General features: G+C 46.4%; 2 protein-coding genes across 3 annotated transcripts in view; one reads left to right on the top strand and one right to left on the bottom strand.

The window, feature by feature from the left end:
* Nucleotides 1-8,167: 8,167 nt before the first annotated feature.
* Nucleotides 8,168-86,278, top strand: LOC137299609 (tyrosine-protein kinase JAK2-like). 2 transcript variants are annotated; one of them, XM_067968482.1, is made up of 24 exons: nucleotides 8,168-8,316; nucleotides 29,554-29,767; nucleotides 31,541-31,664; nucleotides 35,644-35,761; nucleotides 40,863-41,008; nucleotides 42,614-42,911; nucleotides 44,905-45,024; nucleotides 48,257-48,414; nucleotides 51,652-51,763; nucleotides 52,082-52,262; nucleotides 53,211-53,335; nucleotides 54,348-54,479; nucleotides 56,217-56,304; nucleotides 59,394-59,527; nucleotides 65,540-65,678; nucleotides 66,205-66,356; nucleotides 69,386-69,536; nucleotides 71,130-71,269; nucleotides 76,425-76,614; nucleotides 79,148-79,272; nucleotides 80,521-80,693; nucleotides 81,410-81,527; nucleotides 83,675-83,782; nucleotides 85,122-86,278. In XM_067968482.1, exons 2-24 carry the CDS (start codon nucleotides 29,575-29,577, stop codon nucleotides 85,224-85,226), a joined length of 3,330 nt encoding a protein of 1,109 aa, XP_067824583.1. In that variant the 5' UTR covers nucleotides 8,168-8,316; nucleotides 29,554-29,574; the 3' UTR covers nucleotides 85,227-86,278. The 2 variants fall into 2 exon arrangements, with proteins under 2 accessions (XP_067824583.1, XP_067824581.1); XM_067968480.1 differs by having other exon boundaries at nucleotides 44,902-45,024.
* A 12,683-nt stretch (nucleotides 86,279-98,961) lies between these two features.
* LOC137299608 (relaxin-3-like) overlaps nucleotides 98,962-105,825 on the bottom strand; it is a 9,752-nt gene continuing 2,888 nt past the window's right edge. Inside the window, exon 2 of the mRNA XM_067968479.1 lies at nucleotides 98,962-104,308. Within this exon, the coding sequence (XP_067824580.1) occupies nucleotides 104,001-104,308 (308 nt within the window). The 3' untranslated portion in view covers nucleotides 98,962-104,000. The remainder of the gene's footprint in view (nucleotides 104,309-105,825) is intronic.

Raw genomic sequence — 105,825 nt, 5'->3', positions numbered from 1 at the left:
GGATCGATTAGCAAATAAAATTCGGCACCGAGAAACAGAAGGAGATATTAGGACAGGTGATCAAAAGCTTGGTCAAAGAGGTAGGTTGCTGTAAGGAGTGTCTTAAAGGAGCAGAGAGAAGTGGAGAGGCGGAGAGGTTTAGGGAGAGAATTCCAGACCGTAGGGCCAACGCAGCGGAAGACATGGCCGCCAATGGTGGCGCGAAGAAAATAGGAGATGCGCAAGAGGCCAGAATTGGAGGAGCGCAGAGATCTCGGAGGGCTGAAGGGCTGGCGGAGGTTACAGAGATGGGGAGGGGGCGGAGTAACATCAGTGTGAAGCTGTAACCTTGTAATACCTCAGCCGGGAGAGCTTGATGCTGAAACTCGGCCAGATCAACATCTTTCACCTCAACGAGCACAAAATTGACACCAAATAAGTTTGGAGAATATCGGAACTCAACAGATTCCTAGCATTGGCCAGAATGCCTTGTGGTTTTGCAAACCAGCGGTCTGAAAACGTGCATCGGGCACAGTGCCTTCCCAGACCACATCAGCTCCTTACATCACTGACCCAGTTTCTGAGCAGCAGCTTCAACTTCCTTCAGATTTGTGTCAAAGCCGATGATCTGATTTCACATTTAACGCAATTTAACCGGGTCCTGAATAGCCTCTGATTTTCTGGTAGTGTTCAGCCAGGCAGGGGCGGGTAATGGTCGTCCACCACTTTGTGCTCCTAAGCATTTTCTGATTGGCCGGACCAACGGCCGAGGGAACGCCCACCTCAATTAGGCTTCATTTGAATATTAATTTAGGGGCGTGTCTATCCTGCACACCACTTCTCACCATTCAGATGTGAATTGCGCCCATTTGGAATGGAATTCCAGGGTTGCTAGGTGACAGTAGATATGTAGGTCATGGGAAAGACACAGTAATGTGAAGGTAAGTATATCTCAGCCATTTCATAAACATCTTTCTTCATTTTGTGAAGTAATGGGAACTTTTGTGAAGTTGGCACTTAGATTCTGCCAATTATTGTAATTTATGCTTCTTTTTAATCCAACACCATTGCTCGCACCAATGGGTTTCCCAATGGGAAGCCCCCCTATCAGACATAATATGAAGAGGAAGAGGACCTTTCGATGGATGCCAGGCATGAGAGATTCTGTGTCTCCGCCCACTAGTACCTGCACACCTGTGTCTGCAGACAGATGTGAACGTAACTCGCTATGAGTGTTAGCGGAGTCTTCTTGTCCCAAAGAAAGCTGGGACAGGAGACCTAATGTTACCATTAAGATATATGAGTACCAGACAAACTGTAATGTTGGATGCTTCTTGGAAGCAGCCCAATTACAGTATGTCCTGCATGCCAGGGTGATCAAAAGTCAGCATAGCCTGACTGGACTCAGATGCCACCATCTGTTTCTGCAAGTCCGAATGGTGTGTTCCGCCTCATTTGCTTTTGCTGGGTTTGCCTTACGTTTGCTGGGTGGGTGCCCAACCACAAGGACGTCCAGATGAAGTTGACATTGGGATCTGAGAGGTCCAGGCGGCAAGTCCAGGAGACTGAAAACAATTAGGTGGCACCTTCATTTCACATGTCCCCAAATGGAAGCCAAGGGTTGGAGGCATTTTGACTGTTTTTGGACGACAGTCAAAAGGCCCACAGCCATTCCCATTCCCATTCCTGCAGCTCCTCCACCCCCCTCCCCTCCCACTCCACCCTCTCCCCCAGGCAGGCCTGTAACAACAGCTAAATTTACACCCCAAATTCTGGGCACAGGCTCGGTGTCGCGCTGAGAGACGACCTCCAGCCAGAATCGCATGTGTCTAATGGCGTGGCGCCAGAGGGCAGTTGGCACCCACGGAGGGGAGGCCCACGTGTGTCAGCTTCTCCAACTAAATATTGGGAAGACTGAAGCCATTGTCTTCAGTCCCTGCCTGTAAGTAAAATACTTTTACTCTTACTGTTCCAGTTCTTAATCAAAAGGTCATAAGGTGATTGGTTTGGATGGACAGCAAGCCCTTTGTTCACAGCTAAACGAACATGTATATTTTACTTTAACACAAGGTTTACAATAATGTAGACAGCTTGTATAATGCTTTCTTACGTCTCCTCTTTTTGAGCCTACAGGACAAATCCTTTAGGCTCACATGTCGGTCCCATCTTTAGTTCACGGACTTCAAGGGTTAAGTTACGAGGAGAGATTATACAAATTGGGGTTGTATTCTCTGGAGTTTCGAAGGTTAAGGGGTGATCTGATCGAAGTTTATAAGATCTTAAGGGGAACAGATAGGGTGGATAGAGAGAAACTATTTCCGCTGGTTGGGGATTCTAGGAGTAGGGGGCACAGTCTAAAAATTAGAGCCAGACCTTTCAGGAGCGAGATTAGAAAATATTTCGACACACAAAGGGTGGTAGAAGTTTGGAACTCTCTTCCACAAACGGCAATTGATACTAGCTCAATTGCTAAATTTAAATGTGAGATAGATAGCTTTTTGGCAACCAAAGGTATTAAACGATATGGGCCAAAGGTAGGTATATGGAGCTAGATCACAGATCAGCCATGAACTTATCAAATGGCGGAGCAGGCACGAGGGGCTGAATGGCCTACTCCTGTTCCTATGTTCCTATGCTTGGTAGCACACTACATCCATTTGCCTGTTCAGCTTTTATACATTGAGGATACTACATGAAGCATTATGATGGCAATTACAATTAAAACAAACTGGGAAAGAATTAAAACCGATGAGCGAATTCTAGCCCACGGGTGTTGTCCTACTACGTTCTACGCTGTTTCCCACCATGCTTGATTCGAAAGGGTAGATGTCCCCTTCTCAATGTCAGCATTGCATTGTTTCATTTCATCTCAACCACCAACAGCCCCAGGTGACCTTACATGGCCCAATCTACCGTTCTCATCTTGCTGGCATCACATACCCATCTGAGCCATTTGCTTTTCTGGTCTAAGTGGGCTGTGGACTTCCGACTGTCCCAGTGGCTCTAATTTTTGGGTGCAGAGAGCCCTGTCTTTATACTATTCAGCTCATAGGACTGCACATACGCTTCTGTGGTCTTCTCTCCTAGCCGGAAATTATCTCACTCCCATGCTCACTCTTGGACAGCACCCTCGTCTCCACCAGCACCGCCCTCTTGCTAAATGCCCAGATGCTGCCTGGGATGGGATAATTTACTGTGCCCAGTTTAAACCATAGTTGGGTGCTTTTCTGTAACTAATCAGAACGTTCTCGGGCATGTCTGGACTTCCGATGGTATACTCCGGGGTCTGTTGTTACGTGATCAACTAAGTCAGGTTGTATTAATCTTACTAGCATCTTTGATTGTACTTTTGTATTTTAACATCTTTGTTACTTGTTACAACTTCTTAATAAAGCCATTATACCTTGGAACCAACCATCTTACGACCTTTTGATTAAGGACTTGAACAGTAAGAGTATAAGTATTTTACTTACACTGCCACAAATTCCGTTCCCTCGCCACCGACTCCATCCCTCTCCCCGGCCACTGTCTGAGGCTGAACCAGACCGTTCACAACCTTGGCGTCCTATTTGACCCTGAGATGAGCTTCTGACCCCATATCCGCTCCATCACCAAGACCGCCTACTTCCACCTCCGTAACATCGCCCGTCTCCGCCCCTGCCTCAGCTAATCTGCTACTGAAACCCTCATCCATGCCTTTATTACCTCTAGACTTGACTATTCCAATGCTCTCCTGGCCGGACTCCCATCTTCTACCCTCAATAAACTTGAGCTCATCCAAAACTCTGCTGCCCGTGTCCTAACTCGCACCAAGTCCCGTTCACCCATCACCCCTGTGCTCGCTGACCTGCATTGGCTCCCTTCCTAAACCCCTCAGCCTCTCTACCTCCCCCTCCTCCTTTTAAAACGCTCCTTAAAACCTCCCTCTTTCACCTATTCTAATATCCCCTTATGTGGTTTGGTGTCAAATTTTGTTTGAAACTCGCTCCTGTGAAGCGCCTTGCGATGATTTGCTATCTTAAAGGCGCTATATAAATGCAAGTTGTTGTTGTAGTAGTGTAAACGCACTCGAAGAAGGTGTGTGTGTAAATTCACTCTTACATCTTCTACCAGCACCACTCAGTACTGCAACCCAGGGCCAATTTGATGATTGGCAGCAGAGGGCCTTGTTTGCGAGCCACACATATCAAGTATCATGCCTGTGGTTTCTTATGGGCAGCGGACGAGGCCTTACTGGCATTGTATACTTGTTTCTCAATAGCGAGTGACTCACCACCACCTTCTCAAGGGCAATTAGGGATGGGCAATAAATGCCGGCCTTGCCAGCGACGTCCACATCCCCATGAACGAATAAAAAAAAATGCACAGCTGATGTAACATAACTAAACTCAATCAGGTCTTCAATGAGATATTTGCATTGGAAAAGAAACATGCAAAACTGTCTCTCCTGTGACAGCTTGTGTAAGGTCTATCCTGTTGCCAAATGAAAACAAGGATGAATTGATCCGTACAAACCAGAAAGATGTCGTGTCTTAATCCTGGTCTGTGCTGATCTCAGCACCCAGCCCCCCCATCTCCTCCCCCCCCAGGCTACGGGGCAAGGAATCAACCAGTCCTACGTGACAAGCTGGAAAACTAGTAAAAACTGGCACAGCCCCAAAAAAAAGCTGTCACTCAAAAAACGTCCCTCAGTGCAGGCTTATGATATAAAGACAAGGGCCCAGAAATTGCACTTGGGAACATACATGGGGGGGTAGGGGAGTGGGCGGTCGTGTGGACTACCCACGGCATTGAGACCCATGCAGGCAGCGTGTAAAATCTGCCCTAAGCTCTGGAACTCCCCCCCACCAAACCTCTCCGCCTCTTCACCTCTCTCTCCTCCATTAAGTCACTCCTTAACACCAACATCTTTGACCAAGACCTGTTCTAATACCTGCTAATGTGGCTCGGTGTCAAATTTTGTTTGACAGTTGCTCCTGTGAAGCGCCTTGGGACGTTTTTAAAACATGAAAGGTGCTATATAAACGTGCGATGTTGCTGTTGGAAGAAAACAGAAAAATAAGCAATTTGATAATTCAGCCCCAAGGATTCGCTTTTACATTTCACACGCGCACACACATAAAGTTCTCAGCTGGCTTGTTGGAATCAAAAAGCAAACACGGGCTGGGGTGAGGGTCAGTTAAACAGCATTTCCTTTTAGGCCCCACTAAAGATAAACAATGAAGATCCTTCCAAACGAACAGGCCGAGGCATTGTTAACTGCACTCCTTATAAGCTGCGACGGGCCCCTCACCCGCTGCAAGCCAACTTTTTTTTTTAATTGACCCAATAATAAATACATTAAAAAGCCGCAGAAGTTCACGGGCTTCCGGCTCTGAGCTGTCAGCCTGTTGTTTAGTGCGTCAACATTATGAGTGACGTGCTTGTTTAGCGAGACCACTGCGTGTACCACAGACCGATGCTTTCTCACTCCAGCACAATATTGCCAGGAAGCACAGGGGTGGGTGGGTGGGTGGGGGTTGGCAGAGAGAAACCTGCTTCCCGTCAAAAATGCTGCTCGCTGTTCAGGAACCACTTGCCCCAGTGCACATGAGTACCAGATAATAGAAAGCTTTTTTTTTTCACAAAGCGCACAATGACGGGAAGCTTTCAGGCCGTAACTTAGGCACCGATGCTTTGCAGTTAAAGAGCACTTCTGGCGCACATAAAATGGCACACGGTTGAAAGAAAGGAAGAAATTAGGTCGAGGGGCGAAAAGGAAAGAAACTGTAAAGATTCTTAAAGGGAAAGAGATTGCAAAGAAAAAAAAATTAAGGAAGAAAATATGTGTGAGAGAGTTTTAAACGAAAGTAACATTTATAGAATCATAGAAGTTTACAACATGGAAACAGGCCCTTCGGCCCAACATGTCCATGTCGCCCAGTTTATACCACTAAGCTAGTCCCAATTGCCTGCACTTGGCCCATATCCCTCTATACCCATCTTACCCATGTAAATAGAATCATAGCAGTTTTGTAAATAGAATCATAGAAGTTTTCAGGGTAGTTGTTACTATGGTAACAATTAGTATGGTTGCTTTGGCCACAATTGTGTTAGAGGAACTTGCATTTACATAGCAGCATATTACATCTCTCAGAAATGTCCCAAAGCGCTTCATAGCATAGAATCATCAAACGATACAGCACAGAAGGAGGCCATTCGGTCCATCGTGCCTCTGCCGGCACTTTGAAAGAGCTATCGAATTAGTCCCATTCCCCTGCCCTTTCTCCTGCAAATTTTTCCCCTTCGAGTATATATCCAATTCCCTTTTTGTCCAATATCCAATTAATTACTTAGGTGCAGTCACTGTTGTTATGTAGACAGATGTGGCAGCCATTTTGCATACCCTCAAACAGCAAAGGGCCGAAGGGCTAGTTTTTGGTCGTCTTAGTGGGCCAGGACACCAGGAGAGCGAGCGTTTCCTTCCCTTCTTCTTCTGGGATGTTTAGCATATAAACAATGCTAAGCCCGCCAAACGAGACCTCAGCTTAACACCTCAACTGAAGGACAGCACTTCTGGCAATGCAGCATCACCTCAATGCTGCATTGAAGTGTCAGCCTAGATTAGGGTGTTCAAGTCCTGGAGTGAGGAACCAACAACCTTCTGACTAAGAGGCAAGAGTGTGCTGCCCACTGAGCCAAGCAGAGCAAATCTTCGTGATCGCATTTATGATATTCCAACACACAATGACAATAGGAGTTTCTTTCCTCTCCCCGTGTACACCTAGCACTGTTTCTCAAACCAACTTAGCTACAACAAATCCCTCTAGTTGCAAAAAGTAATGTTTAAATAGATTTATGAAAAACGCAGCCTCTTTCTCACCCCTTCTCCCACCCCCACCCACCCACTAATTTTCTCTTCTTCCGAAACAATGGCACTGATAAAGAATATCTTCTACACAAGACTAATCTGGTTGGGGATGAGTGATCAGGAAGAATTAAACAAATTCAGGCTCAGCAGGTGGTTTCGGGTGACCTCAGCACTCGACATAAAGTGTTAAGTGGTCCAGCCGGGCGAAACTGAGGCTATTAATTGAACGTAAGCCAGGAAAGGTCAAACAGAGGACATCAATTTAAATTTAGTAAAAAATTAAAGGAGATATTAGGAACAACTTCTTCACTCAAAAGAGTGAGAAATGTTGGAGATGGATGGTAGGAAAAACAAAAATATTTGGGATTGAAAATGTGGTTGGATGCCCTAATGAGAGAGATGAGCTTTGATGGCCACAAAGGCCACTTCTAGTCCATGACTTATCTATGAATTGCACGTACATGATGCATTGTTTCCCAGGGCCTCAGATTATGACACTCCTTTGTTTCCTAGGTCTCCCCTTCCTCCTACGATCTATGGGCTTTTCCAACCCAAACCTGGTGTCAACTCACCATTGCACCTGGATTTACCTTAGTCACTCCCCTACCCTTTTCAACCTTGGTGTTGTGCTTCATCTATGTTTCTCAATGACTAACCAAATAGTGTTACCCGGCCTGGGCCTATCTGTGACTCCAGTCCCACACCAACGTGGTTGACTCTTCACTGCCCTCTGTAGTGGCCCTGCAAGCCACTCAGCTGTATCAAACTTCTACACTGCAGAGGTTCAAGAAGAAGGCCCACCACCCACCTTCTCAGGGCATCTAGGGATGGGCAATAAATGCCGGCCTTGCCAGCGACGCCCACATCCCTGAGTGAATTTTAAAAATTCATCTCGAAAGGTTCGCCAGCTTTTTTCCAGACCGTGGAGTTTGAGCATCTCTCGTCTTTCCTCATAGCTCATCTGAGCCACACTTGGCAACAGCCTTCTCTGTGCCTTCTCCAACCTGTAATAGGCCATAATTTATATATCGCACACAAAATCGTACATTCAGCAGGGATAAGGTGGTTTGCTGTGATGATTACTCTGTAATATTTGGAATTTAATTAGCATTGGAGAAATTCTGACAGAAAGGGATTGTTTGCAGTCCCTCAGTCCTGAAGGGCTTCTCATCAATAATCACTTATTCACCTTTAAAATGTTTCAAAGCAGTTCGCACTGTGAGTCGCCTTTGAAGGGCAGTGACTATTATTATGTGGGCACATACTGTTATGAAGGTTAAGGAGGAGAGAGAAGCTGTTAGCAAGCAGGAAACTGCTCAGCAATCTGTTTCTCATCCAGCCTTAACAGGAAGTCTAGGACGCATGCAGAAAACGCAGCTTCTCACAGAATACAGCAGCCAGAAACCATGGAGAACGTTCTATCCACCAGCACCCCTCGGCCTGCAATGTGGAAGCAACTCAAAGTGTAGAACAAGCAGCATTTCAGGGTAAATAAAACTTTATTGACTGTTCAATATTAGTATGTTCTTTGTAGAGTAAACGGGCCTTTCTTCATGTCACACACTCTCTCACATGCACACACACACACACTCACTCTCACACACTCACACACACACTCGCTCTCACACACACACATACACTTACACACATACACACACACACTCATAGACACACACACACTCATAGACACACACTACACACTGACTCTCTCACACACTCACATAGTTTCTCTCACATGCACTCATACACACACATAATCACTCACTTTCACAAATATGCACTCAAACACCCAAAGCACAATCTCTCTCTCACACTCACACATTCACACACATGCACACAATCACTGATTCACACATACACACATTATCACTTTCCCTTGCACACATGCACACCCCATCACTCTCATACACACAAAGGAAACTCTTCCAGCAACACTGCTGCTCTGAGGAATTTGTCTCTTTGCTGTTTCTGCCAGGGCCAAAACCAATTGACATATGAACAGAATGTGAGAGGAAATTGTTGCTAAGGAAATAATCTTAATTGAAACAGTCTGTGTCATTTTGTGATGTCATGTTCACCACACCAATGGTGTTGGGAATGCTGTGTTGAAAATGATTGGGAACTTTGAGATACTTTAAGGACATTTTACACTGATGCAAAAGCAAAGTACAGTGGATGCTGAAAATCTGAAATAAAAAACAGAAAATGCTGGAAAAGCTCAGCAGGTCAGGCAGCATCTGTGGAGAAAGAAACAGAGTGAAAGTTTCAGGTGGAAGACCTTTCGTCAGAACTGAATAATGTTAAAAAGAGTTAAAGTTTTTAGGCAGGTACAGAGCCAGGGAAAGGCAGGGAGGGTGAGGAGGGGAGGAAAGAACAAAAGGGAAGGACTCTGATAGGGTAGAGGGCAGGGATGATGGTGCAAGGCGAGGAAGGTGGTAATGGAACAGGTTAAGAAACAAAAGATGCTCCTGGTATATTGTCCAGCTCTAACATTTCACCCATCGCCTTGGCTACAGAACTCAGTAATGCTCAAAAGGGCACCATTTCGCTTCCTGACCCCTCTAATTGTCTCCACTCCTGTTCAGCAGGAACTGACTCTCTATCTGGGCTTCAGTGCCACAGACACCCCATGTCCCTGTGATACTTGTCCAAGTGGTCATTCTCCCTCTGTGAGCCGAGACAATAAATATTGTGGGGACACCTGCTCCTGTGCACACGCACGCGCGCGTGCACGACACGCATGCACACACGCACACAACAATTTGCATTTATATAGCGCCTTTAACATAGTAAAATATCCCAAGGCGCTTCACACAAGCGATTATCAAACAATATTTGACACCGAGCCATGGAAGGAGATATTAGGACAAGTGACCAAAAGCTTGGACAAAGAGGTAGGTTTTAAGGAGTGTATTAAAGGAGGAGAGAGAGGTGGAGAGGCGGAGAGGTTTAGGGAGGGAATTCCAAAGCTTAGGGCCTAGGCAGCTGAAGGCCGCCAGTGGTGGAGCGAGTAAAATCGGGGATGCGCAAGAGGCCAGAATTGGGATCGCAGAAATCTCAGAGGGTTGTAGGGCTGGAGGTGCATACACACCCATACACCAGCATGAGCTACCTGGACATTGAGCGGGAAGAGGTTAATTTTGCCCCTCGGTAATCCAGGAGCACTGCGGCCAGTTGTATTCCCACCTGCTGTACTGGCAAGAGATTGCCCAAATCGGCACAATCTAAGAATTGAAATTGGGACCGTCTGTTCTGTGTGGCTCAGTTACACACCGGCCTATCCGAGTAAATTAACAGAGGAGCCTCAGATCAACACCAGCAAACCAGAGGGTAAATTACGTGAGGCCCTGCCGCACTGGCAGGACCTCGCACACAGCCAGTGCGCCCTCGGTCTTCCGATCTGTGCTGGCTGCCCGTGAGGTCTTGGCTGCAGCATGAGACCCTGCCAACCTTACTCGTAGAGTTACTACTGTGTGCGCTGCATATTAATAGAGAGAAACAAAGAACTTGCATTTATATAGCGCCTTTCACTACATCAGGACGTCCCAAAGCGCTTCACAACCAATGAAGTACTTTTGAAGTGTGGTCACTGTTGTAATGTAGGAAACACGGCAGCCAGTTTGCGCACAGCAAGATCCCACAAACAGCATTGTGGTAATGACCAGATAATCTGTTTATTTAATGATGTTGGTTGACTGATAAATATTGGCAAAGACACCGGGGAGAACTCCCCTGCTGTTCTTCGAAATAGCACCATGGGTTCGTTAACATCCACCTAGAGGGCAGACGGGGCCTCGGTTTAACGTCTCAACCAAAGGACAGCACCTCCGACAGTGCAGCACTCCCTCGATACTGGCGTCGGGAGTGTCAGCCTAGATTTTGTGCTCAAGTCTCTGGAGTGGGGACTGTGAACCCAGAATCGCCTGACTCAGGGGCGAGAATGCTAGCCCCTGAGCCACGACTGCCACCTTTCACATTTCACACCAATTTTCACATCGTTCACCTGATGAAGGAGGAAGCCTCCGAAAGCTTGTGAATTTAAAATAAAATTGCTGGACTATAACTTGGTGTTGTAAAATTGTTTACAACCTTTCAACCCGACATTACATAACAAGCAATACACGTCACGTTGTTTTTGTCTCTCCTCAAGAGGTTAGTGCTGGAGAATGGAACTCCCTGGGGGCCCATTTCCAGCTTCTCCACCTGGGTGTTGATCTGACGGAACGGATCGCCCGCTGATGCGGGATCCGCCTAATTTTCATTCCGCTGATTCCAAGAGAATGAAAACCAGACGGGTTCTGTAACGGGCGCGGCGATCCGTTCCGCCAGACCACCAACCAATCGGTGAAGACGGAAGCCTACCCCCTTCCCCAACACCCGCCCCCGCCACTCTCCATTTTCCCCGTTAATTGGTCCACGCAACACAGATACAGCACGGTCTAGATGCAAAGTGAAGTCCCCCATGTTCCGTCTCAACAATGTTCCTCAGCTCCAACTCCAGAAGAGTGCCTCTACCGGAACAGAAATTCCTTTGTGGGCTATTCTTAACACAGTCAAAATAATTGCCTCAAAATAGCGCCTTAAGCAATTATATTCGTCGAGTCTATCTAATAAGCATAGATCAGGGTACTTTCTAAATGGTGAAAAGCTCGCAACAGTGGAGGTCCAAAGAGACTTAGGGGGTCCATGTACATAGATCATCAAAATGTCATGGACAGGAACAGAAAATAATCAAAAAGGCTAATGGAATGCTGGCCTTTATATCTAGAGGACTAGAATACAAGGGGGTAGAAGTTACGCTACAGCTATACAAAGCCCTGGTTAGACCGCACCTGGAGCACTGTGTTCCATTCTGGGCACCACACCTTAGGAAGGATATATTGGCCTTGGAGGGACTGCAGTGTAAATTTACTAGAATCCAAACTGGACTCCTAAGGTTAATTACGAGGCGAGATTACACAAACTAGGGTTGTATCCCCTGGAATTTAGAAGATTAAGGGGTGAGTTGATCAAAGTTAGAAACATAGAAAATAGGAGCAGGAGTAGGCCATTCGGCCCTTCGAGCCTGCTCCGCCATTCAATATGATCATGGCTGATCCTCTATCTCAATACCATGTTCCCACTCTCTCCCCAAGATATTAAGGGGAACTGATATTAAGGGGATCTGATAGGGTGGATAGAGAGAAACTATTTCTGCTGGTTGGAGAGTCTAGGACTAGGCAACATAGCCTAAAAATTAGAGCCAGGACTTTCAGGAGTGAAGTTAGGAAACACTTCTACACACAAAGGGTGGTAGAAGTTTGGAACTCTCTTCCACAAACGATGCTAGCTTAATTGTTAATTTTAAATCTGAGATTGATAGATTTTTGTTAACCAAAGGTATTAAGGGATATGGGGCTAAGGCGGGTATATGGAGTTAGGTCACAGGTCAGCCATGATCTCATTGAATGGCGGAACAGGCTCGAGGGGCTGAATGGCCTACTCCCGTTCCTACGTTCCTGAAGTGGTTAACTCTTCTTTGTGGTTGAATGTGCCACAAGGTGTGGTACTGATCTATACAGACCATGGAGGAGTCAGGTTCAATCCCTGGTCTGCGCTGAGTTAGCTGCTCTTAGCTGGGGTGTTGTGGTGGGGCTAAAATTGGCCTCATTGACACTTGGGGTTTGGGAGTGGGAATGAAACAGCTCCTGTTTGTTATCTGCTGAAAACTGCAGCAAAGTTAAGGGGTTCATTTAAATATTTCTCTTATAGGATATTGTCAGTGCTATGGAACATCTGCAAGGTTATCACAATGAACAGCCCTTCATTTTGCTCTGTTTATTTGAATTCTTTTTTAATTAATATTTTTGTTTGAGCAGTGAGTGAGCTCTAGAATTCCCACCCTAATCCTCTCCGCCTCTCTACTCCTCTCTCCTCCTTCAAGACGCCCCTTAAAACCTATCTCTTTGACCAAGCTTTTGGTCACCTATCCTGATATCTCCTTATGTGACATGGCAGATGAAATTTAAAGCAGAAAAATGCGAGGTGATACATTTCAGTAGGAAGAATGAGGAGAGGCAATATAAACTAGAGGGCACAATTCTAAAAGCGGTACAGGAACAGAGAGATCTGGGGGTATACGTACACAAATTGTTGAAGGTGGCAGGGCAGGTTGAGAAAGCGGTTAAAAAAGTATATGGGATCCTGGGCTTTATAAATAGAGGCATAGAGTACAAAAGCAAGGAAATCATGATGAACCTTTACAAAACACTGGGTTGGCCACAACTGGAGTATTGTGTCCAGTTCTGGGCACTCCACTTTAGGAAAGATGTGAAGGCCTTAGAGACAGTGCAGAATTTACTAGAATGATTCCAGGGATGAGGGACTTTAGTTACTTGGATAGACTGGAGAAGCTGGGCTTGTTCTCCTTGGAACAGAGAAGGTTGAGAGGAGATTTGATGGAGGTATTCAAAATCATGAAGGGTCTAGACAGAGTATATAGAGAGAAACTGTTCCCATTGGCAGAAGGGTCAAGAACCAGAGGACACAGATTTAAGGTGATTGGCAAAAGAACCAAAGGTGACATGAGGAAAAACTTTTTTACACAGCGAGTGGTTAGGATCTGGAATGCACTGCCTGGGGGGGATGGTGGTGGAGGCAGATTCAATCATGGCCTTCAAAAGGGAACTGGATAAGTACTTGAAAGGAAAAAATTTGCAGGGCTACGGGGACATGGCGGGGGAGTGGGACTAGCTGGATTGCTCTTGCATAGAGCCGGCACGGACTCGATGGGCCGAATGGCCTCCTTCCGTGCTGTAACCTTTCTATGATTCTATGATTCTATGTGACTCGGTGTTAAATTGTATCTGATAATCGCTCCTGTGAATCGCAGTGAGGTGTTGTTACTATGTTAAATGCAAATTGTTGTTGTGTTGGCAGTGGATGGTGGAGTGCGTCTTTCACCATTGCTCTCTGAGACCGGGTTCAAATCCAGCCCAGGCCAATGTTATGAAGGTCACCGTTATGATTTGCCATAAGGGGCCTTTGTGTGGTGAGTTTGGGAAGTATCAACCCATTTCCCAGTCGATGGAGATCTGCAGAACAAAACTGCCTCGTAGTTTGACATTAGATTGGTTGCCTCACTCAGAGACGTCACCAGAGTTGCTGGTGTGGGAAATGGGAATGTTGTAATGATGAAGTAGGGGGTAATCTTACATAGAATGTACAGGACAGAAACAGGCCAATCGGCCCAACTGGTCCATGCCGATGTTTATGCTCCACACGAGCCTCCTCCCTCCCTACTTCATCTCACCCTATCAGCATATCCTTCTATTCCTTTCTCCCTCATGTGTTTATCTAGCTTCCCCTCAAATACATCTATGCTAGTTGTCTCTTCTGAGGTTAGAACAAAGGCACATACGTAGAAAAGGTAGACATTACAACAAGGAAACAGGCCATTCAGCCCAACCAGTCTGTGTCAGTGTTTACCCTCCACATGAGCAAATAGTTCTAATAACATGTACCCAGCCTGTTCCCTAATCCTTTCAACTCTTTTCCCTTCATCTACATCGAAATATACGGTTGCAGAGTAAGGAAGAGACAGTGAGCGAGAGAAAATGTCCATGGAGTTAGGGTTCCGTTAAGCATGTAACGCCTATTGAGTGTGGTGCTCGTATCTGGCTTCCATTACCGAACTTTGAGGAGATACCACAAGGGCAAGCACTGCTCGGTTTCCACCTTCTCCCACATCCTAAGAGGTAGAGCTCATTTTATTCACCTCAGAAGGGTGAGTGGCTGAGTGGACCAAGCCGGAGACCTTCCAGCTCCAAGTCCAATACTCAACCCAACTGAACTTCAGAAAGATTCAGGTCCTCCAGAAGGGGACACTACCCCAGGGAGAGTCAGGGCCTTCAGGAGGGGACTATACCCCAGGGAGAGTCAGGGCCTTCGGGAGGGGACTGTAGCCCAGGGAGAGTCAGGGCCTTCGGGAGGGGACTGTACCCCAGGGAGAGTCAGGGCCTTCGGGAGGGGACTGTACCCCAGGGAGAGTCATGGCCTTCAGGAGGGGACTGTACCCCAGGGAGAGTCATGGCCTTCAAAGGAAGCTTCAGTTCACCTCTGAGTGTTGTGACAGAGCTCATTTACCAGCAATGGGTGCCTGGGATGGGGAAGTGACCCATTCACAAGCACTAACTTCTTTGCCTTGACAAATAGGAAGATTTGTCACTATAAAATGCAATGATTGTTGATGCCATCATCGGGGGTATTGGCTTGGAAGAGCTACTCAACCCAAAAGTGTGAGGGAGTTGTATTAACAAACACAGCTGAAGATGAATAATCTCTCCTGAGCTGCGATTGCGTCTTTACTAATGTTATTTCACTGAAATAACAGTCAGCCTCAGTAACTCCTCCAACGGAATATCCCCTGACATCATCATTACTCACCGTTGTGGATGAAGTAGGGTAGTGTATGTGAGCCTGAACTAGCAACCCAGAAGGTCAATGAGTTCATAATCCCACCATAGCAAATTGTAAAACTTAATTAATTAAATCTGGTCATTTGTGGGCGGGCACCAGAAATAAAATGGCCATAAAAACCCAACTGTTCCACTAATGCCCTTCAGAAAAGGGAACCCGCCGTCTTTACCCAGTTTGGCCATCATGTGACTCCAGTCCCACACTATGTGATTGCCTCCTAAGGTGAAAGGAGACCCACTGCTACCTTCTCAGGGCAACTAGGGATGGGCAATAAATGCGGCCTTGCCAGCGATGCCCACACCCCGAGAATAAAAAAAACTCTTCACTAAACCAATACCATAGAAACAATAACAATCAGATTTATTTTTCTTTCCGCCCAGTTTTCAGGCCTGACTCTTGCTGGGGTCCTATCCTTATGGCCTTGACTTTCCCTGGGGTAGAGTCCCCTCCTTGACTCTCCCTCGTGTAGAGTCCCCTCCTGAAGGCCCTGACTCTCCCTGGGGGTAGTGTCCCTTCCTGAAGGCCCTGATTGCCGCTGAGGTAGGGTCTCCTTCTGAAGGCCATGACTCTCCCTGGGGTAGGGTCTCCTTCTGAAGGCCCTGACTTTCCCTGGGGTAGGGTCTCCTTCTGAAGGCCCTGACTCTCCCTGGGGTAGGGTCTCCTTCTGAAGGCCCTGACTCTCCCTGGGGTAGGGTCTGCTTCTGAAGGCCCTGACTCTCCCCGGGGTAGGGTCTCCTTGTGAAGGCCCTGACTCTCCCTGGGTAGGGTCTCCTTCTGAAGGCCCTGTCTCTCCCTGGGGTAGGGTCTCCTTGTGAAGGCCCTGACTCTCCCTGGGTAGGGTCTCCTTGTGAAGGCCCTGACTCTCCCTGGGGTAGGGTCTCCTTGTGAAGGCCCTGACTCTCCCTGGGTAGGGTCTCCTTCTGAAGGCCCTGTCTCTCCCTGGGGTAGGGTCTCCTTGTGAAGGCCCTGACTCTCCCTGGGTAGGGTCTCCTTCTGAAGGCCCTGACTCTCCCTGGGGTAGGGTCTGCTTCTGAAGGCCCTGACTCTCCCCGGGGTAGGGTCTCCTTGTGAAGGCCCTGACTCTCCCTGGGGTAGGGTCTCCTTCTGAAGGCCCTGATTTTCCCTGGGGTAGGGTCTCCTTGTGAAGGCCCTGACTCTCCCTGGGTAGGGTCTCCTTCTGAAGGCCCTGTCTCTCCCTGGGGTAGGGTCTCCTTGTGAAGGCCCTGACTCTCCCTGGGTAGGGTCTCCTTCTGAAGGCTGCAACTGTTTCATTTTTACAAGAAGTGCTAAATTCTTGGGGGTTTTTTTTTGGTCTCTACTTTAATTTAATATTTCAGGGCAGTCTGAAATGAGACAACTTCCTATTTATTGTAAAAGGCGGTTTCCGAAGATGGTACAACCTGTTATGGTAAATACAGTGGCATATTGATAACATTACTTCCTGACTTGACATAAGCAATTTTGCAATGTGTCCAGTACAATGTGGAGTAACCAGTGATGAAATGTTTGATGTTCAAAGTTTGACTCATTTGCCTCCACAGCTCCCCCAGTGATTCTAGTAGTTAAGGCAGAGTGTACCCAAGTTAAATGGACCACAAGGTCCCATTTTCCTGGTCTGCGCTAGGCTAATAATGGTGGTTGAGGCACTGCCGTTGGCTGCAGTGGCCCCGAGCTAGAGAAGGGGAAATTAGCCCAGGTTCCCTCTCCCAATCCCAGCCCGGGCACGCGTTCGGATGCTGCATGAGGATTCAATTAGGCTTGGCTATTAAATCCCATTTTCCCACCCACCCCGCACCGCATAGTCATTGTCCAGGGACAACGAGGAATGGTCACTTGGACAAGAGGCTGGAGGATGGCAAGTGCACTGAATGTCAGCCGTGGCTCAGTGGGTAGCACTCTTGCTTCTGAATCAGAAGGTCATGGGTTCAAGTCCCACTCCAGAGACTAAACACACAATCTAGGCTGACACTTCAGCGCAGCACTGAGGGAGAGCTGCACTGCCATTGTTCGGGTGAGACGTTAAACCGAATCCCCGTCTGCCCTCTCAGGTGGACGTAAAAGATCCCACGGCACAATTCGAAGAAGAGCTGGGGAGTTCTCACCCAGAGTCCTGGCCAATATTTATCCCTCAACTAACATCACTAAAACAGATTATCCAGTCATTATCTCATTGCTGTTTGTGGGGCCTTGCTGTGCACTAAATGGATCACTATCTTCAACTGAGAGAATGGGGAAGAAAAATAAAGAGAGCCAGATTGCACAAGTAAAAGGAAAAATGAACTGAACATCTCAAGCAAAAGTGTAAAATGATGGAAGTGCACAGATTGATCGGCATCTGTGAAGAGAAAGGACAAGGTCACATTTCAGATGTAATCCTTCATCAGCAAATATTAGTGACTCTTCTAGAATGCGAGTAAAATAGGTCAACGGAATGGGAATGGGGTGGGGTCAGAAACAGGAGGGGAGATTGGGGTCAAAGTGTCGCAACAGCTGGTTGGGTTTGGTTGCAGTAAATGCTTGGAGGTTGAGGAAGTATCAGAGGAAGTTGATGCAGGTAATAGACACCCAGTCGACCACAGACACTGATCAAAAACAAGTGGTGTCAAACCGAGTGTCAAAACAAAACAAAACACACTAAAAGAAGGTCAACATGTTCATTGAAATAGCAGACAAAGAACTTTCATAAGGATTTGCTAATAATTTACATTTTTAAAAATTCATTCATGGGATGTGGGCGTCGCTGGCGAGGCCGGCATTTATTGCCCATCCCTAATTGCCCTTGAGAAGGTGGCGGTGAGCCGCCTTCTTGAACCGCTGCAGTCCGTGTGGTGAAAGTTCTCCCACAGTGCTGTTAGGAAGGGAGTTCCAGAATTTTGACCCAGCGACGATGAAGGAACGGCGATATATTTCCAAGTCGGGATGGTGTGTGACTTGGAGGGGAACGTGCAGGTGGTGTTGTTCCCATGTGTTTGCTGCTCTTGTCCTTCGAGGTGGTAGAGGTTGCGGGTTTGGGAGGTGCTTTCGAACAAGCCTTGGCAAGTTGCTGCAGTGCACCTTGTGGATGGTGCACACAGCAGCCATGGTGCGCCGGTGGTGGAGGGAGTGAATGTTTAGGGTGGTGGATGGGGTGCCAATCAAGCGGGCTGCTCTTTACTGGATGGCGTTGAGCTTCTTGAGTGTTGTTGGAGCTGCACTCATCCAGGCAAGTGGAGAGTATTCCATCGCACTCCTGACTTGTGACTTGTAGATGGTGGAAAGTCTTTGGGGAGTCAGGAGGTGAGTCACTCGCCACAGAATACCCAGCCTCTGACCTGCTCTTGTAGTCACTGTATTTATTTGGCTGGTCCAGTTAACTTTCTAGTCAATGGTGACCCCCAAAATGTTGGTGGTGGGGGATTCGTTGATGGTAATGCCATTGAATGTCAAGAGGAGGAGGTTAGACTCTCTCTTGTTGGAGATGGTCATTGCCTGGCACTTGTCAGGCGTGAATGTTACTTGCCACTTATCAGCCCAACCCTGGATGTTGTCCAGGTCTTGCTGCATGCGGGCATGGACTGCTTCATTATCTGAGGGGTTGCGAATGGAACTGAACACTGTGCAATCATCAGAGAACATCCCCACTTCTGACCTTATGATGGAGGGAAGGTCATTGATGAAGCAGCTGAAGATGGTTGGGCCTAGGACACTGCCCTGAGGAACTCGTGCAGCGATGTCCTGGGGCTGAGATGATCAGCCTCCAACAACCACTACCATCTTCCTTTGTGCTAGGTATGACTGCAGCCACTGGAAAATTTTCCCCCTGATTCCCATTGACTTCAATTTTACTAGGGCTCCTTGATGCTGCAGTCGGTCAAATGCTGCCTTAATGTCAAGGGCAGTCACTCTCACCTCACCTCTGGTATTCAGCTCTTTTGTCCATGTTTGGACCAAGACTGTAATGAGGTCTGGAGCCGGATTGGATTTGTTCTGCTTTTTGTGGACAGGACATACTTGGGCAATTTTCCACATTGTTGTGTAGATGCCAGTGTTGTAGCTGTGCTGGAACAGCTTGGCTAGTTCTGGAGCACAAGTCTTCAATACTACAGCTGGAATGTTGTTGGGGCCCATAACCTTTGCTGTATCCAGTGCACTCAGCCATTTCTTGGTATCATGTGGAGTGAATCGAATTGGCCGAAGACTGGCTTCTGTGATGGTGGGGATCTCGGGAGGAGGCTGAGATGGATCATCCACTCGGCACTTCTGGCTGAAGATGGTTGCAAAAGACTTCAGCCTTGTCTTTTGCACTCACGTGCTGGACTCGCCATCATTGAGGATGGGGATGTTCACGGAGCCTCCTCCTCCCATTAGTTGTTTAATTGTCCACCACCATTCACAACTGGATGTGGCAGGACTGCAGAACTTTGATCTGATCTGTTGTTTGTGGGATTGCTTAGCTCTGTCTATAGCATGTTGCTTCCGCTGTTTAGCATGCACGTAGTCCTGTGTTGTAGCTTCACCAGGTTGGCACTTCATTTTTAGGTACGCCTGGTGCTGCTCCTGGCATGCTCTTCTACACTCCTCATTGAACCAGGATTGATCCCCTGGCTTGATGGTAATGGTAGAGTGAGGAATATGCCGGGCCATGAGGTTACAGATTGTGCTGGAATACAATTCTGCTGCTGCTGATGGCCCACAGCGCCTCGTGGATACCCACTTTTGAGCTGCTAGATTTGTTCTGAATCTATCCCATTTAGCATGGTGATAGTGCCACACAACATGATGGATGGTGTCCTTGGTGTGAAGACAGGATTTCATCTCCACAAGGACTGTGTGATAGTCACTCCTACCAATACTGTCATGGACAGATGCATCTGTGACAGGTAAATTGGTGAGGACGAGGTCAAATAGGTATCTCCCTCGTGTTGGTTCTCTCACCATCAGCTGCAGGCCCAGTCTAGCAGCTGTCCTTCAGGACTCAGCCAGCTCGGTCAGTAGTGGTGCTACCGAGCCAGTCTTGGTGATTGACATTGAAGTCCCCCACCCAGAGTACATTCTGTACCCTTGCTACCCTCAGTGCTTCCTCCAAGGGATGCTCAACATGGAAGAGGACTGATTCATCAGCTGAGGGAGGGCGGTAGGTGGTAATCAGCAGGAGGTTCACTTGCCCATGTTTGACCTGATGCATTGAGACTTCATGGGGTCTGGAGTCAATGTCGAGGACTCCCAGGGCCAATCCCTCCTGGCTGTATATCACTGTGCGGTCACCTCTGGTAGGTCTGTCCTGGGTTACATAGAATTATATAGTATCTACAGCACAGAAACAGGCCATTTGGTCCAACTGGTCCATGCCAACGTTTATGCTCCACACGAGCCTCCTCCCACTCCTCTTCATCTCACCCTATCAGCATATCCTTCTATTACTTTCTCCCTCATGTGTTAATCTAGCTTTCCCTTAAATGCATCTATGCTATTCACCTCAACTACTCCTTGTGGTAGTGAGCTCCACATTCTCACCACTCTCTGGCTAAAGAAGTTTCTCCTGAATTCCCTATTTATTGGTGACCATCTTATATTTATGGCCCCTAGTTTAGTTACCAAAACAGCGGGCTGTCATTTCTACCCATCCTTGTCCTTCTTAGATCTGACGAACTTTATGGCTGGGAGAAAATTAAGAAAAACCAGAAAATACTGAAATACGCATTGTAAAGGGAAAAGACAGTGTGTGCCCTTCCTCGAACTCAAAACTAAAAGAGAAGCTGGCGTTTCAGTAAAGTTTGGGGAAAAAGAAGGCAAGGGAGAGAATCAACAGATAAACCAATCAGAGAAAGTGAGGCAATGGATTGAATGACCTGAAAACTGCTTCGTAGAAATACTATGAGACGAAAAGAAAGATCGGCCTTGCGGTGATGGAGAGACGTATAAAAGAAAAAGAAGGTGCGTAGTTCAGGCGTGAAAAGACGGGGAAAAGGTCCACACAAGGGAACAGGCAAGAATATGGAGAAAGATCAGATAAAGAGTTGCAAATGCAACAGGTCCTAGAAAGTACTTTGAGGGCGGCACCAGAACATGACCATGAAAGCTGTCAGATTGTAGTAAAAACCCAATTGGTTCTACAACGTCCCTCAGGGAAGGAAACTGCCCAGACCGGCCTACATGTGACTCCAGTCCCACACTGCATGGTTATCTCTTACTGCCCTCAGGGCAAGTAGGAATGGACATTGCCTTGCCAGGGTTGCCCACGTCCCGCCTTCCCTCTCACGTAGACTTAAAAGATCCCATGGCACTATTTAGAAGAAGAGCAGGGGAGTTCCCCCAACTAACATCACTAAGACAGATTATCTGGCCTTTATCACATTGCTGTTTATGGGACCTTGCTGTGCGCAAAATGGTTGCATTACACTATATCAGTGACTACACTTCACAACTGCGTCATTGGCTGTAAAGCACTTTGGGATGTCCTGAGGCCGTGAAAGGCGCTATATAAATGCAAGTTTGTTCTTTCTTTCTTAAATGCAGCTGTGCAGCTTCACCCAAAATAATTGTGCTGAAAATGGCTTTGAGATGACGTGTCAGCTCCTCGCAATGGTGCTTTTATTCTTGTCAGTTAAAGGAGTGGGACGTGATTGCAAGAGTCTTGTGAATGCACAAGGCACTGGGCTGAGGTTGCTCCAAGGTCAATTCGCTCTGAATCCTTAGAACGGGTGTGGAGAGGGAAGTGTCATCGGCTGAGGGTGGGCCGCGTCTGACCCCAAGTGCCTGAAGTGAAATGGAAGTTCGTTCTTTCTTGGCAGGAACTTTCCAGAAGCTATTCTGTTTTTCTGCAAGATCCAGGAGCTTTAAAGGAACACACCTTTGTATTTCTCTGTGACAGTCTTTTTATCTCCTGAATGGTTTTCCTGATTGGCGTATCCCTCTCTTTAAAGCACTGTTGGATATTTTCCACATTATAAATGCAAGTTGTGGGTCCTGATGGCGGTCTATTTAAAAAAGATCTTCATCGTGACCTTCCACAACTCTAAAACCCGCCTTGATTTTTGACGATGGGGGCGTTCTGTTTCTTTCCATGTTGGGGTGGCTAGGTGTAACATCGTCATGACGAAGCCACAACACACACAAGCACAAGCTGGGAAATTCAGATCTCAGGCAACTTATTCACACCTACATCAAAAGTAGCACTTCATTAAGAACAAGAAGAGGTGTGAAGTCCAACCGTCACTGCCGGGGAGGGGTGGTGGGGGGGGGGGGGGGTGGGGGCTGGAGGAAGGAAGGTCGAGGTGGGAGGGAGTGAGCAATGTTTGAAGAGGCCTGAGGTGGCGATGTACTACTGGAATCTAAAGCCGTGAAAAGGTACAGAGAAGGTGTAAATAAGTAAACTCTTTAATTTGGGCCTAGGATTAGAGGACGCAAGTACCGAGTTTACAGGCCCCGAGTTTAGAATCATAGAAAGGTTACAGCATGGAAGGAGGCCATTTGGCCCATTGAGTCTGTGCCGGCCCTATGTAAGAGCAATCCAACTAGTCCCACTCTCCCGTCCTATCCCCGCAGCCCTGCAAATTTTTTTTTCAAGTACTTATCCAGTTCCCCCTTGGAAGCCACAGTTGAATCTGCCTCCACCACCCCCTCGGGCAGTGCGTTCCAGATCCCAACCACTCGCTGTGTAAAAAAGTTTTTCCTCATGTCACCTTTGGTTCTTTTGCCAATAACTTTCAAAAAGGGAATTGGATAAATACTTGAAAAGGAAAAAAAATTGCAAGGCTGTGGGGAAAGAGCAGGGAGTGGGACTAATTGGATAGCTCTTTCAAAAAGCCGGCACAGACATGATGGGCCGAATGGCCTCCTTCTGAACTGTATGATACTATGAAATTGAGTTCTTTGGTGATTCATAGAGCAGGTGAAGCTCTGCGTGAATCACAAGGCAGCAATCAAGGGTTGCAGATGACGCCATCAATCTGAAGTGGTTTACACTTTGTCCGCCAATACTGATTATTGATCCATATCTGAAACAGACACTCTTCACACCTCTTTTATTCAGATGGTGTTGTCATGGTTCTGTTGCTATTGGCGATGCCATGTGACATAGGATGTGAAAGATTTTTGAATTTTGAATGTGCAATGTAGGATCTGCACCTTATCCAGTTTGGGTTCGAAAGGAAAAGAAAGAACTTGCATTTATATAGCGCCTTTCATGACCTCAGGACATCCCAAAGCGCTTTACAACCAATGAAGTCCTTTTGAAGTGTAGTCACTGTTGTAATGTTCTACAGCAAAACTTAGATTTGTTTGATACCTTGGCCTATTAATGTGCACTATCTGATTGTGAGCCAGTTCATGAGACTCTTCTACCTTAAAGACCAAGCTCCATTGTATGTAGAGAGTTACTTCCTTTTGGCCTGCTAACCTTGTACTTGTGGTGTTGACTTCCTGAGGCAGTTGGAGCTGTGTGTGATCTGAATCTTCCTGTCACAGTAGTGCTGACAATTCACTCACCTTTGGAACTGTTGGGCTTCTATGTATCTTTGTGTTATCTCCCATTACAAAGAACCTGAATTTAAATAGGATTGTAAGATATCTCTCAGCACTTCCCATTAACTGACAGCGGGTAAGGGGAGGTGGGGGGGGTGGCGATTTTTAACCAGGAGCTGACCGTTCCGGTTATTAACCTATTCTACTGAACAGGCGGCAAGCACAGCCGCCCAAAGCCCACGGGATCCTTCTTTACATTTGTGTGATGTCATCGGGACCCGACTGCAATTTTAACTGGATGGCCAGAGGATTTTTTTTATTCGTTCACGGGATGTGGGCGTCGCTGGCGAGGCCAGCATTTATTGCCCATCCCTAATTGCCCTTGAGAAGGTGGTGGTGAGCCGCCTTCTTGAACCGCTGCAGTCCGTGTGGTGAAGGTTCTCCCACAGTGCTGTTAGGAAGGGAGTTCCAGGATTTTGACCCAGCGACGATGAAGGGAAGCCACTGTGACTTTCCCGCCAGGTGAAGACAGCGGGGAAGAGGAACCGGAGAAGAGGAACTCCACTTGTAAGTTTTTTTTTTAACGTTCCTTGTGGGGCCCGGAGGAGCAGGAACAGGAGCACCCTCCCCCCCCCCCTGACCCTTATCCAATGCAAGACCCCCACGAGATGACACCGGAAGCCGATCTCGCTATCCACCTGGCATCAGCAGGTGGGCACTAGTGTGCGCCTCACTCTTTCTCTTTAACCCCAAAATTTACCACAAAAAGAAAATCCAATCCGCAGACCTCCGGGGAGCTTCTTCCCCCTTTAAATGTTGTCCACTCTCCGCATCTTCCTCGTTGGTAGCATTGGGCGCCCTCCTGGTGACGGGGTGCCACCGGGAGCCCGCCCTACAGGTAGGTGGGTCGATGTCGCTGTGGGGGGGGGTGGGGGGGGGGGTACTGATGTCGAGGTGGTGGGCAGGTGTTCTGCCCCAAGCCTCCTCCAGCAGGAAGAGCGAAGTCGGGCGTTAGGTCCCCGAAATGACACTGAGATACTGCTGTCGGTGTTTGGCGGAAATCCCTTTCCACTGTTTAAGGGAAGTATTGACTCATTCCAGAAAACTGTGTTAAGTGCTTCTACAATCATGTCCCATGTCAGGGCCATTGTCTCGTAAACCTCAGACACCTCTTGCTGTGAGATTACCAGGAACTGAACACCAAGCAGCGGGCAGAGTTGGCAGCCTTTGTTGATATAACTCTAGAGATAGCCAGAAGCTTCTCTCTTTGGTCCATCATGCTGGTTAGAACCTAACCATGAGACTAACAAAAAACAGCATTGCACACATGCAGATGAATATTGTGTCGTAAAGGGGTAAGGTGACCCGCACCCCAAAAGTATCTGAATCTTGAAAAATGTGGGAGTATTTTGTAATCGAACCCCAAAATGGTGCAATTTGAATCACTCTGGTTGAAGTTACATAAGTTCCATTTCATCAGTCTCCTTTATTGCCCTAGGCTATGTGGTTGGTTTAAACTCCAGCACCAATCCATGCACATGCTCACAGTACTGTAATCTGAGTACTGGTACTCCCACCACATGGGGTAAGTGATATTTGGGAGCATGCATAACCATGTTGGTGATGGAAGAGATAATATTCAATTCTCCAATATCTCAGATGGATATAGCGGCCACATAAATATTATATATTTCACATGCAGTGCACACCTCCAGTACAAATGATGTTCAATTTCCATAGGCATCAGCTTTGTTTCCAGTGTTGGGTGAGTTTAAACCAATCTTGGCCTAACCACCAGGTGATAAGCCTTGAGATGATGGAGTCTTCCCTAGAATGGGGAGTTCAAGAGAACAGAATCCACAGTACTTGACTATCCATTATCAGTTGACCAAACACCAATACCTGCGATGTTTGTAGAAGGGGACTGGGCTGCATAGGGGAGGAAGTTATGCTCCAGTTGTGTTTTTTTTTCGTTCATGGGATGTGGGCGTTGCTGGCGAGGCCGGCATTTATTGCCCATCCCTAATTGCCCTTGAGAAGGAGGTGGTGAGCCGCCTTCTTGAACCGCTGCAGTCCGTGTGGTGACGGTTCTCCCACAGTGCTGTTAGGGAGGAAGTTCCAGGATTTTGACCCAGCGACGATGAAGGAACGGCGATATATTTCCAAGTCGGGATGGTGTGTGACTTGGAGGGGAACGTGCAGGTGGTGTTGTTCCCATGTGCCTGCTGCTCTTGTCCTTCTAGGTGGTAGAGGTCGCGGGTTTGGGAGGTGCTGTCGAAGAAGCCTTGGCGAGTTGCTGCAGTGCATCCTATGGATGAAGGGAGTGAATGTTTAGGGTGGTGGATGAGGTGCCATTCAAGCAGGCTGCTTTGTCCTGGAAGGTGTCGAGCTTCTTGAGTGTTGTTGGAGCTGCACTCATCCAAGCAAGTGGAGAGTATTCCATTACACTCCTGACTTGTGCCTTGTAGATGGTGGAAAGGCTTTGGGGAGTCAGGAGGTGAGTCACTTGCCGCAGAATACCCAGCCTCTGACCTGCTCTTGTAGCCACAGTATTTATGTGGCTGGTCCAGTTAAGTTTCTGATCAATGGTGACCCCCAGGATGTTGATGGTGGGGGATTCGGCGATGGTAATGCCGTTGAATGTCAAGGGGAGGTGGTTAGCCTCTCTCTTGTTGAAGATGGTCATTGCCTGGCACTTATCTGGCGTGAATTTTACTTGCCACTTATGAGCCCAAGCCTGGATGTTGTCCAGGTCTTGCTGCATGTGGGCTCGGACTGCTTCATTATTTGAGGGGTTGTGAATGGAACTGAACACTGTGCAATCATCAGGGAACATCCCCATTTCTGACCCTATGATGGAGGGAAGGTCATTGATGAAACAGCTGAAGATGGTTGGGCCTAGGACACTGCCCTGAGGAACTCCTGCAGCAATGCCCTGGGGCTGAGATGATTGGCCTCCAACAACCACTACCATCTTCCTTTGTGCTAGGTATGACTCCAGCCACTGGAGAGTTTTCCCCCTGATTCCCATTGACTTCAATTTTACTAGGGCTCCCTGGTGCCACACTCGGTCAAATGCTGCCTTAATGTCAAGGGCAGTCACTCTCACCTCACCTCTGGAATTCAGCTCTTTTGTCCATGTTTGGACCAAGGCTGCAATGAGGTCTGGAGCCGAGTGGTCCTGGCGGAACCCAAACTGAGCATCGGTGAGCAGGTTATTGGTGAGTTAGTGCCGCTTGATAGCACTGTTGACGACACCTTCCATCACTTTGCTGATGATTGAGAGTAGACTGATGGGGCGGTAATTGGCCGGATTGGATTTGTCCTTCTCTTGGTGGACAGGACATACCTGGGCAATTTTCCACATTGTCGGGTAGATGCCAGTGTTGTAACTGTACTGGAACAGCTTGGCTAGAGGCGCAGCTAGTTCTGGAGCACAAAGCTTCAGCGCTACAGCTGGGATGTTGTCGGGGCCCATAGCCTTTGCTGTATCCAGTGCACTCAGCCGTTCCTTGATATCACGTGGAGTGAATTGAATTGGCTGAAGACTGGCTTCTGTGATGGTGGGGATATCGGGAGCAGGCCGAGATGGATCATCCACTCAGCATTTCTGGCTGAAGATAGTTGCAAACGCTTCAGCCTTGTCTTTTGCACTCACGTGCTGGACTCCGCCATTATTGAGGATGGGGATGTTTGCAGAGCCTCCTCCTCCCGTTAGTTGTTTAATTGTCCACCACCATTCACGACTGGATGTGGCTGGACTGCAGAGCTTTGATCTGATCCGTTGGTTGTGGAATCGCTTAGCTCTGTCTATAGCATGCTGCTTCCGCTGTTTAGCATGCATGTAGTCCTGAGTTGTAGCTTCACCAGGTTGGCACCTCATTTTTAGGTACCTGGTGCTGCTCCTGGCATGCTCTTCTACACTCCTCATTGAACCAGGATTGATCCCCTGGTTTGTTGGTAATGGTAGAGTGAGGAATATGCCGGGCCATGAGGTTACAGATTGTGCTGGAATACAATTCTGCTGCTGCTGATGGCCCACAGTGCCTCATGGATGCCCAGTTTTGAGCTGCTAGATCTGTTCTGAATCTATCCCATTTAGCACGGTGGTAGTGCCACACAACACGTTGGATGGTGTCCTCAGTGCGAAGACGGGACTTCATCTCCACGAGGACTGTGCGGTGGTCACTCCTACCAATACTGTCATGGACAGATGCATTTGCGACAGGTAGATTGGTGAGGATGAGGTCGAGTAAGTTTTTCCCTCGTGTTGGTTCGCTCACCACCTGCCGCAGGCCCAATCTGGCAGCTATGTCCTTCAGGACTCGGCCAGCTCGGTCAGTAGTGGTGCTACCGAGCCACTCTTGTTGATGGACATTGAAGTCCCCCACCCAGAGTACCTTGTGTAGCACCTTGGTCAGACCCCATCTGGAGAGCTGCGTTTAGTTCTGGGCATCACACCTCAGGAAGGGTATATTGGCCTTGGAGGGGTTCACCAGAATGATACCAGGGATGAAAGGATTAAATTATGAGGACAGGTTGCATAAACTTGGCTTGTTTTCCCTCGTGTATCGAAGATTGAGGTCAAAGGGGTTCCTCCTCAGGAACTTCTCCACCTGGGACAGGTGTGGGGGAGGGGACGGCCCAGCTGGACTGGACGCCCTGCGCCTGCTCGGCCAACATGGCCTGACCCAGCCTTCTCAGTGTGTTGGACAGGTAGAAACTCAGCACGTAGTGACACTTGGTGTTTGCGCACTGGGGCTCCACACATATCCTGAGGCATCAGGATCAGAGCGGCATTGGGACCGTCGTCCTCCTCCTGATGGGCTGCCCCTTTGCACAGAGGGTGTGGAGAGAGACGCGTTGGTATCTGTCCCGGTTCATCCTGAGCAGTTCGGTAACACAGGACGCCGTGCTCCACGCACTGTTCCCCGGGACGCACACCGAGACAGACACCACCTGCGGCTGGAAGACCATCAACTTGGTGAAGGAGGCCCTTTGGTCCGCCCGAAACCTGCTGGTTTTCCAGCTGAAGGAACCGTCCATGACCGAGTGCTGCCGACTGGCACAATCCAAGGTTCAGGAGTACGTGCTGCGGGACGCACTGAGGCGAGGTGCAGCCTATGCAAAGGCTCTATGGGAAAAGGCCACCCCCCCTTGTATTGTGTGCCATGAGTCATAAGAAAAACTGTGCTTGAATTGTAATAACGAGACCGCTTTGTGTACGATCTTTGTGTTTTGGTTTGATTTGTACCGGTTTTGAATTGTGATATTTACATTGAACAGTGTGTATCTTTAAATTCTATGAAATAAAGTATATTTTGAAATTTTTAAAAAGTATAGTGGATTGAGGGGTGGTGTTAAAATGTTAAAAGGATTCGTTAGGATAGATATAGAGAAACTATTTCCTCTGATGGGAGAATCCAGAACAAGGGGGCATAATCTTAAAATCAGAGCCAGGCCATTCAGGAGTGAAATCTGGAAGCACTTCTTCACACATAGGGAAATCCGGATAGCTCTTCCCCCAAAAGGCTGTGGATACTGAGTCAATTGAGGCTTTCAAGACTGAGATAGACAGATAGATAGATAGAAGGGATATGGGTCAAAGGCGGGTAAATGGGGTTGAGGTATAGATCAGCCATGATCTAATTGGATGGCGGAACAGGCTCGAGGGGCTGAATAGCCTACTCCTGCTCTTATATTCCTAATGTAAATAGGCTTGAGATAAACAGGCCTGGGAATGGATATGGTGGTGGGGACATAATTAGGAAAATTTAAAGGAAATAAAAGTAAAAATGTTTCTCTTGTTTCTTTCTTTCTGCTAGGAGGCAGCATCTTCTTTCTAGATGCCGCCATTACAGAGCTTTGGAGAAATGGCGGCACCTGAGGACACAGTTCACAACCTGAATGCATCTGAAGGCTCAGGACTGAAGGTCTATCTCTACCACCCCACCACTGAGCCCGCTGGAAGCTCCTTAGTGTTCTGCTCTGGAGGATACACAGCAGAGGAACTTTGTATTCTGGCAGCAAAGGCAAGCGGTAAGGACCTTCCGTTTACGACCCAGCTCGTAGGAAAGCTTTGAACTCTTTAGAACTGCTTAGAACTCTTCTGTTTCAGCATTATTCTGTGCAAAAATTAAAGTATGGCTCAGTTCCATTAAGAAGCTCTTTCCAGACTCTGTGTGGTGAATAATAATTTTATGTTGATGGGTTTTTCCGCTAAATATTTTGCTTGTGCTTAGTGTCCCTGGTTGCTGCTATAAGTAGACCTCAAATCTCCTACAAACCAAAGTGCGCTTTTCACAGCACCAAAACGGCCCGAGCCGAAGCTGCGAGTGACATTCTCTGTGACTGAAGGTGCGTTTTCCTTCCTCGTCCTCCTCGATCACTCCGGCATGGTCAGCAGCACCATCCTCCTCCAATAACTCACCTCTGTTGACCAGCTCAATTGGACTGCCCTCACTGGGTTCCATCCTCTCTTACCTATCGGTTCTTAGCCGGAGCATCTCCAGCAATGGGCCCCGTGCTTTCAACAAAGTTTCTCTATTTTAAAAAAAAAACATTTGAGTGCTGAGACTTTCTGGCCAAAGCATCTTTGATGCATTTACGTAGCACCTTATCACATCTCTCAGAAACATCTCAAACCGGTCATGTACAATAGATTACTTTGAAGTGAAGTGACTGTTGTTATCGCAGGCAATGCAGCAGGCATTTTGTGCACTGTAAGATTTCACAAACAGCAATGAGGTGAATGACCAGTGGTTCTATTTTTGGTGGTATGGGTCAGGACACGGGAGAATGCCCTGATCTACTTCAAGTAGTGTCATAGAGTCATTAGCCCAGAGGAACAAGTGATGGTGCTTTGGATTAATGTCTCATCTAAATGATGGCACTATCTACAATGGAACAATCCCTCAGTACAGCACAGGGGATTGTCAGCCTGGCTAATGTACTCAAGTCCTAGAGTGGGACGTGACTCACAACCTTCTGAAACAAAGGCAAGAGTGCCATCAACGAAGCCTAGCTGTTTGTATAAATACAGAGCTTAGTTTCACTTATGTTTTCAAAGCTATTTCTTTCACTCAAAATTCATTTCCTTCACAGCAGATGGACCACCCTCATTATGTCTATCGATCTTCTCTTTGAAGTGCTGTGTAAGATGACCAGACGTGGGGGTGTTTTGTGACATTTTGTCCAGGAGTATAATTTCATAAGTTCACAAGGCAAGGTAGTGTGCAGAATCTGGTCATCTCTCTTTATTAACCCCAGGGAGTCACATTCAGTTTGGGTCATTGCAAAGCAATGCAATCTCAGCAAGAGCTAAACGAAAATAGGCTACTTGACACATCCTTCAATCTTGCACTAAGTTGAGAGTCCTTGGGCCCATTGAAACGAATATGTCAACTCTGAACTAAACTGGTATTTTTCTTTCACCTACTTTTCTGGGATTAGCAGCTAATTTTGGGAATTTTGAAAGTTCATCAATGATGGCAGGGTTGTTTGTTAACTGTGTGAGTGAAATTCTCTGTAAATTAGCCAGTATTGAACTGATGAGGCAGGTGGAATGAATGTACATGTTTGGTGGATTTACGCTAACAGATCAGGTTGGATAAACTCACAACTCCACTCAGTTCTTCAGAATTGACTCCAGGGTTGGAATTTATCCCAGAACTCTCCAAATCGGCAACAATGGTCTTTTACCTTTCAACTTTGACTGTCAACTTTGAACCTTCCATTTACCCTTAGCTGCAAGGTCTCAGTTCTCGATTCTTTGCGTTCTTCTCTGACAGTTGAATATTTCTATCTCCCCAGGGATCCTGCCCGTCTACAACAGCCTCTTTGCTCTTGCGACTGAAGATATGAAAGTTTGGTTCCCTCCAAGCCACATTTTCCAAGTCGATGGGTCCACTCAACAAGTTGTTCTGTACCGTATCAGGCAAGTTGACGCACACAGTGTTCATTTTGAGGACACTAATGGTCAATGTAATGATGGCAAATGGCCCTTGCTATATTTTGCTGCCTTGTGGGTTGGCCCCACAGTCGAAGCAGGAAAAGGATGAGATTTGTATGTGGACAGGCTGAGGCCAGTAAGGGAAACTGGGCAAGGGCAATTGGGTAACAAGGTTAGACTTGGTAAGAAAACGAGGTCAGAGTTGACAATGCCAATACTGGAGATACTTGAATTAGTCATCGACCAAAATTGAGATTCAAAAAACAGATTATTGCAAGACATTATGGCCTGGGTAGAACTATATGTGGCAGGTTCTAGTACATTCTGTATCCACGGTACAATTTGTATTAAGGGCATTCGACCTGTGCTACAACACTGAGATGAAACTGTCAGATGATTAGCTGTAGAATTATGCTTCGTATTTGTGATGCGAACGCCACAGCAGCAAAGCAATGACAGTCACCACACTGAAACACAAGGTCGTGAAGGCAAAAGCTGCTCACACTTGAATACCGTTCCAAAACCCAAGGACGTTTTCTCCTGGACAAAATACAAGAAAAGGCTTCTAGTCTCATGGCTGATCCTTGTCTGACCTGCCATGTATAGGACTAAGAAGTTAGGAAACACTTCTTCACACAAAGGGTGGTAGAAGTGTGGAACTCTCTCCCACAAAAAGCAGTAGATGCTAGCTCAATTAATAATTTTAAATCTGAGATTGATAGATTTATGCTCGCCAAGGGTATTAAGGGATATGGAGCCAAGATGGGTAAATGGAGTTAGGATACAGATCAGCCATGATCTCATTGAATGGCGGAACAGGCTCGAGGAGCTAAATGCTTCACTCTTGTTCCTATCTTCCAATGACTAACATGCCAGGAATAGGACTGTAACATGCCAGGTACAGGACCATAATTTTGTTGGTTTTTTTTCTGCTGACTGCTCAAAGGTTTATTTATTTTTATCACTGGTTTACGGTTCTGGTCACTTATCTTTGTGTATGTTCCATAAATTTAAATGTAATTCTGGCATCAATGCACCACTGTAGATAGTTCCCCTTTTCCAGAACGACTTTGTCATGGCTAACAGACAATGAACTACATGAATTCTTAGAATGCAGCTTGTTTTTGTTCTGCTTTTAAATGCCAACTATTTAAAGGGCTGTTAAAATCAGCTGTGTTATTTTTAAGAAACTGAAAGAAACTACAGAACATCACCAAAAATTAAAAATTAAAATAGAGTTTGAGGTAAACCAGAAAGTAGTCGTTAGTTGATGTCAAGCCTGGGCTTTGAAAGCCCGATTATAGGAGGAAGTCAAGACTTTGGGAGTTAGAGTTTCACACTTTGGTGAAGCGAACTCTTCTTCTACACATACATACTTATACAAGTACAAAAGCAAAGTAAGTTATGCTACACCTTTATAAATCACTGGTTAAGCCTCAGCTGGAGTATTGTGTCCAATTCTGGGCACCGCACTTTAGGAAGGATGTGAAGGCCTTGGAGAGGGTGCAGAGGAGATTTACTAGAAAGGTACCAGGGATGGGGGACTTCAGCTTTGCGGAGAAGCTGGGATTGTTCTCCTTAGAGCAGAGAGTTTATGGGGAGATTTCATTGCAGTGTTCAAAATCATGAAGGGTTTTGATAGAGTAGATAGGGAGAAACTGTTTTTACTGGCCGGAGGGTCGGTAACCAAGGGACACACAGATTTAAGATAATTGGCAAATGAAGCAAGGGGGAGATGAGTAGAAGTCTTTTTACGCAGCGAGCTGTTATGATCTGGAATGCACTGCCTGAAAGGGCGGTGGAAGCAGATTCAGCAGTAACTTGCAAAAGGGAAATGGATATATACTTGAAAAGGAAACATTTGCAGGGCTCTGGGGAAAGAACAGGGGAGTGGGACTAATTGGGACTAATCTTTCAAAGAGTCGGCACAGGCACAATGGGTCAAATGGCCTCCTTCTGTGCTGTAAGAGTCTAGGATTCTACATCTCCTCACTAAGACCCTCATATGACCTGTGCTGCCTATATATTTTGGTGGGCGGGGTACTATCTGGTGGGCTGCATCCTCTTTAGATGCTCTGACTCTCCTTTGCCTATCCCAGGCCTGCTACAGAACTATCAACACTGAACAAAAGCAAACTGCGTTGTGAGAACTGGTGGAGTTCATTTTCCGCTACTCATGACAAGGTCATCCTGGAAAAGAGGAACTATGGATGCCGGAATTAAATTTAATTTTATGGAATATACACAAGGATATGTAACCAGTACCATAAACCAGTAATAAAAATAAATAAAACTTTGAACAGTCTGCAAAAAAAGACAAAAGTATAAGGACAGTTTAACCCTTCCCACTTTATTATCCTATACCTGGCACGTTCCAGTCCTATACCTGACATGGGGAAAAAGCAGGGGAATGGGACTAATTGGATAGCTCTTTCAAAGAGACGGGCACAGGCATGATGGGCCGAATGGCCTCCTCCTGTGATGTACCTACTGTGATACTATGATATGTTACAGTCCTATGCTGACATGCTACAGTCCAATACTTGGTTAATGTTCTATACTTGCCTTCAGAGTTTTTGATATTGCACTGAAACTCAGAATGGGGAGGTCCATCTCACACACTAACAGCCTGCACCTTGATGAGCACAGAATTCAAAAGCAAAAGATTAGAATGAAGCAATGATATCCCCCAGTTGGTTTGTTAAATTTCAGGCATTAGAAGCAAGGCGCGAAGATTTGTGCTGTTCAGTGTTTGTACAAAATCGTAAACAGGAAATCTATCCCCCTCAAGGGAGATCCACACTGTGATAATAAGTGTTTCTTCCTGTGTGCCAGTCAAAGATTAAGGCAGACTCTTCCTCTTAATTTGACTCAGCGGGTAGCACTGGTCACCTTGGAGGTACAAGCTGAATTCCAGGATTTGAGCACATGATCTAGACCGAGGGAGTGCTGCATGGTCAGATGAGATATTAAACTGACGCTCCACAATCTCTGTTCCAGTTGACGCAAAAGATCCCATGGCACTATTCAAAAAGCACCTGGCGACCTTGAAAACTTTCATCCCTCAACTGACAGCAGCAAGTGGAATTAACTGGTCGTTCATCTGATTGCTGCTTGTGGGATCTTGCTGTGCGCAGATTGACTGGTGCATTTGCTTACATAACAAGAGTGACTGCAGTTCAAAAGTAATTCACTGACTGTGAAGCACTTTGGGACATGCAAATTTTTTCTTCTTAATGGATCTGTACCTGGTATAAAACTGGCAATAATTTCAATATGTTCAGTTCAGTTTTTCTTTGGTGAAGATTGCAATTGGTTTTCAAAGTTAAGTGAGAAAGTGCAATACGAGTGAATGGACCTCTTTGTAATTCTTGGTGTTTTAAACATTTTTGATAGACTATCAAAGTTGATCAATTAATAGATCAGTTGGTTGCCAATGGGCAATATTATTCTCCGCTCTTGTGCTGGGTAAAAATTCTGTGCTTGTGTCAAATTTTGTCTGATAACGCTCCTGTGAAGGGCCTTGGAATGTTTTACTATGTTAAAGGCGCTATATAAATGCAAGTTGTTGTTATTGGCTACAGTAGCCTAGTGCTTATGGCACTGGACTAGCAACCCAGAGGTCCTGAGTTCAAATTGTGACATTGAATTCAATAAATCTGGTACTTCGTGGGCTGGCACCAGAATAAAACAACCACAAAAACTCCTAGATTGTTGTAAAAACCCAACTGGTTTGCTGGTATCCTTCAGGGATGGGAGCCTGCCATCCTTACCCACATCCTTTTGTGACTCTAGTTCCACACGACATCATTGACTCTTAATGTCCTCAGGGCAACTTGAGTTGAGCAGTAAATACTGTCTTGCTGGTGTTGCCCACATCCCATGAATGAACGAGAAACGCTAGGACTAGCTTCACCGTGTTTTTATAATGATGGGCCCATCTCTCTCTCTCTCCACTTCCCAGATTTTTCTTTCCCAATTGGTTTGGTCAAGGCAGCAAGAAGTCGTACCGCTATGGCCTTACAAAGGAGCGCATTAACACCATTTTGGATTACTCCGTCATAGACTACCACTTTGCTCAGGTGATTGTAAAACTTTTCCGCATTAGAATCGTAGAATCATAGAAAGGTTACAGCACGGAAGGAGGCCATTCGGCCCATCGAATCCGCGCCAGCTCTATGCAAGAGCAATCCAACTAGTCCCACTATCTCTATCAAATCTCCTCGCAACAGTCTCTGTTCCAAGGAGAACAACCCCAGCTTCACCAGTCTATCTACGTAACTCAAGTCCCTCATCCCTGGAATCATTATAGTAAATCTCTTCTGCACCCCCTCTAAGGCCTTCGCATCTTTCCTGAAGTGCGGTGCCCAGAACTGGACACTATACTCCAGTTGTGGCCGAACCAGTGTTTTCCAGTGTTAGGGAATATGAACCAGGCTGGGGTCTTTCTGACATTGGGAAACGTTTGGTAAATTCTGGACCTTAATGTCTGGAGCTAAGGAGTCACAGATCTCTAAAAGTAGCAACACAGGTTAATAAGGCCATAAAAAAAGCAAACCAAGCACTGGGGTTCATTTCTAGAGGGATAGAATTGAAACGCAAAGAAGTTATGTTAAACTTGTATAGAACCTTGGTTAGTCCTTGGAATACTGTGGACAGTTCTGGTCTCCATATTATAAAAAGAATATAGAGGCACTGGAGAAAGTGCAAAAAAGATTTACAAGGATGATACCAGAACTGAGAGGTTATAACTATCAGGAAAGACTGGGGTTCCTTTCTCTAGAAAAGAGAAGGCTGAGGGGTGACCTGATAGATTATGAAAAGATTTGATGGGGTAGATGTAGAGAAGATGTTTCCACTTGTGGGGGAGACCAGAACTAGGGGCCATAAATATAAGATAATCATTAATAAATCCAATAAAGAATTCAGAAGAAACTTCTTCACCCAGAGAGTGGTGAGAATGTGGAACTCGCTACCACAAGGAGTAGTTGAGGCGAATAGCATAGATGCATTTAAGGGGAAGCTAAATAAGTACATGAGGGAGAAAGGAATAGAAGGATATGTTGATAGGGTGAGATGAAGTAGGGAGGGAGGAGGCTCGTGTGGAGCATAAACACCAGCACAGACCTATTGGGCCGAATGGCCTGTTTCTGTGCTGTACATTCTATGTAATTCTATATTAAAAATTTAGCACAATCTAACGGAGGGGACATAACTATTACAGATTTCCTGTAGGATAAACTTCTGGGGGAGAATCTTCAAGCCATGAGGGGAGGCAGTAAGAGTAAAAATAAATTGTGCAAAAGTTTTGAGAGTGGTTGTTATGCACAGATGTTGCACTTTGTATAAAACATCAACAAATCACAACCGAACAATCTTAAAAAAACACTTAGAAGAGAAAGATACCAAGTTGTTTTGGACTGTTTCTCCGACCTTGAAATAATAAGGAGAGGTTGTGAACAAGGGGAGCAGCCAATCAGCTGTCACTCCAGAGAAACTTCAAACAACAACATTACATAGAAACATAGAAAATAGGAGCAGGAGTAGGCCATTCGGCCCTTCGAGCCTGCTCCGCCATTCAATATGATCATGGCTGATCCTCTATCTCAATACCATATTCCTGCTCTCTCCCCATACCCCTTGATGCCTTTTGTGTCTAGAAATCTATCTAGCTCCTTCTTAAATATATTCAGTGACTTGGCCTCCACAGCCTTCTGTGGTAGAGAATTCCACAGGTTCACCACCCTCTGAGTGAAGAAGTTTCTCCTCATCTCAGTCCTAAATGTCCTACCCCATATCCTGAGACTGTGACCCCTCGTTCTGGACCCCCCAGCCAGGGGAAATGTCCTCCATGCATCCAGTCTGTCTAGCCCTGTTAGAATTATATATGTTTCAATGAGATCCTCTCTCATTCTTCTAAACTCGAGTGAATACAGGCCGAGTCGACCCAATCTCTCCTCATATGACAGTCCTGCCATCCCAGGAATCAGTCTGGTGAACCTTCGCTGCACTCCCTCTATGGCAAGTATATCCTTTCTTAGGTAAGGAGACCAAAACTGCACACGATACTCCAGGTGTGGTCCCACCAAGGCCCTGTATAACTGCAGTAAGACATCCTTGCTCCTGTACTCAAATCCTCTTGCAATGAAGGCCAACATACCATTTGCCTTCCTAACTGCTTGCTGCACCTGCATGTTTGCTTTCAGTGACTGGTGTACAAGGACACCCAGGTCCCTTTGTCAATCAACATTCCCCAATCTATCACCATTTAAATAATACTCTGCCTTTCTGTTTTTCCTACCGAAGTGGATAATTTCACATTTATCCACATTATACTGCATCTGCCATGTATTTGCCCACTCACTCAACTTGTCTAAATCGCCTTGAAGCCTCTGCATCCTCCTCTCAACTCATGATCCCATCTAGTATTGTGTCATCAGCAAACTTGGAAATATTACATTTGGTTCCCTCATCCAAATCATTGATATATATTGTGAATAACTAGGGCCCAAGCACTGATCCTTGTGGTACCCCACTAGTCACTGCCTGCCACCCCGAAAAAGACCCATTTATTCCCACTCTCTGTTTCCTGTCTGTTATCCAATTTTCATTCCATGCCAGTATATTACCACCAATCCCAAGTGCTTTAATTTTGCACACTAACCTCTTATGTGGGACTTTATCAAAGGCCTTCTGAAAATCCAAATAAACCACATCCACTGGTTCTCCCTTATCTTTTCTACCAGTTACATCCTCAAAAGACTCCAGTAGATTTGTCAAACATGACTTCCCTTTCATAAATCCATGTTGACTTTGTCTAATCCCGTTGATATTTTCTAAATGTCCTGTTATCACATCATTTATAATAGACTCTAGCATTTTCCCTACTACTGATGTTAGGCTAACTGCTCTGTAGTTCCCTGTTTTCTCTCTCCCTCCTTTTTTAAATAGTGGGGTGTAATTTGCTACCCTCCAACCTGCAGGAGCTGTTCCATAATCTGTAGAATTTTGGAAGATCACAACTAATGCATCCACTATTTCCATGGCTACCTCTTTTAGTGCTCTGGGATGCAGATTATCAGGTCCTGGGGATATATCGGCTTTCAGTCCCATTAATTTCTCCAGCACTATTTTTTTACGAATACTAATTCCTCCTTCTCACTAGTCCCTTGGTCCCCCAGCATTTCTGGGAAATTATTTGTGTCCTCTTCCGTGAAGACAGACCAAAGTATTTGTTTAATTGCTCTGCCATTTCCCTGTTCCCCATTATAAATTCTCCTGTTTCTGACTGTAAGGGATGTACATTTGTCTTCACTAATCTTTTTCTTTTTACGTACTTGTAGAAGCTTTTACAGTCCACTTTTATGTTCCTTGCAAGTTTACTCTCATTCTCTATTTTTCCCCTCTTAATCAATCTCTTGGTCCTTTTTTGCTGAATTCTAAACTGCTCCCAATCCTCAGGCTTGCTACTTTTTCTGGCAACTTTATATGACTCCTCTTTGGACCTAATACTATCCTTAATTTCTTTTGTTAGCCATGGTTGGGCTGCTTTTCCTTTTGTGTTTTTGCGCCAGAAAGGAATGTATAATTGTTGCAATTCATGCATTCGTTCCTTAAATGTTAGCCATTGCCTATCCACCGTCATGCCTTTTAATGAAGCTTCCCAATCTATCATAGCCAACTCACTCCTCATACCTTCGAAGTTTCCTTTGTTTAGATTTAGGACCCTAGTTTCGGTTTGGACTACTTCACTTTCCATCTTAATGAAGAATTCTATCTTGTTATGGTCACTCTTCCTTAAAGGACCCCCCACAGCAAGATTATTAATTTATCCCTTCTCATTGAACAATACCCAATCTAGGGTAGCCTGTTCCCTGGTTGACTCCTCAACGTACTGGTCTAAAAATCCATCTCGTACACACTCCAGGAATTCATCCTCCACAGTATTATTGCTAATTTGGTTTGGCCAGTCTATATGCAGATTAAAGTCACCCATGATCACTGTAGTACCCTTGTTACATGCATCTCTAATTTCCTGTTTGATCCCATCCCCTACATTACCACTACTGTTTGGAGGCCTATAGACAACTCCCACCAGTGTTTTCTGCCCCTTGGTGCTTCTTAACTCCACCCAGACTGATTCTACATCTTGATTCTTTGAGCCAATATCCTTTCTCACTATTGCTCTGATTTCATCCTTTACTAACAACACCACCCCACCTCCTTTTCCTTTTTGCCTGTCCTTCCCAAATATCGAATACCCTTGGATATTCAGCTCCCAGCCTTGGTCACCCTGCAGCCATGTCTCTATAATTGCTAATTAATTAGCTTCTAATTGACCTTAGGATCTATTTATATAATTTCCCTGTAAAAAGCACCTGAGCAGTGCCCTTGAAGGAGTGGGCTAGTTTGACCATCATGACTATGCTGCAGAACCTAGACCAGCAGTGAGCAATGCGACAGGTGATCATCCAGTGTTGAGGCTTAGAGGGTTAAATTAAATTATGAGGACAGGTTGCATGAACTTGGCTTGTATCCCCTTGAATATAGAAGATTCGGAGAGGGGGGCAGGGGGTGTGATCTGATCGAGGAGTTTAAAGGCGCTAAAAGAATTTGATACGGTGAAATATTTCCTCTGGCTGGGGAATCAAGAACGAGGGGGACATAATCGTAAAATTAGAGCCAGACCGTTCAAGAGGGAAATCAGGAAGTCGTTTTTTGCACAAAGGGTGGTAGAGATTTGAAATTCCCCCCACCCCCAGAAGGAAATGGATACTGGGGGACAATTGGAGCTTTCAAGACTGAGATATAGATTTTTGTTTGTTAAGTGTGTCAAAGGATATGGAGCAAAGGCGGGTAAATGGAGTTGAGGTGAAGATCAGCCATGATTTAATTGAATGGCGGTGCAGGCCCGAGGGGCTGAATGGCCTCCTCCTGTTCCTAGCACACGCCTAAAAATACAAGTCTATTAATGTGTTTTAATAGTTGCTCATTTACTGATGATCCTGGTTCAAAGTCAGCTCAGATTGATCGAGCGTAATTAAAGTGTTGATAAGGAAATGTGATCTTATCGAAGAGGAAACTCAACATTATTAAAAACAACTTATGAGGTTTTGTCGAGCAAGGAAGTGGGGATTATTATCACCAACGTTTGCTAATCATTGCTTTTTTTTTTCTACTTAGTCACGCGCTGACTTTGTCAGTGGGCTCATAAAGGTACCATTGAACTTGAAGATGCAAGAGGAATGTCTTGGAATGGCCGTACTGGACATAATGAGGATATCGAAGGAGAAGAAGTGGAGCCTGCGGCAGATCAGCGAGCACATCAGGTGAGATAATGGCAGCATAGATTCCCTTACCATCCACCCCACATTAGATTCCACCTTCTCCCACTGGGCTTTCTATCACTATGACCTTCTCCGAAGACACTTCAATATCGCAGTGTAACCAGCTGGCAGGAAGTGTGCTGTACAAGGACTGATTGCCATGCTCAGTGACATTATAAATACTGTCATGACGGTTTTGTCTGGTCACTGTTTCTGGCTCTTTGACCCACCTCTTTGATCACTGCGCCCCCCCACCTCCGCCGGCCACCGCTACCTCCTCATCCAATCGCCCCCCCCCCTTCCTGGTCACCCTCACTTACCCGAGGGTCGCTGCAACACTAGCAGCCTGTTGCTCTCCGCAGCTCGCCAGCTCCGTAGAAATGAGGCCCAATATCGGGGGCGCCTTGGGCCTCACCATTCATGCGCGGGGAGTGACCCCGCACGCCCAAAAATGGGCGCGCCCAAATTATTTTTTTTGAAGTGTTGAAACTCAACAGCCAATTTGCACACGGTAAGATCCTATAAACAATGAGATAAATGACCAGATCATTTGTTCTAATGATGTTGGTCGAGAATTAAATATGGGCCAGGACACTGGGGAGAACTCCCCTGTTCTTCTTCAAATAGTGCCATGGGACCGTTTACATCCACCTGAGAGGGAGGACAGGGCCTCAGTTTCACATCTCATCTAAAAGACGGCACCTCCGACAGTGCAGCACTCTCTCAGTTCTTCACTGGGAATGTCAGCCCAGATTAAGTGCTCAAGTCTCTGGAGTGGGACTTGAACCTGCAACCTTTTGCCCTAGAGGTGAGAGTGCTACCCACTGAGCCACTGCTGACAGGTAAGGCTGACCAAGTTTTTTGGTCACCCTTCTTAATATCTCCACCTTTTGGCTCGCCATCCATTTTATCCTTATGCCCCCACAAAGCACATTGGGACATTTCATCTACCTTAAAGACGTTGTATAAATGCAAGTTGTTGTTGAATTATGAACTAGAGAAAATCTTCATGACTGTATCTACGGTGTCACTGCACATGAGTCAACTCTGCCCATTGATACTTGCATTGAGTGGCCTTTTCAGTGATCCTTAAAGGGACCACGTCAGGCCGCTCAAAATCAGGTAAGTTAAACTTTAGAAATAACCCTACAAAAATCGATGCCCAAACCTCCGCATCCCTCTCCTGGGATCTCCTCCCGAACCCCACCCCCACTCAACTTACCAGCAACGGCTGGGTTCTGTGCTGGAGCTGCCAGATTTTCAGCTCAAATTGTTCGAGCCTGGAATCGATTCCATTGGGCTCGCATTAAGCCCATTGCCTACCTGATGGAGTTGGGCACGTGAAAATCCAGCCCATGATTCTATTTAACACATTTATAATGGAAGCGGCCCGAGAGGCACCAATATACCGGTTGCCATAGTGATCAGAGCATGTGTTCAAAGAGGAATGAAAGGTTTGGTTGAGCTGGATGGACGATTGGCCTTTTCTCATTCGTTCTCAGCTCATTGTCGGCCGCCTTATCGTTCTGTTATTTCCCAGCGGGAGGTGCAGTGCAGCCTTTACCTCTGACTCTCTAGCTAATCAAATAATCCTCATTCCATTCAAAGCTACAAGTCCTGCATTCCAGCAACTCTCCGTTGTGAGATCCAGCAACACAACTTCCTGACGAGGAAGCGAATCCGACGAAAGTTCTACAAGTTCCTGAAGAAAATCAGCCACTGCGAAACGGACCTCAGGTACCTGAAGCTGAAATATCTCATGGACATGGAAAGTTTGGAGACAGTGTCCAGCAAGGAGACTTTCCGCGTGAAAGACCCAACATGGGACCACCAAGGGCAGGAAGTGCACAAGTTCATCCGTGTCTCCGGAGAACATGGAATTCAGTGGAGTTTAAAAGAGGACGAGGTTTGTGTTTATTTTTTGTAGCGTGCGCGCAGACAGTAAAGTACTTTTGAAGTGCGGTCACTGTTGCAATGTAGGGAAACACGGCAGCCAATTTGCACACAGCAAGATCCCACAAACAACAATGTGATGATAACCAGATAGTCTGTTTTAGTGATGTTACTTGAGTTACTTGGGGTTGTGTTCTCTGGAGTTTAGAAGGTTAAGGGGTGACCTGATCGAAGTTTATAAGATATTAAGGGGAACGGATAGGGTGGATAGAGAGAAACTATTTCCGCTGGTTGGGGATTCTAGGAGTAGGGGGCGCAGTCTAAAAATTAGAGCTAGACCTTTCAGGAGCGAGATTAGAAAACATTTCTACACACAAAGGGTGGTAGAAGTTTGGAACTCTCTTCCACAAACGGCAATTGACACTAGCTCAATTGCTAAATTTAAATCTGAGATGGAATCTTTTTGGCAACCAAAGGTTTAAGGGACATGGGCCAAAGGCGGGTATATGGAGTTAGATCACAGATCAGCCATGATCTTATCAAATGGCGGAGCAGTCACGAGGGGCTGAATGGCCTACTCCTGTTCCTATGTTAAATATTGGGCCAGGACACCAGGGAGAACTCCCCTACTCTTCTTCGAAATAGTGCCATGGGATCTTTTACGTCCACCGTTTAAGATCTCATCTGAAAGATGTCACCTCCAATACTACTTGCACAGTACTGGCACTGGAGTGACAGCCTAGATTATATGGCTCATGTGGAGTGGGACTTGAACCCACAACCTCTGTCTTGGAGGTTAAAGTTCTATCAACTGAGCCATAGCTGACACCTTGCAACATTTAACTCTATAAAGTGATGATTTTGGTAGGAAGGCAATGCAGCTCCTTGGTTCTCCAACATGTAGTGCCCTGAAGTGTAGAGTGCAGGTTTCTACTCATAATACACTATATTCCAATTTTCCAATCCTAGTCTTGTTGGCAAGGGTAGCCTACAAGTGGAGATTGGAGTGCTTCTGCACGAGAGGGAGGGAGGGAAAGTCAAAGGCTAAGCACCATAGGAGTGGACTGGAGTGACATTGGTAGCTCTGGGAAGAAATAGCCTAGGGCCCATCTCTTGGTGCCTGGCTCGAAGTAGGGGAGAATGGAATAGAATGCAACAGCACGAAGCTACATTCAGCTCTGAGTATGTCCAAATCTCATTACGTTTGATCAGGTCCCACTTTGTTCTAGGCTGAAAACTAATTTCAAATTGAACTTTGAAACATCCACAGGCAAATCTGAATTGGATTTAATCTGGATTATATTCTGATTCCTAATCTTGTGTCCGTGCAGGTCATCTCATGAATAATTATATTTTATATAGATAAGTTCCTATGGGAATGAGCCTTTTGCTCAGTGGTAGCATTCCTACTACTGAGTCAGAAGGTGAAGGGTTCGAGCCCCACTGCAGACAGCCCCGGCGAGTGGAGACTAGACTATGGTCTCTAAATACTGGGTTAACATCCAGCGAGGGACTCGTGACTGGAAGGGAGTGACCACTGGCTCAGTGGTAGTATTCCCACCTCTGAGTCAGTAGGGTTGGGTTCAGACCCCACTCCAGACAGCCCAGTGAGTGGAGAGTCGGCTGAATATTGGACTGATATCCAGCTGGAGTCCTTAAATCTGCTGGGTATGGGTGGCCTCATTCCTCCCCCCCCCCCCCCCCCCCACCCATCATACGGGTAGGTGGGTGCTCTTCAGCCTTGGTTGTAGCCCGCCTAGGAGAGGGTACTCCAAAGATAAAAACCATGAGGAAAGTAATGGGAAACCACCTCAACTACCCTTCCCCAGTAAGTGCCTCAAGAATCTCGTGTTCGAGACTTGAGTTAGGACCTGCCCTAGGGTCAGAACACAGCCGATGAATGGAAGTTCTTAAGGTACAATATAGACTATTCATTGCTCGCTGAGTTATCAGTGATTGTTGGACTATAAGGTGTTCTTTATTTGATTTCCTCTCTTGTTCAGCAGTGGCAGCCATTTTGTGACTTCCCAGAGATTGTAGACATCACTCTCAAGCAAGCCAGCCGAGATTACGTCTTGGAAGAAAGTCGAATTGTTACACTTACCAAACAAGACAACAAGCTTTTGGTAAGCTTTAATTAAAAGATAACTTTTACATACCCGGCACGGAGCGTCACCAATCAGGGGACGGAGTCGATAATTTCTCAGAAGCAAGCTCTACAACCTCAGTGCTCGTTTATAGTATTTACTCCTTTGTATATTTCTTTTTTTAAAACTTTAGGCAAATATGCAACATTCCCTTACAGAACCAAGAATGCTGCCCGTCACCTCTGGAAACTTGGTTCAAATCCAGACCAGGTAGATGTGGGGGAGTCCAAAACAAGGGGACATAAATATAAGATAGTCACTAATAAATCCAGTAGGAAATTGAGGCGAAACTTCTTTACCCAAAGAGTGGTTAGAATGTGGAACTCACTACCGCAAAGAGTAGTTGAGGTGAACAGCATAGATACATTTAAGGGGAAGCTAGATAAACACATGAGGGAGAAAGGAATAGAAGGATATGCTGATAGGGTGAGATGAAGTAGGGTGGGAGGAGGCTGGTGTGGAGTATAAACACCGGCATAGACCAGTTGGGCTGAATGGCCTGTTTCTGTGCCATAGACTCCAAGCAACTCAATGAAAGACTGCTCTTGCAAACAGGTGTAAGGTTCCCAAATAAAAAGAGTTTGAGTTGGTCTCAGTTCAGTTTTGAACAGCGATTGATTTGGCATGTACCGACAAAGTCAACCTCACTTAGAAAGCCTAGAGCAATGGGTGGTGCTTGGAAATATGACACTGAGGAGGAGAACCTCTTCTGAGGGAGTGTGAAGGGAGGTTTATTCTGTGCCTAAGCCATGATATAGGAGTGCCTGATGGGACAGTATAGTGGGAGCTCTACCCTGTACCTAATTCAAGAGTGTTGAAGCTGAATGAAAGAAAGAACTCGCATTTATATAGCACCTTACCACGTCACCAGGGCAACCCAAAGGATTTCACAGCCAATGGCAACTTTTGAAGTGCACTCTCTCGTTATGCAGGTAAATGCGGTTACCAATTTGAGCACAGCAAGGTTGCACAAATAAGAAAAGTGACCATGATCTGTTTTTTTGGAATGCTGTCCAGCACACCAGGAGAAGTCCCTGATCTTCTTCGAATAATGCCATGGGATCTTTTGCACCCACCAGAGCAAGCAAACGGGGCCTCGGTTTAACATCTCATCCGAATGGCTCCACCTCCAGTAATGCTGCTCCCCCTCAGTACTGCATTGAAGTGTCAGCCCAGATTATGTGCTCAAGTCTGTAGTGGGGTTTCAACCCACAACCTTCTGAAGTAGAGGCGAGAGTTCTACCAACTCAATAATGAAAGAAATTATCAGAGAAGAGCCGAGAAACAGATCGCTAGCATTAGAGAATTGAGTTATAAGACTGGAGAAACTTGAGTTCTTTCACCTTGAAAGGTGGTGATAGGGGGCCTCAGAGAGGTATAGAAAATAGTAAATGGTATAGAAAATGTAAATATAGGACACTAGGAACAAACATAAGAACAGGAGGAGTCCATTCAGCCCTTCGAGCCTGTCCCTCCGTTCAATTAGATCATGGCTGATCAGTATCTTAACTCCATCTACCCGCCTTGGTCCAGTAACCCTTAATACCCTTACCTAACAAAAATATATCAATCTCCGTTTTGAAATTTTCAATTGACCCCCAGTCTCAACAGCTTTTTGGGGGAGAGAGTTCCAGATTTCCACTCCCCTTTGTGTGAAGAAGTGCTTCCTGACATCACCTCTGAACGGCCTGGCTCTAATTTTAATGTTATGCCCCCTAGTTCTGGACTCCCCCCACCAGAGGAAATAGTTTCTCTCTATCTACTCTATCAAATCCTTTAATCATCTTAAACACCTCAATTAGATCACCCCTTAATCTTCTATACTCAAGCGAATACAAGCCTAACCTATCCAACCTGTCCTCATAATTTAACCCTTTTAGCCCCCAAAAGGGTTAAATTACTACTACTTCAAATTAAACCATGTTAAAGTGGCAAAAAGTAAATTTGGCACTGATCGGGAAGTTCCCCTTCATGCAAAGAGTGACCAACATTTGGAATGGACTTCTTGGTAATGGAGGCAAATCCCCTAGAGTCAATTAAGAGACAGATGCTGTAATGATGGATGATCTTAAGTAAGACAAATGACTTCCGTCGTCCATGTCAATTTTCTGACATTGTTTTGAGTGAGTAGAATCCAAATTTCAGGATCTCAACTTAACATTACATCAACTCGGACCACAGGAGCACTCATACCCTGTCCCTTCCTCATCAAAGCAGTCAGGATTAACAGCTCACCCCTGTCAATCCGACAAGACAAATGGCAAAGATTGTGGGGTTTGTGCGTGCATGGGTCAGGTTATTTTTTTTGTTTCACTTATTAGTCAGGATGTAAAAATAATGCTTTAAAAGTGGAGCATATGTTGTGGTCAACAGCAGAATATAAATAGCTCTTTTAGGCTGAGTCTATTTGTGGCAGTTGTCACCAGCATTACTAATGAAGATATTTATCATGTTTTGATGCCATTCATCTTGTATTCAGTTTGTTTAACTGTGAAGCCTAGGTGAAGAGTGTAGGTCACCGGCAAGACTGAAAAGAGCTGAAGACAAGTGAAGAGGAATCATAGGTGTCATAAAAGCTCAAGTTTTTAAAACTTGTAGACTGGAGAAGGTTAAGGGAAGTGAGAGGTCTCACAGTTTTGAGGCCATTGGAAAGATTGAGTTAGAGTGGAAGGTGATGTGCTGATTCTTCATTTCAATACAGTGAAGAGGAAGAGTGTGTAAAAGAAAAAAAAAGACTTGCATTTATACAGCGCCTTTCATGACCTCAGGACGTCCTAAAGTGCTTTACATCCAATGAAGTACTTTTGAAATGTAGTCGCTGTTGTAATGTAGGAAACTCAGCAGACAATTTGCGCACAGCAAGGTCCCACAAACAGCAACGTGATAATGGCCAGATGGTGGTTAGAGGTTAGAAGTTAGACGTGGGAGACAGAGAAAGCTTTTCTAATAATAAATACCCAGGAGTGTAAAAAAAAAGTCAGAGAGAGATTACTAGAAATGGGAGCACTGTTCAAGCCTTCGATGGACTCGGGTTTTGTATTCACAACATCTGTTGAGCGTTTGTTTTGTTTTCAACTGAAAAATATACAGTGAAACCGTTTAATGTTGTTGCTTTTCATTAAAGTTTTAACCAATATACGAATAAGACTTCATTCTGATTGGCACCTCACCTCTGTCAGTCTAACAGTTGTCCCACTCCTCTACCCTACAGGAGGCAGAGTTTCCCACTCTAAGAGAGGCCCTCTCCTTTGTGGCTCTGATCGATGGGTATTATAGACTGACTGCCGATGCACATCACTATTTCTGCAAAGAGGTGGCTCCACCGAAGCTGTTGGACAACTTTGAGAACAATTGCCATGGACCCATCACGTATGTTCAAGGGTTGGACATTACAACTCTCCTAATGAGAGTGAACCATCTCCTTTAAGAAGGGGGCGAGCCATTAGAACTATATGGGGGGAAAAAATTGGATAAGACCTATTATTGGGCGTAGGTTGCACAATCCGCTATTACCCCGCGCTCAATGGCCCCTGTGCAGGCAGGATGAGAACATCGTCTGCCCTCAGTACTCACCTTCAAGCAGCGTTGAAATGCAGGCCTTACGCATCGATTCAAGTAAATGCACACTTACCACCACCAGGGGGAGCCCCAATCTCTTAAAGGGAGGATGTACCTTAAAATCTCTTAAAGGTAGTTGGTACCTGTTATTTGCTAAAAATAACAGTCTTCTGTCTGCACGGAGTCTGAACAGAGATCGGACATCGCACAAGTAAAAAACAGATGTAGGTCCCGTCCCTATGTTGACAAGCTGATGAGTTATGTTAAAACATTGAATAAACGTTGCGCACTATTAAATCCCACTTCCTTCAATCTGCACACCAGACCTCACCAATCTGCCGATCTGAGTTGGTACCAGGCCTGTGAGAGTGCATGCACCAAGGTTCTCTGCTGATGCACTAGAGGCCTTGGTGCAAGAGGTGGACAGAAGGAGGGACATCCTATATCCGCAGCGGGGGATTGGGGGGGTGGGGGGGGGGGGCAAGAGGTCCTCCGGACATATGCCCAAAAGGCAGTGGAAGGCAACGGGGGACGAAGTCAATGCCAGGCGCACAGCACCACGAACATAGATGCAGTGCAGGAAGAAATTCAGTGCTTTGACACAAGTGGTCAAGGTGAGTGAGGTCAACTGTCAAGTGGCGTCTCCTTCCAACTGCACCACTGGCCGCATCCACTGCTCCATGCACTACACCTCCCATCACTCACATACCAACAAGCACTTTCAGTCAGTACTCAACTCTTCCAATCAGATGCTTCCTCTCACCCTTACACATTACTACTGTTGCAAGCCGCCCACCCACAACTCACAGACCACACACACACTGGCAGCTATTCAACCATGACAGGCACATCACCTAGACACTCGTCCTTCTTTCCTGCAGAAGAGGGTGGCGCTTATCGGGAGGCTGCAAGTGGCAGTGGCATTTAGCCTCTCGAGCCTGTTCCGCCATTCAGTGAGATCATGGCTGATCTGTGCCCTAACTCCATATACCTGCCTTAGCCCCACATCCCTTGGTTCACAGAAATCTATCAATCTCAGAGTTAGAATTCACAAGTGAGCTAGCATCAGCTGCCATTGGCGGAAGAGCGTTCCAAACATCTCCCACCTTTTGCGTGTAGAAGCGTTTCCTAACTTCACTTCTGCACGTCCTGGCTCTAAATGTCAGGCTATGTCCCCACGTCCTAGTATTCAAGTCTAGGAGACCTCCAAAAACAGTTACAAATGCATCAGCAGCCAGAAGCAATAATCCAACCACAAACCTGTAAATCCTGCATGGTCCCTTTAAATAGCACTGGTCCTCCAGGCACTCTAAGACATATTCAGATGGTCAGGGTTAAGACTGTGCGTTGAGTTGAGCATTAAGTCCCAAAATGGTGTCTACCACTTTAAATCAGCGTTGCACATTTGCTCCTTACTTTACATGCTGCCGACGTTCGGTATTTGCGCATGTGCTAATACCTATACCAAGATGGCGTCCAGCGCACATCACGCTGGAAACATGCGTGCGCAGCCAAGACGTCATCTTGGCACTTTGGGAGGCCGCATAGCGCCGAAACAATGGGTGCTACACGGCCCAATTTCTAGCCCCAAGTGTCCTTAAACTCTTATTTTCTTCAGCTTTCCTTCCACTGGTCTCCTTGCATCATCCACAGTTGAAAGAATAGGCAGGCAAATAACTTACATCCAGGTTTCTGTTGGTGCTATTCACCAAGTTGACACTATGGTAACCATGACAATGGTTTCCAGGGACAATGCCTCCAACATTTCTTTTACTTTCCCTCCTAGTTAAGAAATGCCTGTCATCCATTTAGCACTTCCCTGCAATGGGATGGCTAAGATTAGGAACTCATGAGGCGGGCTATCAAGCTCTGCTGAAACTCTGTGAGGTAAATTGTTGGACTTCCACAGCTTACCACTACCCATGTAGCATCATATTTCCTCCCACCATCAGTAGCTATCCCTTCTAAACATGTATAAACATCCAAAACTCTGCTGCCCCGTATCCTAACTCGCACCAAGTCCCACTCACCCATCACCCCTGTGCTCGCTGACCTACATTGGCTCCCGGTCCGGCAATGCCTCGATTTTAAAATTCTCATCCTTGTTTTCAAATCCCTCCATGGCCTCGCCCCTCCCTATTTCTGTAACCTCCTCCAGCTCTACAACCCTCCAAGATCTCGGTGTTCCTCCAATCCTCATGCACATCCCCGACTCTAACCGCTCCACCATTGGCGGCCGTGCCTTCAGCTACCTAGGCCCTAAGCTCTGGAATTCCCTCCCTAAATCTCTCTGCCTCTCTACCTCTTTCTCTTCCTTTAAGGCACCTATCTCTTTGACCTAGCATTTGGTCACCTGTCCTAATATCTTCTTATGTGACTTGGGACATTTTACTGTGTTAAAGGTGCTATATAAATGCAGGTTATTGATGTATCTGCAGGACATGACACAAGTGTAGTGAATTCTGGACAGGAGACCAATCTATCAGAGTGGGTTAAAACATTGATCTTCTGCCTTTGGACCCTGGATTTGAATCCAACACAGACTAAGAATTGAGGATTACTCTTTTTCAGCAATTTAATACGAAAGCCTAACTTTGGCAGTGGGAATAGGTTCAAACTAGTCAATGGAAAAGTTATGACTGATCTTGGGAAGCTCTTCCTGCAAAGGGCAATGAATTTCCGCATAGGGTACTGGAGACAAAAAATGTTTTGGAATAACTTATGACACAGTTGGATGCTGTGATGGGAGAACTATAGGTTTTTCTGGATGGATAGGTTACAATGGTCTTCCTCACCCATATCTGTCGTGTAAAATCCAGATCCAATTCTTAGTCTATCCCTGACACTAGGCAGTCTCGCTCAAAAAAGTCCACTAAGATGCCTGCAGGAACAATCGGAAATGTCCTACTTTCGGTGCGGCGCCAAATACAGACCAAAGCCGTGCTGGAAACCCCACAGCAGCAGAAGTACCGCCTCTGCCCTTCGAAAGGGTCCGTGGCATTTTTAGGCTCTTGCCTTTATTTTAAGTTGTTTGCTCTTCGTTAACAGCTCTGAATTTGCTGTGCATAAACTGAAGAAGGGTGGAAACAGGAAAGGCCTCTACATCCTGCGTTGCAGCCCTAAGGAGTTCAACAAGTACTTCCTGACAGTTTGCGTTGAAGTAAGTCGCCATCTTACGTTGCCAGTTGCATTGGGTTTTGACTTTCATTCGAATATTCTTATAGCAGAACCCTTGCAGAACGGGAAGGTCCCAGGTACCACGTTCCACCTGAGGCCGGTGCCGAGTCAGATGGGGGGGGTGGAGGAATGGGCGCTACGACAGGCCTCGCAGCGCCCCTGAGCTAGGAAGGGGGAAATGAGTTTCCCAGGATAGCTGTAACCGTATTCTGCTCAAAGCAGCCAAGGTAGGCGAGGGAACGTGAATTGGTCCAAGTGTGATTTTCAGTGCATTTGATAATATCCTTTCATTTTGATGCAGACTCCATTTGGAAAGGATTACAAGGACTGCTTGATTGTAAAGGAGAAAAACTATTCTCTCGCTGGTGTGCAGCGACAGTTTGAGAGTCTGAAGGAGCTTCTGAATTATTATCACAGCACGGGCCTCGTGGCAGAGGGAGTCAGCATTCAGCTCAACACCTGCTGTCCACCCAGACCTAAAGGTAAAGTGCTTGTCTTATCCCAGTTGCCTCTGATCCTCTGCTTAAGGCAGTAAGTGACTCTCAATACGGCCCCATGGGCACTGACAGTCCTCTGGTATCTCACCCAAGAGGCCATTCTTCATGGGTGAGCCTAGACAGCGGTCATTTGGCCCATGGGGGGGGGGTGGGGACTGGAGAGAGACATTACAGAATCAGAGAATATGGCTCCTCGAGCCCACTCCGCCATTCGATAAGATCATGGCTGATCTTTGACCTCAACTCCACTTCCCCGCCCGATCCCCATATCCCTTGATTCCCCTAGAGTCCAAAAATCTATCTATTTCAGCCTTGAATATACTCAACGACTCAGCATCCACAGCCCTCTGGGGTAGAGAATTCCAAAGATTCACAACCCTCTGAGTGAAGAAATTCCTCCTCATCTCAGTCCTAAACGGCCGACCCCTTATCCTGCGACTATGCCCCCCTAGTTCTAGACTCTCCAGCCAGGGGAAACAACCTTTTGCTTACCTCTTTCTTCGATCTTTTGGTGATGATCTTAAACTTATGCCCTCTGGTATATGAGTAATGGAAACCGTTTTTCCCAATTGACCTTATCAAAGCCATATTCCATATGGAATTTCTGGACTGATATTGGATGTTGAACATTGAGGTCCAGCTCTTAGATCCTTGCCATGAATGTGAAGGTCTGGTTCAAGCAACAGGGGGGTAGATTTTCATCAACACTTAGAAACATAGAAAATTTACGGCACAGAAGGAGGCCATTCGGCCCATCGTGTCTGTGCTGGTAGAGGGGAGAGGGGATCTGAATGAAAATCAGACAGGTTCTATAACGGGAAAACTGCTCCACCAGATCACCGTCCAGGCAGTGAAGTCAAAAAACCTTCCTTGTTGACTCTTCCCTCATTGCTCCGGCCCCGATCAATGCCTTTCCTTTCCTCTCCCTTCCAGAAAAGTCCAACTTGATTATCATACGCAGTAACTGCTCTTCAGATCTCCTCACATCTCCTGCCATGCAGCGGAGGAATGTCAATCAGATGATGTTCCACAAAATAAAGAAGGAAGAGCTGATCTGGGTGAGTCAATGAAAGTGGAACAAACAAGGGAGAGTTTGAAATTGACTCCAAGTTCATGGCGTAAATTAAAAGAGGTCAAATTATTAATTTGGTAAATGAATGCAGCCGACCTCCTGCTGTAATTTCACGCACTTGTGCACTTGTAACTCGGAGAACGGGAGGACTAGGTGATGTCAACCTTGGATATCTTTTTCCTTTTCAATTTCTGTGTCTATCGAGGTGAGGAATGTTAGAGCAGGAGAATGGAACTCTCCCGATTTCTGGCACTCGATGTCAGTATCAGGCACTCCCGGGTCAGGCGTGGGACAGCCAGATGTAGAGTAAAACTCCCTCGACTCTGCCTCAACAATATACTCCAGCATCCCCTACTGCAGCAGTGCGGAATTTTCCCACCTCTGAGTGAGATTGCCCATTAGTGCCAAATTAGGAACATATTACTAGTGAAACTCGCATGGCATTATACATGGGAGTCTCAACCAAGTGTTGTCTTAAGGTGATGTATGGTTAGAGGGTGGGGGGTATCTGGACCAGGACACGTAGATATTCTAAAGTTATACATTCCATCCTTATTTTAATAGTTCCAATACAAGTTCCATCGGCGTTGGTTCTGCTGGTAGCAGGGTGTAGTTACGGTGTTACAGTTTCCATTATAAAGGTGGACATGGAGATTTCTTATGGAGTAAGCTAACGCACAGTATATGGGTTTGGGAAGAAAAAAAAGGGGAAATGACACGGCAGAAAAGTGGGGCCTGAATTCACCGCAGGAAAGAAGGGCCGAATGGCCTGCTCCTGTACGAGACGGTCTGTATTTCTAACCTGCGTTTGATGCCGGGAATGCGCAGGTGAAGATCAGCGGCCATATAAATGGCACTGCCTGGAAGGCCCCACTGCCATTGTAATGAGACTGTGTAACCGGACACGTAGTGAGCTGCAATTAGTCAAGTGGCCAAGATGAAGATGAAGATGGAAGCCATATTGAATTAATGGTTAGACTTTGCTTCATTCGCAACAGGGTGAAAGTCTGGGTCAGGGGTCTTTTACGAAGATCTTCAAAGGAACAAGAGAGGGGAACGCAGATTGTGATTCTTACCAGATGGACGTTTTGCTGAAAGTCCTAGATCACGCACACAGGAACTACTCTGAGGTATTTCTATCGATGTTTTATTTTGGTCTACAAAGACTTTCATCAGCTGAGTATAGAAGACTGAGGGTGAACTATTTCCTCTGGTGGGGGGAGTCCAGAACAAGGGGCCATGACCTTAAAATTGAAGCTAGGTCATTCAGGGGTGATGTCAGGAAGCACTTCCTCACACAAAGGCTAGTGGAAATCTGGAACTCTCTCCCCAAAAAGCTGTTGAGGCTGGGGGCCAATTGAAAATTTCAAATCTGAAATTGATAGATTTTTGTTAGGCAAGGGTTTTAAGGCTTACGGAACCAGGATGGGTAAATGTTGTTGAGATACAGATCAGCCATGATCTAATTGATTAGCGGAATAGGCTCGAGGGGCTGAATGGCCTCCTCCTATTCCTATGTTCTTTCCTATGTTCAATGCATTGAATTGCCGGCACTTCTCAGGTAGGTGTGAGGAAAACTGATGCCAAGGGAGGAAAAGAGAGATTAGATCTGGTGACTGAAAGCTTGATCAAAGAGATGGGTTTTGAGAAGTAAACAACAACAACTTGCATTTACATAGCGTTTTAATGTAGTGAAACAGCCCAAGGCGTTTCACAGACACATTATCAAACAAAATCAGACTCCCAGCCACATAAGGAGATTTAGGATAGGTGACCAAAAGGTTGGTCAAAGAGGGAGGTTATAACAACCGTCTTAAAGGAGGAGCAGGAGAGAGACGGAGAGGTAAAGGAGCAGGAGAGAGGCAGAGAGGTAAAGGAGCAGGAGAGAGGCGGAGAGGTAAAGGAGCAGGAGAGAGACGGAGAGGTAAAGGAGCAGGAGAGAGACGGAGAGGTAAAGGAGCAGGAGAGAGACGGAGAGGTAAAGGAGCAGGAGAGAGGCGGAGAGGTAAAGGAGCAGGAGAGAGGCGGAGAGGTAAAGGAGCAGGAGAGAGGCGGAGAGGTAAAGGAGCAGGAGAGAGGCGGAGAGGTAAAGGAGCAGGAGAGAGGCGGAGAGGTAAAGGAGCAGGAGAGAGGCGGAGAGGTAAAGGAGCAGGAGAGAGGCGGAGAGGTAAAGGAGCAGGAGAGAGACGGAGAGGTAAAGGAGCAGGAGAGAGATGGAGAGGTAAAGGAGCAGGAGAGAGACGGAGAGGTAAAGGAGCAGGAGAGAGGCGGAGAGGTAAAGGAGCAGGAGAGAGACGGAGAGGTAAAGGAGCAGGAGAGAGGCGGAGAGGTAAAGGAGCAGGAGAGAGGCGGAGAGGTAAAGGAGCAGGAGAGAGGCGGAGAGGTAAAGGAGCAGGAGAGAGGCGGAGAGGTAAAGGAGCAGGAGAGAGACGGAGAGGTAAAGGAGCAGGAGAGAGGCGGAGAGGTAAAGGAGCAGGAGAGAGGCGGAGAGGTAAAGGAGCAGGAGAGAGGCGGAGAGGTAAAGGAGCAGGAGAGAGACGGAGAGGTAAAGGAGCAGGAGAGAGACGGAGAGGTAAAGGAGCAGGAGAGAGACGGAGAGGTAAAGGAGCAGGAGAGAGGCGGAGAGGTAAAGGAGCAGGAGAGAGGCGGAAAGCCACAGGTGTTTAGGGAAGGACTTCCAGAGATGGAGGGGGTGGGAGAGGGGGGCGATGGGGCAGGGTGTGTTGCATAGGAGGCTGGAGCCAGAGAAAGAGGACATTGAGGAGAGGTTATGTGGCTGGAGGAACTTGGAGAGATCGATCTCTTCTTATAACCACAGTGTTGAGTTACATCCATTGTTCAAACCTGAACTCTTTTTACCTTTGCAGTCATTCTTTGAGGCAGCGAGTGTAATGAGTCAAGTTTCCCATAAGCATCTCATCCTGGTTTATGGAATCTGTGCAGTCAGCAAAGAAAGTAAGTCTTGGAATTTTCATGGTGCTTGACTGAATTTTCTTCTTTCATTTTTTTCCAGTGACGGATCATTTAAATTATTTTAAAATGTGAATTATTAAAAAGCCCCCTTTGAAACCCCCTGTACTGTTACACAGGAACAGGTGGAGACCATTCAGCCCCTCGAGCCTGTTCCGCCATTCAGTTAGAACATGGCTAATCTGTATCTTAACTCCATCCTTGGTTAACCCTTAATACCCTTGCCTAACAAAAATCTCTGTGTGAAGAAGTACTTCCAGACATCTCCCCTGAATGGCCTAGCTCTAACTTTAAGGTTTTGGCCCCTTGTCCTGGACACCGTCATCAGAGGAAATAGTTTCTCTCCATCTATCCTATCAAATCTTTTAATCATCTTAAACTCCTCGATTATATCACTCTTTAATCTTCTATACTCGAGGGAATACAGGCCTAGTCTATGTAAACTGTCCTCATAATTTAACCCGTTTAGCCCCAGCATCATAATATCACTAATATTATTTACGCACGAACCTACCTAGAGTTTGGAACACTTTTATTTTTCATCAGCTGGTGTGTGACACATGTAGAATCCTTCACCGTGTTTAACAGTCTCGGGACTCAGCTATTCCACGCAGAGAACTTCTATTTGTCCAACACAGATTGCGCACTCTCTCATAAGAACATAAGAAATAGGAGCAGGAGTTGGCCATATGACTCCTTAAGTCTGCTCCGCCATTCAATAAGATCATGGCTGAGTTTCTACCTCAACTCCACTTTCCTGCCCTATCCCCATATCCCTTGATTTCCTTAGAGTCCAAAAATCTATCGATCTCAAGTCTTGAATATACTCAACTACTGAGCATCCTCAGTCCTCTGGAATAAAGAATTCCAAAGATTCACGACCTTCTGAATGAAGACATTTTTTCTCATCTCGGTCCTAAATGGCTGATCCCTTATCTTGAGACTATGAACCCTAGTTCTTGACTCTCCAGCCAGGGGAAACAGCCTCTCAGCATTTACCCTGTCACGCTCTCTAAGAATTTTATATGTTTCAATGAGATCACCCCTCACTCTTCCAAACCCCAGAGAATACAGGCCCATTTTACACAATCTCTCCTCATAGGACACATCATCAGGGACAAACTGTTTATTTAAGAGAGCTCAGGTACAGGTTGGCAGAGACAAGGCTTAGGAACCCCCCCACCCCCACCTCCTCAAGTGTGTTCAGGGGGTACTGCTGGTGTTTAAGCAACTACGGAGCACTGGCAAATTTCTCACTGCAAGGACCAATCTACCCATTTAGGGCGTTGGCTTGAAAAGTTATCATCATCCAAGTGAGAAGGAAGCCTTCTCCGGGTGACAGGTCCACACCCTTGGGTGCCATTAGTGAGGCAGGCTGGCTGGTCAACCAACAACAAAGCCCAGGAGATCTGCAGACCCGCGGGCTCGGGCATTGGATTACCGAGTTTGCTACAGGGAGTTGACATGATTCAAAACTTCCATCACTGGGTGTGTCATCTTGGAGCCACCTCAGACCCGAAGAGGCTCCAAGTATCTCCGTCACCCCTCCCCAAGGGGGATGGTCGATAGATACCGTTCAGCATTAATAGAGACTAAATTGGCAATCTCACCAAGATGGCCAGAGTGGGAAACAGAAAATGTTGACGCTGTTGCAGTAAGAAGCAGTCTTCTGAGCGTGGGCTTGCAGCAACTTGTTGAGGTGGAGTAGAGTTACGATACACCTACCCTATGCCGTACCCGACCTGGCAGAGTTTGATGCTGAGAAATGGGTGGCCAAAAGTGACCCCACCACTTACACCATCTGCGCTTATCACGGGCAGCTACCTATAGCGGGCCAATGGCGTTACCCGTTTGTCATCACCATAGGAATTGATTGCAGTAATTGACTCCTACGGCCATGGCAATCGGTTATTAAGCACACCGACTATCTCGGGCAGACTTCCTCACTTTCCTTTTTTGCTCTGCCATTTTGGTCCGGTTGCATAAAAGGTTGTGACCCTGCAGACAAATAGCTCTATTAAGGTAGAACTTTATTGGTCCTTTGTTGCACGATTGAAGTCAGGAGTGGGGGAGTTTTCAGACTGCAGCCTGGGACTGTGGCTCCTGATTCGAGAAAGGGAAGAACAAGGAATCACGGTGTGGCATTGCACATCCAGACTGGCCTCACTATTTCCTCAGCTGTCACAGTCAGAGGACAGGTCACACGTCTGCCTTCCCAATACTTATGTTACAGTCCACCTTCTGTAGTGGGCAAATTGCATTAACACCAACGCGGCTGCTATAAGTGGTGGGGACTGTATTTCCTTCCCTAACCCTGTCGTCCCTCACTTTAACACCCCCAAAATCTGCCCCCCCAACCCACCCCTCCCAAAGTAGGATTCCCAAGTAGTTATAAGAACATAAGAACATAAGAAATAGGAGCAGGAGTAGGCCAATCGGCCCCTCGAGCCTGCTCCGCCATTCAATAAGATCATGGCTGATCTGATCCTAACCTCAAATCTAAATTCATGTCCAATTTCCTGCCCGCTCCCTGTAACCCCTAATTCCCTTTACTTCTAGGAAACTGTCTATTTCTGTTTTAAATTTATTTAATGATGTAGCTTCCACAGCTTCCTGGGGCAGCAAATTCCACAGACCGACTACCCTCTGAGTGAAGAAGTTTCTCCTCATCTCAGTTTTGAAAGAGCAGCCCCTTATTCTAAGATTGTGCCCCCTAGTTCTAGTTTCACCCATCCTTGGGAACATCCTTACCGCATCCACCCGATCAAGCCCCTTCACAATCTTATATGTTTCAATAAGATCACCTCTCATTCTTCTGAACTCCAATGAGTAGAGTCCCAATCTACTCAACCTCTCCTCATATGTCCGCCCCCTCATCCCCGGGATTCACCGAGTGAACCTTATGTGGAGGAAATTACAGTGAAGGATGATGATAGGATGGACAGCACTTTATTAAGTTACAAAAGCCTTAAAAACAGCCATTTTTCGCTTCCATTCAAAAATTAAGTGTTCCTCACTTGAATTTGGTGACCGCTTTGCTTCTGCACCTTTAATTCGCTCCCTCTTCATTACAGACATCATGGTGCAGGAGTTTGTGAAGTACGGAGCCCTGGACATGTACTTGAAAAAGAATAAAAACAATAGTGGTGTCAACATCAGCTGGAAACTGGAGGTTGCGAAACAGCTGGCCTACGCCATGAATTTCCTGGTAAGTGTTGCAACATGTACCACAGGCAGCCGTCATAGAACCTCACTACCAAATCCGTCACTTACAGCTCTTTTTCGAAACCATCATGAGTTATCTTGGTGCTTGTTGAGCCGAAGGTCAGCACACTGTTCTTTCTCTCTGACACTGGGTTCACATCCTGTGTAGAGTGACAGGGTGGAAAACCTCCACACTCTAATAGCTGCAAACGTTCTAAATGGGTTGAGGACAGTCTCAAGCAGGAAGAGCTGAGTTTCTAGGTCATTTGAGGCTGGGCTAAAAGCTTTTCTCTCTCTAGCGATGGTCTGAGTGACGGTGATGATGATTCAGTAGGTCTGAGAACTGGGTTCAGCTTTATGGTAGAAGTAAAATACTACAAGAAGCAGTGCACTGACCAACTCTGCATTGACAGGGCAAAGGTCATCCTATGGAATGACAGGGCATGGGTCATCCTATGGAGACAGGGCATAGGTCATCCACTGGAGACAGGGCATAGGTCATCCACTGGAGACAGGGCATAGGTCATCCTATGGAGACCGGGCATAGGTCATCCTATGGAGACAGGGCATAGGTCATCCTATGGAGACAGGGCATATGTCATCCTATGGAGACAGGGCATATGTCATCCTATGGAGACAGGGCATAGGTCATCCTATGGAGACAGGGCATAGGTCATCCTATGGAGACAGGGCATAGGTCATCCTATGGAGACAGGGCATAGGTCATCCTATGGAGACAGGGCATAGGTCATCCTATGGAGACAGGGCAACGGTCATCCTATGGAGACAGGGCATAGGTCATCCTATGGAGACAGGGCATAGGTCATCCTATGGAGACAGGGCATAGGTCATCCTATGAAGACAGGGCATAGGTCATCCTATGGAGACAGGGCATAGGTCATCCTATGGAGATAGGGCAACGGTCATCCTATGGAGACAGGGCATAGGTCATCCAATGGAGATAGGGCATAGGTCATCCAATGGAGACAGGGCAAAGGTCATCCTATGGAGACAGGGCATAGGTCATCCTATGGAGATAGGGCAAAGGTCATCCTATGGAGACAGGGCATATGTCATCCTATGGAATGACAGGGCATAGGTCATCCTAAGTGTAGGGCCAAGAAGGTGTATAGTGCAGGACACCGCTGAGGTTGAAAAGAGATGATATAAATAAGGCTGCAATTATACTACAACCTAGAAGATGGAGTTTCTCTCTGCTTTGACCCTGACTCCAAGTTTACACTACAAACATTTGCACCAATGTTAAGTTTGTCATTGTACAACTGAAAGCAGGGGATGTCCCAGAGGCGGGAGTCTCTTTACCTCCCTCTAGTATAAATGCACCTTATAGAGCCAGGGTGTCAACCTTGGCTCAGTGATAACACTCCTGCCTCTGAGACAGAAGGTCATGGGTTCAAGTCCCACTTCAGAGATTTGAGTATGTAATCTATGTTAACACTCCAGTGCAGTACTGAGGGAGTGCTGCACTGTCAGAGGTGTCGCCTTTCAGATGAAACATTAAACTGAGGCTCCTGCCCTCTCAGGTGGACCAAAAAGTTCCCATGACACTATTTCAAAGAAGAGCAGGGGTGTTCTCCCAATGTCCTGGTCAATATTTATCCCTCAACCAATATCACTAAAACTGATTATCAGATTTTTTTTTATTTGTTCATGGGATGTGGGCGTCGCTGGCAAGGCCGGCATTTATTGCCCATCCCAAATTGCCCTTGAGAAGGTGGTGGTGAGCCGCCTTCTTGAACCACTGCAGTCCGTGTGGTGAAGGTTCTCCCACAGTGCTGTTAGGAAGGGAGTTCCAGGATTTTGACCGAGTGACGATGAAGGAACGGCCGATATATTTCCAAGTCGGGATGGTGTGTGACTTGGAGGGGAACGTGCAGATGGTGTTGTTCCCATGTACCTGCTGCTCTTGTCCTTCTAGGTGGTAGAGGGCTCAGGTTTGGGAGGTGCTGTCGAAGAAGCCTTGGCGAGTTGCTGAAGTGCATCCTGTGGATTGCTGTTTGTGGGACCTTGCTGTGCACAAATTGACTGCTGTGTTTCCCTACATTACGTGGAGATGCCGGTGATGGACTGGGGTTGACAATTGTAAACAATTTTACAACACCAAGTTATAGTCCAGCAATTTTATTTTAAATTCACAAGCTTTCGGAGATTTTCTCCTTCCTCAGGCAAATGTTTCAAGAGCTCCTTGAAGCCTACGCATTTATACATATAGAACAATACATGGTGTTTACAGACTGCCCCTGCAACTGCCCGTTGCCAAGGCAATCACCGTGTTCAGACAGAGAGGTGTCACCTGCAGAACCCCCGAATACACATTCAACAAAAAAACAAACAGGGAAAAAAAACAGAGAAAAAAAAAACACAGAGAGAGGCAGAAACATCCGGAAGGCAGAGAGAGCCAGCAAATGACTCATTATATTAAAAACAGATAACATTTGTTCGATGGTGGGGTAACGTGTAGCGTGACATGAACCCAAGATCCCGGTTGAGGCCGTCCTCATGGGTGCGGAACTTGGCTATCAATTTCTGCTCGACGATTTTGCGTTGTCGTGTGTCTCGAAGGCCGCCTTGGAGTACGCTTACCCGAAGGTCGGTGGATGAATGTCCATGACTGCTGAAGTGTTCCCCGACTGGGAGGGAACCCTCCTGTTTGGCGATTGTTGCGCGGTGTCCGTTCATCCGTTGTCGCAGCGTCTGCATGGTCTCGCCAATGTACCATGCTCTGGGGCATCCTTTCCTGCAACGTATGAGGTAGACAACGTTGGCCGAGTCACAGGAGTATGAACCATGCACCTGGTGGGTGGTGTCCTCTCGTGTGATGGTGGTATCTGTGTCGATGATCTGGCATGTCTTGCAGAGGTTACCGTGGCAGGGTTGTGTGGCGTCGTGGACGCTGTTCTCTTGAAAGCTAGGTAGTTTGCTGCGAACGATGGTCTGTTTGAGGTTGGGTGGCTGTTTAAAGGCGAGTAGTGGAGGTGTGGGGATGGCCATAGCGAGGTGTTTGTCCTCATTGATGACATGTTGAAGGCTGCGGAGAATATGGCGTAGTTTCTCCGCTCCGGGGAAGTACTGGACGACAAAGGGTACTCTGTTGGTTGCGTCCCGTGTTAGTCTCCTGAGGAGGTCTATGCGATTTTTTGCTGTGGCCCGTCGGAACTGTCGATCGATGAGTCGAGCGTCATATCCCGTTCTTACTAGGGCGTCTTTCAGCGTCTGTAGGTGTCCATCGCGTTCCTCCTCGTCTGAGCAGACCCTGTGTATTCGCAGGGCCTGTCCATAGGGGATGGCCTCTTTGACGTGGTTAGGGTGGAAGCTGGAAAAGTGGAGCATCGTGAGGTTGTCCGTGGGCTTGCGGTAGAGTGAGGTGCTGAGGTGCCCGTCTTTGATGGAGATTCGTGTGTCCAAGAAAGAAACTGATTCTGAGGAGTAGTCCATGGTGAGCTTGATGGTGGGATGGAACTTGTTGATGTTATCGTGTAGTCTCTTTAGTGATTCCTTGCCGTGGGTCCATAGAAAGAAAATGTCGTCGATGTATCTGGTGTATAGTGTTGGTTGGAGGTCTTGTGCAGTGAAGAAGTCCCGCTCGAACTTGTGCATGAAAATGTTGGCGTATTGGGGTGCGAATTTGGTCCCCATGGCTGTTCCGTGTGTTTGGGTAAAGAACTGGTTATCGAAGGTGAAGACATTGTGATCCAGGATGAAGCGGATGAGTTGTAGGATGGCTTCCGGAGATTGGCTGTTGTTGGTGTTGAGTATTGATGCTGTCGCAGCGATGCCGTCATCGTGGGGGATACTAACCACGTCACGTCACCCTAACCACGTCAAAGAGGCCATCCCCTATGGACAGGCCCTGCGAATACACAGGGTCTGCTCAGACGAGGAGGAACGCGATGGACACCTACAGACGCTGAAAGACGCCCTAGTAAGAACGGGATATGACGCTCGACTCATCGATCGACAGTTCCGACGGGCCACAGCAAAAAATCGCATAGACCTCCTCAGGAGACTAACACGGGACGCAACCAACAGAGTACCCTTTGTCGTCCAGTACTTCCCCGGAGCGGAGAAACTACGCCATGTTCTCCGCAGCCTTCAACATGTCATCAATGAGGACAAACACCTCGCTATGGCCATCCCCACACCTCCACTACTCGCCTTTAAACAGCCACCCAACCTCAAACAGACCATCGTTCGCAGCAAACTACCTAGCTTTCAAGAGAACAGCGTCCACGACGCCACACAACCCTGCCACGGTAACCTCTGCAAGACATGCCAGATCATCGACACAGATACCACCATCACACGAGAGGACACCACCCACCAGGTGCATGGTTCATACTCCTGTGACTCGGCCAACGTTGTCTACCTCATACGTTGCAGGAAAGGATGCCCCAGAGCATGGTACATTGGCGAGACCATGCAGACGCTGCGACAACGGATGAACGGACACCGCGCAACAATCGCCAAACAGGAGGGTTCCCTCCCAGTCGGGGAACACTTCAGCAGTCATGGACATTCATCCACCGACCTTCGGGTAAGCGTACTCCAAGGCGGCCTTCGAGACACACGACAACGCAAAATCGTCGAGCAGAAATTGATAGCCAAGTTCCGCACCCATGAGGACGGCCTCAACCGGGATCTTGGGTTCATGTCACGCTACACGTTACCCCACCATCGAACAAATGTTATCTGTTTTTAATATAATGAGTCATTTGCTGGCTCTCTCTGCCTTCCGGATGTTTCTGCCTCTCTCTGTGTTTTTTTTTTCTCTGTTTTTTTTCCCTGTTTGTTTTTTTGTTGAATGTGTATTCGGGGGTTCTGCAGGTGACACCTCTCTGTCTGAACACGGTGATTGCCTTGGCAACGGGCAGTTGCAGGGGCAGTCTGTAAACACCATGTATTGTTCTATATGTATAAATGCGTAGGCTTCAAGGAGCTCTTGAAACATTTGCCTGAGGAAGGAGAAAATCTCCGAAAGCTTGTGAATTTAAAATAAAATTGCTGGACTATAACTTGGTGTTGTAAAATTGTTTACAATTCCCTACATTACAACAATGATTAGACTTCAAAAGTACTACATTGGCTATAAAGTGCTTTGGGATGTTGTGAAAGGTGCTATATAAATGCAAGTTCTTTCTTTATGGAGCAGTGGTGAGCTGATGGCAAGCTTGTAGATTGTAAAAGGAAGAGATGTCAAAGATTTGCGGTGCTGAGAAAGAGTGAGTTAGAGGAGGGGATGCAGGGAGAAGGAAGGGTGCGTTTTGGAACTGAGACAAATGCTCCTGAAGAAGAGAAGGAAATAAAGACCAGAAGAATCAACCACTGCCAGCCTCATGTGCCCTCTACCTGGTGATTACAGAATTACATCGACACATTCCCAGGAACAAGTTGCCCATCAACCTCTCAGTCAGGAGTATCTACAAGATGAAACAAAAAGTAAACACAAAATTACACCAAAGGATAAAGTAAAAGCATGCAAGTCACTGTTGTTAACGGCTTTGGCTACTCTAAGTAGAATTTACATTATTTTAGAACGTAAAGTTATCCACTTGCAAGAAATAGCGTGACTATTACAAGGAAGCTATTTGATATCACAAGGTAGCTTTGGATAGAAGGAGACCATTGGGCCCATTTGACACCCTATTGACTTCCCATTACAGCATCCAACTACTTGTTAAAGGACTCCAGGCCTTGGTAAACCTATCCTGCTGTTAATCACCGCTCTGTGTGAAGAAATACTTCCTGGAGTCTGTCCTGTCCTTTCCCTTCACCCGTACTCTCTCGCCCTGTGACCCTGGAGTATCTGAAAGTACTGGTCCAGGTTCTTTACTCTGCCATGTTTATATAACTCTTAAAGGGTTCCCCCCCTGAAACCTCTCTCTCTCTCTGAGGCTGAAGAACCCCAGCCTATCAAGATTATCCCTTCCCAGCTCAGCTATTTTCAGCTGCTACCCCTGCTGAGGATTCCCCTAACGTGAGGCTTTGTCCTTTACAGGAGGACAAACACATTGTCCACGGCAACACCTGCGCAAAGAACGTCCTGCTGACACGAGAAGGAGACGCAATGGCCGGGAGTCCTCCGTTTATCAAACTGAGTGACCCAGGAGTCAGCATCACAATCCTACCGATAGAAGGTAAGAGGACGAGGGAGATTGACCCGAGATTCACGTCAGTGAACAGGTCATTGTGGGCGGTTTTCTGGTGGGGGAGGGATTGTCCATCAAGGTGGGGAACGCTGGAGGAAAGAATAATATTAACACTTTTTCACCCAGTCAGTGTGACAGGTACAAGACGATGCCTTTCCAAAAGAAAATTTTATTCTGGGAATGTGGACGTCACCGGCAAGGCTGCCATTTATTGCCCATCCCTATAGTTGCCCCTTGAGAAGGTGGTGGTGGGCCTTCTTCTTGAACCTCTGCAGTCCGTGTGGTGAAGGTGCTCCCACTGTGCTGTTAGGAGTTCCAGGATTTTGACACAGCGACGATGAAGGAACGGCCGATATATTTCCAAGTCGGGATGGTGTGTGACTCGGAGGGGAACTTGGAGTTGATGGCGTTCCCGTGTATCTGCTGCCCTCGTCCTTCTAGGTGGTGGAGGTCACAGGTTTGGAAATATCTAATAACTAATTATGAGGCTAACATATAACTTTTTTTGCTGCAGTGCGAATTGACAGGATCCCCTGGGTAGCTCCCGAGTGCATTGAAGAACCTAAACATCTGGCTTTAGAATCAGACAAGTGGAGTTTTGGGACGACGCTGTGGGAGATATTCAGTGGAGGAGATCTGCCTCTCAACAGCATGGAGCCCACACGGGTATGGAGACGTCCAGTGCTAGCTTGTGTGCATTTTAATAGATTCTTGCAATGGAATTATTCAACGGAAAGCACTGCATTGTGTAAGACTGGGAGAATTCAACCTCAGAAATTGGTCCTACAGCCTTTTAAATATCAGAAATCGTGACAATGCAAGACAGACATATTATTGAGAATAGCAGCCCTTGTATATATTATAGGGATTAACAGCCCTTCCGTATATTGTAGGGAATAACAGCCCATGTATATATTATAGGAGAATAGCAGCCTCTATTATTATAGAGGAATAGCAGAAGCCATATATGTTATCGGGGAATAGCAGACCCTGTATATATTACAGGGGAACAGTAGACACTATATATTGTATACGAATAGCAGACACTTTATATATTACAGGGGAATAGCAGAAGCCTTATATATTATAGGGAATAGCTGCTCCTGTATATAATAGAGGGGAATAGCAGCCCCTTTACATATTATAGGGCAATAGCAGACCCTATATATATTATGGGGGAATAGCAGATGCTGTATATTTTATAGGGGAATAGCATCCCCTGTATGTATTATAGGGGAATAGCAGCCCCTTTACATATTATAGGGGAATAGCAGATACTCTATATATTATAGGGGAGTAGCTGCCCCTGTATATATTATAGGAGAATAGCAGCCCCTGTATGTATTATAGGGGAATAGCAGCCCCTGTATCAATTATAGGGGAATAGCTGCCCCTGTATATATTATAGGGGAATAGCTGCCCCTGTATATATTATAGGGGAATCGCAGCCCCTGTATATATTATAGGGGAATAGCAGCCCCTTTATATATTATAGGGGAATAGCAGCCCCTGTATATATTATAGGGGAATAGCAGCCCCTGTATATATTATAGGGGAATAGCTGCCCCTGTATATATTATAGGGGAATAGCAGCCCCTGTATGTATTATAGGGGAATATCTGCCCCTGTGTGTATTATAGGGGAATAGCAGCCCCTGTATATATTATAGGGGAATAGCTGCCCCTGTATGTATTATCGGGGAATAGCAGCCCCTGTGTGTATTATAGGGGAATAGCTGCCCCTGTGTGTATTATAGGGGAATAGCTGCCCCTGTATGTATTATAGGGGAATATCTGCCCCTGTATATATTATAGGGGAATAGCAGCCCCTGTATATATTATAGGGGAATAGCTGCCCCTGTATGTATTATCGGGGAATAGCTGCCCCTGTATGTATTATCGGGGAATAGCTGCCCCTGTGTGTATTATAGGGGAATAGCTGCCCCTGTATGTATTATAGGGGAATATCTGCCCCTGTGTGTATTATAGGGGAATAGCAGCCCCTGTATATATTATAGGGGAATAGCTGCCCCTGTATGTATTATCGGGGAATAGCAGCCCCTGTATATATTATAGGGGAATAGCTGCCCCTGTGTGTATTATAGGGGAATAGCTGCCCCTGTGTGTATTATAGGGGAATAGCAGCCCCTGTATATATTATAGGGGAATAGCTGCCCCTGTATATATTATCGGGGAATAGCAGCCCCTGTATATATTATAGGAGAATAGCTGCCCCTGTATGTATTATAAGGAATAGCAAGACCTTGCTCCCAGCATGGAGCCTCACTTGATGGGAGCACAGGTCCATGAATCAGTTATGGATCTCAGGGCTACTGGTTGTCTCAGGGTTTGTAGTTCCAGAAGCACAGTGAGGAATCTGGTGGAAGGTTTGAATGGGAAGATGGACGATTGATCTTCTCCTGCTCAAAACATTACAACATTATTATTTCTTCAGTGTTTCATCAATTTTTCTGCCTGTCCTCTTTCTTTTCCTCTGTCCTTTTTAAAACCATTATTCAACATTCTTCTCCTGTAGGCGTTGATTCTTGCTGGGGTACGATTCCACAGCCACCACCTACCCTCACCCAGCTGCCCATTCATCCTGCGTGGGTGTAAACAGTGAATGTTGGTAGGCTGCCTAACTGTGGGAGGCATCACAGTTAAGCCTGATGCTGGCCTCAAGCAACATCTACACACATGGCCAATATTTATCCCTCAACCAACATCACTAAAAACAGATTATCTGGTCATTTATCTCATTGCTGTTTGTGGGATCTTGCTGTGCGCAAATTGGCTGCTGCGTTTCCCTACATTACAACAGTGGCTACACTTCAAAAGTGTTTATTTGGCTGTAAAGCACTTTGGGATGTCTTGAGGTTGTGAAAGGTGCTATATAAATGCAAATATTTTATTGGAAAAACACTCGGGAGCAGGACCTGCAGCTGATTTTTCTTTTCTCCATCCTGACCCACGGGTGCTGAGGTCAATTGCAGCACTGTTATTTCCAACCTGGTTAAAGAAAAAACTTGCCTTATATAGCGTCTTTCACGACCTCAGGACATCTGAAAGCACTTTGTACCCAATGAAATACTTTTTGAAGTGTAGTCACTGTTGTAATGTAGGGAAACGCGGCAGCCAATTTGTGCACAGCAAGATCCCACAAAAAGCAGTCTGCTAATGAGCAGTTAATCTATTGTTTAGCGATGTTGGTTGAGGGATAAATATTGGCCAGGACACCGGGGAAAACTCCCCTGCTCTTCTTCGAAATAGTGCCATGGGATCTGTTACGTCCACCTGAGAGGGCAGATGGGGCCTCGGTTTAATGTCTCATCCAAAAGATAGCACCTCCGACAGTGCAGCACTCCCTCGGTATTGGTACTGGGAGTGTCAGCCTAGATTTTGTGCTCAAGTCTCTGGAGTAGATCTTGAACCCACAACCTTCTGACTCAGAGGCGAGTGTGCTACCCACTGAGACACAAGGTGCTCTAGACTGGGAATTGCAATTCCCACTGGAACATTGGGAGTAGTTTGCACCTTCACTGCCTGGGCAAAAATCTCACGGAGCAGATCAGTCGCCCATTGTAGAACTCGCCAGGCATTGAAGACGAAAACTGCCTCCCAATGGTGGAGATATTTTCTTTCTTTGTAGTTGTGTTTTTTTTTAACGTGTGTTTTTTGTCCCATTTTATCGAACAGAAGCTACAGTTCTACGAAGACCATCTCCAGCTTCCTGCTCCCAGGTGGACAGAACTGGCCAACCTCATCAATCAATGCATGGACTACCAGCCCTACCTCCGACCCTCCTTCAGGGCCATCATCAGGGAGCTCAACAGGTTGAACACATCAGGTAACCAGTTTCGGAAATCGCTGCTACCCTAACCGCAGGACGATCACAAGATAGATGGGATCGTTCAGAAACTAATATTTTGGGATAGAGCTTATGAGTAATTAGTTAATGGAGTAATTTTAAATTTATTTTCTTTTTCTGTGAATTTTGTGTTCATCAAGCTAGTGGTATTAGAATTGGGGAATGGATCACTTCAGGCAATTATCACCTCATCAAACACTCCCAGATCAGGTACAGCATGAGGGTAGAAACAGAGTAAAGCTCCCTCTACACTGTCCCAGCAAACACTCCCAGGGCAGGTACAACATGGGTTAGATACAGAGTAAAGCTCCCTCTACACTGTCCCATCAAACACTCCCAGTGCAAGTACAGCACGGGTTAGATACAGAGTAAAGCTCCCTCTACACTGTCCCATCAAACACTCCCAGGGCAGGTACAACATGGGTTAGATACAGAGTAAAGCTCCCTCTACACTGTCCCATCAAACACTCCCAGGGCAGGTACAACATGGGTTAGATACAGAGTAAAGCTCCCTCTACACTGTCCCATCAAACACTCCCAGTGCAGGTACAGCACGGGTTAGATACAGAGTAAAGCTCCCTCTACACTGTCCCAGCAAACACTCCCAGGGCAGGTACAACATGGGTTAGATACAGAGTAAAGCTCCCTCTACACTGTCCCATCAAACACTCCCAGTGCAGGTACAGCACGGGTTAGATACAGAGTAAAGCTCCCTCTACACTGTCCCATCAAACACTCCCAGTGCAGGTACAGCACGGGTTAGATACAGAGTAAAGCTCCCTCTACACTGTCCCATCAAACACTCCCAGGGCAGGTACAGCACGGGTTAGATACAGAGTAAAGCTCCCTCTACACTGTCCCATCAAACACTCCCAGGGCAGGTACAGCACGGGTTAGATACAGAGTAAAGCTCCCTCTACACGGTCCCATCAAACACTCCCAGGGCAGGTACAGCACGGGTTAGATACAGAGTAAAGCTCCCTCTACACTGTCCCATCAAACACTCCCAGGCCAGGTACAGCATGGGTTAGATACAGAGTAAAGCTCCCTCTATACTCTCCCAGTAATACGCCTCAATCCCAGTCTCAGAAGAGCACCTCAGTGGCCGGAATGAGATTGCCAATTTAGAACTATTAGGGGTTATGGGGAGCGGGCAGGAAATTGGACATGAAGCTGAGTTTGGATCGGTCAATGCCCTGTGGGTGGCGCAGAGGGCCCAGGGGCTGTGTGGCCGGGTCCTGCTCCTACTTCTTGTGTTCTTTAGATTTGTGGTTGGGATCAGATCAGCCATGATCTTATTGAATGGCGGAGCAGGCTCGAGGGGCCGATTGGCCTACTCCTGCTCCAATTTCTTATGTTCTTATGTTCTTATATTAGTGGCAGTTTTATACTCCACTAGAAAATGGGTTGAAACCGACTAAACTCATTTCACAAGACCCTTATCGCAGCCAAAGGAAATTTTCATCCCATTAGTTTAGGCTGGAATTGAACAAGGCCCTGGAGGTGAAAGGCCAGAGTGAACCCTACATCAATCATCCAGTGTTTCTAATGACATTGCTGTCTTTTTCGCAGACTATGAACGGCTGTGTGACTTGTCCCCCAGTGACATCCCGAACACCGATGGCTTCAGGCGCTTTTTTGACATGAGGAAACAGGATGATCCCAGCTTCTTTGATGAGAGGCACCTTAAATTCATCTCCATGTTGGGCAAGGTATTAACATTGTATTCCTAGAGAAATAAAATTGTGGGGGAGGAGGGGGCTGGGCGTGAGCGTGAGCCAGGAAGGTCATCATTCAAATCCTGGTCTGTGCTGGGTTTGTTGATCTCAACTCATTTCACGACCTCAGGACGTCCCAAAGTGCTTCAAAGCCAATGAAGTACTTTTGAAGTGAGCTCACTGTTGTAATGTAGGAAACGCGGCAGCCAATTTGTGCACAGCAAGATCCCACAAACAGCAATGAGATAAATGACCGGATAATTTACTCTAATGATGTTGGTTCATGGATATAGAATCATAGAAAACTTACGGCACAGAAGGAGGCCATTCGGCCCATCGTGTCCGCGCCGGCTGAGAAACGAGCCACCCAGCCTAATCCCACTTTCCCATATTTGGTCCGTAGCCCTGCAGGTCACGGCTCTTCAGGTGCACATCCAGGTATTTTTTAAATGAGCTGAGGGTTTCTGCCTCTACCACCCTCTCAGGCAGTGAGTTCCAGACCCCTACCACCCTCTGGGTGAAAAAATTCCTCCTCAGTTCCCCTCTAATCCTTCTACCAATCACTTTAAATCTATGCCCCCTGGTTATTGACCCCTCCGCTAAGGGAAATAGGTCCTTCCTAGCCACTCTATCTAGGCCCCTCATAAAATCACCCCTCAGCCTTCTCTGTTCCAAGGAAAACAACCCCAGCCCAGGATATATAGAACATAATCTTCCAATAGCACCACGGGATCTTTTACATCCCCTCAGAGGGCAGGCAGGGCCTCAGTTTAATGTCTCATCTGAAAACCGACACTTCTGAGCAGTGCAGCACTCCCTCAGTCAGCCTGGATTTCGTGTTCAAGTCTCTGGAATGGGGCTTGAACCCATGACCTTCTGACTCGGAGGCGAGAGAGTGAGCCACAGACAACACTGGAATTGGCCCGATTATCCCAGGGTTGGAGAGGGCGGCAAAATAAAGGCCAGGCTCTCTATTCTTGAATGCTGTCCAGTAACTCATGCTAGAAAAACACTAAGTGAGATCAAAATTGAGCTGAGCTTTGATATTGCCAGGCCCAAATAGCCTGCTGGTGCTTGCTGTCGACATGAAGAGGTTGCTTCAACCATCAAGAAGACATACGCCAGCAAGAGTGACTGCCTTTAGGGGACAAGGGGAGGAAACTGATGGGCAAAATGGGTAGTAATTAAGGTACACAGTGAAAAGTAATCTTGTCACAACACCACTTATTTGATTAACATTTTGCTTCATGATCCCTAACCCTGCTGTGAATGGGATTCAAGTGTTGATGACGGATCCCCCCTTAAGATGGCAGTGTTCATCATTTCAGTCTCATTACTATGCTTCGATCCCTGGTCTGACTGAGTTAGCTGAGTCTGTCCAGGGAGGCAATAGAGATGCTGTAAACCACTTTGTGCTGCTGTGATTTCCTCCTAACCGAAAATACACCAGGGAGGAAACAAGATATTCATTTATTGAAAGAACCAAAAGTGAACAGAAACTCGCAAAAATTGAGGACACTAAATAACAAGGCAGTGGAAATTGAGGATGCTAAATAACAAAGGGGAGTGGAAATCTAGAGTTCTCTGCCCCAAAAGGCTGTGGATGCTGGGGGACAAGTGGGGCTTTCAAGACTGAGATCGATAGATTTTTGTTGGGTACGGGTATCAAGGGATATGGAGCTAAGGCGGGTAAATGGTGCAGATCAGCCATGATCTGATTGAGTGGCGCAGCAGGCTCGAAGGGCTGAATGGCCTACTCCTGTTCCTATGTTCCTACAAGCAAGACACCAAACAGTGACCAAGCAGAGACTAACGAAGAAGCACTAAAGCCATGGTGATATGTTTTGAGAGACATATTAGATGGATCCCTGAGTCATATGGATTATTACTATGTCCAAAGCAAGGCCCAGACCTGTGTCGTCTCCTCCCTTGTTATTTTATTTCTGCCATCTTCATAAGGAGGAGGAGTGTGAAATATTGGATGGGATAAACATAAGGAAGGAGGGAATATTAAGGGGTTTAGCATCTTTGAAAGTAGATAAATCGCCCGGCCTGGATGAAATGTATCCTAAGCTGTTAAGGGAAGCAAGGGAGGAAATAGCGGAGGCTCTGACCATCATTTTCCAATCTTCTCTGGCTACAGGCGTGGTGCCAGAGGATTGGAGGACTGCCAACGTTGTACCGTTGTTTAAAAAGGGAGAAAAGGATAGACCAAGTAATTACAGGCCAGTCAGCCTTACCTCAGTGGTGGGCAAATTATTGGAATCGATTCTGAGGGACAGAATACATCATCATTTAGAAAGGCACGGATTAATCAAGGACAGTCAGCATGGATTTGTTAAGGGAAGGTCGTGTCTGACTAACTTGATTGAATTTTTTGAGGAGGTAACAAGGAGCGTAGATGAGGGTAACGCGTTTGATGTAGTCTACATTGATTTTAGCAAGGCTTTTGACAAGGTGCCACATGGCAGACAGGTCAGAAAAGTAAAAACCCGTGGGATCCAAGGGAAAGTGACAAATTGGATCCAAAATTGGCTCAGTGGCAGGAAGCAATGGGTAATGGTCGACGGGTGTTTTTGTGACTGGAAGACTGTTTCCAGTGGGGTTCCAGAGGGTTCAGTACTAGGTCCCTTGATTTTTGTGATATATATTAATGATTTAGACCTAAATGTAAGAGGCATGATTAAGAAGTTTGCAGATGATACAAAAATTGTCCATATGGTTGATAATGAGGAGGCAATGCATTTGGGAATGGGCAAATAAAGCAGGGAAATACACAATAAATGGGAGGACATTGAGAAGACATCAGCAAAGTGATGGAAGGTGTCGTCGACAGTGCTATCAAGCGGCACTTACTCACTAATAACCTGCTCACCGATGCTCAGTTTGGGTTCCGCCAGGACCACTCGGCTCCAGACCTCATTACAGCCTTGGTTCAAACATGGACAAAAGAGCTGAATTCCAGAGGTGAGGTGAGAGTGACTGCCCTTGACATCAAGGCAGCATTTGACCGAGTGTGGCACCAAGGAGCCCTAGTAACATTGAAGTCAATGGGAATCAGGGGGAAAACTCTCCAGTGGCTGGAGTCATACCTAGCACAAAGGAAGATGGTAGTGGTTGTTGGAAGCCAATCATCTCAGCCCCAGGACACTGCTGCAGGAGTTCCTCAGGGCAGTGTCCTAGGCCCAACCATTTTCAGCTGCTTCATCAATGACCTTCCCTCCATCATAAGGTCAGAAATGGGGATGTTCGCTGATGATTGCACAGTGTTCAGTTCCATTCACAACCCCTCAAATAATGAAGCAGTCCGAGCCCGCATGCAGCAAGACCTGGACAACATCCAGGATTGGGCTGCTAAGTGGCAAGTAACATTCACGCCAGACAAGTGCCAGGCAATGACCATCTCCAACAAGAAAGAGTCTAACCACCTCCCTTTGACATTCAACGGCATTACCATCGCCGAATCCCCCACCATCAACATCCTGGGGGTCACCATTGACCAGAAACTTAACTGGACCAGCCACATAAATACTGTGGCTACAAGAGCAGGTCAGAGGCTGGGTATTCTGTGGCGAGTGACTCACCTCCTGAATCCCCAAAGCCTTACCACCATCTACAAGGCACAGGTCAGGAGTGTAATGGAATAGTCTCCACTTGCCTGGATGAGTGCAGCTCCAACAACACTCAAGAAGCTCGACACCATCCAGGACAAAGCATCCCGCTTGATTGGCACCCCATCCACCACCCTAAACATTTACTCCCTTCACCACCGGCGCAATGTGGCTGCAGTGTGTACCATCCACAGGATGCACTGCTGCAATTTGCCAAGGCTTCTTCGACAGCACCTCCCAAACCCATGACCTCTACCACCTAGATGGACAAGGGCAGCAGGCACATAGGAACAACACCACCTGCACGTTCCCCTCCAAATCACACACCTTCCCGACTTGGAAATATACCACCGTTCCTTCATCGTTGCTGGGTCAAAATCCTGGAACTCCCTTCCTAACAGCACTGTGGGAGAACCTTCACCACATGGACTGCAGCGGTTCAAGAAGGCGGCTCACCACCACCTTCTCAAGGGCAACTAGGGATGGGCAATAAATTCTGGCCTTGCCAGCGATGCCCACATCCCATGAACGAATAAAAAAAAAGTGTAGAGGAACAGAGGGACCTTGGAGTGCATGTCCACAGATCCCTGAAGGTAGCAGGACAGGTGGATAAGGTGGTTAAAAAGGCATACGGGATACTTTCTTTTATTAGCCGAGGCATAGAATATAAGAGCAGGGAGGTTATGCTAGAACTGTATAAAACTCTAGTTAGACTACAGCTTGAGTACTGCGTACAGTTCTGGTCACCATATTACAGGAAAGATGTGATAGCACAAGAGAGGGTACAGAGGAGATTTACGAGGATGTTCCCAGGACTGGAAAATTTTAGCTGTGAGGAAAGATTGGATAGGCTGGGGTTGTTTTCTTTGGAACAGAGGAGGCTGGGGGGGAGATTTAATTGAGGTGTATAAAATTATGAGTGGCCTAGATAGAGTGGATAGGAAGGACCTATTTCCCTTAGCAGAGGGGTCAGTGACCAGGGGGCATAGATTTAAAGTAATTGGTAGAAGGATTAGAGGGGAGCTGAGGTGAAATCTTTTTCACCCAGAGGGTTGTGGGGGTCTGGAACTCACTGCCTGAAAGGGTGGTAGAGGCAGAAACCCTCAACTCATTTAAAAAGTACTTGGATGTGCACTTGAAGTGCTGTAACCCACAGGGCTACGGACCAAGTGCTGGAAAGTGGGATTAAGCTGGATAGCTCTTTCTCGGCCGGCACGGACAGGATGGGCCGAATGTAACTTTCTATGATTCTATAATCTTCAACAATTCAACATTGAATAAGGTGAGGAGAGGATTGGGCTCAGTTGTGTCGTCCTATCCCCTCTCTCCCAACACTCAGCCATGAATGAATTGCACCATGCGGGGTCACCCGTAAAGAATAGCTCTTTGAGTGAGGCACCAGTGGACTGCCGAGACCTGTACCCCCGGCCGAGAGAAGAGGGAGGAGAACTCGAGGAGAGGGGAGAAACGAACAGCCTGAACTTGTCGGCTTCCCACCAACCCAGTTTGCTCAGCTTCTCTTGTTCACCCACTGACAGGGAAACTTTGGCAGCGTGGAACTGTGCCGCTATGATCCCCTCGGCGACAACACTGGAGACCTGGTCGCCGTGAAAAAGTTACAGCAGAGCACAACGGAGCATCTCCGGGACTTTGAGCGAGAGATTGCGGTCGTCAAGAACCTGCACAATGAATACATTGTGAAATATAAAGGGGTCTGCTACAGTGTGGGTGAGCGGGAATGTTTTTCTAGCTCTTTGTTTTCTTTATTCGTTAAGAAGTGATTTGGGAACTGGGAACCTCATGCTCCATCAGTCTGCAGTGATGTGCTTTTTTTTAAATTGAGGAATCGAGTTGGAACGGCCAACACCCATAGTACAGGAGACCACCAGAGTTGGAAAGAGTAGGAGACAAGACACATGAAATCAAAAGATGAAGAAGGCCCTTCTGTCCTGTCCTGTCATGTCATGTTTTGGGGTTTTTACGGTACATATTCTCTCAGATTCAGTGGCCACTGGTCACTCCTGTAAGTGGTCCTTATGTCCATATGATCCTGGGCGCACCTTTTTCTGCCCAATATCTCATTAAACAATAGAGAGACCCGTACTCCATACATTGGCTACTGGAATGAACCAGGTGCTGCCATGTGAATTATCCTGTAGACTGGATCGACACACTTACTAATTCAAGGCACAGGCTTTGAACTAATAGATGGTTTTATAAGACAGGTTAAAGAATAATACAGTTTAATACACTGATTTTATAATTATCCCTATAACCCAAGGTACGTAAAACAAAGGCGCAACTTGCTTTCTGAAAATGGTCCCTCAAACAAAAGTCCACTTATTGTAAACTTATAAACTTAACTTCCTATTTAAGCTGCCCCATGCTTTTAAAACACGGACAGCCTTTTGGCTATTGTTTGCGAAGTTCGAAACACGGACTGTCCCCTGGTTTTTTTTTTACTGTTAATAATAATCTGTGAGCTGAAGTCTCTGCCCCACAAACTGTCAATCACAGAGGGCCCCAGCCAATCACAGATTCCACGTCCTCCTCAAATGATTCAGAAACAGCTGTCAATCAAAATCTTTGCACCAGATTGAGGCCCTGCCCTTTGAAATGTGTCTCAGGGGCCGTGTGAACACACCCCGCAGATCTAAAACAAAGGCAGCAGACAATACACCTCCCATGATTTAAACTAAATAGCTGTTCATTAATATTGAATGACAGGAATCTTTATTAATGATAGAGGTGTTCAAAATCATGAAGGGTTTTGATAGAGTAAATAAGGAGAAACTGTTTCCAGTGGCAGGAGGGTCGGTAACCAGAGGACACAGATTTAAAATAATTGGGGGGAGATGAGGAGAAGACGATTATCATTGAATACAACCTTTCCAGTTAATTGATATCTGGAGCTTCCTATGTTCCTAGTTTTATCAGTTTGCATATATGATCACCACAGCCGGTATATATAATCATACGGCACAGAAGGAGGCCATTCAGCCCATCGTGCCTGTGCCGGCTCTTTGAAAGAGCTATCCAATTAGTCCCACTCCCGTGCTCTTTCCCCCCATAGCCCTGCAAATCTTTTCCCATTCAAGTATTTATCCAATTCCCTTTTGAAAGTTATTATTGAATCTGCTTCCACCGCCCTTTCAGGCAGCGCATTCCAGATCAGAACAACTCGCTATGTAAAAAAATTCTCCTCATCTCCCCCCTGGCTTTTTTGCCAATTATTTTAAATCTGTATCCTCTGGTTACCGACCCTCCTGCCACTGGAAACAGTTTCTCCTTATTTACTCTATCAAAACCCTTCATGATTTTAAACACCTCTATTAAACCTTCCCCTTAACCTTCTCTGCTCTAAGGAGAACAATCCCAGCTTCTCCAGTCTCTCCACATAACTGAAGCTGAACTGCTGTGTTTCCCTATCAGAAATGTCCTGGGCATTACGGATTTAACCCTTTACATGCTGATTCTAGCAGCACAGAAACACGAGTCAAAAAATGCAGCAAGGCATAAATCCATTTTGCCGTAGGCCGACTTGATCTCCTCCTTCCAAATACTAACCCTACCCTCTTCCCATGACAGCATCCAACTGTTTCTTAAACAAGTCCTGTATCCTGCCTTCAACCGTCCTTCCTGGCACACAATGTTGTGTCCAAATAACGCTAGTCTTCAGTATTAAAACAACAACTACTTGCATTTATATAGCACCTTTAACGTAGTAAAATGTCCCAAGGCGCTTCGCAGGAGCGTTATCAGACAAAAATTGACACCGAGTCACGTGAAGAGATATCAGGACAGGTGACCAAAAGCTTGGTCAAAGAGATAGGTTTTAAGCAGCGTCTCAAAGGAGGAGAGAGAGGCAAAAGGTTATAGGGGGAGGCAAAGGCTGACGGACATCTGGAGCCCCACGGTTTTGAGGCCCCTGGAAAGAATGAGTTAGAGCAATGAGCCTTGATTTCAATAGAGTGAGGATGGCAGGGTGATGGAAGGGTGTGTGGGATGGTGTATTTGGAGCTTAGGAGGGACCAGAGAGGAGCAATGAATGTAGTAGCATTGATCAAATAGAAAAAGACAAGAAGAGAGAGAGGGGTTGAAGAATAGAGGGGAGGGGAGGATTCCTCAATAATAAATCTTTCCTTTCTCTAATAAGATAAAAATCTGTTCTGTTTATTTCTACACTTTGAGTGACTCACCAGTGTTACACGCCCATGTAACACATCTTGTGTCAGAAATAGCTGTTGTTTCATGTCCGCAGGGCGGAGGAACCTGAGACTTATCATGGAGTACCTGCCATATGGAAGTCTGCGAGATTACCTGCAAAAGAACAAGCACAGGCTGGATCACAAAAAGCTCCTGCTATACGCCTCACAAATATGTAAGGTAAGCTGGACCAACATGCCCTGGCTTTGAGTATTTATTACATTGCATGATTTGTGCTGACAGGGCATCCTCATATCAGTACAGCAGAAAAGAGTGTCCAAAAGAGGCAAATGTAGCCCACGAGCTCCTTGTGTCAGCCCCATTACTGGTTCCTTTCCCCTTTGCGTACTTCTGCCCAAGACCAATTTAGACCTCAGCTCAAGTTCGGCTGTTTGAACTTCCAATACCCGAGAGACCACAAAAGACTCCCTGTTTAGCACCAAATTAGCATCAGATGTCAGCCTTGGCTCAGCACACTCACCTCCGAGTTAAATGGGTTCATGCCCCGCTCCAAGACCCCAGCATATAATCCAGGCTGGCACTTCAAGTGCAGTACTGGGGGAGCGCTGGGCTGTTGGAGGTGCCGTCTTCCGGATGAGATGTTAAACTGAGTGCCCGTCTGCCCTCTCGGGTGGACGTAAAAGATCTCATGGCACGATTCAAAAAAAAAGCAGGGGAATTCTCCCCGGTGTCCAGGCCAATATTTATCCCTTAATCAACATCATTAAAAAATAGTTTATCTGGTCATTATCACATTGCAGTTTGTGGGACCTTGCTGTGCGCAAAATGGCTGCCAGTTTCCCTACATAACAATAGTGATTACACCTTAAAAGTACTTAATTGGCTGTAAAGCGCATTGGGATGTCCTGAGGTTGTGAAAGGTGCTATATAAATGCAAGTCTCTCTTTGCACCACACTCCCGTCAGACTTACATCTGAAGGCCCATGGAAATTTTTGTTCCCTCATGATTCCCAACAATGTTCTGTGTGTGGGGATCTTCAGACCTAGGGGTTGCCAGCTCTGGTTGGACACATCCCTGGAGGTGATATCACACGACCTCCCGCCCCCACACTCACGCCATTGGTCGCCCAACATGTCCATCCTCGCGGTGCCCCGCCGGAAAGTTAACAGACTCTTCATTACCCGATTGGATGATTCTTGACGGTCAGTCAAAGAGCCTTTATTCCCATCTCAGATATTTTATAACTAATAGCCAAAGTGTTGAAAGAAATTATTTTTAAAAACACAATTTTTTTAATGCCCCTATGATTTGAGACTCCAGGGCACTCCTGAAGGGTTGGCAACCCTAGTCAGACCCCAAATGCTTTCAGAGATCGGTTAATATTAATACTTTTGCTAACAAGGCAACGAGCTTGAAATGCTCCAATCCACAAACCACATGACAAATCTTTCTGTTCTTAATGAAAGGGAATGGAATATCTTGGATCCAAACGATATGTACACAGGGACCTGGCAACACGGAACATTCTGGTAGAAAGCGACACGTGTGTAAAAATAGGTGACTTCGGACTGACCAAGATTCTGCCTCGAGACAAGGAGTATTACAAAGTGCTGGAGCCAGGAGAGAGTCCGATCTTTTGGTAAGAGCAGTAGGTATGCTTAATGAACTATGAGGCTCCCCTGATGACTCAGTGAGTTACTGGCTTTGATATTTGAGGAAGGCTGTGTTAAAAACAAAAGACATGGTATCTTCATTCCACCTCTCAGAATACTCTCCTTTGGCCTGAACGGGTGCAGCTGCAACAACACTCACGAAGCTCGACACCATCCAGGACCAAACAGTCCACTTGATCGGCAGCCCATTCACCAGCTTAAACACCCAATCCCTTCACCACCGGCACACCGTGGCTGCAGTGTGTACTATCTACAAGATTACACTGAGAAAGGAAATGAAAATAATCATATTTTAAAAAGTATTGCACTCCAGTATATTTTGATGTTACCGGTAACTGGTGTAAATGATACGTACATGTATCATGTTAATTGTATGATTTGTATCAATTGGGGTTAATTGTATTCAAGTGGTGGGTATCAATTGGGGACTGTCTTAGATCCTTTTTATAGGAGGGTCTTAGCTGGGGTGTGGGGTATGTGCAAGAGGAAACTCTGAATAAAGGCTTGGAAGCAATTAAAGATGAGGCTCTGGTATCCTATCCTTCACCACATGGCTATCCAATTTTAACAGATTTTCCTCTTGACAGGCACTGGGGAGGTTTTGATGCTAATCCTGCTAACTTGATAATGCTGTGTGGAAAGTCTAGACCATGATGTTTTAATTGAACTCTCCTGTGTTTAGGTATGCTCTTGAATCTCTGTCTGACAGCAAGTTTTCCAGAGAGTCAGATGTCTGGAGTTTTGGTGTTGTACTCTACGAGTTGTTCACGTACAGTGACAGAAGCAGGAGTCCACCAATGGTGAGTGGCAACATTAAGGAGGAGACAAAACCATCTGTAGTGCTTAGATGATGCCAAACTTGGGATTCAAAAGCCTGTAGGGTAGATATTGACTGTCTGATTGTGTAAAATGGGTGATGGTGAGTTAGGAACATATGAACATAGGAACTGGAGTAGGCCATTCAGCCCCTTGAGCCTGCTCTGCCACTTGATAAGATCATGGATGATCTGTGATCTAACTCCATATACCTGCCTTTGGCCCATATCCCTTAATACGTTTGGTTGGCAAAAAGCTATCCATCTCACATTTAAATTTAGCAATTGAGCTAGTATCAATTGCTGTTTGTGGAAGAGAGTTCCAAACTTCTACAACCCTTTGTGTGTAGAAATGTTTTCTGAGTTGGTAGTTTTACATCTCTCCTGATTGAAGTCAATGGAAATAAAAAGCCCTGGTAGACCACATCTGGAGTACTGTGTGTAGTCCTGGGCACTGCACCTTAGAAAGGATATATTGGCCTTGGCAGGAGTGCAGTGCAGATTCACCAGAATGTTACCAGGGCTCCAAGGGTTAGATTATGAGGAGAGATTCCATAAACTAGGCTTGTAGTCTGTGGAATATAAAAGGTTAGGGGGTGATTTGATTGAGGTTTTTAGGATTTTGAAATGAATTGATAGGGTAGATAGAAAAACTTTTTCCACTGGTGGGGGGAGTCTAGGCCAAGGGGACATAACCTTAAAATCAGAGCCAAACCATTCAGGAGAGAAGTTAGGAAACACTTTACACAAAGGGTGGTAGAAGTGTGGAAATCTCTCCCTCAAAAAGCAGTAGATGCTAGCTCAATTAATAATTTTAAATCTGAGATTGATAGATTTTTTGCTAGCCAAGGCAGGTAAATGGCGTTTGACTACAGATCAGCCATGATCTCATTGAATGGCGGAACAGGCTCGAGGGGCTGAATGGCCTCCTCCTGTTCCTATGTTCCTATCACCTGTGTTTACGCCATCTCTCAAAGTCAAGATTTACCCTGCAGACGGTTAGTTGGAAGGGATGACTGAGGGAGGGAAGGATTTCCACATTTCGAGGCCCTGGCAAAGAATGATTGAGTGCTGGATGGTAGAACAAGGTTTGATTTAACATGGTGAAGATGCAGGGAGGAAGAAGTGTAGGATTGGGCTATTTGGAGTTTGAGGAAAGTTTGGAGGACTAACGACCAATAAGGTACAGACTGGCAAGAAAGATTGAATTTGTTTTGTGTAGAATTTAAACATAACTGGAAAATCTGACTCTTGCTGTCTTTTTTAAACGGTCTCTGTGGGGTAACCATATTGTCTTATACTAATATAAGAAGGCCCATTAAAAGATCAGCAGCCAGTCGATCTCCCGTAGCACTACACTTGAAGTCAAAGACCAAGTGTGGTCTTCAGGTGATGCAGGGAAGGGGATAATTGAACCAGTGCGCACATGTCAGATTTTACTCAGTCCCTGTTTTAAAATAATACTTTCTGATTTGTTTTTCTATAATACATTGATTTTATATTATTGTTAAATAATAAAACTTGCAGCAAATTGGGAATCAAAGAAACAGGTCGGAACATAAGTTTCTCTGCAGTGCAGGCTAAGGAGCTGGGAGACACTGGGGTGCTACAGCACCATCACTGGTGGGAGGGTGTTAATAGTGTGACAAGTTTACATAGGCAGTTTCCATTATAAATGTGGACATAGAAATTTACAATGGAAAATGTTGCCACCAAAACATGACAACAGGAAGTAAGGTCTTACAGGCAGAAAGTGAGTCCAGACATATGACTTCTGATTATTGAAAACCAGTTGAAGGGCTAAAGCTTGTAGTGCAGGACAATACCAAGAGTAGGAAAGAAGAAAAGTCAAGAAATAGTGGTTAGATAATGCCAAGTTTGGTGTTAAGAACCTTTTAGATTGTAGAAGGAAAGACTGAGGGAGGTAAAGAGTTGCCAATTTTGAGGTCCTGGGAAAGAATAAATTGGATTAGAAGACAATGCGATGGGTCTTGATTTTGACACGTTGTGATTGAGAGAAGAGGCCGAGAGACATGTGTCGGACGGTACACTTGCAGTTCGTCAGGAACAAGAGAGGAGAGTTTGGAAGAACAATGATCAAAATAATGTTTCTTTCCTCTTCTCTTTAAAAGGAGTTTCTGCGGATGATTGGTTCAGATAGACAGGCACAGATTGTCTTCCAAATGATTGAAGTCCTGAAAAGCAATCGCCTCCCAGCACCTCAGGACTGTCCCAGAGAGGTAAGGAGGATACACGATGCCTGGTGTGTCCTAGACTGTTGCCTTCGTGGGTCACAAGGTCCATACAATGGAGCCACTGGTCCATATACAGGCCAGGCTGTCCACTTATACGTTGTCCATCCAGCCACTTGAATGGGCAGAAAATCACAGACTGCCGATAAAATTTAAATCCATCTTTCCATTAATTTGCATATCTCAACTCCGATTTAGGATTTATCCACCAAGGAGACAATAGCTCGTATTTTCCGGGGGTGGGTGGGTGGGTGCGGGGTGGCTGGATAGCCGGATAGCCATCAGGAGCAGTCTGTCCCTCACTAGCCCACAGGTGCTGAGGCCAATTATAGCACTGGTTGAGTTCAGCTAAGAGATCAAAGCTGAATCTGTATGGCTCAACCATTCACTGCCTTGGCCACCTGAGGCAATGAGCGCGGTCATGTCACCCTTAAGGCAGCTGATGTCATCGTTGTACCCCTTAAGGTGCGGATGTTGAAGACAATTGGGTCTTGGGCAATAGTGCTGGCTCTGATTTTCAGACGGGGTGCAGAACAGGCAGTTGATGAATACTGCCCTCTTTGCTCTACTGCCCAAGGCTAATTTCAACATCAATGTCATACATCATGACTACGATGTGGGGCATTGTGTGTTTTTAAAAAAAAACACTAGCCAATGGCCGGAAATTCCATCCAAGCTGCTCCCGCTCCAAGGCCATAACTTCACTGGAAGCTCCAGGTGTCCCTTGATTTCTGATGTACTTTCTAGCAAGGGGAGGGTGGGGGGGGGGGGGTGTCCCTGGACAGTGAGCAAGAAGCCTGGCTGATTATTCCCCTCCCTAGCCCAGGGACGTCATAGGTATTGTAGCACCTTAATGCTACTCCAACTGAGAGCAGATAATTCAGCACCAACTTTAAGATAATTGGCAAAAGAACCAGGGTGGGGAGATGAGGAGAATATTTTTTAGTGCAGCGAGTTATGATCTGGAATGCACTGCCTGAAAGGCAGTGGGAGAAGATTCAATAATAACTTTCAAAAGGGAATTGGATAAATTCATGAATAGGAACAATTTGCAGCTCTATGGGGAAAGAGCAGGGGAGTGGGACTAATTGGACAGCTCTGTGCCAGCACAGGCATGATGGGCCGAATGGCCGCATTCTCTGTTGTAGTAGTCTATGAACTGGATTGGACAGGTATGGTCTGCGTTCGCTCAGTAGCACACCAGACGATAAAGTTACCCATTTAAACCATCCATTTTGAGGGTTTAGAAATATTTTTCTATTGTGTTCATTACAGCATTCTGCCTTGTACTAGTTGTAATGAATCCTTTTTTAAAATTCTTGTTTAGATATACAATGTAATGCTGAATTGCTGGAGCCACAATCCCATGCAAAGACCAACATTCGTGGAATTGCTGCAAAAAGTCGAGGAAATTCGAGACGCCATTCGGTGATTAGTGCCACCTGTTGGAGAGCAGTCACCTCACTGAGCAAAGTTGGGCCCATATAGTACAGGGTCACCACAGCTCTGACTGAAGGCACATTGTTGATGTATCTCCCACAATTGATTATTGGGAAGACTGAAGCCATTGTCTTATGTCCCTACCGCAAACTCTGTTCCCTTGCCACCGACTCTATCCCTCTACTGAGGCTGAACCAGACCGTTTGCAACCTTGATGTCCTATTTGACCGAGATGAGCTTCCGACTACATATCCGCTCCATCACCAAGACCACATACTACCACCTCCACAACGTTGCCCGTCTCTGCCCTTAACTCAGCTCATCTGCTGCTAAAACCCTCATCTGTGCCTAAGCTACCTCCAGAATGTACTATTCCAATGATGTCCTGACTGGCCTCCCATCTTCCACCCTCTATAAACATCCAAAACTCTGCTGCCCTTATCCTAACTCACATCAAGACTCGTTCACCCATCACCCCCTGTGCTCGCTGACCTACATTGGCTCCTGGTCCGGATCGCATCGATTTTAAAATTCTCATCCTTGTTTTCAAATCCCTCCGTGGCCTCGCCACCTCCTCATCTCTAACACCTCTTCCTGCCCTACAACCCTCCGCGATCTCTGCGCTCCTCCAATTCTTGCCTCTTGTGCAGCCCCCGATTTTAACCACTCCACCGTTGGCGGCCGTGCCTTCAGCTGCCTGGGCCCTAAGCTCTGGAATTCCCTTTGTAAACCTCTCTACCTCTCTCCACCTTTTAAGACGCTCCTTAAAACCTACCTCTTTGACCAAGCTTTTGGTCACCTGTCCTAATATCTCCATATGTGATGAATTGTTTGATAACGCTCCTCTGAAGTGCCTTGGGACATTTTACTATGTTAAAGGCTCTATATAAATGCAAGTTGTTGTTGTAATTATGTTTACCTCCCTTTGCCTCTTTTAATGCAGCGTGCTACCAATGTGCCAACTTCAAAATAATATGTAGATAGATATGGTTTTGCACTGAATTCTGTTTGTTTACCTGTTATATTAAAACAACTTGTCCATTGGTTTTTGGTGTGAGCTTCTGGTAACCTGCTCCGAGTGTTGGAAGTGCAGCAGAGTGAGACTTCACTCTGCCACCGTGGACTCACCATGACCGCGTCTCGCATGGTGCGTATGGGAGGGCGTCATTGGAATAATTGGGGCGGACGAGACCCGTGCCCTTAGAGACATGACAGATCCGCACGCACTGCTGTGCCACCAGACTCGCAGGGCAGCGCCCAGTCATTCCAAGTGGTGAGGCCCCAGACCCTTATTGGGCCAGGGATTGAACATGTACACAGCCATTGGAAGGTAATCAGCCCCTCATCGGGTCGATGACCTTTGCACCTTTTGAGCCCACAACGGAACCCAGGCCTGCGCTCGGGTAAAGTTGGATCCATTGGGCGGCAGAATGCGCGCGACGGGCAGAATTCCCGTGGGATCCTGGAATATCGCCAGAAACACCCCCCAAAATGATACGGGGACGGACATAACTGAGGCAAGCAGAAGATGTGCCAGCAACCCCTCTCCCCCTCCCCAGGTTGGAATTTTCAAGGTAATTTATATGGGGGAGGACACCTGCCATATCCAGGTTTAACCCCAAAGTCCAACTCCCACTCTCCCCTCCCCCCCTACCCAACAACTCAAGATGGAGTTTCAACTGGGTCCCTAACCCAACCAGACTGACCCAATTGATCAACATACAATGCTCCAATAAATACTGCGCCATCCACTCTCAACTACTCCACCTTAATTATCCACACTCATCTGTCCTTCCATCTGCTGCCTCCTTAATATCGTACCCCAAGGATGAGTCATTGGCTTCAGGAGAAAACTAAAAGTGGAGGAGAAAAAAGCAACAAGAAAGCAATGAAGAAAGGGACGATTCATGAAAAACAAATAAAAAGGTACAATATTCTGTTTCTACACGAAAGACACTTTGTATCTGCGTGATTGTTACTGTATAACCTTATATTTGAAAAGCAGCAGACTTCAGCTGGTATGAGATGTGATGGAATACTAATGTTGCAATTCTCACATCGCCCATCAGACGACAGAAAGCTTTGATTTGAAAAAAATATTTTCCATAAAAATGTAAAAGAAAAAGTGAATTTGAAATGAGTGCGGGGCTTGAGGTACCTCACCAAGGCCAGCCAGCCGACCAAAACGCAAAAACTAAAAAGGCTGAACAGCATATTTAACCCAGCGAGTGATGTGGACAAATTCCCCCATTTGGCGAGACTGTGACTTGGAGTCACTGACGCATTTTCCCATCCATTTAAACACATCCGAATGTCTCGAGAGATTGACTTGGATTGTATCATGTTGGTCAGTGGCCTTTGACCTGCGAAAAAGCTGGCCTTTGGACCCTGACTTTTGACCAATCAAACTTCATTTTTTTTTTGAAAATGTTTTTCCCCACTCCCAAATTGAACAATGTCAGCCAGCAGATCGAGAAAGAAGGTGAAATTAATGTGATCTAGTTAATCCCCTGTCTATAAAACGAACTTAGGACTCATGGGCATTTGTCACACCTCAATGTGTCACACTCGCACCCGATTGGCTCATATACCATATTCATAAAACAGAGACATATCACAACTGAACCTATAATGAACCCACCAATGAACAAGTAGCATCTTTTGGGAGAAAAAAATACTAAGAAAGTCAGACTCATTTCTTGCTGTTTTTTTCTGAACATTTATGATTTGGAGCGAAGGATTTACAAACAGCTGCAAATCTACAAACAGCAATTGGCCTTTCTAACCTCAGGATATGCCTATTTACAACAATTAGACTTTGTGGCCTTAAAGCCACAGGCCATGTTTAAACACAGCTCCTCTTAGCAGCAGATTAATATGTCATGTGACGTTCCTGCCATTCTGAAGTAGCATTTTATCCATCTCACCAGCACTTTATTTCTGATGCTGAATGCTACGACAACAACTTGCATTTATGTAGCGCCTTTTAACGTAGTGAAACGCTGCACAGGAGCGTCATCAGACAAAATTTGACACCGAGCCACATGGAGAGATGTTAAGGCAGGTAAACCAAAAGCTTGGCCAAAGAGGTAAGTTTTAAGGAGCGTCTTAAAGGAGGTTAGAGAGGCAGAGAGTTTTAGGGAGGGAATTCTGGAGGTTGGGGTCTAGGCAGCCGAAGGCACGGCCGCCAATGGCGGGGCAAAGGTAAGTGGGGATGCATAAGAGGCCAGAATTGGAGGAGCGCAGAGTACCCGGAGAGTTTTAGGGCTGGAGGAGGTTACAGAGATAGGGAGGGGGTGAGGCCGTGGAGGAATAAAAAAATATAACATACTAATAAAAAAAATGTCTTCTGCAATCATGGCACTGTTTTCTTTGGGTAATTGCGGCCTTTTAGAAGTTGGACGGGGGTCCCCAGCGACGCACCAATCTTTGTAGGGGGATCACCCATATAGTTTATTACCAGGAGTAGTAATATGACTGTACCTGGCAGGTGGCAGGTGTGGCTCAGTTGGATTCGAAGCCCCACTCCAGAAACTCGAGCAAACAATTCAGGCCGACACTCCCAGTGCAGTACTGAGGGAGCGATGCTCTGTTAGAGGTGCCGTCTTTCAGATGAGATGTTAAACTGAAACCTAAAACGGATGATCTGGTCATTTATCTCATCGCTGTTTGTGCGAGCTTGCTGTGTGCAAATTGGCTGCTGTGTTTCCTACATAACGACAGTGACTATACTTCGAAAGTACTTCATTGGCTGTAAAACGCTTTGAGTTGTCCTGAGGTCGTGAAAGGCTCTATATAAATACAAGTTCTTTCTTTAATTAGTTTTATTAGTGTAATGCAATGGTGAGAGCTGAATGCTTACAAAAGTGGTCGGCCCAGAGGGATGGAAGCTTTGCCGAGCCTGTCGTCAATCCAAGGGTTCATCAAAATTAGTTCACCCTGTTCATCAAATGTTTATCTCTTTCATAGTTTTGAAAAATGAAAAAAATGTAGGAGGGTGGAGGGAGGGAATCCAATGAGGCAGGAAAAAATGCAGTCAAGGAAAACAGTAACAATCAAACAACAAAGGAAAAAGCAAGTGGTACAAGTCGCAAAGAAACAAAAAATCAAACCAGGCGCAAGAGCACGGAGAGCTCTGTCAAATGTCACCTTGTAGCAGCTCCCAGTTGGTAGGTTTAGTGTCCAGTGTGGTGCTGAGGCACGCAGGCTAGGAAGGTCCCAGGATCAGATGAGAGAGAAGAAAAAGAAAATCAGCCAGGGTCCCTCCTACACTCCCAGTGCAGTGCTGAGGGAGTGCCGCACTGTCGGAGGTGCCGTCTTTCGGATGCGACGTTAAACCGAGGCCCCGTCTGCCCTCTCAAAAGCGTAAAAGATTCCACAACGCTATTTGGAAGAAGAGCAGGGGAGTTCTCCCCGGTGTCCTGGCCAACATTCATCCATCAACCGGCATCACTAAAAAAAACAGATTATCTGGTCGTTATCTCATTGCTGTTTGTGGGATCTTGCTGTGCGCAAATTGGCTGCCGCGTTTTCCTACATTACAGCAGTGACCACACTTCAAAAAAAAAGGTACTTTATTGGCTGTAAAGAACTTTGGGAGCTCCTGAGTTTGGGAAAGACGCTGTATAAATGCAAGTCCTTTCTTCTTGCCTGATGAAGGTGTTTGCCCAAGATGGGTGTGGGAGGGGGTTAATGGAAGATCCGTCCATGGTTCAACACCCCCCCCCCCCATATCGCCACCATTGGAAAATGGCTGGAGGTAAAACATGGAGTGGAATTCCGGCACAACCCGGATCCGCCCCACTGTTCACCCCAGAGCCGCCTGTGCCCCGATCGTAATTTCGGCCCCAAAGAATTAAAAAATAAACCTATAGTGAGTCTATATTGGCAAAGAGCTTTGAGCAGGTGCCTATCTTTGGTATTTTCTAGTAATACTGCACTCACAATCTTAAAGTGTCCTTGGTTACGACTAGCAAATAACCCCTGCTCGTTAGCAAATTTGCTGCTGGTGTGAATAGGATTTTTAACTGCTAATTTATCACATATTATCGTTGTTTATGATTATCACAATAAAACAACACACTTTATCTGATGACATAGCTCAATTTGTTTTCGCTGAAGGCCACGTCCTGACCCCTATTAAGGAGGCCTCAAGGTTGTGTGACTGATGGTCCTCCTCACTACAGGAGCTGAAAAGCTGCACCAGTCTGTTTCGTGAATGAAACAAAACAAACAAGTGGAGGGTTCCCCCAAGGCTCAATTAGTAAAAGTGAGGAAGTGAGGTACTGAGCAGCAGAGAGCGAGGGAAGGCCTCAGTCCCCAATCCCCTATGTGGTCAGGAGGGTAACAACAACAACTTACATTTATATAGTGCCTTTAATGAAGTAAAATGCTTCACAGGAGCGATTATCAAACAGAATTTGACACCGAGCCACATAAGGAGATATTAGGACAGGTGACTAAAACTTGGTCAAAGAGGTAGGTTTTAAGGTGCGTCTTAAAGGAGGAGAGAGAGGTAGAGAGGTTTAGGGAGGGATTTTCTGAGCCGAGGGCCTAGACAGCTAAAGGTATGGCCGCCAATGGTGGAGCGATCAAAATTGGGAATGCACAAGAGGCCAGAACTGGAGGAATGCGGAGATCTCAGAGGGTTGTAGGGCTGGAGGAGGTTACAGAGATAGGGAGGGGCGAGGCCATGGAGGGATTTGAAAACAAGGATGAGAATTTTAATCTCAGGTAACGTGGGTTGGCAGGGAAAGAAAATCAGATAGGTAGCCGTTACCTGGTTCCATGCCCCCTTGACGCCACTTCCACTACTTCAAACCAAAGGTGACCTCAGGCATACAACACGCCCACCCAGGCTGATGCTCCAGTGCAGTGCTGAGGGAGTGCTGCACTGTTGGAGGTGCCGTCTTCCGGGATGAGGCATTAAACCGAGGCCCCGTCTGCCCTCTCAGGTGGACGTAAAAGATCCCACGGCCAATATTTCGAAGAAGAGCAGGGGAGTTCTCCCCGGAATCCTGGGCCAACATTTATCCTTCAACCAACAGAATATCTGGTCATTATCACATTGCTGTTTGTGGGAGCGTCCGATTCAGAGGCGACTGAGCCACGGCTGACATAGCGGAAAGCAAAATGTTTTCTAAGATCAAATGCCATTGAGTCAGGCCTTGTTACATCTCCCACTCTTCAGCCTTCTCAATTGTGCAGCTGACATCAGTCAGTTTATTTTTCATTAAAACAGGGAATCCCATCTTCTCTCTCATTGGAAACTTTTAATTCTATTGGCAGACACATGTTATTAACAGAATGGTCCCAGCAAGGTCGAGACAATAGTCTCTCTGTACAAATCAAAGATTGGATGATTCAAGTACAAAAGGCTCCTTACGCCTCTAATGTGACTGATACAAAGTCTTTTTCTCACACGGAACTGGCTCACAAAGGAGCTTCTGTCTCACCCGATAGGGACCCAGGGCCAGTATTGCAAACATGTGTTCACATTTTTCATTCTGTTGTAGCTCATCAGCACAGATGGTCAGAGTGGAGCTGATGCCCAGAGTAACACATCAAGGTTGTGCTGATCTGGGTTAGAATAGTTGTCCATACATTAACGCAGCCTGAATCCCTGCGCTCGAGTTCACCAGAATTTTAATGCCACACAGAGATAAATCTCCACGGAGAATAGAATAACGCTCCCTCCGTGACTCGGTGTTAACACTCTTGCCTCTGAGTCAGAAGGTTCAAGCCCCACTCCAGAGACTGGAGCGCATAATCCAGGCTGACACTCCCGGTGCAGTGCTGAGGGAGTGCTGCACTGTCAGAGGTGCTGTCTTTCGGATGAGACGTTAAACCGAGGCCCCATCTGCCCTCTCAGGTGGACGTAAAAGATTCCACGGCACTATTTCGAAGAAGAGCAGGGGAGTTCTTCCCGGTGTCCAGGCCAATATTTATCCCTCAACCAACATCACTAAAACAGATTATCTGGTCATTGTTGTTTGTGGGATCTTGCTGTGAGCAAAATGGCTGCCATGTTTCCTACATTACAACAGTGACTACACTTCAAAAAAGTACTTCATTGGCTGTAAAGCACTTTGGGACGACCTGAGGTTGTGAAAAGTGCTATATAAATACAAGTTTTTGTCTGTCCCCTCCTTCCTTCCCTTCCTTCTTTCCTCTCTTTCTTTTCTTTCCTCCAATGAAGTACTTTTTTTTTGAAGTGTAGTCACTGTTGTGATGTAGAAAACGCGGCAGCCAATTTGCGCACAGCAAGATCCCACAAACAGCAATGAGATAATGGGGGTGATTTTAAACCCCAAGAACGGGTGGGTTGGGGGCGGGTGGGAGTTGAAAATAGTTGTTTTTTTGGGTCGCGACTGCAAAATATTTGGACTTGGCATTCCCAGTGGGAAGCCTGGACTTTTCTGCACAGACGTTAAACCCGGAAATAAAGCCGGGTTGCGGTCGCGACCCAAAAAAACAACTATTTTCAACTCCCACCCGCCCCCAACCCACCCGTTCTTGGGGGTTAAAATCACCCCCAATGACCAGATAATCTGTCTTAGTGATGTTGGTTGAGGGATAAATATTGGCCCAGGACACTGGGGGGGGGGGAACTCCCCTGCTCTTCTTCAAATAGTGGCCATGGGATCTTTTACGTCCATCTGAGTTAAGTGTTGAGCAAAACTAATTACGACAGAAACTGATGTTGCTATAACAACTCCGGCGAAATAACATTTTTTCAAGCCTGAGGAATGGCTGAGCTGGGAAAAGCTTTGGGAACGCTATCGTATCACATCAGCTGTAGCAGATAGAGTGGAAATTAGACAAGTGAACACTCTGATATACTGCTTGGGTGATAAAGTAAAGGATAATCCCGCATCATTCAGACTGACAGATGAAGAAACTATAAAGTACAACACAGCGCTGGGAAAGCATGTGGGCGTTCCACTGATTTATGAAAGGACTAAATGAAATCTGTAAATATCACTGCTCGAAGCAGCTGATCTACAGTGAGCAGCACTAGTCAAAACCTCAGGAGATCCAATCATCCGGACTGGAAAGTACACAATTACCAGCACAGGAAGAATTGTAATAAATCTGACACACATTGGAGAGAATGGCCTGGCTGTAACTGTTAACTTCCATAATGAAGTGGGCACAATAGTGTATCGGTTATGTTACTGGACTAATAATCCAGAGACTGTGAGTGCAAATTCAGTTTGAGAACTTGAATTCAGTTTTTAAAAAATCTGAAAATAAAAAGCTGGTGTCAGTAAAAGTGACCGTGAAGCTGTCGGATTCTCATTAAAAACCCATCTGGTTCACTAATATCCTTTTGGGCAGGAAACCTGCCGTCCTTACCCGGTCTGGTCCACATGTGACTCCAGTCCCTCGCCAATGTGGTTGGCTCTGTTGCATCAAACTTTCTCAGGGGCAACTCGGGGATAGGCTGTAAATGCCGGCCTTGCCAGCGACGCCCACGTCCTGAGAATGAAGAAAACAATTATGGGTAAAATAGACATTTTGCAGTTGCATGTTATTCCAGCAAAGGACACGAACACCAAAAAAAAACGATGGCCAAGTGCAAGTAAGGGAGATATTTCTCTGTGGGCCCTGTTGGCAAGGCCGGCATTTATTGTCCCATCCCTGGTTGCCCCGAGAAGGTGGTGGTGGTGGGCCTTCTCCTTGAACCGGTGCTGTCCTTGAGACGATGGTGATCCCACAATGGGAATACCAGGATTTTAACCCAGCGACGATGAAGCGATGGCTGTACATGCTGCTTGCTCATGCCCTCTTCGTTCTGGACGGTCCCCGCTTCTCCAGTCCGAAAATTGGCTCCAACACTTATAAGCCTCAGCTGACTTTTCTGCTCGATTCTCCTATCCACACCGCCCTGCCCTCCCTTGCGTTTTAGAGGCACGTCTAATTCCTCTCCTGTTTCTCTTCCCCTCGGTTGGCGATTTCTTTTTTTTTAACAGTGTTTAAAGTCAGTGCCGAGGAATAAAAAGTTTTCACATCTTTTACTGTCACATCAGGCACTCCCTGATGAGATGCAGAGTCCAGCTCCTCCCACTCTGTCCAGACAAAGTACCTTGACCCAGTCTCAGAAGAGTATTCCCTACACCAGCGTGACACTTTCATTGTCTACATCAGCCGTCCTTGACCCCTCCCTTAGTCCTAATTCACTGCAAGAAAGGCTGAGTTGTAAGCTGTTTTTGTGCTGTGGACTCATGCTGGCTAGAGCCTGGATTGAGTATATTGAATTATCTAGAAATTAAAGCACAGAAACAGGCCATTCGGCCCAATTGGTCTATGCCGGTGTTTATGCTCCACACAAGCCTCCTCTCACCCTACATCATCTCACCCTATCAGTAAAACCTTATATTTCTTTCTCACTCATGTACTTATCTAGTTTCCTCTTAAATGCATCGATGATATTCACCTCAACTACTCCTTGTGGTAGCAAGTTCCACATTCTCACCACTCTCTGGATAAAGACGTTTCTCCTGAATTCCCTATTAGATTTATTAGTGACTATTTTATATTTATAGGCCCTTGTTTTGAACTCCCCCCACAAGTAGGAACTTCTTCCCTGTGTCTACCCTATCAAACCCTTTTTAAAGATCTTTATCAGGTCACCCCTCAGCCTTCCCCTTTTCTAGAGAAAAAAAGCCCCAGCCTGTTCAGTCTTTCCTGATAGTTATAACTTCTCGGTTCTGGTATCGTCTTTGTAAGAGTGTCAAACTCATTTTGACATAAGACTTGACGGTTGAGAGGGAAAGGGCAGCTTGCCATGAATTTGGACCTCGGTCCCAGAGGTAAAAGGTCAACGTGTCATCCAATCGTTCCTCCCTCCCTGCTTTCAATGAAACAAAGCAGCTCCTGAGTTTTGGAGATGTGTTGCTGCTGGGACCGGGTTCCTAGATGCACATATGGCTCTCAACATGCCCACAGAACCCACGAAGAAGAGGAAATCGCCTATGAAGTTTGGCTAGAACCTCATGAAATGTTATTCAGCCATTGACGCAACAAATTAGCATGTTTACAGATGGGAAACCCTATGAATGTTTCTCTTGCTGGCCAATATGAAGTGTAATAACACAGGGCCGACACAAAGATTCTCCACTCATTTTTTTTTGATGTTCTGCCGAACTATGTGTTCCTTCCTAAACTGATAGCACACCAGCTGCACAGCCTACTCCTTTTACCTTGGCTAAAAGCAAGAAATAATCATCCTTTCTCCCCCTCTCTTTGTTTCATTTTTTTTTTCTTTCTCGTTGGGGCACCCCCTCCTCGTGGCATGCGACGATGCGTGGTGGGGCCGGGGGGGTTCGGCAGTGTCCGACCGAACCATTGCCCGACCTGCTAACTGTCCACTGAGATTGCTCAGGTTGATTCTCCATCTGACATTTTGTTTTTGCTTTTTCTTGCCTCCCTGGCTCAGGATCGTTAGAGTCAATCACAGCCTCCTCACCTGCCCCAGCTACAAGAGCAGTATTGATTACATATCTACCTTATAACGTACCGACTGTGTTGCCACCTTTAAAATGGACGTAAACCATGAAAATGACAGAGTCTGCAGGCTTGGTGGAGTGGACCTGTTCCTCAGTCCCTTCACTGAGTTGCATCCTGCAACTGTTTTCTTCACCCTGGATATCAGCATGTCCTGAAAGTGGGATTAGAAATGCAAGTCTCTCTTTTATTCCCCCTCTGTCTCTCTCTTCCCCCTTCCTTCCTTTCTTTTTCTATTCCTCCCTTCCTCTTTCCTTCCGCCCTTCTGCCCTGTATTACAACGGTGACTACATTGCAAAAGCATTGCATTGAGACACTTTAAAAGGTGCTATAGAATTGCAAGTTTGTTCTTTCTCCCTGGGCGAGTCTGCCTAGATTTTGTGTTCAATTCTCTGGAGTAGGGTTTGAACCCACAACCTTCTGACTCAGAGCAAGTGTGCTACCCACCGAGACACCAGGAGGTAAGTCAGAAAGTAGTGGTTAGAGGCCAACCGGGGGTTTTAAAAGCCTGTAGGTAGTCGGAGGATAGATAGACTGAGGGAGCTAAGGGGATAGAAAGGGCAGGAAGGGGAGTAGCAACAATAAGACAAAGTTCAAGAGAATGATTTTAAGAATGAAACACGGGGAATGAGAGGGGAAAATGGGTTTTGTCAACTACCTCAAGGTAATGGAGTGTCCTTTGGAGGACTCTTCAAAACTGATGTTTTCATCATGTAGATCTGCTTGAATCTTCCATAAAATATTCACAGTAATTTTTTTTACAGTTTGCTAATATTGCAAAATGTGACAGATGGTCCAACTAGCAATTGGATGCCACACATACCCATATTTGGCAGAGGCACCAAGACCTCAGGGATGTGACTGTGATTTAGACTATTAAAAAATTAGCAAAATGTGATAAAAGTGATAATGTTCAGTTATAGCGGAAAAGGCACCATTACAGGGCGCGAGCCTAGAAATTACAGTGCACACTTAACATGTTTACGTGACATTCCTCTGGCCACCATTTTAAAGCAGATATTTATTTATTTCAAAAGAATGTCAAACACATCCATCCACTAATCTCATCAACAGTCAGCGCTAGGCTATAGTGACACCGGGACTGGATAACGCAGACAGTAGGAATCTCGTGCTCCCCTCTCTCGGGTCTATGTTTGAATCCAGTTCTAGCTCAAGAGATGGACATTTGCCTCTTTCTGTAAAGGACCTGCATGCGATTGGTTTAGGAGACCCTAACCCAATTCTGAGTGAGTCTGTGATGATAAACTATCCAGAATGTAGCACAAATTGGCATCGGTTGGCAGTCCAAGGGAGCCTACGAAGATTGCTATGGCGATTGTTGTAATCAATTCGGAAAATCAAGGGGCAAGAAAAGACCATTCAGCCCATCGAAGCGTCTCCCTCTCGTTCCCCAACTACATTTTGAACATCCCTGATGTTTTTATCTCTACTATCCTACATGTGACCAAAACATGACAACGGGAAGTAAGGTTTTGCAGACAGGAAGTTCACGCAGACATAACTTTTTAATATACATATATTGCTAGTTAATCTGTTGTAAACAATTTTACAACACCAAGTTATAGTCCAACAATTTTATTTTAAAATAAAATTGTTGGACTATAACTTGGTGTTGTAAAATTGTTTACAATTGTCAACCCCAGTCCATCACCGGCATCTCCACATCATAGTTAATGTGTGGTGTTGGACACAGTCAATCAGAGAATGTAATCTCTCTGTTGTCATGCTGTTGTTTCTCTCTCTGACTCCCCTCTTCCCTTCTCTCCTTAACTTTTTTTGCTTCTCTTTCTTTCTTCCTTCCTTGTTTCCTCTCGTGTGGTGTAGTTGGCGTCTGGCATTGAGTGGAGGGTTGATATACACTGTGACAAACTACACATGCAGCTTCCAGTAAATGTGTTCATGAGAATGTAAATGGATAAAGTTGCAGGAAGTGCACATAGACTGTTGCTTTTGATATATCACTGGTGGATCCCTTGTGGCGTTGCAAGCAAGACAAGACCGAGTGTAGTCTTCAGATGAGTGAGGTTAGAGGCTGGGGGGAATTACACCAAGCTGTCATTCAGTTCCCATTTTAAAATCATAAATTACAGTCCATGTTGTTGTATTTCTGTTATAAATTCCTATGTTCATATTTATATTGTAAACTGCCTATGTGAACTGTTATTATATCCCCTTCTCTCACCCTCTCTGTCAACCCCCTTCTTTTGTGTTCCTTTTCTTTCTCTCCCTCCCTCTGTTGCTTATCCCTCTCCTTCTCCCCTCCCTCTCCCTTCCCTCTCTCTCCTATCACCCCCTCCTCTCTCTTTCTTTCTGCCCATCCCTTCCCCTCTTTCCTCTCCCCTCCTCTCTCCCTCTCACCCTCCCCTCTCTCATCCTCCCCCTCCCTCCCCTCTCTCCTCTCTCGCCTTTCTCTCTCACCTCTCTCTCCCCCTCCCCTTCCCCTCTCTCTCCTCTCACCCCCTCCTCTCTCCCTCTCACCCTCCCCTCTCTCACCCTTCCCCTCACCCTCCCCCTTCTCTATTTCCCTCTCATCGTCCCCCTCTCTCTCTCTCTCTCTCTCTCACCCTCCCCTCTCTCATCCTCCCCCCTCACCCTCCCGTCTCTCATCCTCCCCCCTCTCTCACCCTCCCCTTCCCCTCTCTCTCCTCTCACCGTCCCCCCTCTCTCTCTCCCTCTCACCCTCCCCTCTCACCCTTCCCCCTCTCTCTCTCCCTCTCACCCTCCCCTTTCTCATCCTCCCCCTCACCCTCCCGTCTCCCCTCTCTCGCCCTCTCCTCTTTCCTCACTCACCTTCCCCCTTCTCCTCTCTCCTCTTCCCATCTTTCTTTTCTCTCTCACTCTCCCCTCTCACCCTCCCTCTCGCACCTCTCTCACCCTTACTCCCCATCTCCCTCCCACACTCTCCCACCCCTCCCCCTCCAGTCTCTCTCCCCCAGGTTAGTTTGTGACTTTGCTTGTGTGTGCGTGCGGTGGGGGAAACATTCTTTTGTACCTATCGAATTTGGTGTGATGCAATCCTTTATCTGTGGCCCACAGCTGATCAATCCATGGAGACAGAAGATTTCAGGCTCGTTGAAATAACTAAACAAAAGAACTGAACAGAGTTGGTTTGTGCTTGATGTACTAACATTGAGCAGTGTGATATCAATTGGTGCAAAATTCACCCAGAAAAATAACAGAAGTTCTTGCGATGAACGTTTGTTCATTTCATATTGACTTTAATGGAAAAAGAAATAAATCAACAAACTGAGAATTTCATTCATAAACACAAAAAAGGGTTTTCAAATCCAAGTTCACATTTTAAAAAAAAATTGTGAACATATTATAAATACAATACAAAGCCTAGGGTCTGATCTCTCTCTCTCTCCAAAATAAAATCACCAGTATCGGAGAATTGGTCTGTGTCTGTGCTTTGGCACACCCTTAATATCGTGGGCACGTTTCAAGGAAGCTCAGGTGCTAAGCATTGAGCTGCAAACATCACTGTAACTCCATGCTCTGTGGGACAACCACTGCGTCCCTTACACATTGCAGGGGAGCAAAGAGCTGGCTGTGGAAATGCACGAGGCAGGTAACAAAATGTGGAGATGGAGTGGCACTCGCTCCCAGGCAAGGATGGGAAGGAAGTTTAGAAATGGAAACGGGGCCAAGCTACGAGGCTGATTCATAGAGTCGGGAGTCTGAGTTGCGGGGAAAGACTGGAGAGATTTGGGCTATTTGGCCTGGAAAGGAGGTGTCTGAGGGATGAGCTCGGAGAGGTACAAAAGATAATTAAGGGAATGTTACCTTAACGTAAACTGCGAGAGTAGAGCAAGAGGACACGGGGTCCGAAAGAGTGAAAGGTGAATTTAACACAGCATGTGTCAGCGTCATCGAACCCCAACCCCAACATGTGTCAGCGCCCGCGGAACATGAACCCCAACATGTGTCAGTGCCCGTGGAACATGAACCCCAACATGTGTCAGTGCCCGTGGAACATGAACCCCAACATGTGTCAGTGCCCGTGGAATATGAACCCCAACATGTGTCAGCGTCATCGAATCCCAACCCCAATATGTGTCAGCGCCCGTGGAACATGAACCCCAACATGTGTCAGCGCCCGTGGAACATGAACCCCAACATGCGTCAGCGCCCGTGGAACATGAACCCCAACATGTGTCAGTGCCCGTGGAACATGAACCCCAACATGTGTCAGCGCCCGTGGAACATGAACCCCAACATGTGTCAGTGCCCGTGGAACATGAACCCCAACATGCGTCAGCGCCCGTGGAACATGAACCCCAACATGTGTCAGTGCCCGTGGAACATGAACCCCAACATGTGTCAGCGCCCGTGGAACATGAACCCCAACATGTGTCAGTGCCCGTGGAACATGAACCCCAACATGTGTCCGCGCCCGTGGAACATGAACCCCAACATGTGTCAGCGCCCGTGGAACATGAACCCCAACATGTGTCAGCATCTGTGGAACATGAACCCCAACATGTGTCAGCGCCCGTGGAACATGAACCCCAACATGTGTCAGCGTCTGTGGAACATGAACCCCAACATGTGTCAGCGCCCGTGGAACATGAACCCCAACATGTGTCAGCACCCGTGGAACATGAACGCCAACATGTGTCAGCGCCCGTGGAACATGAACCCCAACATGTGTCAGCGCCCGTGGAACATGAACCCCAACATGTGTCAGCGCCCGTGGAACATGAACCCCAACATGTGTCCGCGCCCGTGGAACATGAACCCCAACATGTCTCAGCGCCCGTGGAACATGAACCCCAACATGTGTCAGCGTCTGTGGAACATGAACCCCAACATGTGTCAGCGCCCGTGGAACATGAACCCCAACATGTGTCAGCGTCTGTGGAACATGAACCCCAACATGTGTCAGCGCCCGTGGAACATGAACCCCAACATGTGTCAGCAGAGGAGGGGAGAAAACATTAGAAAAAAAACAGAATTAGATTCAGGAAAGAAACCAATTTCTCTTGCCTCTGATTCTCTTCTTTGAGATTAGAAAAAAACTCCCCCCAAATTCAGAAGATAAACTTTGGCCACAATTTCAGCTGAAATATTTGAGAGGATTTTTTTTTTAAAAAGAGTGAGGACCCTAGACTCTAATTCTTAATAATTGGAAAATCAAAATAACACATACACAGATGCTTTAACCCCCGAAACAGCAGCATGTTCGAAATCTACACCAACGGAGTGTGGAAATTTAAAGTGATTAAATACTGCGGCAGGGTATGGAATTGGTCGAATCGAAGCAGGTGGTTTAAGGGTTAAAAGCGTGAATTAATTAGCATAATTTATATATTTGGAAAGGGAGGCGGCAAGCAAAGTATTCGGAAGAAAAACAGTACAAGCAAGTTAAAATGGCGATGACTGTTCGAAGCTTGATTGTGTTTGTATTTGTTCTTTGTAACAATCATCTTGTACAATTAGCTCGGCGCTGTTACAATCACAGAAAGAAATCTCATGAGCATTGCTTAACCCTTGCAGCAAAGGATCAATGTCCGTTTTACATTCATTTACTGACATAATCGTCAATGCACTCCAAAAATAATTCGTCGTGTGTAGCACTCTGGGACGTTTAGATGGCGATAAGACGCTATTTAAATGCAAGACTTTTACCCTTTATCTTTTGAGTTTTTACAAAGCATTTGTAATACATTGTAAAATTGCCCTATTGAACTTTGCAAAAACTTAGAATGATGTTGGGGTTTCAAAACTCTTTGGCCCCGATTTTAACTCTCCCAGCCTGGCAGAAACCGGGCGAGGGTGGGGGAACAGTTAAAATGAGGCCAGTCACCCCCCCCACCCAACTCTGACCCCGCTATCTTCTCACTGTGTCGTGATGGTGAGCGAGATGCCCACACAAAGGAAGTGGGGGTCCTTCTTTAAAGATGCAGATGGGGGCCCCATGATGTCATTGGGACCCAAATGCCATTAAAGGCTTGAACGGGGGAGCGGTGGGGGGGGGGGGAGCGGTGACGGTTTTTGGTCCCCCCAGGCCAGACCTGCTGGGAGGGGGAACGAGAGGCCGAGGCCGTTAAGTGTGAAAAATGTAACTTTAGTTTTCCTTGTGGGCCAGGCAGGAAGGGGGCAGGAGTGCTCCATCCAGGCCTCAGCCTCCCTTGCTCCCGGGCTCTCCCTGATCGCCTCCAGATCCCCCGTCCCCTCCCAAGGCCGATCCCATGGGTCGCTGGCTGCTCGCTTCCTGCCACCAGGCTCCCGCTCCTGCCGGCCAGGCTGTAGATCAGGGTGGGAGTCCGAGACCCTGCAAATGAGACCCTGCCCTTAAGGTGGGCCAGGGCCCACACATCCCCGGAACCCCCACCCCCCCCCCCCCGGGTTCACCGCCCGTTTCAGGGGCTCCTGCGCTCTCCGGTACCTTTAAAATCGGGCCCATTGTTCTGTAAATAAATTCAAATATTTGAACCTTCTTTTTAAAGAAATTTGCAGTCAATTTTTATTGCTAATGTCTGATAAACCTGTCATATTCAGCCCCCCCTCCCTCCAGAGGCTGATTTGATCTGGGCCAGGAGCTGTGATTGGCTGTAACGCTCCAAGGCTAAGAAGGAGAAAGTGGGGGGAAAAAATAAGCCAGAATTCCCCCCGTCCCTCCCCCCACCCCGTGTACTTTCCTGTGACTCCCGCTGGACTGTACCCGTGACGGGTGAGGGCAGGATTGGGGCAGAAAATCTGAAGCCTTCCATGGTTGGATAGTCTGTTGGCGTACGCGATCACGACGAACGGCCCCTTGGGCCACGCACTAGAGGGTCCCAGCCTCTGGATCCCAGCAAACATTCCAACAGGAGCTGGTGTTTTCAGGAGAGGAAGAGGAGGAGAAAATTGGAAAAGGGGGAACAGGAGGAAGGAAATTTCATACCGACATGACAACAGTCCCTGAGCTTCCGTAATTCATTGTAAGAAGCACTTCGAGACATTTTAGTGTGACAAGGAGTGATATAAATGCGGTTCTTTTTGGATATGGGTCCACCAATCGTGTGGTTCTCACAATCCCAGCGCCCACAATTGTCCCCCAGTCTCATCTTTGTTAAAACTCTTTCCAAGTCAATGTCCCCCCCGGTACTGGATAAATTAGTGTTAACTCGATGCACCAAAAACAACTGCTTCGTCATTTGGGTCAAAAAAAAATCACCTTGTAGTTTCTGGAAGCCTCTTTAAGCCTTCCATTGGACTTTGTCCAATCACTGATGCTCTGGAAGTCCCGCCCTAAAATCCTCTGCCCCTTCACTTCCCTCCCCTCCTTGAAGACCCTCCTTAAAACCAACTTCTTTGACCAAGCTTTTTGGATAACCTTCCTAATATCTCTTTCTTTGGCTCGATGTCCATTATATTTTTCCTTGCGCCTCTGTGAAGCACCTTGGGACATTTTGGGACATTTTTCTGCACCAAAGGGGGCCATATAAATGCAGGTTGGTCATATGGTCTTATATGGTCTTATAGGTTGTTGCAGCTGCACTGGGTGACATCATAACCTGGACAAGTGGTGTGGGTGTGGTTGAGGTACACTAATGATCACGAGAAACTAAGCTACCTGAGACCAGATTGTAATGGCTGAACCTGATTTTAGCAAAACCCTTGGAGATGGGAATTCCTCTGGTAGCTACCTGTAGTGACATCGTTCTGTTAGCGTTTGTGGTTTCAGCAGAACAGTTAGAATCTTCAAAAAAACATTTTTGTTGTTGCTACTCATACTGGATCAGAGAAATTTTAACTCCACCCCACCCCACTCCTCCCCTCACCCACCATCGCAAAGCTATGTTGGCTCTGTAAAAACCCCCACAAAGATAAAATGTAACTCCCCGCCCCTATTTCACTTTATTAGTTATAGACCATTCCCATGAGGGACCCATTGTTAGAGGTGACTACCTCAGCTTTGTGAAGCTCTACTCTACCTCTACTGAAACCGACACTGGGTAAGATGGGCACAGGACCTAGCACTCTGGCTCACAGTGTACAAATGGCATCCCTGCCAACTAATCAGACTGGCATTGATGGCACATCTGGCAAAGCCTTACATTCCAGAGCATGCCAATCTCCTGGTTGGAAGAAGATGCGTACATTGGCAAGCAAGGGTTGTAAGAACAGCAAGTTGGGGGCACACGAGGAAACAAAATGAACAAATCCTTTGGGACTAATATTAGGAAATGAAGCCCGGGAATCAGGCTGCAAGAACTAACATCACCTCAGAAGGCCGATGCTTGATTAATTAACAAAGTTTGGTGATTTCACTCCTGGTGCAGCCCCTCTTGCAACAGGCCTTGGCTACTCCTGTGCTGCGCTTGGACCGCAAAGAACTTTCTTGCAAAGGGACGAGGAAAGCTGAAGATAGCCGGGCTCTGTGTTCCTCATCCCAATCCTCACTTGACCCCACCGAGGCCGCGTGACCTTCGAAGCGAGGAAGGGGGGTCTCGCCCCCGGTCGGGGTCTCTGGCTCTGCGTCTTCCGTCTCACCGGCCTCCGGGTCCTCGATCGATGAGCTCAATGGGCTGTCATCCAGTGAGTCCAACAGGGCGCCTTCAATATAAAGACAAGCAAACGTGTCAGGAACTGGAGGAGGTGCAAAAAAAAACATTTACAAGGATGATACCACAACTGAGGGGTTATAACTATCAGGAAAAGTTGAACGGGCTGGGGCTCTTTTCCCTAGAAAAGAGAAGACTGAGGGGTGACCTGATAGAGGTCTTTAAGATTATGAGGGGTTTGATGGGGTAGACGGAGAGAAGATGTTTCTGCTTGTGGGGGGGAGTCCAAAACTAGGGGTCTCAAATATAAGATAGTCAATAATATAGTCAATAATAAGATATTCAATAATATAGTCAATAATAAGATAGTCAATAATAAATCCAATAAAGAATTCAGGAGAAACTTCTTTACCCAGATAGTGCTTAGAATGTGGAATTCGTTACCACATGGAGCAGTTGAGGCGAATAGATTGGACGTACTTAAGGGGGATCTGGATAAGTACATGAGGGAGAAAGGAATAGAAGGATATCCTGATAGGGTGAGATGAAGTAGGGAGGGAGGAGGCTCGTGTGGAGCATAAACACCGGCACAGACCTGTTGGGCCGAATGGCCTGTTTCTGTCCTGTAAATTCTACGTAATTCTATGTAATACACATTTTTCTCAATAGAAAGCAACAAGAAATTATTAACTGATTATTGGGTTATGCTGATCAGTGAAATAGTGACATTTATACAATCTCAAATTGATTTGGGCGGGTCATCAATGGTGCAAAGAAGCTGAGGACGAACCTTCTGCAGTTCACCAATAGCCCCTCTGATATAATGGGGTAAAGATTGTTCTCGGGCCTGAAATTGGCCAGGCCCTGGCAGCGTGTGCCAGAAGCCAGAGTTCCAAGGCTCGGCCGCTTAGGCCCAGCGCCTGCTCCGCTCAGTCCTGATGAGTTTCTAGGCGAGGTCCTGAAACCGGCATTGGGCCCCTCATTAACATTCACACGGGGCCTGATTCAGGCGACTGCCAGAGATGCCTAATTAGCGGCCGACCCTTTAAGGACCGCTGGTTAGGCCGCATATGGACCTAGTTTTCCTGAGTGCTGCTGGTCCAGCACCGCCTCTAACCCATGCTGTACCTGCCCTGGGAGTGTTTGATGGGACAGTGTAGAGGGAGCTTTACTCTGTATCTAACCCGTGCTGTACCTGCCCTGGGAGTGTTTGATGGGACAGTGTAGAGGGAGCTTTACTCTGTATCTAACCCGTGCTGTACCTGACCTGGGAGTGTTTGATGGGACAGTGTAGAGGGAGCTTTACTCTGTATCTAACCCATGCTGTACCTGCCCTGGGAGTGTTTGATGGGACAGTGTAGAGGGAGCTTTACTCTGTATCTAACCCGTGCTGTACCTGCCCTGGGAGTGTTTGATGGGACAGTGTAGAGGGAGCTTTACTCTGTATCTAACCCATGCTGTACCTGCCCTGGGAGTGTTTGATGGGACAGTGTAGAGGGAGCTTTACTCTGTATCTAACCCGTGCTGTACCTGCCCTGGGAGTGTTTGATGGGACAGTGTAGAGGGAGC

The sequence above is a fragment of the Heptranchias perlo genome, chromosome 29 (genome assembly GCF_035084215.1).
Source record: "Heptranchias perlo isolate sHepPer1 chromosome 29, sHepPer1.hap1, whole genome shotgun sequence".
Lineage (NCBI taxonomy): Eukaryota > Metazoa > Chordata > Chondrichthyes > Hexanchiformes > Hexanchidae > Heptranchias > Heptranchias perlo.
Note: the sequence above shows the minus strand (reverse complement) of the source record. Positions and strands in the feature narration are given on the sequence as shown.

Coding starts and splice junctions, on each gene's coding strand:
- LOC137299609 (XM_067968480.1), top strand. CDS start 29,575: ATGCCGCCATTACAGAGCTTTGGAGAAATGGCGGCACCTGAGGACACA. Junction 29,768..31,540: donor TCTGGCAGCAAAGGCAAGCG/GTAAGGACCTTC, acceptor CTATCTCCCCAG/GGATCCTGCCCGTCTACAAC. Junction 66,357..69,385: donor ACAGCATGGAGCCCACACGG/GTATGGAGACGT, acceptor TTTATCGAACAG/AAGCTACAGTTCTACGAAGA.